The sequence below is a fragment of the Pseudochaenichthys georgianus genome, chromosome 3 (genome assembly GCF_902827115.2).
Source record: "Pseudochaenichthys georgianus chromosome 3, fPseGeo1.2, whole genome shotgun sequence".
NCBI classification, from domain to species: domain Eukaryota; kingdom Metazoa; phylum Chordata; class Actinopteri; order Perciformes; family Channichthyidae; genus Pseudochaenichthys; species Pseudochaenichthys georgianus.
In genome coordinates, this window is record NC_047505.1 from 1,509,573 (window position 1) to 1,653,751 (window position 144,179).

Genomic DNA, 144,179 nt, shown 5'->3' on the forward strand with positions numbered 1-144,179 from the left:
CCCACCATGAAAAATGATGTTAAAGTAAGCAAAATAAAGTCTGCCAACTCGCGGAGTAAATTGCACAGACAGCAGTTAGTAAGATTGATTTCAGTAGCCACGGTTTTGAAAACTTTTGTCATGTAGTGATCGTCTTCTCAATAGAACATCTTTGATAACGGCGTGGTGTTGTTGCAGGAAGTCCCGACGGAGAATACTTTTGCTGTAGTACAGGGGTGCACATAACTGGTACGCAGGTTATGTGGTAATCTGAAATGCGTACCATCACTTGTGTCACAAAGCGCATTTGCGTACCGACGTACTTGTGAAGCTTTTCCAGAAGGCGGTTAGATCACCGGACGACAGTCGGGCTGCTGTTAACGTCTGTCTGTATAACGGACTTGTGCCAAAACTACGCCAACCGGCTGCAGAGGGAGACTCCCCCCTTCACTGGAGAACTGCGCTAAAACAGCTGATCACAACGTTTACACTGAGGTCACGAAGTACTCCACTAGTCAAAATATAAAACCCTGAATTGTGTGTGTGCACAGACATGTTTCACTTCTTAAATGTGAGCAGAAAGCAATCTGCAATCAATTTAATTGGCAACCTAGTCTGGATCAAACCTGTGTCCCTACCATGGCTTACACTCATAGGCGGCGCGGCGTGTGAGGCTCAGGTTTGGGAAGGCTAAATCACTTTTTTACCTGACGCTGCCCGCCTCTGGGGTCTAATTGACAAGAGATCAACTCAGTGAAAGCACCGCCTGCTGACCAATCAGAGCTCAGTGTGCGGAGTTTAAATATATCATATTACAGGATAAAGGAAATACAGAACAACTGCCGTATGCAGGGGAGACGCCGACGTGTCGCACTTATCGTTCATATCACATCATCGATCATATAATATCATAATATCATATATATTTCCTTATCTGAGTCAGCTTCTCAAGCCGCATCTGGCCGTGCAACACTCCCAGTGTCACCTACTGTATGCAGAAGTATTATTTTAAGCAACACATTAAGTTGACGAAACACTGGAGTCAAATGTAATTGAAGTCAGATCCACGTGTCTTAGTGATATCATAAACCTATTGTACGCTTTCAAACACTCGGTAGTTTATTTATTTTTTAACCAGTTGTTCTATATTCACCTTGGGTGATGTGGCTTGTGGCTTGTATCCTGGATAATATGTTAAAGTTCATATTTGTCTAATATTAGTTTACTTTTCATTAATGAAGTATGACGCTGCGCTGTCAGTACACTTGTCCCTGTTTGTGATTGGTCAAATGTTGCTAACCCCGCCCCTTTCACGTGAACGCGCTCTCAGCTGGAGAAAGAAACCCTGGCTTGATTTACCGAGTTGATAACCAGCGTCGTAGGACCGCTTAGCGAGATCTCGTTTGTTTGGGTTAGTTAAGATAACTCAAACATATCCAGGGTCTGTTGAACTGGCTTCGTAGTACAGGGCACAGGTCGCTGCATAGCAGGTGCCTTAAATAACCCCTCGAGATGTATTTTTATGTTCATATCATAGTGATATCAATGCCACCCCACTGAAAATGTCCTGGCAGCGCTAATGTCAAAGACACAAATATTATACACAGTGGCGGATCCAGAGTATTTTTGTTGGGTAATCTATGGTAGGGCTAACCCATACAGTGGTGGGGCTCAAGTCATTATTTGCAATGTAATTACATACACGCTATATCGCCCCCCTTGACAGTGAAACGGCACGCGTGAGGTTTAGATTGTCTCAATCAAAATGGAACTGTATGAAATAAAACGGTACATTTGTCTGAGGGATCACTGTGAACGTGACGTATGATACATGTTGAAGGAGGATTCGGAAGGAGGAACCTATTGCGGTGAGCACGTTGTAACTTCCGGTTGTTGTTGTCATCTCCGGGTATCCCGTGTGCCTGTTCTGTTGCTGATAGCTTATTAACTTAAACTTAATCGATCGTTTTAAAACTCTTGATCACGGCAACTGCCTGACGTTGTAATCACGCGTTACTACAGCTTAAGCACTGTGACGACTCCTCCACACCACGTGGGGTGCTGTTCTGTGTGTTCTTTGTATGTGTGCTTAGGTTCGCAGGTTCAGGGGTTGATGAGCTACACCTGGAATTGAACAGGATATAGGAGGAGCCCAGCCGGTAACGAGGGAGAAACTCCTCTGGTCACTCTCTCCGTGCCAGCTTCGGGGACCTGAGGCTGGTCCTGTTCTTCATTTGTTTATAAAGAAATAAACATTATTATTTTCTTACCTTTCGTCTCGCCTCCCTGCTTTTTGTTTGCAGCCCAGGAGCGGGTTGTAACAGATGGGGGCTCGTTGTTTTGGACCTGAGAAGCGTGTGAAACTGGACGGGTTTCGCGCAGCTGCTGTTGTCGCTGGGTGCGGCTGGTTGTGTTGGCAGTAGTGTTGCGGGGGGTGAGTGTTTGGCAGCGAAGGGAGCGCAGATCGTTGGTTACCGTGGTGTCTGTCCCTGTTAGGTATAGTACGGTCTTCCTTGGAGGTCGTAGGGGGGGCTGTTAGTGCGGTGTGAAAGTGGTTAGAGCTATTAGCTCGGGAGCACGCCGAGGCTGCAGGTGGAGTTGCCGGTTTGCCGGTCGCCTCGCCGAGCTTACGGTAGAGAAGTGCATAAGTACCCGCCATAATTAGCACCTGAAGACTAGCGGGGAGTTTAGCTAGTTTCTGAAGGCAGTTAGAGGGACGGGCCACGGTAGCGTGTAGGTTGTGTGGTAGCGTGAACGTGCACTACGTGTTTGCATGATGGAGAGTGTGGAGGACTTTGTGAGAGAGCCTACAGAGGAGCTACTGGAGGGTTTCTCACGTGAGCAGCTGATTAGTGTTGCTGAGCATTTCCGCTTGGATGTTGGGGATAAGAGGATGAAGGAAAACATAAGAGGGATTGTTAGAGCAAATCTGTTCGAGTTGGGGGTTTTCAAAGGGGGAAAATATACGGTTGATCCTAGCAGAGACGGTGTCAGTACGTCTGGCTCCCGTGATACAGACCTGACTTTTGAGCAAAGAGAGAGACTGTTAATGTTGCAGGTAGAAATTAAAAGGCTTGAGTTAGAGGAGCGGAGGTTGGGTTTACCTGCTGGAGCTGCAAGTCAGGCCTCTAATTTCCCTGGTAGAGCTACTCCATTCGACGTTGCCGGTAATCTGCGGGTTGTGCCCAAATTTGATGAAAGAGATGCAGATACATTTTTCTCCTTGTTTGAGCGTGTGGCTGAGAGCAGAGAGTGGTCAGAGGCTAATAGCACCTTATTGCTGCAGTGTGTGCTAACAGGTAGGGCCCAGGAAGCTTACTCTGCTTTAACGATGGAGGACAGCAAAGTGTATCTGAGGGTTAAAACTGCTGTGTTGAAAGCTTACGAGTTGGTCCCTGAGGCCTATCGACAGAGGTTTCGGTCCTGGGAGATGTCTGACAGGCAGACACATGTTGAGTTTGCCAGGGATCTGGTTACCTCTTTTAGTAGGTGGTGTAACTCCTTGAAGGTGGATACCTATGTCGCATTGTGTGAGTTGATGGTGTTGGAGCAATTTAAAAATTCTGTGCCCAGACACATTGCGGTTTACATCAGCGAGCGTAAGGTGACAACTGCTGCAGAGGCTGCTGCTCTGGCAGATGATTATGTGCTAACGCACAGGGGCGGTCGCGACTTCAGGGTCCAGGACCAAGGGGATATGTATGGTCCTGGGAGATGGGAGGAGAAAAATAGGTCAACCTGGGGTAGACCTGGACGTATGATGCGAGGTCAGGCACAGGGTGATTCGGATATATGTCATTTCTGCAAGGGGAGAGGGCACTGGAAGGGGGACTGTCCCAAAGCTAAGGCTAGCAGGGGGAACTATGTAGGCCAGGTTAACTCTGCTGCTTGTGCTGTGTCTGTAAAACCTGTCCCTGTCGTATTTCCCTGTCAGCAGGTTAATGAGCCATGCGGGTTGAAGGAACCGGATTTCTCTGCGTTTATGTCAAACGGATACGTGTCACTGGTGGGGGGTGACGTTAGGGTGCCGGTAAGAATTTTGAGGGACACGGCAGCATATGATTCCTACATTTTGAGCTCTGTGTTATCATTTTCACACAACTCTGGGACTGGGGATTTTGTCCTGATGCGAGGTATGGGGATGAGTGTTGTGCCTGTTCCTCTGCATTTGGTTGTGCTTAACTCTGATTTGGTACAGGGGGAGGTTGTCATGGGGGTCCGTCCTGTACTGCCGATTGAAGGAGTGGATATCATCCTGGGGAACGGCCTGGCTGGCAGCCGGGTGTGGGCTGATGGTCCTCCACCTCCGGTAGTGTCATCTTCACCCCCGGAGACTGGTTACCCCGATGAGATGGCTAGGTGTTTTCCTGATGTGTTTGTAGCTTGTGCGGTGACACGGGCTGGGAGCCGTGTCCAAGAAGAATCTGAGGAGGATGCGATTGATGTAGATTTTGTGGTTGTTCCTGACTCATTGTTGTCTGTCTCCCGCAGTGAATTGGGAGTAGAACGGAAGGCTGACGTCTCCCTTGGTCGGTTCTTTGAGGCGGTTCGGATTTCTGAGGATGGAGAGAGCGCCGCCGGTGGTTATCTGCTGCAGGGGGAGCTGCTGGTCAGGAAATGGTTGCCACATGGGGAGGATTTCATCGGTGAGCCAGTGTTTCAGGTTGTGGTCCCGTTAAAATTTTGGGAGGAGGTACTTAGGACCGCACATAATCAATCGGGACACCTGGGCGTCCGTAAAACCTATAATTACATCTTGCGGTATTTTTTTTGGCCTCTGTTAAGGAAAGACGTGTCTCGGTATATTAAATCGTGTCACACATGCCAAATGACGGGTAAGCCTAATCAGAAAGTGAAATCCGCTCCATTGTCTCCCATTCCAGCGGTAATGCAGGCTTTTGAGTATTTGAGTATTGATTGCGTGGGGCCTTTACCTTGTTCTAAAGCAGGTAGCAATTATTTGCTTACTGTGATGTGTCAAAGCACAAGGTATCCAGCTGCGTACCCGCTGCGTTCCATCACCACACGGTCAGTTGTAAAAGCCCTGACACGTTTCATGTCAATCTTTGGAATCCCAAAAGTGATTCAGAGCGATCAGGGCTCAAACTTCTCATCACATCTTTTTGCACAGGTGGTGAAGCAGTTGAAGGTCCAGCATAGGCAGTCTTCTGCATATCACCCACAGAGCCAAGGAGTGTTAGAGAGGTTCCATCAGACTCTGAAGTCTCTGTTACGGGGTTATTGTGTGGAGATGAATCAGGATTGGGAGGAAGGGCTACCCTGGCTTATGTTAGCGGCAAGAGAAGTTGTACAGGAGAGTACAGGGTTTAGCCCTAATGAACTTGTTTTTGGCCACAGGGTGCGTGGGCCGCTTGCGCTGTTGAGCGATGCTGTCACGCCGTCAGAAACCCCTAGGAAACTTGTTGACTATGTGGGGTTCCGGCATCGGTTGTATTCAGCTGCGGAGATGGCCAGGGATAAATTGTCGTCCGCCCAGGGAAAGATGAAGCGTCTGTATGACCGGAGAACCAAGCAGCGCTCGTTTAGTCCTGGTGATCAGGTCCTGGCTTTATTGCCAATGGTCAACTCACCGTTTGAGGCAAAGTTTTCTGGCCCTTTCACAGTACTCGAGCAGGTATCTGACCAAAATGTACTCCTGTCCACGCCGAAGCGTAGAAAAGCCACTCAGCTCTGCCATGTAAACCTACTGAAGTCGTACTATGGTGTTGAGACTAGACCCCTCTCAGCAGCAGCGGCAGTGGGGAGTAGTCAGGTCTTCGGAGGTGAAGATGATGGGGTTACAGCGCCTGATGAGAGCTTGTTGCGGGGAAGGTTGAAAAATACTGAAACGTTGCAGAATATGGAGTCACTGTTGGGTCATTTGTTGGCAGAAGAAAGGGTTGAGTTGACTGCTCTGATTCGTAGTAATATGTGTCTGTTCAGTGATACACCTAGCCGAACACACATGGTAGTGCACGATATAGATGTGGAGGGTGCGCATCCCATTCGCCAGCGTTTCTATCGTGTGTCTGAGGTAAAACGGCAGATAATGGACAAAGAAATCAAGTACATGCTCGAAAATGGAATCGCCGAACCGTCTTGTTCTAGCTGGGCATCACCATGTCTGCTTGTGGAGAAGTCTGATAAGAGTCCTAGGTTTATCGGAAGGTTAACGCGGTTACTAAACCGGATGCGTATCCACTGCCTCGTATGGAGGATTGTATTGATCAGGTTGGTTCTGCGCAGTTTGTGAGCAAATTTGACCTCCTAAAGGGTTACTGGCAGGTTCCACTTTCTCAAAGGGCCAAGGACATCTCTGCTTTTATTACACCCTCAGGATTATATTCCTATAATGTGATGAGTTTTGGTCTGCGTAATGCTCCCTCCACATTTCAGCGACTTATGAACAGGGTGGTGTCGGGATTGGAAGGTTGTGCCGTGTACTTGGATGACGTTGTGATCTATAGCGATACGTGGGAAGAACATTTGGCCCGTATTAAGAGACTGTTTGACCGGTTGGGTGAAGCGTGCCTGACGGTGAACTTGGCAAAGTGTGACTTTGCAAAGGCCACCGTCACTTACCTCGGAAAAGTGGTAGGGCAGGGGACAGTGTCTGCCGTCGAGGCCAAAGTAAGTGCGATAACCAAGTACCCAGTTCCTACTACCAAAAAGGAACTTCAGCGGTTCCTTGGGTTAGTTGGGTATTATCGCAGTTTTTGTAAGAACTTTTCAACTGTGGTGGCTCCCCTGACCGATTTGCTGAAAGGGAAGGCCCGGTATGTTTGGTCAGATGTGTGCCAGCAGGCTTTTGGTAATGTCAAGTCTGTTCTGTCTTCACCTCCTGTGCTGGCCGCTCCTTGCATGATTCGACCTTTTCAACTGCATGTGGATGCAAGTGATGTCGGGACAGGAGCCGTACTGTTCCAAGCTGATGGTAGTGGGGTGGACCGCCCCGTGAGTTTCTATTCCAAGAAGTTTAACTCGTTTCAGTTTAACTACTCGGTAATCGAAAAGGAAACCCTCGCGCTCATCTGGGCGTTACAGCATTTTGATGTGTATGTAGGCTCCAGTGTTCCGCTGGTTGTGTACACAGACCATAACCCCATCACTTTCTTGAACTCCGTTTGTTGCCCAAATAGTAGGTTAATGAGGTGGATGCTGTATCTACAGGCCTATTGCCTGGACATTCGCCACATTAAAGGTTCGGATAACGTGGTAGCCGATGCATTGTCTAGAGCTCCAAGCTTCTGAAATGTCACTGTTATTGGGTAGCTTACGGTGTTCTTAGGAGAACTCCGTTCTTATGGGGGGGGAGTGTGACGACTCCTCCACACCACGTGGGGTGCTGTTCTGTGTGTTCTTTGTATGTGTGCTTAGGTTCGCAGGTTCAGGGGTTGATGAGCTACACCTGGAATTGAACAGGATATAAGAGGAGCCCAGCCGGTAACGAGGGAGAAACTCCTCTGGTCACTCTCTCCGTGCCAGCTTCGGGGACCTGAGGCTGGTCCTGTTCTTAATTTGTTTATAAAGAAATAAACAAATTATTATTTTCTTACCTTTCGTCTCGCCTCCCTGCTTTTTGTTTGCAGCCCAGGAGCGGGTTGTAACAGCACTCACAACTCTCCTTCTCTTAGCGACTGTAACTGTAACTCCACAGTTGCCTACACTCTTTTCGGGTTTGCTAACGGTAGCTACTTTAGCTTGATAGCTAGCCATGGCTCTTTCCCCACCCTCTGGTGCTATTTCCTGCTCTTCCTGTCTCATGTTTGGTTACTTCCCGGTCTACTTTACTGGTAAGGATACATGTGTTAAATGTAGTATAGTTGTTAGGTCGGAGGCGGGAATCATAGCCATAGAAGCCCAGCTCCGCATCTTAGAAAGTAACTCAGCTAAAGTAAAGCCCATGTTAGCATGTGCGGACCGGCAAAAGATAGCTCCTCTTAGCCGTCCCCCGGCAACTCCCGAGCAGCAGGGAGGCTGGGTGACTGTTCAGAAGGGGCATAACGCGAAACCCGCAGGTCCCCACCAACCCGTTCACGTATCTAACAGATATTCCCCACTCAGCGAGACACCCGCTGAGAAGCCAACTCTGGTTATTGGTAGCTCTATTATGAGACACGTGAATCTAGAGACCGAAGCCTCCACAGTCACATGCATTCCGGGGGCCAGAGCGGGCGACGTTGAGGCGCATCTTAAACTGTTGGCTAAAAATAAACAAATACGGTAGGATTGTTATTCACGTCGGTGGTAATGATGTTCGTTTACGCCAATCAGAATGCACCAAACTTAATGTGGAGTCGGTGTGTAGTTATGCTAAAACAATGTCGGACACCGTAATCTTCTCTGGTCCCCTCCCCAATCTGATCAATGATGACATGTATAGCCGCATGTCATCATTTCAGCGCTGGTTGTCTTGGTGGTGCCCAGCAAACAATGTGGGCTTCGTAAATAATTGGACAGCCTTCTGGGGAAAACCTGGTCTGATTAAGAGAGACGGCATTCATCCTACTTTGGAAGGTGCAGATCTCATTTCGGCAAACATTTCAGGGCTTTGTGGACTTAATCCATGACAAACTGGAGTTGAGACCAGGAGGCGGAGTCGCAGTCTTACACGCTTCTCTGCGCTCTCTCCTAGGCAGTCATCCATAGGAATCCCGAACCCAATAAAATACCCAATATTAGCGGTGTGTGTGTCTGCCCAAGGACAATTTAAGGTAAAACATAATAGAGGTGTCATACACAATAACCTAATAAAAGTAAATGTAACAACTACTACAGTGCAACAAAACAGGAAGATTAAATGTGGTCTCTTAAACATAAGATCTCTAGCATCTAAAGCAATATTGGTAAATGATTTAATATCAGATTATAATATTGATATATGCTGTCTCACTGAAACTTGGTTGAGACATGAAGAATATGTCAGCATAAATGAGGCCACTCCACCCAGCCATATCAACACTCATATTGCTCGAGGCACGGGCCGAGGAGGTGGAGTTGCAGCAATCTTTGACTCAAGTTTACTTATCAATACTAAACCAAAATTAAATTATACCTCCTTTGAAAGCCTCGTTTTTAGTCTTACGCATCCGACCTGGAAAACTTTGCAGCCAATCTTATTTGTTACAGTGTATCGTGCACCAGGTCCTTATTCAGAATTCTCTGAGTTTTTAATCAACTTTGGTTCTTAAAACAGATAAAGTAATTATCGTAGGTGACTTTAATATTCATGTTGACGATGATAAAAATAGCCTTACTGTCGCATTTAACTCTATATTAGATTCTGTTGGTTTCTGTCAGAGTGTAAATAAACCAACCCACTGCTATAATCACACTCTCGACCTTGTTCTGACTTATGGTATTGAAATTGAGCAACTATTAGTCGAACCGCATAATCCTGCTTTATCCGACCATTTCTTAGTAACTTTTGAAGTACTGTTACGAGACTACAAAGCATTAGTCAAAAGCTCCTGCAGCAGAAACCTATCTGTTAGTGCTATAGCCACATTTAAGGAAGAGATTCCACCAATACTTAACTCGATAGCATGTCTGCATGTAGGGGAGGAAACTTATACAAAATGTACACCACCCCAAATTGATCATGTTGTTGATAGTGCTATAGATGCGCTGCGAATAAAATTAGACTCTGTTGCTCCTTTGAAAAAGAAGAAAATAAAACATTGATTAGCTCCATGGCATAATGCCAAAACCCGCAAAATAAAGCAAAAGTCTAGAAAGGATATGGCGTTCCACTAAACTTGAAGAATCTCGTTTGATTTGGCATATTACTCTCAATGAATATAAGAAAGCACTGCGTAAAGCGAGAGCAGCCTACTACTCTTCATTAATAGATGAGAATAAGAATAATGCAATATTTCTTTTCAGCACTGTAGCCAGGCTGACAGAGAGCCACAGCTCGATTGAGCCTTCTATTCCCATAGCACTCAGTAATGATTTTATGTGCTTTTTTAACAATAAAATTGTTACTCTTAGAAACAAAATTAATGACCTCTTACCTTTGACCACTATAGTGTTATCAACAGCTCCTGGAAACGTAAGTTCTAATATTACACTAGATAGTAAACTAGAATGCTTTTCAGCCATTAACCTTGAACAATTACATTCAATGATTCTCTCTTCTAAACCATCAACGTGCATGTTAGACCCAATTCCAACTAAGCTGTTGAAGGAAGTTTTTCCATTAATTAGCACTAATTTATTCAATATTATGAATATGTCTTTATTATCAGGCTATGTTCCACAATCATTCAAAGTAGCAGTGATAAAACCGCTTCTTAAAAAGCACAACCTCGATCCAGAGGTTTTAGCCAACTATAGACCTATTTCTAATCTTCCGTTCCTCTCAAAAATTCTTGAGAAAGCGGTCGCAAAACAGTTGTGTGATTACTTAAAAAACAATGATTTATTTGAAGACTTTCAGTCTGGCTTTAGAACACATCATAGCACAGAGACAGCTCTGGTTAAAGTCTCAAATGATATTCTAATAGCCTCAGACAAGGGACTTGTCTCTATTCTTGTATCCAAAATTCACCAACACATTCTCGCAGTTTACAGCATTCACAGGCATTTTCAGCAGGAGATGCATTTTATTGTCCCACCAATGTTTCCTTCAAGGTGAACTATAACCTTTGCGAGAGGCTGGGCATAGAAAGAAGCCTGTGTTCCCCGTATCATCCACAGACGAATGGGCTCGTGGAAAAATTAAACGTAACAATACAGAGGTATGTTAAATATAAATAACATATTATTGTTCCTACATTAACAGTAATCACAAATTATACCTAAATAAAAGAGTAAATGGGTTGCTTTATCATATATTCGAAACCATTTTGTCTTCTACCTTCTTGTGTCTGTACTTTACCTGAATTTAGGTCCCTGAGCAAACTGGTGGCGGGTGAGCCCAAACGTTGGGACCAATTCCTGCAGTCCACCATGTTCAGTCTGAGAACAAAGTTTCAGGTGACTACAAAGTTCAGTCCATACTTTCTGATGTTTGGGAAGGAGGCGAGGTACCCATCAGAGGTGCTCAAGGAGTACAAAGTAAGATCCGGTTATTCTCTAATCCTGTAGCATTATTTTTAATAATAATAATTTAATCATTTCAAACATGTATGTTCTCTACATTCTAACTGTTTGTCTGTGACAGATAATAATTAATAACAATTCCTTACATTTATTATAGCGCATTATCAATGACTCAAAGCGCTTTACATTTGCACATCATACATGCAATGGTCAGATGAAGGGTCTTGCCCAAGGACCCACCGGCTTTACAGACGCAGCAGCGGCGGGTTTCACCCCTTGATCTGATGATCATTGCACAGCGCACTGCGCCACACCGTCCATCTTCACGCCTCGAGGTCATCGAGGCGCTTTTACAAGTATACATTAGTATTATACATGTACTGTGGACAATACCCACAGGAGCAAATCCGGGTGAAGTGTCTTGCCCAAGGACACAACGGCCTGACGCAGTGGCGGCGGGAGCGGGTTTCGAACTGGAGTTCCCCAGCACTCCCCCTTGATCTGATGATCGGATGCACAGACCACTGCGCCACCCGTCCCTCAGATAACAGAAGACAAAGGCCCATTCCCAAACCGTCCCCTACACCCTACCCCTCCGTTTGCACGTTCACACGAAGGGTCCGCCATATTGAGGACTGGTCCAAAGCAATCACGGCGGAGGCGTATTGGGTTATAAAAGCCTCCGAGAGCGAGTTTGCATGGATGCAGGCTTGATAATCTCACTCCACAGGTGTGCAACCGTTTTTCGGGCATGGAGGAAACAACGTCATACAAATGTGAGTTCCATGTGGTTATTTTTTTAAACGATAAATAATACGTTGCCTTAACTAAAACATGCCTTTGTGAACATGTATTTAGAAATCTACAAGTGTTAATTTAATTTGCCAAGATTACATTAGATTTTTATTTTGAAGATGTACAAATCTAAATCGGAATCAAACTAACCACTCATGTGTCAATTCATGTATCCATTCACTTACGAAATTGGTTTAAACTTAAGTGTGATTTGTAATTTCAGGGACTGTGGTAAAAACCAAGGCACTTATTGCTTTAAGAATGTAAAAGGATGACCTGTTCTGCAAAAAACGCAATGCTGCCAAAGAAGCATGGGAGTGAGTTATGCACTCAATTCATATTTTGTTCAATTAAAGTAATGAATGTGCACTGTAGGTCATTGCCTTAACACCAGGGGTTAAGTTGGGATTTGATATGTGGGGGGGCTCTGTGTGGAGGTGCGAGAGGGGGGCGGAGGTCGAGGATCTCATTATTTGACTTAAGGGATATACACTGTGGCCCTAAAGCAGGGGTGGGGAACCTTTTTCCTCTCCAGGGCCATTTCAATGTTTTCAACATCCTCCGAGGGCCGTACAAATTATTGACCTCTGCTTAAAAAAACTAAAATCACAGCCCACTCATTTCACCTTTCTTTCATGCCGTGCAAAAAATATCTTGCCATGACTCACGCATGCATGCACGCGCACGGTGTGGCATGACCACCAAACAGAAAGATATGGACACGATGTGTGCAAATGTATTTAGTTTCCTATCCATGTGAACATGATTTAAGTGGGGGGGACCTAATCTCCTCTAGGGGGGTCCGGGGGTATGCTCCCCTGGGAAGATTTGTTTTTAAATGTTGAAGTTAAAAGCATCAATGTGGTGCACTTTGAGAGCAACATGAAGATCTATGGATACATCTCTCAACACCCAGATGAAACAGATTTTCTTTTTCTTTATGGATATTTTACAAATCACTCCCCTTTCAAACTGTAACAACTTTTTTTTACTGTCATAGTATTTTATACCAGTTTACTTTATTCTCTTATTTTTTTATAACTATAATGATCATATAAAGATGTGCCTTTACCTCACTGCTTCTTATATTCATTAGCATAGCTAGCTAACCAGATGCTAATAACAACAAAGTTATTGACTGTATGATCAGTATGACAGATGAACAGATCGCCACTGGGCTTTCAACTAAAGACACAGCCACGCAAAAACTGCAGCATGAGTACGGCTCCTTATTGGTACTGCAATTTTTGGAAATGCCGGAGCGGAGCTGCATTCTGGTGCTCCCCGTCAGAACTACACCCCTGTCAGACGAGACATATACCACGTTAGGCTTGTGTTGTGTTCAAGGACCCTGACCGTGGCCAGGAGAAACAGGTACACTGTACTCACTTGTTTAATTATTTTGCGGTCTAGATTTCTTTTTTCCCCCCTTTTTTGCGTGTGTTTATAAATTACCTCGAGAGCCACACCAAATGGTCTCGCGGGCCGTATACGGCCCGGGGGCCGGAGGTTCCCCACCCCTGCCCTAAAGCAACTGCTCTATTATCTGTATCAAATGCACACATTGATGCCACCAAATGTCACAGTCAAAATAGAAAGTACTACAAATAAACTGGAATTCAATTACATCTTAAATTATTAATATATATATACACAAAAAAAGGGTTACAAATATCCAACCTTCAAATAGCTTTTTTAAATCAACACTGCTCTGCACACTTGCTAAAGAACATTTGTCTGGAAATCTCAATTCATTTGTAGGGCTGCGTGAGTATGGCCAAAAGTATGGGAGTAAATCTCACTGTAAACTATTTAATCATCACCAAATTCTGTGTTATTATGACCGATCATAACTCAGCTTTATGCAGAAATACAGGGCCGGTTTTTGGCATAGGAAACATAAACAGTCGCCTAGGGAGGCAGATCTGGGGGGGCGCTGCGGTGGCAGCTCTGGGAGGGAAAAAACATTTGACTGTTAGAGCTCATCCTAATTTTCGGCCTTCAATGTAAAAACATTCATAATCAAGTAAATGTAACACCCTTTTCACCCCGGTTACACTTTTCATTTGCCCTGTAAGTGATGAGGTGTTGGCTTATCAGGCGCCCGTAGCTCACTGCTAAAGTGGGCGTGGGAGATAAATGCAATTTATGTTAACACATGTTTCCAAGGCACTCCTTTATAATTATTGGGATGAACAGGTTTGAAATCATTTTAATGTATACTATAGGACAGTAAACCAAAAATATCGTTTAAAACCTGAGAGATACAAAAATATGCATAAATAAATGTTAACTAGGTAAAATAAGATATGAATGAACACCAAAAATAAAATAAGTTACATTGATTTGTTATTGGCTATGTTCACACACCGCTGCAGACTCTCTGAACGAAGGAGCCGCAGTGCTGCAGCTCCTGATCGGAGCAGAGACACATGTTCACTAAGCGGAAAGCGATATCCTGTCACAGAGATCTGCTATTTTAAAGTAAAGTCAACACATATCAACTCAATGTCACTTTCCAAGCCTGCCATTTTTGTTCAAGACAACACGTTTCCTTTTGAATTTTACTTCATTGTTTGTGGACTTTCGTTGTCTTGCCTTGATTTCCCTTGCGTTTTTGTACTGCGTGAGTTGCGCGAGTTGAGACGTTTCCAACAGTCTTTGAACGCTCCACAGCAGTGACACGTTACAGACGTAGTTGGAGGAGTGATTGTTGCCTTCAGTCATTCACCTTTCACAACACCGTCGTTCCAGGAAGTAGAATCCGTGGTAAAATGAGTGTTTGACACGATGTTATGAGTTCTGAGTTCTTGTTTTCAAAACAAACGTTTCCACGGACCAGCGCTCATCAAGCTGGGTTTTTTGACAAATAAAAGAGCCTTTATTCCACCTTTCTTAAGCTCTTTTCTGTTCTTTGGTTTTAGCGCCTGGCCGACGCGCACACGCATCACTCAGAGATATATTGTTTGTTTTTGGTACATTTATTTCCATGTTATCGTTTCCATTTCAGCACTGTTCGTTCTCTTCTTTAAAACACACAAATGAAGGTATCTTACCAGACGATGTTGAAACAGTTTTCGTCATTTAAATAAACAAATCGTATCTTCTCTGCAGTGCAATGCAGCGGTCAAAAAACCGTGTGGCTTCACAACCAAACTAGAACCCAGAGTATAATCAGCAGGACTCCTTTAACCAGCTGAGGCAATCGCAGCACCAATCAGCCGCTCCGCCCAGCCGTGGCTGCGGATCCCGATCAAATGACACTAATCAATTCTACTCCATTACATACATTAAATGATTAAATAATCTAAATAATAAATCAACGTTTTGGCTCCTACAGACCCTAAATAAAGTCTATAATAACAACGAGAGATGTTTTAACATATGGCTTAAACAAATGACCAATGAGCGAGGGTGATGACGTCAGAGCATCGTCCTATGTGCCGGGGCTGAGCCCCGGACAGCCCCGGCCCAATTTAACCCCTGCTTAACACCAATATATATTGTTTAAATATTCTAGGATAACAGGTCAATCATTAAGGAACTGGACCTTGGGCAACATGTGTCTCACAAACAGGCCTCCGAGAAATGGGAGAACCTAAAAAAGAAATACAAGGTAAATGGTGTATTGTTATTGTAAAACATGTTTGTTTTTGAAAAAGCTGAACAAAGATTTCTAACATGCATTTGTTTGCAATAGGAACATAAAAGGCCAAGGACTGGAACAGGGACTGATCAGGGGGAAGAAACCCCTGCAACATGGCCCTTCTTCGTGGCCATGGATGTCAGGCCATACTAATGTGCAAGGCCTTCAATTAGTCCTCCTGTCCTTGTTGCCTCAGCCTTGGCAAACCCCACAATCCTCTTTGATCCGGCGGCTGCTTCCTGCTCCTCTTCCTTCCCCCCCAAATGTGGCTGATGATCCAGACCCCTCACCACTGTCTGAGGCCGGAACCACCCAGCAGCCCCCCCCAAAAAAGAAAAGCTGCTATGGGAGTGCTGGAGTGCCTAGAACGCGAGGCAGAAAAAGAGGACGAACGCCACAGAGAAATAATGCAGCACTCAGATAAATGTCTAACCCTGTTCGAAAAAATGGTCGACAAAATGTGATTTATTTTTTCCCCCCCACCATTGGCCATTTCTATGTTGATTATTGATGTTACTTAAAAGACTTGTTTTTGTTCGCTTGTATTATTTATTTGGAAGACAATAAACCTAATTTAACATACTGTCCTTCATGTCTTCAATATTGTATGGAATATAGTAAATACAGGTAGACGGGTGATGAAGGTGACATTGCGTTTGCTTGATTGTTAGATGGCTACATTGTTCTGTGTGGGTTTCATAATGTAGAAGGAAAAGTTTTGCACAAAGTAATGTTGTGCACGGAACCAAAGTGTTTTTTCCAAAGTCTGAAGATTAACTCTGAATATCAGCATTTTAAATAAAGATATGTCTGTGCGCTTCATAGGTATAAGGCATTAAAATATACATGCCATTTACGGTCTTAATTGCTCATGTCAAACCATTTGCAGAGTTTCACTCAAACAAAAGTGATTGTATTAGAAGACCTGTGTTCATTTGCTGAACCTTTGCTCTGTGCTCGTGATTGAATGATCCAAGAGGTAAGGACATTTGTCTCCAATTTGGGATTATGCAGAAAGACAATTCAGGAAAACCAAGTTTGAAATCAACGGTGCACAGGTTTATTTTATTTCACCTCTTTTCTCTAAAGTGAGAAGTGGAGCTCACTAAAACAAACAAAATTAAATCGGGTATGTGTGCACATCATTTCAAAAACACAAGTTAACAGACAACCACGTTTTGCCAAAAAAAAACACAAAAAAACAAAGTTCATTAGATGTAATCGTGCTCTCTCAGGTGCGGTGCCATTTGGACAGGAGCAGAGAGTTGTGCAGCAATCCTGTTCCTTAGGTGGTGTCCAGGACTTTCCTGTCCACATGCTGCGGCAGGGGGAGGACTCTGGTCCCCATCTTCAGGGGGGAAGGCTTCAGCATCCTCAAGGACATCGTTCATGTCTATGCACAGATTGTGCAGAAATGCACAACATGCAATGATGTCAGGGGCAAAGCTTGGACTGACCTCCAGCTCTTTGAAAAGGGTGGCCCTCCAGCGAGCCTTCATCCTTCCAAATGCTCTTTCCACCACAGACCGAGCCCTGGCATGATGCCAGTTGAATCTGGCCTGCACCTGGCCGCGAGGGACCTTGTAGGGTGTGAATAATCCCACTGGTTTTTCCAGGCAGGGATAACCACCGTCCCCAAGGAGGAACCAACCAGCTGGGGGAAACAGTGCCTGGCAGAAGATGGGGCTGTTTCGCAGTACTCTGGCATCATGAACGGAGCCTGGATAGCCGATGAAGACATCCAGGAATCTCCCAGTTGAGTCACAGATGGCCTCTGGATGGAAGGAAACAGCTTGTAATTGATGTACTCCTTGTGGTACTCGTTTCCTGGAGGTTTGATGCGAATATTTTTTTTAATTCTATTTTATCATGTTTTATCACCACTGTAAAGCGTCTTTGAGCACCTGGAAAAGCGCTTCGAAATGAAATGTATTATTATTATTATTATTATAATATGGCATCCATCAAATCGCACCAGCAGCACGGTGAAATGCGGGATTCTTTGCAAGCTGACAGAAGCCATCTGCAATCTCTGGCAGCTCATCTGCGGTTGGCAGGGAAATGAGGATCTTCAGGTTGGCCTTTATCTTCCCGGTGACGTTTTTGATGATCCTGTGGACCGTCGATTTGCGAATCCCGAATGCTGAACCCACCACAGAGAGCGATAGTCCATGGGCCAAGCTGTAGAGGAGAACAAGCACCTCGATGTCTTGTCCCCATCCGTGGTCCTTTGGGGAGGAAAGCATCTGCACTAAATACACCACACTAGATCGCTTAACTCTAAAGTCCTTCTTTAGACAGGCTTCAGGGTTGGCATACACGGCGAGAATTGGGGCAGTAGCATTGAGCTGCATGTAAAGACCTTTGCCCCCCTGTAAAAGACAAACACAGGACACAGTATTGTTCAATAACTATACTCCCACACACACACACAGCTCTGTAAACAATTCTGAGAGCAAGTCAAATTAACCTTTCCTTTTTTATTCTATAAACTACTGACAACATTTCTCTGTGTTGGAATTCTACAGACACTATACAGATATACACGTATAGCTTATAAGGAAAGAATAAATGAATATATATCACAATATATCTAAATATCTATTTGTATTACACATACAAAGTTCATAGGCTACTATATAAGAAATAAAGTGAAGATAATTGTTGTATTAGCAATATTGAAATGTTTACCTACCTGGCACATCGCTAAAATGCGCCTCAACCTTCTGCGCCTTCTGTTGGATCTTGCCATTGCACCCGCTAACAGGCGACGGATAGCAACGCAGGTCAATGCAGCCGACAGATGTGGGTTGGACACCATGACGTCCGTTTCCGTTTCCTGCGGAGAGAGGGGAGGCCGTCCCAAAGCTTGCCGCTGTATTTATACCCTTAACCATGGAGGGAACTTCATTCAGCTGTGAGTGTGTTACAGACGGAGTTCACTCCGTCACGGAGGGGGAGGGTCGAGGGAGTGGTTTGGGATTGGGCCAAAGTCAAAAGGATGGTGTAAAGGGAAGATTTCTGGGAGGGACTTCAAAAACAGGAGGCCGTTTTCACGCTCGTCAAGAAAAACATGAAAAAAGCCAAGAAAGGGTCCGCAAGAGGAAACTGGAGAAAGGGCAACCAGACAATTTCCAAGTGGGAGACTTGGTTTTAAAAAGAAATAAAAGGTTGGAGCAAAGAAAAGGTGGAAAACTAGAGGTGGAAATGCAGGGACCTTACCGGATTGTGGACATTGAGGGGAAAGTTGCTGAAATTGTTTCAGAAAAAGGAAAGAATAAGATGAAAGTCAACATTGACCACCTCGCACAGTATGTCCAGCCAGTGGAGAGGATCCCTGCTAAATTGAAAAAATGGTTGGATCCTTCTCCTCTGGCTGGTCCACTGACCTCCAGCTCCACATCCACACCCTTGACATCCTCCCAAACCCTGGCTCCATCAAAAAATCAATAAACTGACAAAGTATGCATTTCCTTAATAACTAACATGCCTTATCTTTTTTTTACAGTAATCCGAGACATATGGGCAGGGAGGAGGAAGGAGACGCTGTGGGCCAAGTATGGCCCATACAAAGTGTACAGTGAGAACCTCATGGTCTTGGCCCCAGGACAGCAGATGGAGGGAGGTAAGCCTACTTTATAAGACAAAAGTACATATGCAAACTGATAATTCTTTATCAAATGGGATAAAAACATCTGTTGTATTTATAGATTGTCAATGCCTATTTATCATGGGTGGGTGCAAAAGCTGGGGCTTTCATTTTGGACTCCTACCTCATGACTTTCCTCTGGCAGGGAACACACAAAGGCGGTTTAAGAAAGGTGAGTAGAGTAGGACTAGAAATAAGTGAATATATGTGTGTACAAATATTTTTCATTTGGACCTGACAAAACACGATGTGGCAGCTGGAGCCGTCTGTTACAGGGCACACTGGACACTCATTGTAAGTAATCTAAAATGTTAATAGGTCAAGATATTTGTTTTTATTCAACACTTTTTTATTTAACACTTTGTTTAATTTGTTGCACTTCCATAGATCATGTATCTGAGGGAAAACAGGTCCCTTTTCTTGGGGCCACCACAGACCAGATAAGCCGCTGCAAAAACCTAACCCGGTAAATCAAACATCAGCTGTAATGTCTTTACTTCATGCATTCAGGATGTGGGATTATATTGAGGGAGCAAAAACAAAGCCACATAAATAATGTTCCTTATTACTGCTGTTTTACTTGAATAACATAAGATTGTCCTGTGTGAACATTCAGCTGTTGTTGACTTAAAAAAGGATTGTGTGTTCCCTGTGGAGATCGCTGTTCCGCAAGACAAAGCCAGCTGTTGGGAGATGGGCATGCGACAGCATGGATCATCCCAAACAGCAGGACACAACATCATGCGGTGTGTTCATTTGCAAGGTAACATTTATGAATGAGTATATATAACCATCGGTCATTAAACAATAATACGAAGACACATATCTCAGACTTTGTTAGCTTGCAGAGCAACTACTATTGGACCAGAAGGTCTAGTACCCTGTTGACCAGGCGGGTGTGGCCTCAATGAAGTTCGACATGGGAATGTCCTTGGTGAAAAATTCCGGTATACAGGACTAAACCAGAGAAACCGAAATATCCTGTATTTTTTGGCATTTCACTACATTTATGCCGGTATTTGCTTTTTACAGATGACCTATCCTAGCTGTGTCAGGCCTGAGGGGAACTTAGTTCAGGGTTGACCAATGGGTAAGACGTTGTCTTCATTTCCTGACCAACATTTGTCTGGAAGACTGGGATACACCCTGGATAGGTTACCTCAACATCACCGGGTGAACACTATAACAGATATTGAACATTTTCACTTTAATTCACCAAACTTGCATGTCTTTGCACTATGGGAGAACACTGGCGCAGTGGAAGGAACTTGTGAGCACGGACTCTACACAGAAAGGACCACAGATAAGATCCCAACCTATACATTGCTTGTTTAGTTAAATGTAATCAGCATGATTGTAAAGCGTACTCTGGATGAGTGATGTTAACCTAAAAAATGTTTGTCCATATTCTAACATGTATTATTTATTTTTATAGTTTATAGTTTCTTTTCAGATTGAGTGCACCAGCTGTACCACATGGTACCACACAACAGGTGTTGGGCAGCCCCCTATCTCACTGGACTATTACGGCAAAGCCTGCACTTTATAAACACACACAAATTCCTTGTTTATGTTCACATGTGGTCCAGGCTCTTGTCATCGCACACTTAAAGCTAACGTATTACGTTTTAAAAGGCAACTTTTATGTACATATATTTGTGTGTATACATACATACATACACACACACACACACACACACACAGACACACCTGTACACCCACTGTTGTATATCATTTGGAATGGAATCTAACATACTGACATCAGGACAGCAGAAAGCCTACACATCTTCCGGCGCAGACTGAAAACACATGTCTTTCGACTCCACTTCGAGCGATAGAATTACTAACAAATAATTACTACCAAAGCACTTATATACTAATAAAGGACTGGCTTATCTAAAGCCAGTTGAGTAACGCTCTTATTTAGCCATCAACTTTTAGATTTAGCTTGAGGTTGTTTCAGGCATGTGGAAACTAGCAATGAAGACAATAAAGATGAATACTTGATTCAAAAATACATATATTAGTAAATTAACTTAACAAATTGTTTACAAAATTAACATTGCTTATTATTTAAATTAAATAAATAATATTTCACATCAAAAGAAACAACAGTGTTTTAACAAATCGTATTAAATAATCTGATGACAGAACTGTAAACAGAATAGCTGAAACTTTAACAAAATAAATAACTCAGTTACCTCTAATCATTAACCCATGTTTGTATCATTGAGTTAACTCTGTGTGTTGCTGCTAGCATAGATAACACCTGATGTGGAAAAGTTACTCGTGGACGGGGCTACAGAGCTACAAGAAAGACAGTCGAACCCGGTGCATTCCTCCGTCTGAATGTGGTGCATTTTTTGCTAAATGTTTAGACAAATTGCTCGTGTTACCACCCTTACAAGCTAAACTCTTATTGCACTTTTGGTAACGAGCATTCTCCACTTCGAGACGGGTAACATTTAACCACACCTTGGAGAGCTTCTCTCCGCCATCCCCGCCGTGTGTTGCTGCATGTAGCAGCCGCGTGTGTGTAAACTGCCCCGCCCCCTCGCACACGGGGGAGAGAGAGATCTCGTCTCGATTGGAAAGATAAAAAATACACCGACCATAGACGCATTTGTTTTGTCTTTTTGCATATTAGAAACGAGTTGGCGACACTAAGACTGCGAGATAATGTTTGTGTAGCAATAATACATGACCTTTCTCAACTCGCTACTCGGAGGGAAGTCGCTGTCTATGCATTGTGAACACTCCGATAATGCCTCTCCACGTTACCTTTCTTTGGCAGAGTGACGCTTGCTTTACAAATAAGGCAAATAACCTTTGAATGTGACATCACAACAAAAATATTCTTCCTCCCATTCTGGATGGAAGTGGTATGTCTTTAGCTTCTTGCTCAGTCCCGCACTCATTTTGTTGTTTGTCTCTTGAACTTAATTTGAGTTTTCCTGGCACTTGACTGATTTTGTATCGCTTTGCATTCTGGCTTAACAGATTGGAAAGTGTAGGAGCAAACACAGTAGTGGTGGCTTAAAGCCCAGCTCTGCGCAATCCGTTAGATGAGCCTGGTCAGATTAATAAGAAAAGGAGTTCAAAATACCGGCATAAAAGTTATAACAATAATCTGATTTTAATGGTAAAAAAACACAATACGAAAATACAGAGTGCCCTGTAACAGAGCACTCCGGGCTCCCGCTCTACTGCCGTGCGATACAGGTATCGGGACCAGCCAGTCAGAAACAGGGGGCATTTAGCATGAATAAACAACAGTATATATGGACATATTTGGGGCGAAGAGTCACTGCTTATCTTCCACCGGACTTTTCACACAAACTATTCTTTCTCAAACAATCAAACATTGTACACAGATATATTGGTGCTTGAGATTATATTGGCCCCAGAAAGAACCTTGAAAAGGACATGTGTGTGTGTGTGTATGTTGATATCTAGGTCAGGGAGTGTATTGTGTATGTGTCAGGGTGTCTTGGTCATGGAGTGTAAGTAAGAAGGTTTATATATAGGAAAACAGTCCCAAATAATACATGTTCACTTCAATACAGTTCAAGATAATACCCGTTTACTTTAATACAGTTTAGAACAATATCTGTTTGCTTTAAAAGCGAGAGGTCGCTTTTTCTGTCAATCAAGTAAACTCCTGAATTAAGTGAGGGGAGGGATCAAAACCTGTTTTGTCTATTTTAACGGAGCTGGATTTTTTTTTTTATGAATGACTCGCGATCTACCAGCATTGCCCCCGCGGTGGCACCTCTGCATTACACTGCGTCCACACTACAGCGTCGACAGCTTCAAAAACAGTTTCCAACGCGTGTGCCCATTCACTTTGAATGGGGTGGCGTCACGTTGCCTCGCTTTTCACCGAAATGAATTGTGGGTAGCATAGCGGTCCGTCTCCGCGGTCTCCGGCGTCAGAAGTTGAACAATGTTCAAGAGACGCCGGAGTAGCCAGCGCCAGCCAATCAAATCCCGTTTCTGAAAATCTGACAGCTCAAGCCCTAGCCAATCAAACGGCGTCTAAGCTGGGAGAGATATCCCGCCGTTCATTTCTATATTTCCAAAAAAGATGGAGGAGAAACTAATTATCGCCGTAGCAAATCACCCGGTTTTGTATGACCAGACCCTCTTCACCTACCGGGATACAAACCGGAAGAACCAGGCGGGAGGGAGGTGGCAGAGACAGTGGGTGAAACTGGTAGGTTTTCGCCTGTTTGGGGAGTTTATATATATATTGCTCGCATAGATTCATGTGATTGGTTGTTGGTTGCGTTGCTCGAATAAAGTCCCCAAGCTTCAGACACGCCCAGCTCCAAGCTTTTTTTTGAAGCTGTAGTGTGGACGCTCCGTTAGAGCCATGAGCACAACGTGATTAAAACGCCACCACACTTACATGTATATCACATAATATTAACCAGCATACGTACATTTTCCACCAGACTTTAGGAAAGGCAAGGCAAGTTTATTTATATAGCACTTTTCAACACAAGGCAATTCAAAGTGCTTTACAAAAAATGAAAGATGACTATCATTATCTGGGTTGAACAGCAGAACAAGACCTTTTTCCTGTTATTGTTTTATACTGGCTGTAGTCAACACTAAACACTAGTTGGATCATAGTGAAAGATACACCGGTAGAAAATGGCAAATCTGCATGAGGGGACGTTGCTTGTTTGACAGTCAGAAAGCAGGGTTGCCAACTCTCACGCATCTGGCGTGTGACACACGCTTTCACTCTCAATCTCACGCTGCCCAAACTATTCACTCGCCAAAAACAAGAATACCGAAGACTAGAAACGGTTTTGAAAACTTTTGTCACGTAGTGATCGTCTTCTCAATAGAACATCTTTGATAATGTCTTCTGGCCAATCAGAATCAAGATAACGGCGTGGTGTCGTTGCAGGTAGTCCCGACGGAGAATACTTTTGCTGTAGTACATCTCTATACATCGATACAACATTACGTGTTGATAGAAATCAACACGTAATGAAATAAGACCCCACGGTTTGATGATTGATGTGTGGGCTGTCTTTCATTTTGACACACAGAACAATGGGGGCTATCCACCCTTATCCACAATGTAAAGTAATTCACACAGCCTCCTCTCTTCTTTCTGTGAGGAGCAGCAGGTTCAGCTTTCAGAACAAAGTAACACAAAATTATATGTATTATTATTATTATATATATGTATTATATGTTGTGTAGTAATAGATGTATTTATTTTTCTTCTCAAGAGAGTACCAGAATGTGTATTTTATGTTAGTATTTCAAAAAATCTCGTGGGGGAGAATCCCCCCAGACCCCCCTGCAGGGGTTGGGTTTCCAGCATGTCAACTCCTTCACCTGTGGGGAAGTTGCAGGATTGGCTCCAGGTCGCCCTTTTTATTTACTACAAGACAGATGTGCTTTTTTGTTTCATACAGTTCAATTTGGATTGAGACAGGGAAATAATCTAAACCTCACGCATGGCGTTTCACTGTCAAGGGGAGCGTGTATGTAATTACATTGCAAATACTTATATGAGCCCCACCACTGTATGGTTTATCCCTACCATAGATTACCCAACAATCCAGATCCAGTAGAAATTATAAAAAAGTAAAAGCCTGCTGCTTATTGTTCTACTAGGCCAAAATAGAGTCAAAGAGTATATATATATTTTTTTTTTAATTTATCCAGGAATGTCCCATTGAGATACAAGATCTCTTCTTCCAGGGAGTCCTGACCAACACGGCACACAACAAGTTTCAACATAAAACAAAGGCATTAAACAAAAAAAACATACAATTCAAATATAAATACAGAAGGCCATTTGTGCAGTGGCAAGAAACATAATCACATCAGCAATAGCATCAGGTAAAACAGTTACATGTTTCATGAAGGGCTAATCGTAGCATACCTTTAAAAGCATTTACAGTAGGAAGTGCCTCTAGACAAAGTTTTACTTGCAGCGTATTCCATAAAAAGGGAGCATAGTGGGAGAATGCAGCTTTACCAAGCTCTGACTGCATCAAAGGAACATTTAAAAGCATCCCATTTGCTGCTCGTCTAGTATTAAAAAAGCAAGTATAAAAGGACAGAAGTCTGGAGATATATAAGGGCAGCTTACCTAGCAATGACTTAAGGATAAAAATCAACATGTGTGATTGTCTTCTTTGGTACAGAGAGGACCATCCTAAGGACTGATACAAAGTGCAGTGGTGGGTGCGAGAGCCTGCACCCGTTACAAAACGTATAGCAGTATGGTACGCAGAGTCCAGCTTTTTAAGCAGGGAGGAAGAAGCATGCATATAGATCACATCGCCATAGTCTAATACAGACAGAAAGGAACTCTGCACAATTCTCTTCCTGGCTTCAGAAGGGAAACATTTCCTTAAACGAAAGAAAAAGCCCAGTTTAGGTCTAAGTTTTCTCAGTAGGTTCCCAATATGAACATCAAAGGCCATCTTTTCATCAATCCATATGCCCAGATATTTGTAGGATGCTACTTTGTCAAGGCATGTCCCTTCCAGTGTAAGAATCGGAGGGACAGCTGTATTAGCGCGAGAGCGAGAGAAGGTCATGTACTTGGTGTGTGCAAGGAGTGTTGCAGTGTATTAAAAGCATCCTGTAGAAGCTCTATAGCCTGAGTTAAAGAGGAAGCCACTGTATAAACAACTGTATCATCGGCGTATAAATGAAACCGTGCTGGGTTTATCCCATTTCCTAGTTCATTTATAAAGATGGAGAATAAGACAGGGGCCAAAATAGAGCCTTGTGGAACACCTTTGTTTATAGTAAGAGCAGCTGAGGTATAATCTTCTACTGAGACACACTGAGTTCTTTCAGATAGATAGTTTTTAAACCAGCTCAAAGCCATTTTGCCAAGACCTATGCAGCCAAGCCTCTGCAGTAGCAATGCATGATCCACAGAATCAAAAGCTTTAGACAGATCAACAAACAATGCTGCACAGTGTTTTTTCTTGTCTAGTGCTTCAATGATGTCATTTGAGACTAGCATAGCCGCTGAAGTAGTACTATGGCCTGATCTGAAGCCGGACTGAGACTCGCTAAGAATATTATGGTCAGTTAGAAACTTTTTCAGTTGTTCGTTTACAAGAGATTCAAAGACTTTGGCCATTACAGACAGTCTGGAAATAGGGCGATAATTATTTAGGTCAGAGGGGTCTCCGCCCTTTAACAAGGGGAGAACCATGGCCGACTTCCATGAGCTAGGTCATTCACCAGCATAAAGACTGAGATTCAGAATAGAGGTTATGGGTTCTGCAATCAGACCTGCAGCAACTTTGAAGAAGAACGGCTCTATCTTGTCTGGGCCTGAAGATTTCTTTACATCTAGGCTCATTAAAGCTTTGTGAACCTGAGAGGTCAAGATGGGGGCAAAGGTGAACAGTTGATCAGGGTCAAGTGGCGGAGGACCTGGCTCTCCTTCTGCAGCGATCATCCCTGAGTTGCTAGAATCAAAGATTGAGCCAGCAGAAATAAAATGATTATTAAAGCTGTCTGCAATATCCATTTTGCCCTTGATTTCACTCTGATTTACCCTTAAGAGATCAGGAAGGCTGTTTGGAGTGATAGAACCTGAGGAGGATTTAACAAGTTTCCAAAACTTTGCAGGGTTATTCAAATTGTCATGTATTGCATTAAGATAGTAGGCACATTTAGAGTTTTTAATCAGCTTAGTGCATTTGTTTCTTAATGTCCTATACAGATTCCAATCTAATGGAATATTCGATTTCTTTGCTTTAGCCCAGGCAGTGTCTCTCTGTCGAATGAGAGAGGATATAGAATCATTAAACCAGGGGTTGTCTTTACCGCTTATCCTAGATGTCCTAAAAGGAGCATGCTTGTCACATATAGCCAAGAAGGTGGATTTAAAATAATTCCATGCTAACTCAACATCGGTCATAAGTGAAACAATGTGTAAATCACTATTAAAAACATCATGTAGAAACGCCTGCTCATCGAAATGTTTGAATCGCCTCTTGTGAATGAAACGTGGCTTTCCTTTAGGGATCTTACAGGTTCTCACACAAGCAATTGCGCAGTGGTCGCTTATATCATTACAAAACGTGCCTACTGCGGAGAAAAGCTGAGGTGCGTTTGTAAGAATAACATCAATCAAAGTGGACTTCTCTAAATCTTTTTGGTTTAACCGAGTTGGCGAGTTAACTAGTTGCACCAAACAGAGAGAGTCACAAGTGTCCTTGAAAGAGTTTTGTAAATCCGTTTGCCAGTCCCAGTTTAGGTCTCCGAGTAAAACCATCTCGGATTTAGTCCAGTTATGGAGAAGATTGGAGAGTATATTCGTGGCTTCGCTTGAGGCAGCGGGCGGGCGGTAGCATCCGATCACTATAATGTCTGAACCACTTGGGAGCAATAGTTTAATTACAGAGAGTTCAAAGCATTTTGGTTTTGTTAGGGATTCGATGCAGGTGCAGTCTAAATGGTTTTTAACAAATCGCAACCCCGCCCCCTTTTCCCACACGGTCTGTTCTAAAGACATTGTAATCTTTTATATTTATCATATCATTTGTAATCAACTTTTTGAGCCACGTCTCAGAAAGGACAATGATATCAGAGTCAGTCGAATCGGCCCTATATTCTGATGGAGTCCATTTTATTAATCATGCTGCGAACATTAAGGTGAAAAAGACGTAATCCGTCTTTCGTTCTAAACTCCTCTGGTGTTTGCAGCTGAGACAGTTTTGGGCCTGGATTCGGTTTCACGTTACCCGACATCAGGAGTAGGAGAATTAGAAGCCAGGTCCTCCTCGCTGGGCTGGTCGGCTTGCCGTCACAAGTGCGCGCTGCATAGGGGGAAAGTCTCCCATTTCCCTGGGCCCATAGACAGCGTAGTCCTCGCGGCAGAACCCCGGGTAGATGAGACGTCCATGAGAGAAGGTCCTCCGCGAGCAGCGGGGTTGTCATCATGGCAACAACTCTTCCTAAATCCGGGGAAGCCATGGTGCCTGGGGTAGGCCACACATCAAGCGCAGGTGTGTCTTGTGGGTGTTCAGCGTCGGGAGCGACACCGGTCCCGGAGATCCCCAGCACCAGGTAGCCGACCAGGTAGAATAGCAGGGGAGGTAGCCACATCATATATAAAATAAACTCCTTAATGTTTCTTGATTTATCGTCCAGTTAAACTTGTCCTCTCTGACTCTAAAGTCTCAGAAAGTTGACGTGAACTTTATAAACTTTATAAACGTCTTCCTTTTGACCGAAGAACAACCGTCTGGTTTCTCTCTGAAAGCAGCGGCACTACTATCCAGAAGAAGGCGTTGTCCACTAACCGGCAGGAGAAGCGAAAATGCATATGTCTCATATATATATGAGAGTGAGAGTGTTTTAATTAATATATTTGGCAGTTTGGAGTAAGTCTGTAGATTTGTTTGTGTGTGTGTGTGTGTGTGTTTCATGTATAGGCCTCTCACGATAATTAATTTTGTTGCATACATTTTCCCGGAAATTATTGTCGGCACCGTTTTTTTAGAGTACTGACATAATGATAATATATAATAATAATTCAAGTACATCCTTTCAAACTGCTAGTCACATCCTCATGTAAATGGAAAGTTATCGAGTTCATTTTTATTTATCGTACGATAAGTCAATGAATTGCTTATTGCGACAGGCACACAATAAAACAGTGGAAACAAACATGTGTTTGATTTTCAATAGTGAATGAAACATGTGTGTCCTTTATAGTCTGTGTATTTGTATATATATCCTGTATATATGCTAAGGTCCCGCTGCTGACACGATAGCAGTCATTTTGTGCGCATATGTGTAATGTAAAATGTAAAAACCCATGATATCAAAATCTCACTCCAGCCAGGTACCCAAAGTTGGCAACCCTGCAGAAAGTGAATTATTCCTTTACAGCTGCAGCTCCTCAAAGATAGCGGAAATGCCGGCAGGGCACAAGTGGTTTCACCAACACGGCGGTGTTCATGCCGCCTTCTTTGCCAGGTCGCTCTGAAAAAGAGATTTTACTCTTAATGAGACTTTTTTACCTGATTAAATGAAGGATATATATAAGAAAAACAAATAAAGAACTAAAAGCCCAGAGGATACGATGTCCATGATTTCCAAAAACTATTTGAAATGTGGACTCATCAGAACCCAGCACAGAACCCAGCACACTTTCCCACTTTGCGTCAGTCCGTCTCAGATCAAGCCCAAAGAAGCCGACGGCTTCTTGATAAATGGCTTTCTCTTTGCATGGTAGATTTGTAACTTGCACTTGTAGATATAGCGAGGAACTGTGTTGACTGAATGGCTTTCTGAAGTGTTCCTGAGCCCGTGTGGTAATATACTTACTGTTACAACCCGAGCTCCGGGGCTGCAACAAAAAGGCGAGACTAGGGGTATGAATAATAAAAACGTTCATTTTTAATAAACAAAAATGTGGACGCGGCACCAGCAACAGATCTCTGAGGCTGGCCCGGAGAGAGTGCCCAGAGGAGTGCGAGAGTGACGTATCCGGCTTGGCTCCTCTTGTAGGCTTCCAGCAGGTGTAGCTCATTAGGCAGGTGTAGCTCATCAGGCAGGTGCAGCTCATCAGGCACTGGAACCTGCAATCACCCACAAACACACACGAACAGACGGCACCCCACGTGGTGTGGAGGGGTCGTCACACTCCCCCCCCATAAAAAAAGGAGTTCCACTAAGAACACCGCCAACTACCCAACAGGACCCACCAACAGTAACATTCCAATTTTGAACGGATCCATACCGACCGTTTGTAGTTCCTGTACTTTTCTCCTTCCCATCTCATCAACTCCAGCTCCCAAAGTGGCACTTTAAAGGTCCCATGTCATGGCCATTTCTACTGATCATAATTCCATTGTTGAGGTATACTAAAATAGATTTATACTGTGCAATGTTCCAAACTCACATTGGTTTCTCATACAGCATCTCTGTAAAGTATGTGTATTCACCGGTATTCACTCTCTGTCCTAAACGGCTTGTTGGAGCTCGCCCCCCCCCTCACTGTGAGCCCAGTGTGCTCTGATTGGTCAAGCGACGTCCAGCTGCTCGTGAGGAGCAGACAGGGCTTCCGTGTCGGAGATAGATACAGCGAGAACAAGCGAAACTCATCCTGAGCACACAAACACTCACAGCCGAAGTAAAAACAATAAGTGTGGCTTGATATTGAGTAAGAAAAAGGTTTATAACGGTGTGAGCATGGGTCTGCGGAGAGCATTTCTCCGCGATCCCAACGTAGTCCGAAAAACGTTTACCCATTTAAACAGTCGTGGTAGATACCTTGTTTGTCTTAAGGCAAGACACGGCAGGCAAAAACATTGTTTTTGAAGTACTGGTCAATTTTGAGATTTTGTGCTATTTTGATTCTATAAGATGTTTTCTTTCAGGCTTTTGGAAGGAAAACGTACAAAATACACATTTAAGTGTTTATTTGACTATAGTTTGTCTATTTGCGTCTGTAGATTTCTCCTAAATTCACCAAAAGTTAGCATTCTAACGTAACATAAAGTACCGCGACCGCTGTGTGCACCATGTCAACAGAGATATTTTTGGAAAGCTCCGTCTCCCCTGCACAATCTCATCGGATGCAAATATGGTCATTTCTTTTGTATCAGCAACCAATCGTGAAAGCACAAAGGGGTCTTAAACCAAGAAACTAAATCTCATTGGATGGATATTTTAGGGCTGTTGACAGTATTTTCTGATTTATGCAGTGATACAAAGAGATATCCAATATCCCTTCTGTAAAAGCCTTAGATACTAATATGACTACAAAATGAAACAATAATTTTGAATCTGGCTTTATCCAAAGTTCAGATTTCGATTCCTGAAATGTGTTAAAATATGTGCATATATAATGGGTAATTTGCATATTTAAACATGATATTTCAGAAAACTTGTAATACAAAAGACAATTGCCTTATTGTAAGTAATTAACTGGAGAAATGTAAAGCTGATACCTTTAAGTTAAAAAAATTACCCTATTCACCTGGGGTGTCTCGCCTTAAACATCATAAATACACAAACAACAATGAATACCTACAGGTTGTGTACTCGGATCTCCCGCTGGTCCAAACAAAGCAGGAGTAGTGTGTGTGTTGCATGTAGCAGCCGCATGTGTGCAAACTGCCCCGCCCCCTCGTACACAGACGGGGAGAGAGAGATCTCTCGTCAGGATTGGAAAGATCGAAAATACTAAAAATAATCATAGATGCATTTTTGCAGTCTTTTTGCATATTAGATAACGGAGTCGACGACACCAAAACTGCAAATAATGTTTGTGTAGCATAATAAATATGACATATCGTTCTTCAGTGCCCTACGCTGTATATAACCCGAATGAATTGCTGAAAGGTTTTGGGAAGCTTTGTTTCGTGAAAGGCTGGCAGAGGGTGTGGCCAGCGCCATATAGACTGAGAGTTACATCATCTCCGTGCACTCCAATGGACCACTTTTTTACAGCAATGGCGGATCGTGGAGCCCCTCAATCGTTCCCCGGAAGTTAGCGCCAAGGCTAGCAGAGCTGAAGAGTTGCAGCATAATAGACCATTCATGACAGACTTTTAAAGGTAAGAAGAAGTTTAAAGATTTATATTGCGGATATTATCAGTATCATCTGATTCAAATTAACATTCAAATTAGGATGTCAGTGGATTATCCCTAAATTAGTAGATTTAGGGAACGTTTACAGATAACAGATTAAGCTAGGATACCGAATCAAGTTAGCAACACACGTTAAACAGCCTTTTAATTGTAAATTCCGTTCTCTTAACCTCTTAAGCCCGGCCCCCCCGATACCGGGGGGAAAAACGCGTCACTGCAGGAGACAGCGTCTGGGAGCTTCTTAATATTGAAAAACCTATGAATTTCTTATACTCAAATAACGGGAAAAAACTCAGCAACCTGAAGATATGAGCCATTTTTACCGAAACAAAACACAAGAAGCGTTAGCATTAGCCCTTAGTGAAAACAGGCTGATGCTACTTCCGGTGCTAACTAGCAAAAACGATCTTTAAAACTTAATATGGTCTGCACAAACTACATATCAGCTGAAAGCTGATACTCCACAGATTATGTTGATATAAGTATCATCACTGTGGGACACAAACTCACTGAGCTATCAGCCAGAACAGAGCAAGAAAACAACAACAGTTTTCTAAACCAAAACAATAATTATGTCTTACCGTTGCTGTTTTGTGATCAAAAGTCGTGTTCAAGGGAATAAAAACGCTGCTCAAGGTTAATCCAATGTCTTTTTGTCACTTTAGAATTGTTGTTGATAATCCATCATTACATTCATGGCCGCAGAGTAGCTATAAAGTTTTGCAGTCCGGGGCTCAGGGTGTCTAATGTGCTGTTTACGCAAGCCTCTCTCTCCTTGACGTAAATTAAAAGCGGGATTTACTAACTCTCCCTCCATTCTATTGGCTCTAAAGTTTCAAAAAAGGTGTCAATCACCCAAATCGACCAATGGGTTCCAGAGATAGGATCCTGCGTAGTATGAATAATGCCAGCAGCGGCTGCTTTACGCACAGAATAGCAGCAGAGGCAAGTGCACAACCGCTCCAGCACAGCAGCAACGAACACAGCGAAGCGACAACACAGCGACGAACACAGAGACAACAGCAGGCAACAGAACAGTCAGACAACAATCAGACCTTGATTATGAACTTCAGGAAAGGTATGTACTCTCTGTTTGTATCTAATAGTTGTGTATTTGGTGTAATCTATAGTAATTCCACACTCGCAAAATACAACATGGACGCCGCTTTGTTGTTGTAGTAGCGTTATCGTTCCGTGAGAAACTAAAACAATGGGAACATCATGTTCTATTTCGTATATGGCTTCCCCCTCTAAGGCTATCGCTATTGGGTTATCCCTCTGCGCCCCCGCGCAGCACTGAAACACTTGTAGTCCACGCCCACCCGCTAGGTGGGCCCCACCCTCGGGCCTCCTTCCGGTATAAATAGGAAGGTGGCCCGGCAATCTGCTCCCTCTTTTCTTCAGCAACCAGCAGTTTACTGAAGCACGAGAAAGCAACAGCATGAGCAATAAAGAGTGTGTCCGTATGTGCCCTTCGTGCAATACAGGCTACATTATGAGCTATGATTTGCATCCGATATGCGCAGCCTGTCTGGGGCCAGAGCACGCGGACGCGGCTCTCAGCCAGCAGGTCGCATGTCCTCATTGTGTGCGTCTTCCTTCATCCAAAAAATAACTTGTTTTGCATCAATCTTGATACAGGGTACTTATTATATGTTCTACTTTGGATTCCTAAAGCTTTTAGTCTACCATACCATCATTCAAGAGTGGTTTTCACTATAGGTAATGGGTTTTTTTTAGGCGGAGTTAAGAATTTACCTTTTTTTACTATGTTCCATCTGAATTTACTCTACATCTATGTACATTTACATCTATATTGATTCTGACACTTCTACATCCAACTCACAGATGTAACCTTGCTTTGATGAAAGAAATTATTCATATAACCCTTTTAGAAGTTAAGTTATAGTCATTTGTTTTGGGCATAGCATTTTCGAGCCTGAAACCTGGAAAAGAGGCTCAGGGTTTAAGAGGTTAATGTCATTTCGTCCAACGTTGTTGAATTAGAGAAGAGGGGCTTCTAAACGGGATTGTATGCGGGGGTGGAGGGAGTTAAATATTAGATAAATATAACTTTGGTGCGTGTAAGAGTGAGTGTTTTTAGCAGAGCCATATTGTGTCCTTGTGATTATTACCTGTCTGTATAATGTTGCAGCTCAGCTGATTTTGGATTGATGGCAAAGGGAGAGGGACTTAAGTGAGAGTGAAAACACAAGGTACGTTTAATACTACTGTTTTATATAAGTAAGCATACTAAACATGTATTATATCACTGTATTATATAAGTAATCTTGTTAGTAACCTCATTGCTCCATTTCATCCCCTTTGTGGTGAGTCTGCCTAATGCCTTAATTTGATTTTTGAAAACGTTTTCTAATATTTCTTGTCCCTAATTTTCATTGTTTTCTTGAGAGCCACATTTTCCTTCCTGATTTTTCTTAGTGCAGCCTTTGCTTTTTTGGTGATTCCTTCTTGGCTCTTTAATTTTCTCTTTAATTTTTTTAATAGATCTGTTTGACTGGCTGCTGGTTCCCTCGTATGCTGACTGGCTGCTGGTTCCCTCGTATGCTGACTGGCTGCTGGTTCCCTCGTATGCTGACTGGCTGCTGGTTCCCTCGTATGCTGACTGGCTGCTGGCTGAGTGGGTGGTGTCCGCCCTCCCTGTCTCTCCTCACTAGCCATGTCCTCTCTTCCTTCACCCTCACTTTCCTTTCTCTCAGTCTCCTCATCCCTTCTTCCCTCAATCTTTGAGACTAATGTAAGTAGAAGACATGGCACTGTACATTTTCGAACATTTAAAATATTATACCACTTAAAAATAAGAAATATTACTTTTGTTACTAAGAGTTCATACTTATTATACCTGTGTCACCTTTCAGACTGTAGATACAGGTCCCGGGGTGAATCACGGTGCAGGGGCCCTTCTCTTTTTGACCACGGGGCGATGCACGAAGATGGTGGGTATAGCCTCTGCTCTCAGCCTAGTCTTGCCCTTTTTTGTCTTGACAAACTGGTCTGCATCAAAATGTGCCTGCGGAGTGACTTGAGGTTACTTCACACACAGAACAACTGTGTCTGAATCTTGTCTGCCCACATACATATTCCATAGTGGTTGAATACACAGTATTAGGAAACACTTTATACTTACTGGACATGTTATACTCATTACATACTGTATATAAAATATGACCAAGAATGTGAGACAACTTTATAGAAATTCATATCACATCTGTTACTGATGCCATTTGTCATACTTTGTTAAACTCACAAATAATAAAGTTCCATAACTTCAGTTGGGAACAAAGACCACACCTTATCTCCCCAAGGCAATTTCCCATCCAATAGGTGTGCTATATAGGTGTGTATAACCCTTTCTCCTGTCTGTTACTCCCTCTTTCAGCACAAGAACCAGAGGGGGATTCAATGGAGCCTGAATACCTGCACTGAGACCCTCACCCGGCACCCTGAGTCTCAACTCTCAGTGTTTTTCAAGCCTTTCCCTGTTTTTTTGTATTAAACAAAACATTAAGCTTTCCCAATGGTGTGATTTCGTTTTGTGAAAAAGTGCAAATGCAGTGTTTGTATATACAGGGTTCATACACTTTTTCACCAATGATTTTCAATGACTTTTCCATGACTTCTCAATTACCTTTACCTCATTTTCCATGACCAAACAAAAATTACCACTGAAAATGGTTTATTTTAACATGGAACAGGAAAATAAGGTCTGCATATGAAACATGTTGTGCCTATCAAATTAAATAGAAGGCTTACTAGCTTCTACACGCTAAAGCAACTGTAGTCAGGGAGGCAAACTCATCAGGTATGAACAAGGTGACAAGGATCCGAGCCTCCCGACCCCACGGAATATCGGCTTTAAAATTAGGAATAGCAGATGATTTTAGCAGTCAGAACAACTAAAGCAGCAGTGTTAATAATAACAAACGCCAAAGAGTCACATCTAGTAGAAATATATAAAAGCATTATTTTAATTGTGTAGCAGTCAGTTTATCATTCTGGCAGCACTGTTGAGCATTTTGAAAATGTATTTTCATGCCTCTGTGCAAGGCTTAGCCTTTATATCTGTATAGCCACTGGTGTAAAGTAACTAAGTTCATAAACTCAACAAGTACTATACGTGGGTACAATTTTGAGATACTTGTACTTTATTTAAGTATTTCAATGTTTTGCTACTTTGTAGTTCTGAGGTACATGGTGTACTTCTACTCCTCTACAGTTCAGAGGTACATGGTGTACTTCTCCTCCACTACAGTTCAGAGGTACATGGTGTACTTTTCCTCCTCTACATGTATTTAATACCTTTAGTTACTTTACAGATGTGGATGAATAATGTGAAATCTAATCAAGTGTTAAATCAGACTTTAGTTCCACCTGGAGTAAATCCACAAGCTACCCTGCAGTCTACGAAGTCATTCAAACTAGCTGCACCTTTACCAGCTTTGAGAACACTTTCATGATCAATCATTATAAAACATATCAGATATATTATTCTGAAATGGACTAATCTGCACAATGACTACTTTTACTGTCGCTACTTTAACTATATGTTGATGATAATACTTTTGTACTTTGACTTGAGTAACATTTTGAATGCAGGACTTTTACTGTAACAGAGTATTCCTACACTCTGATAATTCTAGTTTTACTCAAGTACAAGATCTGAGTACTTATACTTTTACTTACTGTAAGGGAAACTTCTGTGTAGCAATGCAGTGGGAGTCACCGACTCAGGAAAGAGAGACGGGAAGAGCAGGAGCTTTGATGTCAAACACTGATGGTTTATTTGGAGCTTCGGCCGGAGAATTCACATCAAAAGTCACAGCAGCCACGATCTGACTGCACGGTAGAGTTGCCACGTCAATTCTGAAGAACTCTACCCCAGACCCATGTATTTAGCTAGTTCCGAGAGCATCATCAACATGCTGCATAACAAGATAAAATCATAACACTTCTATCAGCTGACGTCAACAGGCAGGAACATAGAATCATGACACCTCTATCAGCTGACGCCAACAGGCAGGAATACGGAGACAGAACACTGAGAGCACAGCAGCCAAGGTTACGAGGTGCGTGTGCTCAGTCAGGACAGTTTGAACTGATAAACTGGGTCAAAATTATGGGCCTTGGAAAATATTCCCCAACACTTACAAGACCTGAGTACTTCTACTTTTACTCAAGTACAATATCTGAGTACTTCCACTTCTACTAAAGTACAATATCTGAGTACTTCTACTTTTACTCAAGTACAACATCTGAGTACTATACTTTTTTTAAGTACAAGATCTGAGTACTTCTACTTCTACTAAAGTACAAGATCTGAGTACTTCTACTAAAGTACAAGATCTGAGTACTTCTACTTATCTGAGTACAAGATCTGAGTACTTCTACTTTTACTCTAGCACAATATCTATACTTATCCCACCTCCGTTTATTGCCTATGAAAAAAACTATTAGAAAACGAAGGCTAAAGCTAACGTTAGCAGATATTGACAATGTATGCTAGCTAGCTAGCTCAACGATTCCTTAATGATATTGTGACAGAAAAACATTTCAGTTCACATCACGCTCAGCCGCTCGCTCTGCCGCTGTGAACACCTGAATGGCCCGTTCTAACAGCTGTTCACCAACGGCTCAGTCTGTGCCACAGTGACTCCGCACAGTTAACGAACGCACCGTAGATAATGTAGCTGACCCTCATACCGGAGCAGCAGAGTTCAGCCGACAGGCAGGAAGACTCGAGCACACAGCTCGCGCTTCATATATTAAATAATAACACCATGCGCATCATGATGGCACATCGCGACCGCAGATTATTTCGGCGATTAGATAAAATGTAAATTATATTTGACGCAACTTTAGTTACATTTCCATGACTTTTCCAAAACTTTAGGAAAAATATTGTTTTCCATAACTTTTCCAGGGCCTGGAATTTGCATTTTGAATTTCCATGACTTTTCCAGGTTTTCAATGACCGTACAAACCCTGTATATAATTACCTCACATATTTGTGTGCTGTTGGTCGTGAAATTGCTCCTGCTGACTTGAGCCAGCCATTTTTTCCTCCGCTCTGTGTCAGTGGGGAAGCCGTACATTCGTACTCCTGTCTCGGAGCGATTTGAGCATCCCCAGGCAGCTCAGCAAACCATGGTGGCGACTAGGAGGCAGCACAGCAAACCAGGACAACACGGAGGTAAAGGCACAGACAAACTGCATGATATGCTATTCAATGTTTATTGAATTCCATGTATTTGCAATGGATGTTCCTAAAACAACACATTTAACATCATCATCATGCTGCTGCTGCTAGTCACCTGTCCTTTCTGAAAGCCATAAAGATGACATTAGTCATTTAGATAACTTGTGTCCTCAGTTACCAGGGGATTACTGAAACTACCATGAATTTAAGAAAATGGTAGAAATGAATCTAATCTGAATTTTAAAGCATTATTTTAGATCCCCTCCCTCTAAATATATCAATAAACATTAGAAAGTGATGCTCCTGACTACCATACAAGTTTAAGAAGATAATATTGGTTTGAAAGAATTCAAAGCTATAAATAAACAGCAACAGGCTCTTTAACCAAGGCACTGTTAGTAACATGTAAACTAGTTGTTCACACTAATCCTAATATTATCACTTAATATTAGCAAATTCTATTTTATTTTTTAAAACATATTGATGTAAATACATACACATATCGATTTGTTGTATAAATATTGCAAATCAAAACCTTTATTCACTAATAATTACCAAAAATCGTAGTTCTATCTCCTGTTATCAATGCATTCACATTGCCCGCCATGAACTTCCGGGGAATGATCCTCGCCTACATGAACCACGTGACGATAACCGTTTTTGGACTTCCGTTGTCGTAACTCTTCTATCTATATGGCGCTGGGTGCGGCCATAGCGCTGGGCGTGGCTACTGGGTATCCCTCCCAGATAGCAAAAAAGGTTTGGCCCAGATTCGGCCCACACAAAACACCTTCATCTGGCCCACATACCGCGTGGAATGATGGCACTTAGGCGCTCCGCTCCTGTTTGCCAGATCTGGGCCACAAGCAAGCCATAGCAAAGCCACATGTCAACCATAAACGAACCACATAAACCAGAACTGGCCCTAATCTGGGCCACGGTTAGTTTTCATTCTGGCCCAGATCCGGCCCACATTCCATATCCTTATCTGGCCCAAATACTGCATGGAGTGATGGCAATGGGGCGTTCCACTCGTTGGCCAGAACTGGCCCTAATCTGGGCCACGGTTAGTTTTCATTCTGGCCCAGATCCGGCCCACATTCCGTATCCTCATCAGGCCCAAATGCTGCATGGAATTATGGCACTTTGACGGTCAGGTGATGTTTACCAGATCTGTGCCACAAGCAGGTCAAAGCATGGCCACATGTCAGCCAAGAATGACCCAAATAAACCAGACCAAGCCCTAAAAAGCCATTAAAACTTTGGTGACTCAATGACTGAATATCAATGACACTGTGTATTCTGCAACAGCAATATTCAACATACAGTAAATACAAATGTCAAAATGGCCTCCCAAAAGTTGCATCAATAAATTACAACAGATGAACCAAACGTTTTTTTTAATGATTGTATCATCATTTATTAATATTGGTGATGAACTAGCCACTGCATCATTACATTTTCAAAATAACTGGGATACAATCCAACCATGCCAAAATAACAGCATAATAAACAAAAACAAAATAGCTGTATAGTAAAGCAACTTTGAAAAAACACGCAATTCTAAAAAAAAAGCTTAGCTCCCCAAATAAACAAACTCTTCTGCAGACTCAGTGACATTTCAGATTTATTTTATTGATTTTCTTGTGAAAACAGAACTAGAACAGAATACTTGTAGAACCATAGGGTTAAACCTAACCCTGCTCAACCAAGATTGACGAACTTTTGCCGACCTTGGCAAGGGAACAACCTGGATATTTTATTAGGGATGTCGCGATCACCTTTTTTTGCTTCCGATTCCGATCATTTGATTTTGACAATCTGCCGATACCGATTTTTCCCGATCCGATCTTTATGCAATGCATTAAGAGAAAAAAAAGGTAACAGATAACGGCTGGTCATCCAACGCGATTAATTCAGCTATCTTGGCTGTTATTGTGTTGGCCTTTTCACTGTTCTGGGGCAGTTTCTCTTTCCTTTTAAAAGTCTCTGAAAGTGTCGGTTGTTTCTGTGCCGTTACCTGAGTGGCCGCTGTGTACTCGCCGTGTTGTTGTTTGTTTCTCAGGTAGCGTATTAGATTGGTCGTGTTGAACGTAGCTCTGTTCTTTCCACCACACGGAACCTCTGCCTTGCAAACATTGCATCTGGCTGTTACACTGCCTTCGCTTTCAATTTTATAATACTTCCAAACTCCTGACATTTTCTCTGTCCCGACTCCCGAGTCACCAGCTGAACGTAGCCTCTCGTTAGCTTACTGCTACTATTAGACACTGCGCCCACTCTGTTGCCAGATTTGAGAGAAATAAGCAACCAGGTCTGAAAACAAGCCCAAAGAAAGCAACACATACATGATGTTGTGTAATTTTAAACCAAAACTAAGTCCTCAGGATGACTTTAAGGCGTGAACATGGTCATTTTTGTTTTGTAAAATTAAATTAAAAAAAATATATTTTATAAAAAAAAAAAAAAGAAAGAAATCCCGATCCCCGATTTTTTGAAAATCACGTGATCGGCTCCGATCCCCGATCACGTGATCGGATCGGGACATCTCTACATTTTATCGATGGATTTATCGACCTCCTTGACTGGGCCCATGAGAGTCTTGAAGGCCTGATGACCTGGATAACCCGTCCTCTTCACACAGCAGGGTAAGGACCAATAGCTACTCCAAAAGTAAAAGGCTAGAGGGAAAGCTAACGACTGGGCCTGAAACTCTGATTGTGGGTGACTCTGCTGTAAGAGATGTAAAAGGTCTGTGTAGTAAGAACAACATCAAAGTACTCTGTTTTCCCAAGAATACGGTCTCTGACTTGGCTGAGAAGATCCTGCATATTGGGGCTGAACATCCGACTGTGAAGAATGTGGTACTGCACATTGGAACAAATGATGTTGTGAAACAACAGTCAGAAGTGCTGAAAAAAGACTTTAAATGTCTGTTGGAAACTGTCAGCTCTCTAAATGCAGAGGTGTTCATCAGTGGCCCTCTACCGCCAGTCAGAAGAGGAGTGGAGAGATTCAGCAGATTGTTTGCACTGAACACCTGGCTTTCAACTGCCTGTACTGACCATTCTGTGCATTTTATTGACAATTTTAACTTTTTCTGGGATCGCAGACATCTTTTCAAGGCAAATGGAGTTTGCCTGAACAAGCCAGGAGTGAAATTGTTTATCTCTAACATATTCAACTGCCTGCGTCATCAATCTGTTCCCTCTGCCAAGGACAAGCGGCAAGAGGAATCAAAACAGGAGATAGACACAACACATCGTGCAGAAAACCCTGAAGAAGTATCACTGCACCCGCCTGAGGAATGTTCTGATTATGGGAGACCTATGAAACACACGGAGGAGTCCCCACCGCCCGTCACCCCCCCCCCCTGTCAACGCCTTTGAGGATACTCCGTTCACCCTTTCGCCCTCGCCCACCATCCTGGAGATCGTTGAACACATGAAGGAGATACAGAGGGTTGGCACCGATTCCTTCCTGGATTTCAAAGACCAAACTAAGGCGATGCGCAGGGCTGGCAGCATGTCCTTTACCCCCGCCCCTCAACGACGCCCACCAAATTACTGCATTACTGACCTCCTGCTAAACTATGAACCATCCAGATCTCTCAGGTCTTCAGGGACTGGTCAGCTTTCTGTCCCCAGAGTCAGAACTAAACATGGTAAAGCAGCATTCAGTTATTATGCTCCAAATATCTGGAACAAACTCCCAGAAACCTGCAGGTCCGCTGCAACTCTGACTACTTTTAAATCCAGGCTGAAGACTTTTCTTTTTGTCGCTGCTTTTAATTGAACTTTTCATATCTTAAACTGCACTGTAACTTTTATCCATGTACTTTTTCTAAACGTAATTAAACTCCATGACATTTATGAGAGGGACTGCTCGAAAGCAGAGATATTTGGAATACCTGGCATCGACTTTGTTATGGAAGCAAAGCAGGGGAGGGGGTGTGTACAGCCTCCTGAGGGTCCGATTGTGGATGTCATGCGAGCAAAATATGGTGAAGAAAGTCTGTCTAAATTAAATCATATTTTAGACTGCACTGTAACTTTTATCCATGTATTTTTCCTTAATGTTTATTTTATTAGCACTGTAACTTTTATCCATGTACTTTTTCTTGTAATGTTTAATTGAACTATTCATATTTTAGACTGCACTGTAACTTTTATCCATGTATTTTTCCTTAATGTTTATTTTATTAGCTTTTCTTTTTTAATGCTTAATGTCTTTCATTTCTTTTTTGTAAAGCACTTTGAATTACCCTGCGTCGAAAAGTGCTATATAAATAAACTTGCCTTGCCTTGCCTTGCCTTGCCTATAAGGAATGCACAAACAAATAAACTCTGTTTACTCAGTAACAGATAACAATCAAACGTACAAAACCGCAAACAAAATACAATTCCTTATGTATATGCTATATTATTTCATTTCATTTCATACCTTTATTTATACAGATAAAATCCCATTGAGATCATTGATCTCTTTTCCAAGGGAGACCTGTTCAAGTAGTTCCACATGAAACATAAAAGCATCAGCAGAACAACAAAAGGACATCATACAGCATCATTTACAAAATTATCCACATAAACAGGTACCAACAGCTTCCGATTGAGTAGCATCCAACCCAGCTTTAAAAACATTTAGTGGCACCAGATTGTTCAGTTTCCATTTAATTTGCAGACTATTCGAAGACAGAGGAGCTGCGCATCTAAAAGCTGTCTTCCCTAAGACAGTCCTAGCAGTTGGCACATTTAATAAAACCACAGCATTCGATCTCAGGCAGTAGCCACTTACAATTCTCCGTGAGATCAGGGAGCAGATATAAGATGGAAGTTTCCCTAGCATGGCTTTGTATATAAAAATGTACCAGTGACTGAGCCTCCGTACAGTTAGTGAAAGCAAACCAGCCCTTGCATACAGGGTACAGTGATGGGTTAATGCTTTACAGTTTGTCACAAATCTCAGTGCACTGTGATACGCAGCATCTAACTTGACCAGGCAATGGGCAGGTGCATTCATATAGACCAGATCCCCATAGTCCAGCACAGGTAAAAAGGTCACAGTGACTAGCCTTTTCCTGGCCTCAAGCGAGAAACAGGACTTGTTCCTGAAAAAGAACCCTAGCCTAACCCTCAGTTTTTTTAGCAGGTTATTGACATGAAGTTTAAAAGAGAGACAATCATCAAGCCAGATACCAAGGTATTTGTAACAGGCAACAACTTCAAGTTTTGTTTCTTGCGTAGTTACAATATCTAAAACAGGTTCTGGTGTCTTTTTGCTTTTGAAAAGAGCATTACCTTGGTTTTATCCACATTTAAAAGAAGCTTTAGTTCAGAGAACTGAGTCTGAATAGTGTTAAAAACAGCCTGTAATTTAACAACAGCCTCCTTAATGGTGGGACCTGCACAATACATCACAGTATCATCCGCATACAAATGTAAAGTAGCTTCATCCACATTATCACCTACGCTGTTAATATATATGGAGAATAAAAGTGGTCCTAAAACAGAACCTTGTGGTACACCATTAGAAATGGTGTCTCAGAAGACAGTCCATCAAAATGAACACATTGGGACCTTTCAGAGAGGTAGTTCACAAACTACCCCACTGCATGGCTGGACATGCCAATACTGGTTAGCCTCTGCTTTAAGATGCGATGATCAACGGTGTCAAACGCTTTGGAAAGGTCAATAAACAGCGCTGCACAACTCTGCTTATTATCTAAAATACTAGTAATGTCATTCACCAATGGGGCGAAGCCTGCGAGCTAGTTCAGGCAGTCAACTCGAGCACTTATGCTGCATTCATACATAACGCCCCCTTGCCGCTCTACAACCAACCAAACAGAGTCTCCTTAATATGCCGCTCTATTTAACCTGCCAGATCTCTCTCCATGCATTGCTACGTCGCTGCTGCTTGCTGCGTTCACTTGCTATTGCTGCGTTCATTTGCTATTGCTGCGTTCATGTTCGTGCTGCTGTGTTTCATGTTGCTGCTGCTTGCCTGCCGGTGCTGTCCTTGCAAATGTCTATTGCAATCTCCGACTCCGGAACCGAATCATCATACGCAAGAAGCCGTAAGAAATGCCTCATTCCCGAAACACAGGCTAGCTCAGAGCATGGTTCAGACGCCGCTGGAACGAGCCACAGCTCCCGCACGACACACATTCAGGTGTCCCTTCCGTCCTCATCTGGAGTAACTTTTAATATCCTTTGGGCCAGAGGAAGTCCCGAGTTCTACGGCCAACTCTGGTAACAACCCTTCTCTTGTGTGTCAGCTAAGAGTCGCACTGTCTCTCGGTCGGTGGGTATTTAAACACCAAAAAAAAAAAAAGGCAGGAGCAAGCTGACTCCTGCATTGCCAAAGTACCTGCCATTCTGTTCTACCTTCTAGAAGTAAAATCAGCGCTTGAAGCCTTTAATTGCACGATATATTCCCGTGAACAAACTCGATTTCCTCTACCTGCAATGTAAACAAATGTTTCTACTTCCGCGTTCAACCACGTTGTGCCGCTGACGTCACACTCCCGGGGAGTCTGGGAATTGGAGTCCCAGATCCAGCCACGAGTTCTTGCTTCCTGACAGGTATATAATACTATTCTGCATAAGCAATGTTTTATTATGGAAATATTTGGCCTGCAGTAAGTCATATTTGAGGCAATTATACAGAAGTTGATTGTATATAAGTATTTATACTAGGCCTACTATAAATTAAAAACGGAAATAAATTAATAATTTCCATCACGTGAATATGAAGGGAAGCTCGATACATTTTTTGACCATCATTTTAGACTTCAATCTCCTACAGTGTCTTTTCTATGAATACCATGAATCATTCTCTGCCAAGCGGCCATGTACATTTAATCACCTACCAAAGAAGAGTTTTTCCTCACAGGAATTAAGCTCTACCTGCAATATCTGCCCCTCGCTGGGTGTGCCTCAGGAGGCTTCATGCTGCAAATCGTTTCCAAGCTCTTCCTAATCACAGATGTTCGTCAAATTACCTCATCACAGGCTTAAATCAAGGTTTCTTAGCAGGTTATGCTGGCTCCCAGGGACCCATGTCTGTTGAAACCTGCACTCAAGACTGAAGTTTGCACTAAAGGAGCCAGGAGTATTACACGTGCTGCTATTTAAACGTTTAAAAACACAACAGGCCCCTAGCCTAGTGCTAGGAGGAATTATTCTAGCAACGTTTCTTTATTGAGCCGTTAGTTCCTCACAATTATTCTGTTAAGAGTATTAACTACTAAAAGTGTTCCTGTTTCTTTGCTCTGTAGATGACATGGCAGGGAAAGCAGACATCCCATATGCCTTCTGTGGCATATATATTTTAAGGTTTTACAATCAAATGTGCATTTGGTTGCCATAGTAGCCCACGTTTCTTTGACACCAGAAGCATTATGCTGGATTCTCTACGACACATATACATCTTATTTAGAAACACCGGAAAAGTCTGCGAGAGTGTGATTAGAGCTTAAGAAGCAGTCCTGAAGAACCATCATCGCAGGAAAAAAAAAGACAAACATATTTTGTCGAGCAGATTGTCTGTGACAAGGCAACTGGTAATTGTTTGAGCAACACATCCGAACCTTTGCAGGGGATGCCCACTGCGGGTGGCAGAACAGACCTGAATCCAGTAGACTTCTCAGAATGACTAGAGATCTTCTCATAGTCCAAAACAGTTAACAGGCACAGCAGAATCCCGATATGGGCCATTTCCCCAGACCAGCACACAGTATCCGCGATGTTCCTGGAGCAAAATCAGCACAGCAGCAAAGGACAGGCGAAAACAGCAGCGTGGAAGCGCTCCGGTCCCTCCGTGGTATCCCCGGGGTGAAAGCAGGCTCTGCAACAGCAGAACCAGGACAGGTGGAAAGCAGGCCCCAGCGGTGGTAAAATCCTCCTCCGTACAGCAGCACACGCCCGGTGGAAGCAGGCCAAGCCCGAAGCGTGGATCCACTCAGTCTCTCCGCGACGACTCCGAGGTAAAAACCTCTCCAGTACAGCCGTATTCTACAGGTGGGAGCAGGCCTCCGTAGATCGCAGATCGCAGGCAGCAACAGGTGGAGCCGCTCCGTCTCCGGAGGTAAAACACCTCAGTACAGCCGTACTCGACAGGTGGGAGTAGGCCTCGGCAGATCGCAGACAACTAAAACTACTACTTGTATAAGCAGGGATGGCTAAACGTTTGTAAGCAGGAGAGCTAGATGCTAACAGATGCCAGATGCTAACAGGTAGTGCGAGCCTGTAGAAATTGCGACTGCCTCCAATGACGTGATGACCTTAAGGCACCATAGTCTTAGGTCACGTTCACACCTGCTTGGTTAGTACTATTGAATCGGTCCCTGTAGCGTTAACCCCTTGATGCGGTTCGTTGGATTGGTGTGGAAGCAGTCCGATACCTCTACTCCGCCTAAAAGAGGTGGTCTCGGGTCGCTCGCTAGTAAACTCTGGAGAGGTTCATTGCTGGTGTGACGTAGTCCGCATCAAAACATGGGAAACAACTATTTGCGCGTCATCGCTTGTTTTGCTATCTATGCTGTGTGCAACATCCAGTAACCTATAGGGTCATGCATTCCTTCTGGTGACTGCTTACCTCACTGGTCCCCTGTGTACAGAGAAGGCAGTGGTACAATTTCATCAGAGCCACCTGTCATCGGTGAAACCTCCTCACTGCATAACATCTCATTATGTGTTATAATGTTTTTAATGCACGTTGTCTGATTTATAATCCTATGCGCCGGCTGCAGAGTCTGTTGATGTGCTCTCCAGATTAACAGCAGCATGAAAATAACCTGCCAATGCTCCATGATGCAGGCTACTGTGGAATAGACTGGGATCTGCATTGTATCCGCTTAATGTCCCGCCAATTGTTGAAAAAGCATCTCCGTACAATGACTTTAGTTTACAGTTCATAGTCTGTTTGAGGTTGCCTGGGTGAACGCAAACCCAACCTTCTGCAAATGAAACGATGTAATACACTTGCGTCTGGTGTAAAGACGCGGACTATTCAGCATGAATGCAATCTTAGAGATGGCTATTGCTCAGATCTTTGGTCCTTAGCCCCTCTGCGACGAGTGGAAGGTTATGTTCATTCTTTTATAATGACCTTGCGGTGTCCTCAGATCCTCTCTAGTTACTTACAGATGCTGCGCCTTCTGTTGGTTCGGGGGATTTCACAATGAGTGGTTTGCCCCACCAGCTTGCCATGCCCTCGTTCAACCAAACGACTCTGGATCTACACGTCAAGCCCTCAAGGATTTCCCATATTCTGCCTCCAACCAAGAGCATGATTCAAAGCATACAATTCAGCTTGGTACGTTATCTTCTTCTGTCTCAAACTCCTCTGTGTACTTATGCAATAGATATAATAGTTGTTCATGCATTAATTGTATTTTCATTCGAATCCTGCAATCTTCAAGTGCTAAGTTTTAACTTCGCACCCGTGCAAAGGTTAATGTCTAAGTTCAGGCAAAGTGGTTTCACTATACATTGATAAACGTCAGATGCAGTTGTTACAGCTTTCTATTGGTTTCTCAGGTGGCGAATACACAGACCTCTCACCTTTTAATCCTCAGCATAATCTCTCCCTTACTGAATTAACTTTGGAGATCAAATATACACACTTTTTTGAAACATTCAATGTCTGACATTTCTGTTTTGGGAGTCAAGGAACCCCGAATAATCATTGCTAAAACTAACACTGTTTTCTTTGTCCTTTATCTTCCATGCTGAACTTCTCGCATCATTGCCCTCTGACACATGCGTCGGCACCCATGTGTATTCGATGGCTGCAAACCCAACGACGAGGGTTCTCCTCCAAGCTGCGTGATCTCTGCCTAAGCTGCGACCTGCCCCAGATCGCTATTCCCACTGTTTAAGAATCTGCACAGCCACAACCGCAGCTCTATATCCGCCTACCTCAACCCTGAGTATCCTGGGCCGCCGGTCATCTTCTGCCCACCAGCGCTATATTATGCCTCACATGAATGAGATCCTTGCAGCACAAACAACCATGAGCTCTTGCACAACTCGATGATGAGTAACGTTCAAAGATGTATATCTGTAGAATCCTGTTATTGCATACCAGGTGGTTGCTGGGTTAGATTATATTTATTTCATTATAGTATATTCCCCTCATAGCTGCATGCTTGGGGGGGAAAGCTCATTGTCGCTGCCTCAAAGACCTAGACACGGCAGTCTTGATAGGTAGTATATTCCCCTCAAAGCCGCGGTGCTGGGGGGGGGGGGTCGGCACTGGTCACTTCCAGGCCTACACATAGCAGTCTCGCTAGGTAGTATATTCCCCTCAAAGCCGCGGTGCTTAAGGGGGATGGCTTTTCGGGCTGTTCCCGGGCCTTCACATAGCAGTCACTAGGTAGTATATTCCCCTCAAAGCCGCGGTGCTTAAGGGGGATGGCTTTTCGGGCTGTTCCCGGGCCTTCACATAGCAGTTTTATTAGGTAGCATATTCCTCTCAAAGCCGCTGTGCTCAGGGAAGAATCGGCTCTGGGCTATTCCTCAGGCCTACACATAGCAGTCTCACTTGGTAGTATATTCCCCTTAAAGCCGCTGTGCTTAGGGGGAATGGCCACATGGCAGCTCGCCAGGCCCTCTACTTATCAGTCTCACATCACCAGCGTCAGGCTCGGGCTACGCAATTTTGGGGGATAGTATCTAATCTCCACGCAGTTTTGGGGGTTAGTTATTTAATCATCACTCATCGTGCCATGTATATCTATGGAGTGATGATGCCCGAGCCTAGTCGCCAAACTCAACTATATGCTGCTTCTAATAAACATGTTAAAGGAACACGTGAGTTGTCTGACTGAAATGGGGCGAAGCCTGCGAGCTAGTTCAGGCAGTCAACTCGAGCACTTATGCTGCATTCATACATAACGCCCCCTTGCCGCTCTACAACCAACCAAACAGAGTCTCCTTAATATGCCGCTCTATTTAACCTGCCAGATCTCTCTCCATGCATTGCTACGTCGCTGCTGCTTGCTGCGTTCACTTGCTATTGCTGCGTTCATTTGCTATTGCTGCGTTCGTGCTGCTGTGTTTCATGTTGCTGCTGCTTGCCTGCCCCACCACCACCCCAGCTTCCACCTGTAGGCTCGGGGGTTAGTTATTTAATCATCACTCATCGTGCCATGTATATCTATGGAGTGATGATGCCAGAGCCTAGTCGCCAAACTCAACTATATGCTGCTTCTAATAAACATGTTAAAGGAACACGTGAGTTGTCTGACTGAACTTTCATCGTGGCAGTGATGGTGCTGTGTTGCTTTCTGAAGCCTGACTGATGTTTAGACAGGATGTCATTTGTACATAAAAACTCCTTTACTTGTTCACTCACTAGGCGTTCAAGAACCTTAGCCAGAACTGACAATTTAGAGATTGGCCTATAGTTATTTAAAATAGTTGCCTCCCCTCCTTTCAGTAAAGGCAAGACATAAGCAGACTTCCATACTTTTGGAATTGTGTTCATGCTGAGGGAGAGGTTAAAAAGAGAAGTAAGAGGTGGAGCAATAAAATCTGCAGCTATCTTTAAAAAGAAAGGTTCTACGTTGTCCGGGCCAGCCGGTTTCCTAGGATCTAGCTTAGATAAGGCTTCATGAACAACATCAACAGTAAAAGGGGTAAAACTGAAAGGGTTTTCCAGACCACGTTGTTCAGAGTCACAGACTGTGGTGTTCACAGAAGCAGAGTTAGTGACAGAATCAAATAGAGAACAACAGGACACAAAATGCTCATTAAAGCAATTTAGCATAGTGGCCCTGTCCGATATAGAGCCAGATGCTGTGGTAAGGCACGGAGGAGCTCATTACGGATCTCATCGGTTGATATCGATTTTATTGCTTTCCAAAATTTCCTAGGATTATTTAGGTTTTCTGTGGTAACTGACAAATAGTACTTCGACTTTGCACTTTTGACATTTGAAGTGAAGCTATTCCTTAGCTGCCTAAAACGCAGCCATTCTATCTCTGAGCCTGATTTCCTAGCCTTTGCCCAGGCCTTGTTTCTCTCATGAAGGAGACTGGACAGCTCAGCAGAAAACCAAGGATTGTCTCGTCCCTTTACTCTGAATTTACGCAGGGGTGCATGTCTATCAATGATCTCCATAAAACCAAGATAAAAATAAGACCATGCGGTTTCTACATCAGCACACAGATCGATTTTACCCCAATCAAAATCAAACAGATCATGCACAAAACCCTGCTCCACAAAATGTTTTATGTCTCTCTTGATGATAATGCGAGGTTTAACCTTTTGGACCTTCGTGTCCCTAATGGTGGCTATAACACAGTGATCGCGCAGATCATTTGCAAATACTCCCACAGAAGAATATTTATGGGGAACATTAGTTAAAATGAGATCAATTAGGGAGGATTTATTAGGGAACTTAATATTTGGGCGAGTAGGACTGCCCACAATCTGAGTAACATTCAATGAGATACAAAGGTTTTTAAAATCCTCTGACACTGCAGTTAACCAGTCCCAGTTAAAATCTCCAAGTAGCACTATTTCCTTGTAGTCTAGTTGTGATAAAAGATTTGCTAGTGAAGACAAGGAGTCTTTGACAGCTGAGGGGGGTCTGTAGCCGCCCACCACCATGACCTGTTGACCCTTTGCCACTTCTATATTTAAGGCTAAAAATTCAAATTGCTTACTGATCGATTTGGAAACTAATGTGGATACACTGAACTTATTCTTAACATAAATTGCAACGCCACCACCTTTATTAGGCCGGTCGGTACGATACACATTAAAACCATTTAAGGCAATGTCAGAGGCCAAAATAGATTTGTTTAGCCATGTTTCTGATAAGACAATGACGTCAGCGTCAGTCGATTTTGCCCAGATACGGACAAAAACTAGTTTACCTAACAGACTGCGCACATTCAAGTGGATGAAACCCAACCCAGACCTAGCTTTAAAATCAGCAGGAGTAGCGATCTGACTATTACTACTGGGCGGACCAGGGTTAGGTTGTACATTTCCTGACAGTAATAACAACAAAAAAACCAGGCATCTTTTCCTCTTAAATGACACACATACATTGTCATCTAATTTAGAAACACCGGAAAAGTCTGCGAGAGTGTGATTAGAGCTTAAGAAGCAGTCCTGAAGAACCATCATTGCAGGAAAATAAAAAAGACAAACATATTTTGTCGAGCAGATTGACTGTGACAAGGCAACCGGTAATTGTTTGAGCAACACACCCGAACCTTTGCAGGGGATGCCCACTGCAGGTGGCAGAACAGACCTGAATCCAGTAGTCTTCTCAGGATGACTAGAGATCTTCTCATAGTCCAAAACAGTTAACAGGCACAGCAGAATCCCGATATGGGCCATTTCCCCAGACCAGCACAGCATCCAGATAGGCGTGCAAGCAGGCCCGAAAAATGGAGGCGCTCCGTTCTCCTCGCGATATCCCCGGTGCAGAACCTCCTCAGTACAGCAGGATAGGCGAAGCAGGACCAGCTCGAGGCGTAGAGGCGCTCTGGTCTCTCAGCGATATCCCCGTGGTAAAACGTCCTCGGCACCGTAGAGCACGCCAGGTGGAGCAGGTGGATACAGGCCTCCGCTACAGCAGGTGTAAAGCAGGCCGCAGCCCGAACACGAAGCCGCTCCGGTCTCTCCGTTACGCCCCCCGGGGTAAAATCTCGCCAGGACAGCAGCACACGACAAGTGGAAGCAGGTCCCTGCCACAGCACAACTGGGCAGGTGGAAAAAGGGGGCCCAAACAACAACGTGCAGCCGCTCCGTCTCTCCGCGACTTCCCGGGAAAAACCTCCCCACAACAGCACAGGTGCACAGGTAAACCTCCTATCCACGCCGACGGAAGAGAGGCAGCCCTGCCCCTCACTTTCCACGCTCCGTGAGGCGGATGAGAAAAAGTGCTCCGCTCGCGAAAATGCGCTCCGCTCGCTCTGATCGACGAGTGTAGAGTGACGACGAGTGTAGAGTGAGCTCTCCTGTCAGGAGATATATATATTACAAATTATTATACATATTTTGCAAATAGATATTGTAACTGACTTACAGGTTTCTTGGACAGCTCGTCTTCGTTCCTCTCTCTTCTACCTCCATCTCGGTTGTCCGCAAGGTGAAGCCATTTTTTTATGTAGGATTCTACCTCTTGGTCTGTTGCTGTTGCTGTGAGCCTGTTGTTTCTGACAGTCCCTAAAAATAGAGAACATTGTAAAGCCTTGGATGGATTGCACAATTTAGGACCCAATCTGGGGACCTAAGGATCAGCCAAGTGCATGGCGTGCTGTGTCTGATGAATTCAGTGGTGACGGAACTTTGAGAACATTCTGGCCATGGCAGAGGACGCCCTTTGCCTCTACCCAACAGCTTGACGTCTGCTAGTAACATCGGACTGCAGCTGATCCAGAATTTCTCAATGAGGGAGAAAGAGTAGATGTGCTTCCAGCCTCTTTTCAGAGTTTATTTTTTTACTTTTTATGTGGCAAACCATGTTAAACAAATTATTCTTTTATATGTCTTTTTCTACCAAGAGTAATTTGAATTGGTTGAATCTAGGATCAGTAAGTACTAACTGAGTGTCAAACATGCAAGAAAAGGGGACTGGACTTATTAGACTGATGACAGTGCAATGTAACACTTACCAGTAATGACATCTTTAAGTTGCAGTCTGTGGAATGCTGTTTTCCTATTGATGCCACGCCAGTTGAGCTGTTTGGCAAGGGAGTTGGTAAAACAGTGTTTCATCACTCGCCAAACGCAATCCTTAACGTCCAGTCCTCCAATGACACTCAATGCAGTCATCTGAAAAAGGTCATTTAAAAGCTAAGGATCCATGCATTATATAAACACTAGTCACAATAACCTAATTTAAAAAAAAAACATTATTTCCCTTTTCCCATAGCTGGTATTTAGCATCACTGCTGTCCAACATACAACTTAGGTGGCAAGTAAAATATTAACAATAGTTTCAAATTGGGTCCCCCATCCTTTTAAGTTGGTAAGGGCAATTATTACCATTTTGTTTTGAAGGTCTGCCTCTTCCCTCACACGTTTCTCCAGAGCCAGCAGGGAGGTTACATCTTTTAGCGGCAGTATATCTCTGCCAAGGGGATCCGGCCCACCAGCAGGTTCGCCAGGAATTTTCTGCATGGTCATCTGAATGACTTTGAGTTGATCCATCATCATCTCTTGATTCGTAATAAGTCTATGCAGAAGAGCTAAAAATAAGGACATTCAACATATATAAATGCATCTTTTATCACACTATTTCTCCTCTACTCATATACAGTATATATGTGTGTGTGTGTATATACACATACATATACATTTACAGACAAAACAATAACAAATTGTGAAATCACTTACGAGCAAGACCCCCTTCGCTTTCATCTTGTCGTTGAGTTCCAGGATTTTTCTCAGACCGTCGGGGTTCTGGTCTTCTCAAAGACCCTGACCGCTGGGGTTCTGGGCTTCTCAAAGAGCCAGACCGTTGGGGTTCTGGGCTTCTCGCAGACCGTCGGGGGCTTGTCATCTGCTTGTGAGGTTTTGTGCTCACAACTACTTTTTTTTAATGCAGACTGTATATCAAAGCGTGGCCCTTTTATGTTTGGGGCTGGTGGCAATGTCCTTTTTTGTTTGACAGTAATGTCATTATCACTGTCACTCTCAAATCGAATGTTCGGTCTTGTGTGTGAGTGTGTTTGGGGGGGGGGGGGGACAGGAAATGATTTTTGTTTGAAATTTTGTTTTCAGAGCACCATTTTTTTAAATAGTGTGTTTAACATATTTGTTTAAATACTTAAAGGGGAAAGGAAACACCAATTACAGCTATAATATTCCGGTAGTTTATTCATTTTACAATGGATATTGATCGTAATATTTATTGTATATGATATTACTCGCCAAAAGAAAATTAATTATCCACCGGCCGGGTGGGGAATTCCGGGACCAGGCCGCCGCCATTAGGGGAGTCCCAAATGGTGACGTCACTGGCTGGGTCTTCGCTCCAGGTATCCATACCGGAAGTCAACACAACGTAGCAGATATGGCAGCGATGGAGGAATTTTGCAATGAGATCAACGTTTTGAACGATGAATTTGACTATTCGTTGGGAGATGACATTGATGTGGAAGCATCTACAGTTACCAGGCATCCCATGGCCTATGCTTATGAACCGATTCGATCCGCCGAAAGTACCGCCGGTTCTGAACTCGCAGAGTGGGATACCACCAGTTCCAGTACCGACTCGGTCTCAGAGGAAGAAGATGTTGCTCAAAACCCGGGACGAATGGACAACACAGATTGGTGTACATGTAACAATTGTGTGGTGATGCCATCGGAAAATGAATGTAGATGTTGCAGGGGAATTGGTATCGACCACATGCTCAATTCAGACGGGAATAATCTCCAGTGTGTCATGGAACACCGATTGTTCCCTATGGTTTCCATCGAGAATGATATGTTGGCGATCGCAATGGTATCGCTACGAGACGTGCGTGCAGCAACCCTCGAACGACCAATAAATAGCGAGTAAGTGTAGGCCCTATTTAAAAATATATAATTGTTTTTTATATGTGTATCCTATTTATTTCAGCCTCTATAGACTAACAGCTTAACGGCAATTCACCATCTGGACTAGAGGTTTCCTTGGAAAAGGGAACAGAGTGCCGATACCTGCCTGTGTTGTGAATCACTACCCATCAGTAACCTACAAAGGATTTGAATATTCTGGAGGGATATGATGTGACCAATGATTCCATGCATGGAAGGCAAATCTTTGACAGTGAAATCGTGACATTTAGGCTAGCGAAGAAAATTCTACTTTGATAATGGAACCATTCATACAATGTTTGTGATATATCAGAACAGTATTTACAACTTATATTATCAAGCATATACATGTATCTCACTAGATTCTACAAATGTTTTTCAGTGCTCGATGTTCATAAAGTAATAAAGACCATTTTCCTGAACCAAACTATGTTTTTACCCTTCAAATAATAATATACAAATACTACCAGCATATATTACTTCAGCCATAGACGTCCTTTATTTATTTGCCACAGAGCCACACAGGTTGACTAAGCTTCATACACCACAGACACATTGAGTCCCACAGTCTGACTTCATATACAGATGTAGCACTCCAGATCAGACTCAAATGGGTGTGTCCCAGTCAAAAGCCCAGCGGATGCCAGTGGCTGGGGGTGTTGCCAAATTGCTAGAGGGCGTTGCCTAATTTCCCCATTTGTTCAATTACAGGATTTAACCATGAGATGGCGCTTCATTCACAAAATACACAATGGGCGTTGTAGAAACATCAATATTTTAGATCAAATAAAGTATATAGTTTGCTTTATGCAGTATATTTCTTGTAATATTGTACAGTAGATTGAAGTAAATCAACTTATACATTAAGATAAGATAAGATGGACCTTTATTAATCCCATGGGGAAATTCAGTAGTTCAAACAGCAACAGGGTGAGAGTGAAAAACAGGACAGCACAGATTCACACAGATTAATAAAATCAAAAATAAGATGAGCGATAAAAATAATAATAATGAGAAACTATGAAATAAGAAATGAATAAAACTAAAATGTAATTATCATATCATATATTATAATGTATTGTATTATTAAGTAATATCATACATTAACCCCATTATAGCAGATGCCACATTAAATGGATGAACACATGTATGCATCAATAATTACAACAGAGTATTTCTAAATACAAGTTGTAAAAATACTTATATGTATTTAATATTAACCCTTTGGAGTCGACCGTCACGCCGGCGTGATCAGATCACATGACCTGTTCAAGCCGGTGCCGCATAAAAACAACAGTCCGGACAACATTGTCGTGTGTTTCTGTCGAAAGTACTGGCTTGAAACTATATCCCAGTCTTTGTTTCATGCAAAAAGACCCAGTAAACACGGAGATACGATGATATAAAGTTAATACATTTCAAAAGTATGAAATATGGAAGCACATATTTGAATATCTTCGCTGTATTTTATCATTTTACGAAACGGAAAATACTGGAAACTGTAGATCCTGCCCAAGTGTATTTCTGTCAAAAGTACTGGCTTGAAACTATATGCCAGTCTTTGTTTCATGCAAAAATACCCAATAAACACGGACATACGATGATATAAAGTTAATACAGATATATTTCAGAAGTATGAATAATGGAAGCACATATTTTAATATCTTCGCTGTATTTTATCATTTTACGAAACGGAAAATACTGGAAACTGTAGATCCTGCTCAACAGGATGTATGTGTATTTCTGTCGAAAGTACTGGCTTGAAACTATATGCCAGTCTTTGTTTCATGCAAACATACCCAATAAACACGGACATACGATGATATAAAGTTAATACAGATATATTTCAGAAGTATGAATAATGGAAGCACATATTTGAATATCTTCGCCAAAATCATTTTACGAAACGGAAAATACTGGAAACTGTAGATTCTGCTCAACAGGATGTATTTACCAGGGAGGGGATGAGGTAATCAGTTAAACGGAGTGATACGAAACAAGACGAAAAGAGACGATGAGGGACGGCGGGAACCGAAGAGACGGCGTGAAATGGAGAGAGACGAAGACAGGCGGCGGGAGACGAAGAGAGACTGCGATTGAAGTAAAGTGACTGACAAACATTGAGAATTTAGATAGATTTAGAGTTTTGAAGACTCAACTATGATGAAGAGAACTCTGAACGAGTCAAGCTTTAAGCTTGTTTTTTGACATGGAGGAGGAGGAATCTGTGATGTTGCCCTCTGTGTCGTAGTTGACAGAAACCGCTTTGAAGCGTGGCACAGATAAAGACAGAAAAAACAGATTGTTGTACATAATGTGTATATATATATATATATTTGTATTATATTTATAATAACACTTTTGCCTTATCAGAATGAAATCCCATGCTACCTCAATCAAACATTCACATTATCATAGTCACATCCCATGTATATATTTCCAGCTTTTAAATGGTTTCGTTGTGTATGTTTGTGTTATGAAAAATAAAATCATTTTCAAAATCTGTTTTTACGTTTTTTTTGTGATTTTGGGTCCAAAATGTTCATATAGTAGAAGATCACCTACATCCAAACGAAATAAATATAATTAATTATGATGAATACGTTAAGTCTTGTTCATTGTTTTTCACTTTTATTAAATGTTTGATATTTCCGGTGGAAATGGTGGACTATCGGACATTCAAAATGCAGCATATTTTCACTCTTACACACATATATTCTCATTTTACATACATACATTTTCACTCTTACACACGGATATTCTCCTTTTGCTCTCATGCGAAATCTAAAACAAAGTATGTCATGTATATTTAGTTTTCGTTGATGAGACGAGACGGACTAAGGTGTTAATGGTGGACTATCGGACATTCAAAATGCAGCATATTTCCCCCAAGTGTCTGTCAAAATGCATTTTACGTTTCTAACTTGCAATATCATTATTTCCGCTCTCTTCAGAAAAGCGATCTCCCTGTGTGCGGGGGATCACAGGAGGGGGGGGGGGAGAGCTGTGGAATGTGACACACATTCCGATGGCCAATTAGTTTTAAACAAAGGGTCCCCAACATACATATAGGCAGTGGTGTAGTGGAGATTTTTTTACTGGGGGGACGCTATTTTAAATTAGGTCATCCCAAACAAGTGCGCACGCGCGCAGTGCACTCACAAAACCGGCAGACAGGTCCACAGAAACTACCGGTATGCTTAGTCCTACTTTACTTACTGTACTGCAAAAAGCAGACGGCGCTGTGCTCAACAGACACACACAAACTCAAAACCATGGACACACTGGCACATACGTTACATAAACAATGTATAGGCCTAAATAAATTGCATAAACTATAGTATTGCAACTAAGCAGACAGCGCTGCTTTTCTCTCTCTCTATCTCCACTTTCAAAATATATTTAAAACTCATAACAAACAAACAAAATTCCCAAAGTTGTCCTGAAATTAACTTATTAAATAAACAAAACGAAAAATATATATAGCCTACTAATGCAAACATTGAATCTGGACTGGAAATTATTCTGATTAGGCCTAGCCTACATTGCAAATAAGCAGACAGCGCTGCTTTTTTCACACACACACACACACCTTGCGTTTTGAAGACTGATACATCAGATATGGATGAACAAACTTTGCAGCCCAGTTTCCCAGCTTTGCAGTCCACGGGTATGTCTCTTGTTTCCTCCGTCCATACCTCTGGGAAAGGTGAGCTTGAGCTAGCCAGGGGAACGTTGCTAGCGCAGCTAACGTGCACGTTAGCTAGCATTATCCATGTCTTTAGGCGGCTCTTCTGATGATGTACTGTAGTACTAGTAGCAGCTTCACTTCTAGCTTCGGTGCTGCTAGACTCTTTCTTCTTGTGAATTATATTCTTTTTAGAAAAGAAGTCAAGTAAAAAATGTTTGCCTGCCATTATAGAGCTTTTTCGTTAGCGTTCTTGAGGGAAAGAGCTGCCGCAAAATCGGCGGGCGGTAAGCTGGCCGTGGGTGTGTCACTGACACACCCCCAGCTCGCCGCGGGGTCACGAGCCTGATGACTAATCATAATTCTTTAAGGAAATCGTTTTTATTTTTTATTATAATTACTGTGAAATGTATTATGTTTTTGTCATTATTACAACAAATACACACTTGCAACTGATAAGACTGGCAATGATTTTATATTTATTAGACTATTACAAAAAAGATCATGCTCCAAATAAGTGGGGGTACGGCGTACCCCCACGTCCAACGCCCACTACACCACTGCATATAGGACACATGGGGGGTTGGGCTGGGGTTAGTCTGCAGCACATCACAGAGGCATTTAAAAAGTGAAGACAATACATTCTGGAAATGTTCACATCAGGCACCTTCAAGTTAAACAATACTACTGTACAGTAAACAATTAACACAGTAAATTAGGTGGATTAAATCACATTTATTTCGTTAAAAATAAACGAAATGACTCTGTTTGCATTCATAAAGAATGCACAACCGTGTTTAATCGTTAATGTCAGATATGTACCAAGTAAATAGCCTACATTAGATCCTGCTCAAGATTAGATTCAACTTTATTGTTATTGCACAGATTACAGGTACTGAGACAACGAAATGCAGTTTAGCTTCTAACCAGGTGCAACAAGCAGTGAAGTGAAAAGTAATGTTCACAATCTACAGAATAAAATATATAATGAATTGAATGATGAATAAACAGTGAGGGGTATGAATACACTAGATATCAGCTGTGATCAGTATGAACAGTGTGTTAATCGTTAATGTCAGATATGTACTAAGTAAATAGCCTACATTAATTTCATGATGGATTAAACCACATGTATTTCGTTAAAAATAAACAAAATGATTAAATGTAGGGTGAATTGCCCTAATGTGGAACATTTTTGCATTTCAGACTTCGGGAATATATTATATTATATAAATATAATATATCAAAATCCAGTAACATTCTGAAATCCCCAGGATGTGTCCTAATCAAACCAAAAGAGAACATGCAGATATTAAACTCATAAAAGAAATGGTAGACATATTAGTACTCTTAGTGCCAAATTGTCTCAGACAATCTGTTTTCCTAATGTGGGACAGTTCTGTGCAACATGTGGGACACTGAAAAGTCTATATTAAAAAGCCTCGGTCACCTTCATTCATGTAATAAAAAAATCTCAGGCCAGTAACACTCAAAGCTACAGTAAATGTGCAATACCATGCTATGTTACTATTTATAATGTTATTGTTGTTACAACAGAAGATGTTTTTATTTAAATTGAAGTTAAATGCATCAATCTGGTGCACTGAGGGCAAAATTAGTAGATTTGTGGATACGGCTCTCAACACTCATGAAACAGAACTGTTCTTACAATGTGTGTTGGAAGGTATTAAATTACTATGCATATTTTATTGTGTAAACACACAGCTGATCACCTGAGAGCTGCCGTTTCATTCAGAGCGTTTAAAAAAACCGACGGTCTGATTTCAACAACTCAATGTGTGATTATTATAGCAGTAATATTAGACACTAATAATACAGTAAACTATGAACACTGTACATATTATTGTTTGCCCGTGGGATTAGGATGATCGGTAGAGAGCCGCTGCATTTTCCTCCGTCGGATGTGATATAAAAACAAAGCGATTATTGTTGTTGTTGTAAACTCACGTGGATTAAATGTAGTGCATTCATTTCAACTCGCGAACATATGATACATTAAAGGGGAAAGGAAACACCAATTACAGTTATAATATTCCGGTAGTTTATTCATTTTACAATGGATATTGATCGTAATATTTATTGTATATGATATTACTCGCCAAAAGAAAATTAATTATCCGCCGGCCGGGTGGGGAATTCCGGGACCAGGCCGCCGCCATTAGGGGAGTCCCAAATGGTGACATCACTGGCTGTGTTTTCGCTCCACCGAAAGTCAACACAACGTAGCAGATATGGCAGCGATGGAGGAATTTTGCAATGAGATCGACGTTTTGAACGATGAATTTGACTATTCGTCGGGAGATGACATTGATGTGGAAGCATCTACAGTTACCAGGCATCCCATGGCCTATGCTTATGAACCGATTCGGTCGAATAGAGTGGCATACGATCCGGAATAAAAAAATTAAAAAAACACAATGCTAACAGTGAGCCTCTGAATTAGCCCCGAGCGAAAATGCTAACCTATTACTGCACCGATAGCTCCCTTATTACTTATCCTAGCCGCACATCCAACACATCGTTTATGATCGCAAGGAGACACAGAATCTAACGGTGCCCACCTCAACACTGAAAGATACAAACTCGCGAGGTTATCCACAAAAACGTACATCAAAACAAGTGGCGCTAGGTACTAACATACGCCAGGCTAACGGCTTACCTTCCTCATTGTCTGGTCTTCAATGGCATTACAACGATAAAAACGATGATGTAGTTAATCCATAGGTTAATATACAATGGGGCTGTGTCCCCTTTGAAATGTTCTGATAATCTATAAGCAATACAACTGCAATTCCGTTATCTGCTGTCCGCTCTGTGCTCCGTGCGCTCTGGGTCCTGCAATACCATCCATCAATAGCAATACTAGCCTTTTTAGGGCTGTTTTCGACAGATGAGCGTGTGTATGCCAGTTTAATTAGTTGAGCTATAGAACACCCCCAATTATCTATTGTGCGTCATAATAATAGCTACCATTTAGTTTGGACGCAATTGCGTTAATTAATAAGGTCACACTGTGTCAGTAAATACATGTGTGAGCTAGTAATCTGGTAGTGCTGCAATATTTACCTCTCTCTCGGCAGCTGAAGCAACTCGTTTGGTGGCTCGAACTTCACGTTTGTTGACACTGTCATTGTCTTGCGCGGCCGACGTGCTGGGACGGTCGGTGTTCCCGACTGCATACGTTGAGAAATCGAATATTGTGGGAACAGATCCTGGCTTCAAATCCAATGTTTTGTATTGAACCAGGCATCCAGACTGGACTTTGAGCAGCTTCTCATCCTTTAGTGGCAGCCTATGGAAATGTACTTCTTCCTTCTTTGTATAAAATCCATTTGTGCAGCCTGGGGCAATACAATAAACTCCTGACGACGACCGTTTTCTTGTAATGTAAACTACTGGTGCATTGCACGCCATGTTGTTTGTTATTGAGCTTTGGCCCAGGAAGCCGTACCCAATCAGTGACGTCACTGGAAAAGTCCCTGAGCAATGGAAGCGCCCATGGTCATTAGGCACGTATTTCAAAAAGTAAATTCGCGTATTTCGATCGTTTACATTGGAAATAGACTAGATAAATACATTTCCTAATGGTAATATTGTCGCATGGAAAGCAGTTTGAAAAGTGTTTCCATTTCCCTTTAAATGATCGCGAGGATGATCGAACATCGTTTGTTTGACCCTGGATGCATTTCCTGATCTAAAAACATAGCGATGGTTTTGTACTTACGCCAACGTGAATTAAACATTATTTTGTTAAATAAAAACATGGTGATGTTTAGTAAATGATTATATGTCTCTTACTTAAGCACAGAATATGATCCTATCCTTGACATATATGGATCTTAACAAATATCCGCTATATCAGATCCCTGTAGATCAGCTGTTTATTTCACATGAGTTTCAGTGTGGCAGCTTTTCACGGCTCCCCCTGGTGGATCCATGATCCATTGCAGCTTCATATTTTACTGTTTGTTCAGGGCTACATCCGTTGAATATATTCTCTTTAGATAAATATACTGCTTTGTGGTGAATTTATAAGGCCAGAATATATAAATGAAGAAGGGCAATTAAGACAATACCTTATCTCGTTTTTTCAACAGTCTCTTGTCCATGACCACTTTCTGTAGAGTGCCAAATAGGCCGCAAGGTGAACCTCGAAAAGTCCTCTAGAAAAGAAATCCCGCTCCACAGAAGTGGAACTACACAATCTTTAGTTCATAAAAAAGAACGAGTCATGCTTATCCACCAAAAAAAAGTTCGTCGCTAAAATTCCTGCTAATTCTTCTAGGCACGTAATTATTTTCTGAACTAGTCCCTTCAAAGCGTAATAATATCTTGGTCCAAAGTAGTGCCACGGTTCGTCACGTGACCGTGCTCCACCAATTGGGTAGCTGCATATTGTCAACAGAAGTGAAAGATGGCCGCCTACATGGTTGCGCTAAACCAGACCAAATGGATTCTAAACAGTGCTGTATGCTTGTTTTATGTCATGTTTTGTCATATGTCTTAATACATCACTAAGTCCGAGGTATTTGCGTTATATACGCGGTATTTGTGAGAGGTTTTACTATCTGGGAACAGAGTTGACCATCGAATCAACATTGACTAGCAGCATTTATCAGCCAACTCCAGCTACAAACAATTTCCCCACGGGGAATAATAAAGTATATCAAACTCAAATTTATCAAACTATCATTCCTGGACTACCATGTTCGCATCGCTAGGTTCATTGGCTGAGCTCGTGGATTATTCCATTAGGGTTTTGACCTCTGTCACCTTCACTGTCTGCTGGGCAATGATGAGCCTTGAGTTGATATCAAGCATGGTGTACGTTCCAAACGTAGCACAATGACCAGGGCTGTCACATCGCCCATCGCCTGACACAGTGACAACCTGATCGCCAGTTGCTGCCATCACTGCCTCATTATGCAAGTTCCAGACACTGGTAACTTCCGGCAGCACATACACTCTCTGGATGTTATAGCAGTGTCTTGTCGAGAGTGATTCCAGGCCCAGACACTGGCATATCTCTGTGGGCCAAAATGGGCCATAAGCATTTCCAGTCAGGAACATCGCGGCTGGCACAAACAAGTTGCAGGACATTGTGCCATTTAAGAGGGGTTGAGAAGTCCACACAAACTCATGGCCATCTATGCAGTCAGTTTTCACTGTCAGTCCAAAGCCTTTGGCTGAACAGTACGGCCTGCTGATCACACATTTTCCGCATCCGACAAAGTTGCATACACAAAACAGCTTCATCAGTTGTGCATGGGATACCAGATGTTTTTTGTCTGACACTGGATCTTCTCCGCCATCCACTGAATGTTCTCCATCATCTTCGCCGTCATTCTGTATAATGTCATCTCCAGTAGGGCTGTAGTCCGACGAAGAAGGCTCAGTCCCTAGAATGCTCTCCCCAGAGCTGGAAGCATCTTCTTCAGGCATTGACACATCAGGTGTTGGACTCAGTGGTGCTTTGGCCATTGCATCTGCAGGTGCCAGTGTGGCGGATCCACCAGCAATGTCCCTGCTGACGCAATATGGATGATCATGACTGAGCAACTGACTGTTGTTGATGTCATCGGTCCCAGTCTGCACACTCACCGAAGTCACAGTTTTACACGGGCATGGTTCCAGTGGTTCCGTCTGTGTGGCCACAGTCACTGACTGCCCACGTTTAGTTGTGTGTGCCTCCAGTACCTGGGAATCATCACTTGCATCATCAGCACCTATGCAGGATGTATCTTCTGTCTGACAGAACAACAATCCTGCAGCAGTATGGACAGCTCGTTTGACCTGAAACAAAACAATATAAATATGTTACAGGTTAAGGTGAACTAGAAATATTCAAAATCATGACTATGATAAGTTGGCCGGAAAAACCCCATCGCCACTATTTACCAATGTGATTATTCCATAATGGTAAAATAAAGAAACTGTTCATAGAAACCTAACTGTTCAGTGTCTGTGGAGATGGAGGTTATAAATCTCCAAAATAATGTTCAGCAAAACTCACAACATTTCTGGAGCCTTGTAGACCCAGAAAACTATAAGAATATTCACCAAGCAGCACTGAACATGTCTGCTTTATTAGGCTCTACATGCCTTTGTGAAGAAGCTTTTTCCGGCATGAATGTCATGAAATCTAACTACAGAACAAGACCGACTGATCAACATTTAAATGACTCTATTAGAGTGAACCTAAGTGGGTCCACTCCAGCATACACCTCTATGGTGGACTCCATGCAGCGCCAGTCATCTCACTAACTGTGAAAAAGAGAATGCACTTATTTTACACATGTGCCATAAGATGCTTGCAAGGTGGTGATTAAGGCGATGTATTTACTATGAGGGCCATAATAATATGTGAGAAATTGTCGTTTTCTTGGACTCTTGTGAAGTTAAGATTTTAGATAAGCTTTAGGTATTGCAATTTCACACATGTACAAAAGTAGCTTAATTCAACTGATGAGTGCTATGTGAATAAATGTAAGCGATGCGATGCAAGTAGCTCTTGGCCACTTTCATTTTTTCAAAGTAGCTCTCAGGTGGAGAAAGGTTGGAGACCCCTGATTTATGCAAACTCTCAAACTGTTATTACTCAGAGCAAAATATATAATTTATAAAGGATTGTGTTATTATTAAGCACATGTTCAGAAAATACTCAAGCAGGGCTAAGGATGGGCAGTCATTTTGATGAAGTATACTCCTACCAGGCTACCGCATGTACCAGTGGTCAGTTGACATATATTTTGTATTATTTTCCAACACCTCATACATCTTGGCAATACCATCCATTGAACACCTAGTCCAGCAATACTAGCCTTTTTAGGGCTGTTTTCGACAGTAGCCTATGCCAGTTTAATTAGTTGAGCTATAGAACACCCCCAATTCTCCATTTTACGTCATAATAAGAGCTACCATTTAGTTTGGACGCGATTGCGTTAATTAATAAGGTCACACTGTGTCAGTAAATACATGTGTGAGCTAGTAATCTGGTAGTGCTGCAATATTTACCTCTCTCTCGGCAGCTGAAGCAACTCGTTTGGTGGCTCGAACTTCACGTTTGTTGACACTGTCATTGTCTTGCGCAGCCGACGTGCTGGGACTGTCGGTGTTCCCGACTGCATACATTGAGAAATCGAATATTGTGGATCCTGGCTTCAAATCCGATGTTTTGTATTGAACCAGGCATCCAGACTCATCAAACCTCATTTTGTGGACATAATCGTCATTTTTAAAGTGTTCGCTGCACACACGTGCGTACTGATTCAGCAGCGGATCGGACCGTTTCATGGAAATAACCCATGCTTTGAGCAGCTTCTCATCCGTTAGAGGCAGCTTATGGAAATGTACTTCTTCTTTCTTCGTGTAAAATCCATTTGTGCAGCCTGGGGCAATACAATAAAGTCCTGACGACGACCATTTTCTTTTGCAAACTACTGATGCATTGCACGCCATGTTGTTTGTTATTGAGCTTTGACCCAGGAAGCCGTACCTACTCAGTGACGTCACTGGGAAAGTCCCGGAGCAATGGAAGCGCCCAAGGTCATATTAGATTTGAGAACCTGAAAAAATTCACACATGTTGATTTTTCCATAACATTTACATTTACAACAATAGTAGTAGAATTGCACTTTAATACTTACAGCCTTTTACGCTTTTTTTTTGGGAGGACATCCTCCTCTTCTTCCTCTGCTGTTTGAAGATCAGTGTGGGTTTCCGCTTGAGGGAGTTTTAGACGAGCGGTTTTGTAGTTTGCTGTAAAAACAAGAGAAATATCATTATATTATGATTTTTCAAATCAGTGAATCCTCACAGTAAATATGTTATTTGCATACCAGCTGTATATAGAATTCGGACACTAAATGCATCCCAGATGTGTTCAGGCTGCTCCTCATTTCTTATGGCTTTAATTAAGTCGTCGTGCTTGTAGTGAGCTGGCCACTGATAGGTATCATCTGCAACCCACAGTGCTGGAACTACTTCAACCTCTTGGGTTTCCAGAAACTCAACAATGTGAAACATGGCCTAGAATAGAAAGAGGCACAAAGTTACTAGTTTTAAGAGTATACTATAAACACAATAACCTTTTATGTTTTTTCAAAACTGCAAACGTATTCACATAATAAGAAGTCTTTAAATTAGAAGAAAGCTTTTTTTATGATAATCCTTATGCTATAAAAGGTGAATGATGGCTTAATTGATCATTAATACATGTTCATAATAATATGGGATACGCACCTACAGAGATAAGTGAAGGCAGGCTGGACACTGTCACCGCTGTTATGCACACAAATGATCAATCATTTTCCTCAAGATAAAAAGCATGGTTAAATTCAGCAGTCCCAATGACTGTTACCACACCAGATATGTTAAGACTGCAATTTAGGATGGGTCTGCATGAAGAAGTGGCAGAACAACAAAACCAACCTCCAAAGGTAACCGGACACACTTCTGCACATTGGTATCTAACTTGAAGCACATCAGATTTGGTGACAGATCTGACACAAAACAAATTCCCAAATATGTGGAGTCAATGGGATAGTCAAAAAACTTTTCAATGTGTCTATATTCTTTGCAGACAATGTATTCCTCACCCTCAAAGACAATTATATTCTGAACCAAGAGTATGTTATTGTTCCTCTTGATACATCTGTCCCTCTCTGATGAACTGATGACAAACTCATCTATTGCCAGTTCTTTAAACTGGGAGAAATGTCCTGTAAAGCCATGTGGAACAGGTCCATCTGAGTGTAGCCTTTTGCATTTTTTGTGGGTTTTCAAAGTTTCCTCATCTTTTAAACTTGTTGAATCAAGTTCTGCGTATAACTTGCTGCAGTGGAGAGCTAGGTTTTCTAACCATTATTTTAATTGTTTTTAAGTAGTTTTCGAAAGGAAACCCTGATATTAAATCTAAGTGGCCATGCACCTTCACATCATCACTGAGATGAGTCAAACCATGTATGTTGTAAACTAAAAACCCCTGACCATAGAGTTCCCCAAAATGCTTAACAAATTATCTAATTCGCGTGTTTGCAAAGTCATTTAACAGCAAGCAATATGTTGGACTTGCCAAAATGTATATACTCACAGACAACAGCATAACATTTTGATAAACCTCAGTAGTCAGCACATCCCTCAAAACGACTGGACCGGTATAAAGTAAGAACTGCCTAAGTTCTGTTGCCTTCCATCGTAACCTCTCAGTAAGGGCCCTTGGCCTTCTAGCAAATTCTGAGGGTATGTAACTTCTGAGAGCAAGCAATTGTTCTGAAATTAAAGAGACTTGCCTGGATGAAATACGGGAATGCAACTTGACGCTTGTGCCCATCCATAAATCAAGCAGACGACGCACCACACCTAAGCACACTAAATGCATATAGTCGTGTGGAAATCCACTGACCATAGGAACAGATGTTTCACAAAATGGGGAATGTTGTATGTGGTGGTCTTCATCCTCTGCATTTGAAAAAGATACATCAGTTCTTGCTCTAGCATCAACTTCTGGGAATGTCATGCGATGATTAATGTAATTGCCTGACTGTACACATTTATCACAGCCACTGTATCCATTGTGTGACTTAATACCCTTAACAAAGGCCCTCGCAGGAGCATCACAGATTACTGAGGACACAGTCAAGAAGAAGGTCTTACCATTAACAACAAATCCACTGCTCATGGTTTTTAACTCACAGACCAGATCCTTCAGATATTCTGACAATGACTGAGGCTTTGACTTCCCACAGAAAAGAGCAATCAGCACAGGTTTTCTACAATACCCCTGGAGGATTCCCAAAATTGGCCAGAACTGAACAGCTGAACTTTTAAAAATTGAAAGACCGTCAATGTTTAATTGTAATTTGAAACTGTGATGACTCGGGACAACTGATGTAAGCTTCTGAAATATCTGGCTGAACATATTCTGTATACCTAAATAATGGAAAGATCCACCCGCCAAGGAAGCAACACTATGGTACGTCTGTGTTTTGAGGAATGTTCTTGCATCTTTTGGCAAAGAGGTGTGATGGGGTTTCAGTATAGACAAGAGGGCAGACAAAGCGATCAATGAAACACCAAAATGTGTTGCCCAGTCTCTCAAACAACCCGCTAAATCATCTTTAGGAAGATCCCCTCTTTCATCCACATGGCTACTGTATCCTCGTCACTAGTTAATTCACTTTCCCCATTACTCTCTGACTGACAATTTGGTGGAAAATCCGAGCCTGAAGCGACTGCTCCATGTTCAACACTATAGTTCTCTTCAGCATTATCCTCAACATCATTATCCTCGTCACCAAAAGATTCTAACAACTGGTTGACTCTTTTAACAGCCCTTTTCCTTAAATTGCTGCGAGTGATATTCCACTTTTCCCTCTCCATGAGACAGCAATTACAACAACAATTACTCTTTGAGAATTAGCCAACAGCCAGTTACTCTGAAAAAGAAAGAAGAAACAACATTTAACATTGATACTTCATATAGTTAGCGAAGTGTATCACATGGAAGCAGCTTACCTTAATGGTGACTTGCCACTCTGTATTTTCTGCCCACCTTCAAATATCTGTAACATAGTGTGAATATGACTGTTAAGGTCAAAAACATCATGATACAAACATGACAAAACCAAAATGTGGGACAGGTAATTTTACAATTCCTAGGGGATAATAAAAATCCAATTTATAATACAGAGCAATAAATCCTAGGTAACAGGGTTTTTGCTATCATTTAACAACTTCCTACAAATAAAAACATGTGATGCCTTACTCCCTCCCAAAATTGGTATGAATTGTATCTATTATTAGATCAAGTTCAGTTCTGATTCGTTTTTACAACAAACAAAAAACAACATGACTGATACATTTAAACAAACAGCTAACAGGAGATTAACTACAATATTCCAACGTTTACATTAATTTTGGAATATAACACAGGAATATTGAAAGTTTGAGGTGTGTGGGTTTTACATTCACAGAATTACACATATTTCTGGGGGATAAAAAACGATTCTAGTGTTAAGGGACTCTCGTTAGGCTACCTGTTGGATTTTCAGTTTGTAGCTAACTCTGGAGTTAGCTCCCACTAAGAATATTAGCTTAACTGGAGTTAGCTCCCACTAAGAATATTATCTTTAGCTCCCACTAAGAATATTAGCTTAACTGGAGTTAGCTCCAACTGAGAATATTAGCTTAGTAAGATACCGATTGCCAGCAGAGTCATATTTATAATTTAATTTCAAACTTACCGCGACTCCACTGACTTTTGCACAGTTTTCCACCGACAATCCTTCCAACTGACAGTGCGCCTTATTTTCGCGCTTGTTTCAAGTCAGACATGCTGCGTTCAAAAGGCCCCGGAAATGGGATACTCCAACTTGAAATTATGCTAATTCCAACGGATACATAACCACAAGACAGCAAGAAGATACAACTACAAATACAATAAGGCTAAAGACCCATAGTAGTATTGAAAATATTTGATTTGAACAAAAAAATTAAATAAATCTGTATTTCTAACAAAGAACTTGAAGGCTATTCATAGGGTTGTTCTAACTCAAACCTGGGACTTCCTAGTTCCCACGAATGCAGCATAGTTTAAATATGGGATGAACAAGTTAATGTCAGAAATAACCTGAAAAACATATTAATAACTGTTTTCTTTAAGAAAGATATTGTTATTCATTATTAATAAAAATGATAGTAGTTATTTAAATGACAATATTTAACCCAAATGTAATTTGTATTTATTTTATTTATTGGTGTTAGAATGTCACCATCAGGATAAAAAAATTGTCACAGTTTGCCTGCAAGTCCCTTCCTCCAGCCACACTCTCATCCCCTGCTCTCTGCTTTACGATCTGTCCCTGTCTCAAGCCCCTGCTCACCTCCCAGGCCATGAACTTTCTCCCTAGACCTGCCATCCTCGAGCCATCTGATGCCCTCAGACTTTTTCACCAGACTTCATTCCCCTGCTCACCTTTTCTCACTTCTCTCATCAGCCACTCACTACATGTACTGGTCAAGATCCTTTTTTCTTTGCCATTTTATTCCAGCTGCTATATAGCTGTCTTGAGTTTTTGCTTTTGAACTTCTGTCACCCGATCCTGGACCAGAACCTACTTACCTCCCTGCATATTGTCTATCTACCCGTTACCCGTTCACCTGCCTGCCTGTTTGCCTACTTGCATCTGCCGTAAGCTAATTTACAATAAAACATTGCACTGCTTCAGTCTGCCTGTCTGACTGCATTTGTATCCCCTGCTGCCCGCACTTCCAACCCACACTTGTGGAGCAATCTAGAAGTTAGATCACACATGGCCTGTTAGCACCCAGTTTGGCTCGTTGATACCATCTTATATGGCACACTTTATTGTCCCAAGAAGACATTTGTCTTGCAATCAAGTTTTGCACATACAGCAACTCCAAATTATCTCAACCAAATATACATTCAAAGATCAAGACCATAAAACAGTGAACTTCACAAGTCTGAACCTAATCACTCAGACACTTCACTTACACAATATAAAACATAGTAAGTCAACTGACTATAGCATATGCAAGAGCTACTGTATATTAATAAAAACAATATTGCCATTTAGAAGCACATTAAAGCCCCCCCAAAACAATAATGGTCACACTGACCTGGGGTCAAAGATTGCGAGATTCACATTACATTATCTCTGTGTGTTTGCTTACATACATACATATGTTATAGCACATACCATGTCAGCCACAGTGGTTTGGGTTTGAATCCGGCCCAGGCGCTTTACTGCATATGTCTCTCTCTCAGTTATTTGATATGTGTTTGAGCAGGGGACAAACATTCAAAGGGAACATCTAGGTGATACTGTGACACTGAAAGTAAAAAAGAGTTTGAGTATCCGACCTACGATGAGTGAAATACACGTCACATCTGTCTCCAGAGCGGCTCAGTGAGCTAACCCTGGATTAATGTTTCTCTTTACTTACTAAGAAAAGTCTCAGTAAAATAAGTTTGATACTTTTGTAAGTGATCAATTTCTATTGTATTAATATTTCACAAATATGCAGAAAGTTCTGGAAAGTGTATAATTTATTGCAAACTTTCTCTTCTTAAGAGTTGTTGATTTGATTTGTTTTAACGGGTAAATACACACATGTCAAGAGTTCTCTTTATAGTTGTTCTATAATTTTATAAATGCAACAAACTTTAGTTTTTGTACATATAGTATAAAGTATAGTGTAGTATAAATATGTTTTGCGGCTCCAGACAACATTTATTTGATGGAAGTGAAGGCAGATTGGCTCTTAAGATAGTAAAGGTTGCTGACCCCTACACAATTCACAGTCCAATCCACAATTTATACTATATGTCACATGTAGGCCTTTTAAGGCTCACATCTAGATTAGCCTGTGCCAAAAGTGTTGCATCCTCGCCAAAAGTGTGCCGTATATTTACCAAAAGTGGCCCAGATATGTTTTAAGATAACCGGGCCACATTTGCTGCATCAGTTGTGGGCCACTTCAGGCTCATATCAAGATTTGCCGGTACCAATTGTGCTGCATCCTTACCACAAGTGGCCCACGTCTGTTTTTGAATATTTGGGCCATATTTTTCATGTCAAATGTGGGCCACTTTAGGCTCACACTCTGATTAGCCAGTGCTGACTGTGCCTTACATTTGCCAAAAGTGGTCCAAATGTGTTGTTAAGTATTTGGGCCATTTTTGCCATGTCATATGTAGGCCACTTTAGGTTCACATCCGGATTACTGTGCCGCATCTTTGCCTAAACTGGCCCAGATATGTTTTAAGATAACTGGGCCACATTTGCTTCATCATATATAGGCCACTTTTGGTTTACACCCAGATTAGCCTTTGTCCATTTTGCCAAAGGTGGCCCACAGTTGTTTTGTGATATTTGGGCCATATTCACCATTTACCATATGGGCCACTTTAGGGTGACATCCAGATTACACATTGCAGGAGCACCGCATCTTTGCCAAAAAAGGCCCACATTTGCTTTGGGATATGTGGGCCATATTTGCTATTTTACAAGTGGGCCACTTTAGGCACACATCCATTTGGTCCGGGCCAGAAGAAGGCCAGCAGTGCCGCATCATTGCCTGAAGTGGGCCACATCCGCTTGCTATCTGGGCTACATAGCGATACCCAGAACCCTAGAGAGATAAGAGTTACGACACTCCCATAGACCTCCGTTGTAAAAAATGGCGGCGCCTACTTCCGGGGTATGGACATTGAAATAGTTCCAAATATTATCATTTGGGCGTTGGACCTCATTCACTTACATTACGGCGCGTCGATTAGTTCCAGAGGTAAGTTGCTGAAATATCGAACTCTTTTGAATTGTCAACTGTCTATATTGTATCAGAGGCCCTTTATGATGCTTATACTGGTCTTCATTTGTATATGCACAGCGTAATTATCTATATTTTATCTTGGTTGTTACAACCAATTTTGCTAGCATTGCCTGCTAGTTAGCTAGCGCGACTTCGTCAGCTTTGAAGGTAAGATTTCAGTAATGAATCGCTAGCAGCTTATATATCAATGATGCTGGGTAACTAACAAGCAGGATTTAGATTGATTATGTGTTTTTTTTGTTATTTTGGTTTTTATCTGCTGAACCTGACCGTGTCAGCCATCCTTAGTAGGATTTTTCTGTATGATATGACTTAACTGCTAGCACTAGTAGAAATGAGGTGGCGTTTGTGATAAATATTTCATTTAATATTTCATTGAATTTTGGGATATACTAACATTTCATTATGTGACATGTTGACTGTACTTAGTTTTTTTTGTACTGTTTGTACCGTGTTAACTCATCTGTACTGTACAACTAGCCTAGCGCTACTTTTTAATGCTTGATGGCATGCTAGGATAGATTCCTTTGTATTGTAATACACACTAGTTTAATGATTGTTCTTAAAAGGTATTATTCAGTCTTAAAAAAACTGAACAGGCTACTCTACAGCAGTGAATGAAGGATGAGCCTAAAACATGGTCATGCATCCAAAAAAAATATTTTGTTAAAAATTAACACTTTAAAAAAAATAATAAGCACTTTTTTTTATTCAGCCTCATATGTCTGCTGCTGCTGCTGCTGCTGGCGGAGGCTGCTGCTGCTGCTGCTGAAGGAGAGTGCTGCTGCTGGAGGAGGGTGCTGCTGCTGGAGGAGGGTGCTGCTGCTGAAGGAGGCTGGTGCTGGCAACGGCTGCAGGTGATGACTGCTGAAAGAAGAGGAGGCTGGAGGCTGCTGACGATGGACCGGGAATGGAGATGCCAAGTACATCGATGGCAACGAGTAAGGTGTTTGGCAGTGGCCTAGATGTTATGACCTTCAGTGCAGAGGTCTGTTGGGTCTTCTTTGCCTTCTTACTCTGACTCTTGCTGCCAAGATACCCTTTATGTGTATCCTTCCTCTCAGCCCTGATGCACTTTGATGCATTCCTTAACCTCAGCCTGATGTATGTTGAGAGGATTTTTTTCACTTTTATATTTATATGACTTTCCTACCTATCTAATATATGTATTGCATTATATACCGTCAAGACTATGACACTGGGAAATATTCCTGACAACTCTATCATTTTGAATATAGCCAAATCACAGATTTTGAGTGTAACTGGTATATGCTTACCTGGTATTTATAGAGCTATGTTTTTAGTTGTCAGAAAGTTTTTCGAGGTGTCATCCCTGGACTGCTTCGTCCGCTGGCTGCTGATGTGCCTTCCTCTGAAATCCCACTCACCCACGTCGGAGTCACCACTTGTTGGAGTCTGAGTGGTTTTAAAACCCACCTCGGCCCTGCGTGTCGAACACAAACAGGAGATATAGAGGAACAACGGGGAGGAGTCGGGTGAGATTCTCCTCCCACAGAGCCCATCCATTGGGTGATATAAAAACTATGGCGTGTCGTAGCGAATCAGCGCGAGCCAGCCAAATGATCCGGAAACAAGTGTCTCTTAGGTTGTAGCAAAACACATCTGGTGTCCGTTGTCACACATTCTTGCATAGACTTTCACACACACCCATCCTGCAACATTCCAGAGACTTTGGTTGTGTCTAAAGAATATTCCCTTGCTCCTAAAGATAATACAAAGGTTTCATTTATCATATTTCCAGCTTCTGGTTACACAGACTGCTATTATTAATACAAAGTAATTAAACACACACATCTACTATTCAAGATATGTAGACTTGACATGCTGGAGATTTTAAGAAGAATGTCTCCTCCCCTACCTCTCTAGTCTTCTGTCATGAAAAAGCTGCTTCTATTTCATACAGAGTAATTAAACATGTTTAAGCCAACCACTCCATAATGTTGTAGCAATTTAGTACCCACACATGAAAGAATAAAACAGAGAAATCAATATAAAACACAAACACAGGTATTGTTTGAGCAGTATTCACATATAGCTGCTCCAATAGACACACACTCCTTATCCTGCATATCTTTAACACACACACATCTTTATCATGAACAGAATTTAATTGTTCTTGTAGCTTAAGGCAAGGCAAGTTTATTTATATAGCACTTTTCAACACAAGGCAATTCAAAGTGCTTTACAAAAAAGGAAAGACATTAAGAAAATGGCATTTCAAATCAGTCATTAAAAATAAAAGCTAATAAAATAAACATTAAAAGAAAAAATACATGGATAAAAGTTACAGTGCAGTCTAAGATATGAATAGTTCAATTAAAAGCATCGACAAAAAGAAAAGTCTTCAGCCTGGATTTAAAAGTAGTCAGAGTTGCAGCGGACCTGCAGGTTTCTGGGAGTTTGTTCCAGATATTTGGAGCATAATAACTGAACGCTGCTTTACCATGTTTAGTTCTGACTCTGGGGACAGAAAGCTGACCAGTCCCTGAAGACCTGAGAGATCTGGATGGTTCATAATTTAGCAGGAGGTCAGAAATGTATTTTGGGCCTAAACCATTCAGTGCTTTATAAACCAGCAGCAGTATTTTGAAATGTATTCTTTGACACACAGGAAGCCAGTGACTTCAGAACAGGAGTGAAGTGATCCACTTTCTTAGTGTTAGTGAGGACTCGAGCAGCAGCGTTCTGAATCAGCTGCAGCTTTCCAATAGATTTTTTAGTGAGACCTGTGAAGACACCATTGCAGTAGTCCAGTCTACTGAAGATAAAAGCATGGACAAGTTTCTCCAGATCCTGCTGTGACATTAGTCTTTTAATCCTAGATATATTCTTTAGGTGATAGTAGGCTGATTTAGTAACTGTTTTAATGTGACTGTTGAAACTCAGGTCAGAGTCCATGACTACACCTAGATTTCTGGCTTTATCTGTTGTTTTGAACATTGCAGGCGGAAGCTCAGCGCTAACTTTTATACGTTCTGCCTTGGCTCCAAAAACCATTACCTCAGTAATTTGTTTAATTGGAGAAAGTTCTGACACATCCAGTCATTGATTTGTTCAATGCACTTACTCAGTGTTTGAATTGGAGCATAGTCTCCTGGTGAAATTGTTACGTAAATGTGTGTGTCATCTGCATAGCTATGGTAACTTATTTTGTTGTTTTTCATTATCTGAGCCAGTGGTAGCATGTAGACTCCGTTCACTCCAATGGACCACTTTTTTACAACAATGGCGGATCGTGGAGCCTCTCAATCGTTCCCCGGAAGTTAGCGCCAAGGCTGGCAGAGCTGTGGAGTTGCAGCATAATAGACCGTTCGTGACGGACTTTTAAAGGTAAGAAGAAGTTTAAAGATTTATATTGCGGATATTATCAGTACATCTGATTCAAATTAGCATGTGTATTAAAGGATGTCAGTGGATTATCCCTAAATTAGTAGATTTAGGGAACGTTTACAGATAACAGATTAAGCTAGCATACCGAAGCAAGTTAGCAACACACGTTGAACAGCCTTTTAATTGTAAATTCCGTTCTCTTAATGTCATTTCGTCCAACATGTTGAATTAGAGAAGAGGGGCTTCTAAACGGGATTGTATGCGGGGGTGGAGGGAGTTAAATATTAGATAAATATAACTTTGGTGCGTGTAAGAGTGAGTGTTTTTAGCAGAGCCATATTGTGTCCTTGTAATTCTGTTGATTATTACCTGTCTGTATAATGTTGCAGCTCAGCTGATTCTGGATTGATGGCAAAGGGAGAGGGACTTAAGTGAGAGTGAAAACACAAGGTACGTTTAATACTACTGTTTTATATAAGTAAACACCTTATCTCCCCAAGGCATTTCCCATCCAATAGGTGTGCTGTGTGTGTATAACCCTTTCTCCTGTCTGTTACTCCCTCTTTCAGCACAAGAACCAGAGGGGGATTCAATGGAGCCTGAATACCTGCACTGAGACCCTCACCCTGCACCCTGAGTCTCAACTCTGTGTTTTTTCAAGTTTAAGAAGATAATATTGGTTTGAAAGAATTCAAAGCTATAAATAAACAGCAACAGGCTCTTTAACCAAGGCACTGTTAGCCTAACATGTAAACTAGTTGCTCACACTAATCCTAATATTATCACTTAATATTAGCAAATTCGATTTTATTTTTTAAAACATATTGATGTAAATACATACACATATCGATTTGTTGTATAAATATTGCAAATAAAAACCTTTATTCACTAATAATTACCAAAAATCGTAGTTCTATCTCCTGTTATCAATGCATTCACATTGCCCGCCATGAACTTCCGGGGAATGATCCTCGTCTACATGAACCACGTGACGATAACCGTTTTTGGACTTCCGTTGTCGTAACTCTTCTATTATATGGCTCTGGGTTTAGGTTTAGAAAATAGAGTACTAACTTGAGAATCTGCAATAATTGGAACAGAGAACTTGCATGTCTGTAAAAAGGTTGTCAAAAAGATAACTTCACAACAATTCACATTCATATTTGACTATTTTAAATAACTAATTATGCTTGCTACTGCTATATTGTATGCAGATGCAGGATGCCAGACTGATTTAACGATGGAGGACATCGAGAGGATGGAGGATGTTCTGAGACAGAACACAACAGAGCTGGGAGATCTTCGGGCAAAGGCACTGGACACAAAGTTCAACCAGGAGTCCTTTGAGAACAACGAAGAGAAGACAAAGTTTTACACCGGGCTCCCCAACTTCTTAGTTTTACTTCAGGTTTTTCAACTGTGCGAGCCCTACATCACCTGTGGCCCTATGTCTGTGCTCTCCAAATTTGAACAGTTCATTTTAGTTCATTTGCTGAGACTAAATCTCCCTCTGAAAGATTTGGCTTTCAGGTTCAACATATCTCTCTCCACTGCTACTAGAATTTGGCATAAGTTAATTGACATACTTCATGAGAGTACAGAATTTATAATTGAGTGGCCAGAGCGACATGTACTTCAAGCTACAATGCCAATGGGATTCAGACAGGCATTTGGATGTAGAGTTGCTGTGATTGTTGACTGTTTTGAAGTTTTTATTGAGAGGCCCTCTAATTTACTAGCTAGAGCACAAACATGGTCCAACTACAAGCATCACCATACTGTTACATTTCTGATTGGTGTTGCTCCCCAAGGCTATGTCACTTACATATCTTGTGCCTGGGGAGGAAGAGTTAGTGATAAAGAGATCACAATACAGAGTGGGCTCCTAAAAAACCTGTTACCTGGAGATATTGTCCTAGCAGACCGTGGGTTCGATATTGGCGATAGTGTGGGATTTGACTGTGCTTCACTAAAGATGCCTGCATTAACCAGGGGGAGAAGTCAGCCGTCAGCATACGAGGTGGAAGAGACAAGAAAACTAGCTAATGTGCGTATTCATGTCGAAAGAGTCATAGGATTAGTCAGAAGAAAATATCAGATTCTGCAAAGCAGGGCTGTGCCCATAGAGCACATGCTAACAAAACCAGGTGAGGCACTAGCATTAATTGACAAGATTGGGGTTATTTGCTGTGCCTTGTCTAATCTGTCAGTGTCTGTCGTCCCATTGGAGTAAAGTCATGGAGCTGTAGTCTTGTAAATAAGAAACCATGTATTATTCAGTATCATTTAATCTTTTCAGTAAACATATTTTTGTGTTCAAACATCTTGTGTTCAAGTCTTTTCAGTAAACATCTTTGTGTGTGTTGTAAATTGTGTAGCCCTACTCAATATACAACTTTCATCTACATTCAGGATTAATTCATTCAACAATATTCTAGAGATGACAATTGGTCTGGTGACGCTCCCATGTATGGCCATTGAGGGTTATTGTAAATGTAAATAAGAAACCATGTATTATTCAGTCTTCTTAGTATCATTTAATCTTTTCAGTAAACATCTTTTTTACAATAGCAATATATCACACAGCCCTACTTCCTCTAGTGAGTGTGGTCAGTGAATATGAAGGTGCTGTAATGCAGGTTAAAAAGCTGCCACTGTGCAAATAATAATGCAACAAGGAGAGAACCACAACTTCCGGGACCAGGACAGACCACAGGTGCTGGTAATCACGCCTTCTCTCCCTCCTGATCATCTTGCAACTGAAACTGAAAAATGGAACAGCAGACAGGGAGAGGAGGCTTTTAGTTATGCACCATCATGTTCTTGTGGAAAAAAATGAGCACACCAACTCTTTAAGACTTTTACCTTTCCCCTTGTAAATTGCTGTCCCAACACTTCAGGGAGAACACATAGTCTGAAGAAACTCTCAACTCTGGGAATGATGTTGTCCCACAGGTCCACATCACGCACAATTCTCTCTGCAAAGGTCATTTTTAGTCCAGACAACAAAGTTGCAGTAGTCAACGTCAACGACGTGGAGCTGAGCCTGTACTTGATGGTAGTAGGCATGTCTCCTGTCCAGCTTCACAGTTCCCCCATCGTTGACGAGACAGAAGCCCTGTTCTCCAGCACACAGGCGTAGATTGGCCTCCTCGTTTGCTGTGTGGGCACTAAAAGTTCAATGAAAAGTAATATATTGTACTGTAAATAAGTGTCTGCAGCTCAACATGTATTGGGAGAGGTTCCCCAGACTTAGGATCACGTCACAATCCTATACTTACCCGCTTTACTGTAGCACAATACTGAACAAATAACTTACCTTTATCTCACAGATACCAGTTCCATGGCAGGTGCACGTGACACATCCGTCTGGCGACGCTCCCATGTATGGCCATTGAGGGTTCAGCCAAAGCCCGCTGTCTTTACAGCTGAAACCCTGGTGGTGCAGACTTTGTACTCCTTCATACTGCTTTCGGGCAGTTGCCTCGTATTTGCATCCATACCTGTAATGTATACAACAAGGAACAGAAATAGAACATTGTACATTATAAAACGGACAAGTAATCAAGCAATCTGATTGGTTCTTAGCCGTGATATAATCAGCGTATACCACGGGTAGAATTGTAAGTTACTTTTCATAACAAGTCGGTATCCCTCCGCGTCTGAGAAAAACTGTATACCGTTGCGTTGAAAAGAAAACTGCCTGCAGTTTGCTTTTCAAACTGGAACAAGGAAGCAGCGGAGAAGTAACGGGACAGAAACCCTCCTTTTTACGCAGCGGTCCAGACGCTTCGCGTCGGGCCAAACCACGCCCCTTAGCTCAATCAATCAATCAATCAATGTTTATTTATATAGCCCAATATCACAAATGTTACATTTGTCTCAGTGGTCTTCACAGTGTGCACTCAAAAAACTGTCTTTTTGGTTTAGTAAAATATATTTAATTAACTCGTACTTTTTACATGGTAATATCAAGATTCACAAAGAACTAGAATTTCTTAAGTAACATTTTAAATGTATACACCTTTTATTCATGTAATACATTTACAGTGTGGGAGGAGTAAGTTTTATTATATATTTACTCATACTATTTAAATGATTTATAATCACTGCTCATAAAGTAAATGTTAATCTAAAACCATAGTAGCTGTTTGAATCCGCGCATGCGTCTTGACAAGACAAGATATCCGCGTTTTTGGACGACGGTTCAGTTGGGTTTGCAGTTGCACATTTGAAGGCTGTCGGAGGAGCTGTATGGCTGGAAAAAGAAGTGTTGGTAAGTTACTGCCTCTCTGTTTAAGACTTATGATAATATGTGTCTTTGTGCATAATAGCCTGATTCTTGTTTGCTTGAACCATGTTAACGTTTCTGTGCATTAGTTCACAAAGTTGAGAGATTATGTTTTAGATATGTTACATGCTGTTAGCTAGCTAACCTTAACTGTAATTTACCAGATAATTAAAAAAAAAACACTCACATGCATCTAAAGAAGGGAGAGGAAAAGTAATGTTAGCTGAGTTAGCGTTAGCCGCAGTTTTCCAAAATTAGCTTTGTCATCCTGTCAGGTTATGGTTACAATGGATTACAGAAACCAAAGAGGTTACAGTGCTTGCATTATGTCAAATACGCCAATCTATTGTGTTGTATAGATATATTAGCTACTGAAATTAGCATGCTAACTGACTAGCCCTGGCATCAGCCGAGGCGCCAGGATTTCAATTGTGGGTGGGCCAATGTAATTTCGGCTTGGCCTGTTCTAATAGATGTTTCTCGTTAACAAAAATGTAATACAAATAAATGCCTGCATATCATTGTAGGTAACTGTGTAATGCATATTTCCTATAGTAAAGACACTTTTTCAAAACCCTTCTATTTTAAACATTTTCACTTTTGCACGCCGCAATGAGTGCACATAAATGTTATACTGCATGTTGTTTAGTTTTGGTTCACAATACATTGATACATTTAGAAACAAAGAGCATACAACGGCAGAATACGGAATAATGAGCGAACACCTGATGTGTGTCTGTGTGGTTAGACCGCAGCGTGCGGATCTAGCGAAGTGAGCGGCCGTGCGTAAAAGGCACTGGTTCTCTGACGCGGCACTTTTCGGAGGCTGCAGATTTATCATTAGGCTACTTCCTTCTGATACTGCAGAGCTTTCATGAGCTGAAGGAACGTTTCATACTAAAGCAGCTGGGCAGCAGATAGCCTACTGTTGCTTCACACTCATAAGCTTTGCTGATTTGGGCTGGAGAATGCCTGCCGCGTTACGGAGCGTCCACACTACAGCTTCAAAAAAAGCTTGGGGCTGGGCGTGTCTGAAGCTTGGGGATTTTATTCAAGCAACGCGACCAACAACCAATCACATGAATCTCCCACCCCCGACATACATGCAACAGCGCTACCGCAGTTCTCGTTTCTGCCATCAATAAATGAACGAAGCACACGGACCAAGCAATCCCAAATGAAGCTAATTCACAGTAAACACACACACGGCTTAAAATATCTTATAATTATATTGTTGTTGTTTTTTTTACAGTAAGTTAAAGTATTTTTTCTGCAGTTTGAGACCTGTGAGTTATTGCATCACTAATCCAGTGATATAATACATATTATTGTCAAATGAGCCATTCTGCATAATGAGTACTTTTTACTTTAAGTTTATTTTGATACTAATTAGGGATGCACGATATTGGTTTTTTGAAACCGATACCGATAACTTCCTGCTTCTCAAGACCGATAATAAAAAAAAAATTATGCCACTAATTATTTTAACGCGATTAACGCATGTGTATTTTTTTACCTTGGCCGCCCCGTAGTTTCAGAGCGCATCGAGTTTAAAATACCATCTACAAGCTGATGCTGACAGCCCCACTCCTGCCGCCCGCTTGTGGCAGACCACACTTCCACGCTCACCGGCAGGCCATCGGGAGGACCGGGAGGGTGTGTGTATGTGTGGTCCGAGCGAGCGAGAGAGAGACCTTATGTGCATTGTTGTTGTTAGCATCTGGTGCTAGCTAGCTGCGCTAACGGATATAAGGAGCTGTTTAAATGAAAACAGAGGAGCGACATTTCGCCACAACTGCGCCGAGCACTTGACTTTATGCAGGAAGCCAGACAGCGGGACATTGTACGAAAAGTCAGCACACTCAGCAACATGATTGCAGCGTCCAGGCAGCTCCGGTTCGAGCATATGCCTTGAGTTGCACATAGCTCCAACGCGCGCGCGCAGACACACACACACACTTTGTATTGTATTATTGTCTTCGTACGCTTTTAACACACCATCGTAGCGATGGCGATGTTTCAGGTGTCTGATCAGGTTCGAAGTATTAGGGAGCGCTGGATTTGTGAAGAACTCCCCTCTTCCTAAACCACTAATACCACAGTACTGGCAAAACGGGAGGAGCCGAGTGAAAAACAAGCGCCCCTCATCCCAATCCACCCACACCGCAGTATTTTTTTCTTTTATTTACCCAAAAAATATATTGTATATTATCGGGGCTATTAATACTGGTATCGGGTTTATCGGGATTACGTCATAATTCCTAATATCGGACCGATAATTATCGTGCATCCCTAATACTAATAATTTTACTTAAGTAAGGTTGTGAATGCATGCCTTTTACTTGTAACAGAGTAAATACTTTGTTATAAATATACACTGTGGTATTGCTACTTTTACTTCAGTAAAATATCCACATACTGTTACCACCAATTGTTTAATTTTTTTTCTTCAAATATTCAATCAAGTCTAATTAAGTGGAAATGTTATATTCACGAAGTTCATCTGTCTTATTTACATATCTGTCTATCAACAGGAAGAATAGCAGTACAGCAGTGAGCCAGTGGAGTCTAATTGGAGTGATTGCTCAGGCAAGTAGAGTGATATATTATTACTGTTATCAGTGTTTCCCACAGATCTGAAATATACTTGGGTGGGTGGTGGCAGCGGGCGGGGGGGGGGGGGTGCCCGAAAAAGGTGAGGTGACGTGCAACATCATTAACCTTTCTGTTGGTCGCTTGTTAGCAGACCCTTCACGCGATGGCAGAGGGAACAGGTACAGGCAGGGCCCATAATGATAGCCCTATAGTTTAAATCTACTACCCACACATGAACATATGGAAATGGGTTACTATTTAAAAAAATAAATGTATTTATAAATGTATTTAGGAACCATGTGATTTTTAGTGGGGGTCGACCTCAAATCCTCTATGGGGGTCCAGGGGCATGCCCCCCGGTAAGATTTTATTTTTTATTTTGGAGTTAAATGCATCAATCTGGTGCATTTTGAGGGGAAAATATAGAGACTAGATCTATGGAAACACCTATATTAAACAGAACTGTATACATTTCAATAATCATAAAATCATGGCCATAACCAATAACATACCTTTTCCAATATGAAAAAAACACTGAAACTTGTTTATTAATTTATTTTTGGTTCATTTATAGTTGTGAGTGTGTCTGTGCTCCTGAATCTGTCTCCCTCCTGCTCCTCTTTGAGGCAGCAGCAAAGACTAGTTTTCTCTCAACAAGTTTTAAAAGTGTATCTTACATTTTTTTTCCTTAATATGTGTTTACATAACTGGTGACCACACCGTTTGAGACCCACTGAGAACTTAGACTAAGGCTGCGGCCAAACGAGGACGAAAACGGCTAAACGCATAGGATTAACGCAAACGCAATCGCAAACAAGCTTCCGTCCACACGCAATAGTTATCCGGATAGTGTCTGTCCACACAAGACCGCTCCGTTTAGCTCCAACCACTGGAGAAGCTGCAGTACATATGCAGGAGCCTGTACGTGGCGCTGTAACTTCCTCCACAAAAGCAGCGAAGAAGAAGGTTGTCATGGTTGCCCTTCTGTTTATTCTCCGCGGTGGGGGCCGAGGGAACCGGGCAGAGTTTTTCGCCAGTCAACGTGTATTAAAGTTGAAATCTTCCGGACAAAATTATAAAAGTGCCGGTCAAAGGGCTTCTTTGTTATTTATTGAGCTTTAAAACAAATGAATAACGACTCTATATAATATACTAATAAAATACACGGAGCCTCTCTTTTTCCTCCCTCTCTTCGGACAGCGTCAGTGTCTGTCTCATGCAGCAGCTCATCCAGTAATGAGTGACCCGGCCGACAGTAAAAATAAACTAGTTTAGGGAGTTTGAGAGGTAATTAAAATAGCTAAGGGTGATGATCTGACTTGAAGTGTGTGTTTTGCTGCAGCGGGAGGAGCTGCAGGTGAGCAGAGCTGCGTGTCTCCGTCCTGTCAGATTAGACTTCACTCGCGTTTAGGTCCATATCGAGAGAAAGATAAATAATCTGAATTCAGGGTGCAGTTTACTTTGACACGGGGGTGAGCAGCAGAGGTGGGGCGAGGCGAGGCGGGGCTATTGCCTCATCATTATTGCTGTAGATGTTGCACAAACAACTGTAGCATGGTCAATAGCGTCCGGAGCACGATAGCAACTCTGCGATCCGCCATTGTTGTTGTTGTTGGTGGCGAAACACTTCAGCAATGGCGCGGGGTAAGCGGAGGTGAGCAGAAGAGGTGGGGAGAGGCGGGGCTATTGCGCAATCACTATCAGTGATCTGAAAATGTTCGGATAGGGCGCACACACGGAGCCGTTTGACCCCCAGAGAGTTGCGTATGCCTTTCTATCCACCTTGGGACCCGTTATCGTTTCCTCAGTCGTTTAGTGCCGTATGGTCGTCCTCGTATGACACTAAACAGTAACGCAAACGACCGAATTCGTGAACATTAATTAACATTAATTAACTTGAAACACTATACTCTCAAAGTTAACATTCTATAAATAGCTTGTTCATTCCACCATTAATATCTACACGATTTATAACACCCTATACATAATTGACCCTGCCTTAATTTTGTATCAGACTTATTGGCCCAGTTCCTCATGTTGTGCTTGCGATTACTTTGTCACTTCAGATAAAGGCGGAATTCGGGCGAATAACTACAATTTCGCTGGAGCAGAGCTTCATGTACAAACTCGACCACTACACACCAAAACGTATTGCCCTGATGAAGGCCAAGGGAGGAGTCCTCTGGACCAATCTGAGGCCGTTCCTGGAAACACTGAGTCAGGTATGCTTGTTCAAAATTGTGCATGACCACATTTTTTTTAAGGAAGACAGACCTCACTCACACACACATCACCCAATGCCCAATGCTTACACATACACAGCACACATCCTCACACGCGGTTGTTCAAATGCCCCTGCATGGTCCATCTTTCCATGGCTCTTGCTCAGTTTGCTCAAATCACTCCTCCTCGCACATGTATGCTCTTGTTTTCTTCCTTGAAAGTTTATTGTGTATGAATATTAGTTCAGTATTGACACAATATTAATCTCTTCACAGAACCAAAGCATTGACATGAGGCGTGACTGTCATCCGCAGCCTCATACTATACCTTGGCGAAAAACAACAGGACCTTTTTGAAGGTAAAGCATGATTTTTTTTTTTATGACACTGTTGTAACATTTTAATGTTAAAACAGGAGGTCTTTAGAGGGAGATAGCAGCTCAACAGTTTATGTCATATAGAAGTGGTTTACATCATCTGAAAGCTGGGTCAAATTGTTCTAGTCACAAATCTATTATAAACATAGTTTATTAATTTCAATTAATTAAATTGTAATGTTTTCAGTGTATTACGGCTCAGAACATTGGTCCAAGTATTTGAGAGATGCTATCCTGCTCTATTATGTCCCATAACTTGTTGCAGCAATTTTTGTGCTGATAGAATTTAATACACAGATTTGCTGCTAAATTTAAGCATATTAACCACTCGAGAATTGCCAAATATGGTCAAAAATTCCTTCAAAGTATCACATTAGGACATCAAGACATAGAATAATTATGCTGTGATTGGAATAAAAAAATCTGAATTATTTTTAAATTTCTGCAAGAATTACATTTTTCCGCAATTGGATGGTGAGCACTTCTGTTCTGTAAACTGCTCAGAAACCCCCTTTTTGTAAATAAACCTAGGAACGCCATACATCCTCTGAAAGCCCTCCATCAGTTTATGGCTGTGACTATCCTAGAAGCCACAACAGCTCATTTTATACTGTGAAGTCAATCTTCAAAAAAAGTTTCACTCCAATGGAATGGCTCCTACATCATCACACATGAATATAATTGCCCCTGCGAGATGGAGTTCATGACTTTACGAGCTGTTCATGAGCACTCATGAAACATTCATGAACAGCTCATTATATGTTCACTTGTCATGTTCATGAACCAAAATTCTTAAAATGCTCATGAACCATTTTAAAGAGCAGTTCATGAAATTGTTATGAACATTGTTCATTCATATAAAGTTCCTGTTTTGCTCATGACAGACTTTTATGAGCAATTTATGAACTTTTCATGATCCAGCCAATCACAACATTATAATTAAAACCCCAAAAAGTTTGCATGAGCATTTCATGAACTTTTCATGACTATTAGCATTTCATGAATTTTGGATGATTGTGTTCAGAATATTTTGGAATATTCATGAGCATTTTATGAACTTTTGATGATCAGTGTGATGTTTTTAAAGACCTCTTGAATATTCATCTACTATTTGAACATTTCTTTCTTTTTTTAAACTTTTAATCTTAAAACAAAACAATAGTGAATTTGAAACTGAACATTATCTGTATTTATTTTGGTGACATTCATATCATTTTATGGTTTATCTGTACTGTTTGAGAAGCAGTACGAGTAAGTAGCGCCAAGGTGGAACCTTTGGCAGGTGAGCGGTGACATCTGGGTTATCTTAGGGGGGACACTTCCGCCCCCTCCTCAGAAGCAATCCAGACGATCAACCGGGTCCTGTGTATAATTATTGCTGCTGCACTTTTCTGTTTTCTACAGGTCAGTACATGATGAAAATGATCGATGTTAACTTGTGTGAATTAGATATGATGTTGGAGATGTTTAGGAGAGTGTGTCAGAAGGTTTTGAGCATGTTTGACATAGTAACGGTATTTTAAAAATACTAAACTGTCGGCAACAATAGATGCCATTTTCGCGGGCTTCAGCCGCACCTGGGTAAATGTGACCTGAGCGAAGGCTCGCAGGCAGGTTAGCTGCTGCGCACGGGTAATATGTTTTGTTTACCTGAGTGCAGTCTTGCAGGCACATTGCCTTGTTTTTTGTTTATTAACATTGACAGTGTATTTTTGTGATCTCCATAATATGTTATATTTGGTAAAGATAGATATATTGATAGAAAGTATTATTTGATAGCGTTATGTGTTTATAGTAGGGCTGTCAAGTTAACGCGTTAATAACGCGTTAACGCAAAAAAAAATTAACGCCACTAATTATTTTAACGCGATTAACGCATGTGTATTTTTTTTCCTCGGCCGCCACGTAGTTTCAGACCGCATCAAGTTTAAAATACCATCTGCTGACAGCCCCGCTCCTGCCGCCCGCTTGTGGCAGACCACACTTCCAAGCTCACCGGCAGGCACCGACTGGCCATCGGGAGGACCGGGAGGGTGTGTATAATGTGGCCCGAGCGAGCGAGAGAGAGACCTTACGTGCTTGTTGTTGTTAGCATCTGGTGCTAGCTAGCTGCGCTAACGGATATAAGGAGCTGTTTAAATGAAAACAGACGAGCGACATTTCGCCACAACTGCGCCGAGCACTTGACTTGATCCAGGAAGCAAACAGCGGGACATTGTACGAAAAGTCAGCACACTCATGATTGCAGCGTCCAGGCAGCTCCCGTTCGAGCATATGCCTTGAGTTGCACATAGCGCACACACACACACACACACACACACACACACACACACACACACACACACACACACACACACACACACACACACACACACACACCCTCCATTTGTATTGAATGAGAGGTTCCAGGTTGTTGTGTTTAATATTCATGAGAATATTTGTCATTGTTCAAATGATAATAAACATTAGCATAAAGCATATTTGTCCACTCATATGTTGATAAGAGTATTCAAAACTTGAAAAATATTCCTCTAAGGTCCATTTAGAACAGATAAAAAATGTGCGATTAATTTGCGATTAATCGCGATTAACTATGGACAATCATGCGATTAATCGCGATTAAATATTTTAATCGACTGACAGCCCTAGTTTATAGATAACAACCTGTCCTTCACTGCAAACATAGCTGCTACAACCCGCTGCTGCAGATACACGCTTTACAACATCAGGAGGATGCTGACCCAGAAAGCGACGCAGGTTCTGGTCCAGGCTCTCATCATCTCACGCCTAAACTACTGCAACTCCCTCCTGGCTGGTCTACCTGCATGTGCCATCCGACCTCTGCAGCTCATCCAGAATGCAGCGGCTCGTCTGGTCTTCAACCTTCCTAAATTCTCCCACACCACGCCGCTCCTCCGCTCCCTTCACTGGCTTCCGGTAACTGCTAGAATCCACTTCAAGACAATGGTACTTGCGTACCATGCTGCAAATGGATCTGGCCCTTCCTACATCCAGGACATGGTTAATCGTACACCCCAGCACGTGCACTCCGCTCTGCATCAACCAAACGGCTCGCTGCACCCTCGCTGCGAAGGGGACTCAAGTTCCCATCAGCAAAAACACGTGGGTTTGCTATCCTGGCTCCAAAATGGTGGAATGAGCTCCCCATTGAAATCAGGACAGCAGAAAGCTTACGCACCTTCCGGCGCAGACTGAAAACTCATCTCTTTCGACTCCACTTCGAGCAATAGAACTATTAACAAAGCACTTATGGACTGGCTTACCTAAAGCCAGTTGAGTAGCACTTGAAATGTTTTTGCTCTATGAAACCTGATGTACTTATATGATTCTGTTTTCTTCAAGTTTGTATTTTGTTGGTCGAACGCACTTATTGTAAGTCGCTTTGGATAAAAGCGTCAGCTAAATGCAATGTAATGTAATAATTTATATTGACTATGTTGAATTTCTCCTTGAGATACAGTAAGTGACTGTGACAGACAGATAACTTAAATGGAGAAATGTGATGTTTGTAAAGTTCAGCTATTTGAATGTAACTGTGTACTTTGAATAAGAAGCAATCCAGACGATCAACCGGATCCTGTGTATAATTATTGCTGCTGCACTTTTCTGTTTTCTACAGAAATCATTTATTGTTGCTGTGGTACCCAATCTTTTGGGACCCGGAACAACATTTTTTGTGCAGCTGAGTGTCAAGAACTGCTTCAAATAGTGATAGGATTAATTGTAGTGCTCCACCTGTATACATGTATGTTTGTTTGTTTGTTAATTTGAGTAAAGTTCCATTGTGATTGACATAATTGTTGTTTTCTATGGTTGCCAATTGACCCACAGTCAATGGTTCATGAACAGTTCATGTACATGAACAGTTCATAGCCAGCCATTGAATTATATTCAGTGACTGGGTATGAACTGTTCATGAAGTTGTTATGAACAGTTCTTGATATGTTCATGAACAATTCTTGATATGTTCTTGGTTGAAAACTGAATATCCCTACACACTCACTGAAAACTCCATTTCATGAATTGTTCATGAACCTGCCTAAAACCATATTCCATGAATTGTTCATGAACCATTCCAGCACAGGAGTTTCATGAGTAGTTCATGAACTGCCCTAGTGCCATTTAATGTTCATGACATTTTCATGAACAGTTCATCAACTTTGTTATGAGCTGTTTATGAGCTGTTCATGAATATGGTTCACTGATATTTCATTAACTGTTCATGACAAGTTCATGAACAGTTCACTATCATCTCACTGGGGTGGGCTCATTAGATCCACATATCCAATTCATGCAATTCCAAGACCCCAGCATGCAAAAATATTAAAATACAACGTTTTAAGAAAGGCAAAAAAAAACACATTTATACTGCATGCACAGAACTGCATGTTTTTCGTCCCAAACTGCCTTTGATCAGCATGAAGTGTCCATGTGTGTAAAGAGGAGACTCGTGGGTATCCAGAGAACACATTTTCATTCAGATATCTTGAGCCCAAAATGTTGCCTTTCTTTGCAGCGTTATTTAGCCTCTTTGCTGACCAGTATGACATGGTTTGACAAGGCACCAATGGATTCCTCAGATCCTAATTTCACATGATATCATCTTTACTCTAGCTTCAGAACTGAGCCCTCTAGAGCCTCTGAAAGACAGTACAATTGGCCGGCCCAGATGAGGGCCCGAGAGTCTCAGAGTTAATGATGGTCTTTAGCACATGTGTTCATTCTGCCCTGACAATGAAGTCACTTTGAATGATTCAAGCATCTATGTTTCTCACTTCATTTTTCTTGTAAATTGTATGCAGGAGGACAGCCGCAGTGATGCAACTGAACACGTCTTGAAGATCATGGTTGTTGATGCAGCCCTCCTGCTTGAAGGCAGAGAGATTATGCCAGGATGCGGCACTACTGCCAAAGCATGCACGCTCCTTATGGGGCTGATTTATGCGTTAAACTTGGCATACCCCCCAACACTGCGCTACACTTTTGAGGTGTTCCAGAAACTTTTTCTCGGACTGGATGGGATTAAGCTGACCCCAAAAGTGCAAGCTTTGAATGTGAACCTGCTGTCTTAAAGACATGGAAAAGCCGTCTATTCATATCAAGTATGTTCTTGCATGAGGCCCTTTGTATGTCGCTGCAAGTTGAAATTTATTTGACAATTGACTTTATTTCTGTCTGATTTGAAACTTTGAGCTCGCAGACTTGGAGGAAGTTACACATGTAAAGTAATTGTCAAGCTTCTTCACATGCAGACTTCTCAACAGCGTTTTCTCACCTGCCTCTGAGCTTTCATGGTTCTGGCTCTTGAGCTTTGTGAAAGCTGCTGCTTAGAGATTGTTTGCATGCAGTTATTATAATGTTAATGTTGTCGGTTAATAGTGATTTAATTGTTGACAAAATAAAGTGTAATTGTATTGTATTTTAGTCGTGTGATTTGTGCTCAATGTATATTAAATGCATAGATTACATTTATTAGGTAACATTTTTCAAAAGTAAATGAGTAACAATTACATAATTAAAGTGAGTAATATAATTTCAAACAAATGAGTAATTCAACATTTTAAACTGAAAAAATATTATAAAATCTACTTATTTACTTCATAACAGTAACTATTACAGATATATAATATTTACTTAATAATTTGATAACAGTGATGTTCCTGTCCATGAAGAAAATAATTAGACTTTACTTAATTAGTTCAAATAAATATAACGTGTAACTTCAACATTATTAAGTAACATTTACTTAATATTTTCACCAATGTTACTTCTAGTGATAAGTACATTTGACTTGATACTGGAAAGTAAGTTCTACTTGATATTACAGCAGTAAAATATACTTAGAAAAAGTAAGTGCAAATACTTGCTAAGATTTAATCAAGTAAATCCTACAAGTTGTTTCTTTCAGTGTGTACAGAATATCAGTATGACAATACGACACCATCTGTCTTTAGACCCTCACATCGTACAAGGAAAAACTTCCGAAGAAAACCCACAGTTTAAAGGGGAAAATGGGAGAAACCTCAGGGAGAGCAACAGAGGAGGGATCCCTCTTCCAGGACGGACAGACGTGCAATAGATGCCGTGTGTAAATTGAAAAGATAATACATTTACAACATAGGTAGTCCAAATGTTTGGAAATGCATGTGTGTATAATAGGAAGATGAATCCACGAGGATATCCATCCAGGACCGATGATCCAGGACCACAGCCACGACTCGTGATCCAGGACACAGGACCGCAGGATCATCCATGACTCCGGATCCCAGCGTATATAGACACCAAAAAGAAAGACATTTGGGGAAGCTGGGTTAATCGGAACATGAGAGTACACAGGTACAGACAGAGAGAAGGAAGAAGTAAGATGTCCCCCGACAAACTAAGCCTATATCAGCAAAACTAGGGGCTGAATCTAATCAGCCCTAACTATAAGATTTATCAAAAAGGAAGGTCTTAAGCGCACTCTTAAAAACGGATAGGGTGTCTGCCGCCCGAACACAAACTGGAAGCTGATTCCACAAATGTGGAGCTTGATGAGAAAAGGCTCTGGCTCCCATTGTACTTTTAGAGATTCTAGGAACAACCAACAACCCTGCATTCTTGGAACGCAATGCCCTAGTAGGACAGTAGGGTATAATGAGTTCTTTAAGGTAAGATGGCGCCTGCCCATTAAGGGCTTTGTAGGCGAGAAGAAGAATTTTAAATTCTATCCTGTGTTCTATAGGGAGCCAGTGTAAGGCAGCCAGAACAGGAGTAATGTGGTCCCTTTTCCTAACTCTGGTTAGTACACGAGCCGCAGCATTTTGAATCAGCTGAAGCGACTTGACTGACTTCTTGGTACTCCCTGATAATAAAGAGTTACAATAATCCAGCCTAGAAGTAACAGATGCATGGACTAGTTTCTCTGCATCGTTTTGAGGCAAGATATGCCTGATTTTTGCAATGTTACGTAGATGGAAGTAGGCGGTCCTTGAAATTGATTTTATGTGGGCGTTAAAGGATAAATCCTGATCAAATATAACACCAAGATTCCTTACAGTCTCACTGGAGGCCAAATTAATGCCATCCATAGTTAATATATATTTAGGTAATTTGTTTCGTAGATTCGTAGTTTCAAGTACAATAACTTCAGTTTTGGTCGTGTTTAACATCAAAAAGTTTAAGGTCATCCACGTTTTTAAGTCCTTAAGGCAGTCTTACATTTTATTTAGATGATTAATTTCATCAGGCTTGATTGATAAATATAGTTGAGTATCATCCGCATATCATCCTCTCTGAAGAACCAGCACCTTACCGTGGTAGAGAGGTTTGTGTGCCCTGATGAACCTGGGGGCTGTGTTGTCTGGAACCTTGTGTTCCTGGTAGGGTCTCCCATGGCAAATTGGTCTCAGGCAAGGGGCCAGACTAAGATTGGTTCAAAAGACCTCATGAAAGGAAAAACAAGAAGTGAGGATACCCGGCCCGGAGGAAGCCCGGGGTCCCCTTCTGGAGCCAGGCCCAGAAGGAGGACTCGTTGGCGAGCGTCTGGTGGCCGGGCTTGCCACGGAGCCCGGCCGGGCCCAGCCCGAAAAGGCAACGTGGGCAACACCTCCGCTTCTCTGTCCCGCGGGCCCACCACCTACGGGAAACATCGATGGGGTCGGGTGCGCTGCCAGACGGGTGGCAGTGAAAGCGGAGGGTCTCGACGGACCAGACCCGGGCGGCAGAAGCTGGCTTTGGGGACGTGGAACGTCACCTCTCTGGGGGGGAAGGAGCCGGAGCTTGTGCGGGAGGTGGAGCGGTACCAGTTGGATCTGGTTGGGCTCACCTCTACGCACAGCGTCGGCTCTGGAACCTTACTTCTGGATAGGGGTTGGACTCTATTCTTCTCCGGAGTTGCTCAAGGTGTGAGGCGCCGGGCGGGTGTGGGGATACTCACAAGTCCCCGGTTAGGTGCTTCGTTGTTGGAGTTTACCCCAGTGGACGAGAGGGTCGCCTCCCTACGCCTGCGGGTTATGGGGGGGAAAACTCTGACTGTTGTGTGTGCTTATGCACCCAACAGCAGTTCAGAGTATTCGGCCTTCTTGGAGACCCTGGAAAGAGTCCTGTATGGGGCTCCTGAAGGGGACTCCTTAGTCTTGCTGGGAGACTTCAACGCACATGTGGGCAATGATGGAGACACTTGGAGGGGCGTGATTGGGAGGAACGGCCCCCCTGATCTGAACCGGAGTGGTGGTTTGTTACTGGACTTCTGTGCTAGTCATGGATTGGCCATAACAAACACCATGTTCGAACATAAGGATGCTCATAAGTGTACGTGGTACCAGAGCACCCTAGGCAGAAGGTCCATGATCGATTTCGTTATCGTATCATCGGACCTGAGGCCGTATGTTTTGGACACTCGGGTAAAGAGAGGGGCGGAGTTGTCAACTGATCACCATCTGGTGGTGAGTTGGGTCGAGTGGCGGGGGAAGCCTCTGGATAGACCTGGTAAGCCCAAACGTGTAGTTCGGGTGAACTGGGAACGTCTGGAGGAGGCCCAAGTTCAGGAGGCCTTCAACTCACACCTCCGGCGGAGCTTTTCGGGCATTCCTGTGGAGGTTGGGGACATTGAACCAGAGTGGTCGGTGTTCAAAGCCTCTATTGCCGAAGCCGCGGTGGGGAGCTGTGGTCTCAAGGTCTTAGGTGCCTCAAGGGGCGGTAACCCTCGAACCTCCTGGTGGACACCGGTGGTCAGGGAAGCCGTCCGACTGAAGAAGGAGGCCTTCAGGGATTTGTTATCCCGGGGGACTCCCGAGGCAGTTGCAAGGTACCGACAGGCCCGAAGGGCAGCAGCCTCATCCGTGGCCGAGGCAAAGCAGCGGGTGTGGGAGAAGTTCGGAGAAGACATGGAGAAGGACTTTCGGGCGGCACCAAAGTTGTTCTGGAAAACTGTCCGACACCTCAGGAGGGGGAAGCAGGGAACCATCCAAGCTGTGTACAGTAAGGATGGGACGTTGTTGACCTCAACTGATGGAGTGTTGGGACGTTGGAAGGAACACTTTGAGGAACTCCTGAACCCGACAACTCCGCCCTCTATGTTAGAGGCAGAGCTGGAGTATGACGGGGGATCAACGCCAATCTCCCGGGGGGAGGTCACTGAGGTCGTCAAACAACTCCACAGTGGCAAAGCCCCGGGGGTGGATGAGATCCGCCCGGAAATGCTGAAGGCTCTGGGTGTTGAGGGACTGTCATGGTTGACACGTCTCATCAACGTTGCGTGGAAGTCGGAAACAGTACCGAAGGAGTGGCAGACCGGGGTGGTGGTCCCCCTTTTCAAAAAGGGGGATCAGAGGGTGTGTGCCAATTACAGAGGCATCACACTACTCAGCCTCCCCGGGAAAGTTTACTCCAAGGTACTCGAAAGGAGGGTCAGGCCGATTGTCGAACCTCAGATTGAGGAGGAACAATGCGGATTCCGTCCTGGTCGTGGAACGACGGATCAGCTTTTTACTCTCGCAAGGATCCTGGAGGGGGCCTGGGAGTACGCTTATCCGGTCTACATGTGTTTTGTAGACTTGGAGAAGGCGTATGACCGAGTTCCCAGGGAGTTACTGTGGGAGGTGCTGCGGGAGTATGGGGTGAGGGGGTCTCTACTCAGGGCCATCCAATCTCTGTACTCCCAAAGCGAGAGCTGTGTCCGGGTCCTCGGCAGTAAGTCGGACCCATTTCCGGTGAGGGTTGGCCTCCGCCAGGGCTGCGCTTTGTCACCAATCCTGTTTGTAATATACATGGATCGGATTTCGAGGCGTAGTCGTGGGGGGGGGGGTCTGCAGTTCGGTGGACTAAGGATTGCACCACTGCTTTTTGCAGATGATGTGGTTCTGATGGCTTCATCGGTCTGCGACCTTCAGCACTCACTGGATCGGTTCGCAACCGAGTGTGAAGCGGCTGGGATGAGGATCAGCACCTCCAAATCTGAGGCCATGGTTCTCAGCAGGAAACCGATGGACTGTCCACTCCAAGTAGGGAATGAGTCCTTACCCCAAGTGAAGGAGTTCAAGTATCTCGGGGTCTTGTTCTCGAGTGAGGGAACAATAGAGCGTGAGATGGGCCGGAGAATCGGAGCAGCGGGAGCGGTATTGCAGTCGCTTTACCGCACCGTTGTGACGAAAAGGGAGCTGAGCCAGAAGGCAAAGCTCTCTGTCTACCGGGCCATTTTCGTTCCTACCCTCACCTATGGTCATGAAGGATGGGTCATGACCGAAAGAACGAGATCGCGGATACAAGCGGCCGAGATGGGTTTCCTCCACCGGGTGGCTGGTGTCTCCCTTAGAGATAAGGTGAGAAGTTCGGTCATCAGGGAGGGACTCGGAGTTGAGCCGCTCCTCCTTCGCGTCGAAAGAAGCCAGTTGAGGTGGTTCGGGCACCTAGTTAGGATGCCACCTGGGCGCCTCCCTAGGGAGGTGTTCCAGGCACGTCCAGCTGGGAAGAGACCAAGGGGTAGACCTAGGACCAGGTGGAGGGATTATATCTCTTCGCTGGCCTGGGAGCGCCTTGGGATCCCCCAGTCAGAGCTGGGAAAAGAAAGTTTGGGGCTCTCTGCTGGAACTGCTACCCCCGCGACCCGACCATGGATAAGCGGGAGAAGATGGATGGATGGATGGGCTCCCGCCACGCACCTGCGACGTGCAATACCGAACCCGCCCCGCTACCCGCACATATTGCCAATTAGTTCCGCAACCCGACCCGACCTGTCGGCACAAGATCCGCAACCCGACCCGAACCCGCATATCCTATGAGCAGTGAAAACGTGCAATTGCATATTTGTCTCAAAAAGCGTGGGATGTTGGTTATTTTCTCCATCTAGGATGACACCAAAAGCCTCCCAGACGTTAGATTTCGCTCTTGAGGAAGTGTTATTGAAAATGCTGTATTCTCCGCTAGAGAGCTTCACCTCAGCCATTTCGAATGTGGCGCGCTCAGCAGCAGATTGATGCGCTGCAGAGGTTATGATTATGCACGGTCCCGCGGGGGAGAGGTCTGAGGATTTTAAACATTAAACTAATTTATTATTATTTTAATATATATTTATTATGCAACACCCGCGACTTGACCCGCATCATCTTTGTTTTACCCAGAACCGAACCCGGAAAAAAGCGTTTGAAAAAATACCACCCGCGAATCACATTTGCGGGTCACCCGTCGGGTACCCGCGGGTACCGATGCAGGACTCTGGCATGCCGTCATTGGGCGTGCATTGCAGCAGTACTTCAATGACTCGCCAGCAACAGGCGGCCACTTCCACCAGTCTGCTGACGTCATGTGCGCGTTCATGTGTGTTGGAGGAGGTGCTCTGTAAGGAAGTCTGAAGGAAGGGGCGGATTCTTTTCGGCTGTGTACTTTCAAATGTTAGTGCACTCGAGCCGGTTTCTGAAACTTACCTACCCCACCTTTAAGTTGCCAGATACTGATTTTATATCATTGATTATTCTTTCTGCTTGCATTTTCTTTACTCTCCAGGCCAGTAGTTTACCCGCTTTTTCCCCTTGATCGTAGTACGTTTGTTTAGTCCACATTAGGCTTTTAGCGACTCTGTCACTTGTTAACTTATCGTAACTAGCTCTCATGACGGATATATCATGTAATCTTTCAGGATCATTGTGACAGTACATTTCAGTCTCTGCTTTCTTAATTTTGTTTTCTAATGTTTGTAATTCTTGATTATGCTGCTTAGTTTTAGAATTTGTAAAACTGATAATTTCTCCTCTTATATAAGCTTTAAATGCTTCCCATCTGTATTTAGTTCAAAATAATTGTCAATGCAACTTTCCACAAATGTAACAAAGTCTGGGTCTTGAAGTAGATAAACTTGTAACCTCCATCTTGCGTGACGTTCAAACCTGCCTAAATTGAAACACTGTTGCGTGGTCACTTATTACAATACTACTGTAACCACAACTTTTGACCTTGGAAAGAAGTTCCACAGAAATCAAAAAATAATCAATGCGTGAATGAGTTTTATATGAGCTTGAATAGCAAGAAAATTCCCTCTTATCCGGGTTCAAGTTCCTCCAAACTTCACTTAACCTTATATCCTTCATATATCTAAGCAGTGTTTTCCTTGTTTGCACATTGGAAACCCCATCTTGACCCCAGTGAGATGATAGTGAACTGTTCATGAACTTGTCATGAAAAGTTAATGAAATATCAGTGAACCATATTCATAAACAGCTCATAACAAAGTTGATGAACTGTTCATGAAATGGTCATGAACATTAAATGGCACTAGGGCAGTTCATGAACTACTCACGAAACTCCTGTGCTGGAATGGTTCATGAACAATTCATGAAATGGAGTTTTCAGTGAGTGTGTAGGGATATTCAGTTTTCAACCAAGAACATATCAAGAATTGTTCATAACAACTACATGAACAGTTCATACCCAGTCACTGAATATAATTCAATGGCTGGCTATGAACTGTTCATGAACTGTTCATGAACCATTGACTGTGGGTCAATTGGCAACCATAGAAAACAACAATTATGTCAATCACAATGGAACTTTACTCAAATTAACAAACAAACATACATGTATACAGGTGGAGCGCTACAATTAATCCTATCACTATTTGAAGCACAGTTCTTGATACTCAGCTGCACAAAAAAATGTGTTCCGGGTCCCAAAAGATTGGGTACCACAGCAACAATAAATGATTTCTGTAGAAAACAGAAAAGTGCAGCAGTAATAATTATACACAGGATCCGGTTGATCGTCTGGAATGCTTCTTATTCAAAGTACACAGTTACATTCAAATAGCTGTACTTTACAAACATCACATTTCTCCATTTAAGTTATCCGTCTGTCACAGTCACTTACTGTATCTCAAGGAGAAATTCAACATAGTCAATATAAACACATAACGCTATCAAATAATGCTTTCTATCAATATATCTATCTTTACCAAATATAACATAGTATGGAGATCACAAAAATACACAGTCAATGTTAATAAACAAAAAACAAGGCAATGTGCCTGCAAGACTGCACTCAGGTAAACAAAACATATTACCCGTGCGCAGCAGCTAACCTGCCTGCGAGCCTTCGCTCAGGTCACATTTACCCAGGTGCGGCTGAAGCCCGCGAAAATGGTATCTATTGTTGCCGACAGTTTAGTATTTTTAAAATACCGTTACTATGTCAAACATGCTCAAAACCTTCTGACACACTCTCCTAAACATCTCCAACATCATATCTAATTCACACAAGTTAACATCGATCATTTTCATCATGTACTGACCTGTAGAAAACAGAAAAGTGCAGCAGCAATAATTATACACAGGACCCGGTTGATCGTCTGGATTGCTTCTGAGGAGGGGGCGGAAGTGTCCCCCCTAAGATAACCCAGATGTCACCGCTCACCTGCCAAAGGTTCCACCTTGGCGCTACTTACTCGTACTGCTTCTCAAACAGTACAGATAAACCATAAAATGATATGAATGTCACCAAAATAAATACAGATAATGTTCAGTTTCAAATTCACTATTGTTTTGTTTTAAGATTAAAAGTTTTTCAAAATAAAGACATGTTCAAATAGTAGATGAATATTCAAGAGGTCTTTAAAATCATCACACAGATCATCAAAAGTTCATAAAATGCTCATGAATATTCCAAAATATTCTGAACTTGCCACAATCATCCAAAATTCATGAAATGCTCATAGTCATGAAAAGTTCATGAAATACTCATAAAAGTCTGTCATGAGCAAAACAGGAACTTTATATGAATGAACAATGTTCATAAACATTTCATGAACTGCTCTTTAAAATGGTTCATGAGCATTTTAAGAATTTTGGTTCATGAACATGACAAGTGAACATATAATGAGTTGTTCATGAATGTTTCATGAGTGCTCATGAACAGCTCATAAAGTCATGAACTCTATCTCGCAGGGGCAGTCATATCAACCTGTGTAGATCTATCAAGGAGTGGATCAAGAGCACAATTAAAGTCTCCTCCTATAATATAAAGTCCCTCCAAAGCAGACAGAGTTAGAAACAATCTTTCAAAAAATGAAGGGTTATCCTCATTCGGGCCAAAATATTATATTATATTATAAAATATATACTTTCCATGTGGGTCTTGGATAGTTGTTATAAGATGAAACTGTATCGATTTGTGTACAAGGATAGCCACACCTCGTGCATAAGTACTATGGGAAGTAGTGCTGCGTACCTGGACTCACATTCAGGTTCAGGTCCGGACTCAAGTCCAGAGGTTCAGGTTCAGGTCCGGACTTATAAGTCCGGACCTGAACCCATGGCTTGTGTCAAGTTGTGTGAGTAACTAAAGTGAACTTATTGTGAGCTAATTATCAATTGAAAATTAACTCATAATCAACTCAAATTCAAACTCATCAGGTTTATTGTGCTCCCTTCCAACTTGTGTCTACATTTCTCTACAAAGTACAAATGTAAAAAAAACACTTTTTGCCACTTAGTCTACAAATGACTTATGACAGCAACTACAGTGAACTACTACAAAGTTCAAACATTTATTTAATTTACCAAACTAATGTAACCAAACAGTCCCTGAGCTGACTGAGCCTAAATCCCTAAAACGTTGCTGAAAGGTAGAGTGTAGAGTAGATTATACACATTACACTGTTACACACCTACTATACAGTATAGGCTACACTGTAGTGACTGTACAGTCAGAGTGTACTGTACTGTCTGTACACCATGTCTTTTCTACAACTCTACATTATACAGTACATTGTGGTGACTACCTATTTAACCACTGGGACATAATTCAAACCTGGAACTACAGTTGCGGTTATTGTTCCCACACGGACATGTTATGGGTTACCTATAAATAGGTGTGCCCTCTTGGCTCTGTCTCTTGTCGACCCGGGCTGCGACCCGACAACATGTCCTTTGCAGCTTGTGATTAAAGTTCCCTTTTGTACCTTCGATGCACCGCCTCTGACTCCATATCTCTCGGCACTACAACATACTACATACATAGTGATGTACATACATACTGTTAGAAATTAAAATCAATGTTGATAAGGTGTAATTTTGAATTAAATACATTATTTAATTTAAATCAGTTTTATTCTGAAAAAACCAGAAGTTCACACTATTAACTTAATACTTTTATTCTGAAAATTATTCACTTCCGGTTAGCATTAGCATGTGGCGAAATGCTAAGTTTTCAAACCGTGAAATAACCACAGACACCAGCATATACGTAAGTGCTAGTTTTTTGCGAGTCCAAGTACCGGTTCCCGACGTTCCGGTTTTAACCGGACTTGAACCGAAACTTTTTACAAGTCCAGTACCGGTTCGGCGTACCGGTACGCAGCACTAATGGGAAGAATAAAATACTTTGCCTGGCCACCTTTTGCTCAAATAGTGAACATCTGCAGCGAGTAAATGTGTCTCCGGTAGAAAGACTATTTTAGATTTAAGATATTTTACCCTGTTTAAAACTTGCTTCAATTTAGCCAATTTTCTCATTCCCCGGACTTTCCAGCTTGTAACTTTAATATCCAAACTACTGCTCTGACTTGTTCTCTCCATAGACATTCATCTCAGCATTATAAAGCAACGAAACTGTAAATATTTTTACAAAATGATTAATATGGTGCAAGTGACCCCCATCCTCCCCCCAAACAAAACACATACACACGCACACACGAACACACCCCAGAACATGCACACCCTCAACCCTAGCATTTCCCCAACTGAAATGCATACCCCACCCCTTGTGTAGAAACATTGAGGGACGTTGATCCACAATATGCGAGGAGCAACCAGTCAGTGTAACTCGACCCAAGCTCACAAAACAAAACAACATTAAGATGGAGGAAATACATTTGTTTTGACAGAAGTCCTGCTATGCTTCTTTTCAAGCACGACTTTAAACAGATGATAAAATCCCATCAAACATACATGTCAGGGGTGATAACATTGTCAGCTGATTAACTGCCTGTGACGGAGCGGATCACAGAGTGACTGACTCCGCCACTGACAGCCGTAGCGGCGACACACACACACACTCATACACACCAAACATTTCCTGCTCTCTTCCGTTCGTCAATAAATCAGGTTAAATCATCACTAAAACGTCCACCTTTCCCCCCTTCCTTTCTGTAGCGTGACCACAAGTGCACACTTGTGAGTCTACAATTATTTCAACATACATTTAACTATATTACACCATACTTACGTGGGGAGCGGCGGGCGGAGTTTCACCGCCGTCTCCCCAGCAAAGGGAAGGTGGAAAAGACGGAGGCGCATCACTTCCGTGATTTAAATAGGATGTAATTTATTATTTATTTTGTGTTTATTAATTATGGGGAATGACGGTTAAGCCGTAGTTAACCTGTGTATGTTTGGGTCAGATAGTTTCCTCATGTTTGAGGAAATTACATTTATGTTGACAATGTGGTTTGGGGATAATTGTGTATCCGGTTGACGGTAAGCCTGTGGGGAGGGGCTATGGGTACAAAAGGGCCGGTGTTGGCCCTGGAAGAGTCATTCGGGAGATTGTTGCAGTGAAGGCAACAGTGAGAATGTGTTTACTCCAGGAGTAATATACAACCAAATTTGGTAACTTTGATTTGGTTTATTTAAGTTATACTGTTTCACTTTTATCAAACAGTATATATTTTTTTGTTGCTGTTATAAATAAAGTTTTGGAAAGCTTAAACAACCGACTAAGCCTATGTTTCCAACGGACAAATAGAACCCCGTCACAGTGCCCAACAACCACACATTAAACCTTGTCAAGTAATATATCCCTTCAGGACATAACACAATACCATCTAAACATATTAAAACAATATCTGCTGGTCTAATGAAACATACAAAAGCCATATAAACACAATGCCATCCTTATTATATAGGTCTACTCTCGAACAGAATTATATTTCTTTCTCTTAAGGAGAGAGAGAGGAATAAAAGAAACCTCCATATACACACGCGTATAAAGACAATGTAAATGTTTGCAACTGTAACTCAACTCACAATGCCTGATATCTCCGATGCAATCCCAAGCTCATTGTGGCCGTGTGATTCCCACACAACACACACCAGAGGCTATTGTTTGATGCTTTTGTAGAACTTTTCGGCTTCTTGTAGCATTGTGAAGAGATTAATCTTGCCGTTGTGTAGCACTCTGAGCTTGCAGGGGTTGTGTTGGAATCCACGGAAGGCGTTGATGTCAACAAACAACTTTGTAATGGTGTTAAATCCCCGTCGGATCTGGACCGTTTCTGCAGATAAATCCTGCACAAATGATATCTTGCCCCCGTCATGTGTGATGTCTCGACGTCTTGATTCACGGTAGACAAACTCCTTCTCCTGAAACTTTAAGAGGCGGACGATGACCGCTCTGTGTTGGTTGGGTTTCCCCGACGCTAGCGTGCGATGAACCCGCTCCAGAGTGAGAGCCCTGTCAGGTCTCAGCTCCAGCTATCGTGTCAGCATGTCGTTAACGAAGTTGAGGAGTGTTTGTTGGCCCTCGGCTCCTTCTCGTATACCAAACAGCTGCAGATTCTTTCTTCTGCCCCGGTTCTCCAGATCGTCTGTCTTTGACTCAAGGTAAGCGATACGTTTGTTAACGGAGTCAAGTGCGGCCTCCGTTTTTTCAAGCGTCTTCTCTGCGTGGTGTATGCGGCCTTCGGCCTCGTTAATACGGGTTGAATTGGAAGAAACATCCGTTTTAATTCTGTTACTTTACTCTCCAATGCCGCCATTGAGGTTGCCACGACAGTCAGACGTGTGTCAATGTTGTCCAACTTTGTTCCGAAGTCCGCCCGCAGTGATTTCAACTCGCTCAAAACGTCCGCTATGTTAGCCATGTTGCTATCTTCTGAGACCCTCCGTGGACTTGGCGGGGCTGTTTTAATCGACCGACTTCGTCCTCGAGTGAAAATATCGCAAGCCTTGGTCGCAGGAGGGTTTGACATATCAAAGCTGATATTGTGTTAAAATATTTTGCCGTGTAGGTAAGTATTTTGTATTAAATGATGTGTGGTTGTCGGGAGCCTCCCAGCTAAGCAGCCATCCTGGTCTCGTCCACGTGACCCCACGCTGCTGTTACTTTAGTGTTAATGATGTAATTAAAGATTGTGTATTTTCTTATTTTTAGTTGTAATATTTCAAAAGTGAGTTCGTAATTACCTCTGATTGTGAACGCTTTTGCCTGCGATGAAGATACTCCTCCCTGTTCCCCGGACAGAGAACATGAGACGAGCCACATCAACATCCTCCACTCCATGATCAGCCCGGACCCTGAAGGGAAATTTTCAGTGAAAAGTAGACAGAAGATACCGATACCGATTATTAGTAATCAAGGGGACCAATAACCGATATTTGGAACCGATATACATTTGCAGTAAAATCAGAAAATCTTGGTGTCAAAATGTAGAATAACACAAACTCCAACACAACTTATTTGAAATGCATTTAAGCATATATTATGTTTAATGAACTTTTAAACATCTTACAACTGGTTTCCTCTCTGTGCCCTTTTCTTTAGTGCAGCCATCCGCAATGAGTTGGAGAGACAAGAACAGGGTTCCCACGCTTGCCTTGACATTTTTTTCCATGCTACCTCCTGATTTTCCAGGTACCGTATTAAGTGATGATCTATAGGCCCCTGAAGCTTGTGAAGTGTGACCTGACCATCTTCATGACCCAGCGAATCTCTGCTTCAAATACAGCTTGGCTTGAAAAAAATGTTTTCCCCTGAGCTCCAGAGCCTTTTTCCGTAGGCTGTTCACTGCTGGTACTGGGCACCTGACTGTCACTTTCGATATCCTGGCTTCTTGGGCCGCTTCTTCCCTCTCCTGTTTTTGTAGTCAAGAAATCTGTCATTCTTCTTTCATTATTTGGCTGTCCAGCTAACTTGGTGTGGGTTTGTCCTTTTTGAATGGCTCTTGAGGGAAGCGACCCCCATATTGCTGATGTCAAATGACTTGCGGCAAACTTGCAATAAGCCTTGTGGACATCTCCTCCTGGTACCTCTCCAATCCAGTCCTTGTATTGAGAGTCATCTTTCCAATGTGACTTGAATCTGCCGCGTGTCATTGTCACTCACTCCGTAATGCATCACACATTTGAGATTATGAGTCTTACTAATGAACCTAAAAGGGAAAATATAAGGCTGGTTCCCCTGTGGTTCCTCAGTACAGCAACCCCACTAGTAAGCTTAGCTTAACAGTATAGATGTATAGAATCAGTCTAGGCATGATCAATGATTTTTCAAAAATGTCTCACCCCAAATGTTCCTATTTACTAGTATAATTTTTTTTAAGAAAAAAACGAAAAATCACAAAATAGCTAAAAGTAGATATAAGAATGAATGTTACAAAATGTATCAAGACTAGACTATTCATGTCAACTAGTATAGAAGTAATGTCACAGCCTAATGTGAAAATGTATTGGTAGTTAGCTAGCAATGCAAGCTAGTTGCTAGCTAGCTAGTTAGCAAGATTGCACTGCTTACTAACTAACGTTGATAAACCCAAGTTTACCACAGTTAAACACAGCTACTTACATTTGAGGATAAACTTGTATAAGAAGTTTCACTGTAGATGTCAAGGCTCCCGTGTTGGCTGGGAAATGCATGTATTTGACCCTTCTATTGAGATCGTGAGTAACGTTATTATTCCTGAAGTCCACCAATCCGAAACTATACTTTTAAAGTCCATATCACCAAGTTGCCTGCATCATATTCCAACATCCAATATACCATATAGGATGCCAAGAGCATGCTCTACAACATGGGATCATCCATTTCTATCTACAGTAAAAGCTGTTCACATGTAAAGTGTTTTTATAAACTCATCTTAATTCTGTGCTCAATAGTTTCATTGTATTACTATTTTACACCTCATCCAATAACAATTTCCAGGACAACTGTTTCTATTTCCATGTAAGTGTTCACTTTTGCTCAGTTTCCATGACTTCTCCATACCTGGAACATTTTAAAATTAATTCCATGTTTTCCAGGTACCGTGGGAACCCTGAAGAAGTGGGGCTGCAGGCTGACATGCTTAACTAACAATAATGCTTAATTTATTATATCAAAACAATGCCTGTCTATCTAGCATAAAATCCCAATAAACTGCTAGCAACTGCAAAACACTAGTGCTAGCTAATGTTTTGCAAACTATTAAAAGGGAGGCTATTACAGACAGTAGACCTAACAATAGTCTGGTAGCCTCACTTCTAATATTTTGCTAAACATTTGCTAGATACATGTTGGCTAGCTAATGAGCTTCACATATCAACCTGAAAAACTGCGAGGCTCCACTCGCAGCCACCCCCCTCCTCCCCTCCGCACCACAGTTACTCCGCTGTGAGAAGCTGCACACACCCCCAACTCTGACTGACTTCCCGCGTCCCTGTGTAACTGGGAAACTGATACAATTGGATCATAAGATCGTGGTGTTTTTGCAACTTCAACATAACACATATGGCTCTGCCGCTCAGCGCTGCTGCTTGCTTCAGTCTGTGTCTGCGTTATTTCGCTCCTGCCTGTAATCTGAGAAGGTCCGCCTCTCTGGCTGGCTCCCGCCCGGAAAATCTTCAGTAATAGCCTATCAGATAGCGCTGTGGGCGGGACATTGCTCGTGTACAGAGTGGTGACTGCAGCCAGAGAAACGGCCGCATCAGAGCCAAAGTTTTATCGGCAATTTGAAGAAAAAAAAGGCCGATACCGATAATCGGTCAAATGCGGAACATCGGCCCCGATAATCGGTCGACCCTCTAGTGTGAAGCCTGTTTCCGACTCCCTTTGTAGAATGTTACATTGGTGTGTCAGAAGTGACTTTTTCGAACGAAGGACGTCTAACCTGACGGGAGCTCGTAACTGCGTCACGGAGCTAGCCGGTGAGCTAGCGGAGATGGATGAGTTCGGCAAGATGGGAGTGAAGCAGGAAAATAGTGACGGGGAGGAGGATGGAGCATGCGGGTGGTCGAAGGACACGAGTAGGGAGTTCAAGATTGCATGGGAGGCAAGAGAACGCCTGAGAGAGTCGGCGGTGAGGATGGCTAGAGACGCGGGGATAATAATAATACATCGCATTTCAAAGCGCTTTTCCAGGTGCTCAAAGACGCTTTACAGTGGTGATAAAACATGATAAAATAGAATTGAAAAGTTATTAGAACAAGATAAAATAACATTTAAAAGTTATTAAAACAGCAATACAGCATAATTCACAGATTAAAAGCCAGTCTGAAGAGCTGTGTTTTGGTCAGTGTTTTGAAAGTGGGGGGGTCAGTGCAGTCTCTGATGTGTTGTGGGAGGGAGTTCCAGAGGGTGGGGGCAGCGATGGAGAAGGCTCTATCCCCCCAGGTTCGGAGCTTGGTTTTCTTGGGGATAGAGAGGAGGTTCACTTCTGATGAGCGAAGGCTGCGGGAAGGGGTGTAGTGGTGGATCAGGTCGGAGAGGGGGGGGGGGCCTGGTTATTGAGAGCTTTGTGTGTTAGCAGAAGGATTTTGAAGTGTATTCGTTGACGAACAGGGAGTCAGTGCAGGTTTTGAAGGACGGGGGTGATGTGGTTTCTGGAGCGGGTGTGGGTGAGGAGGCGGGCAGCGCAGTTCTGGATGTATTGTAGTTTATTTAGGATTTTGGATGATGAACCATACAGGATGCTGTTGCAGTAGTCCAGTCTTGAAGTGACAAATGCGTGGATGAGGGTTTCAGCAGCCGGGAAGGTGAGTGAGGGACGGAGGCGGGCAATGTTTTTCAGATGGAAGAAGGCGGTCCTGGTGATGTGGTTTGTGTGTTTGTCAAATTTGAGCTGGCTGTCAAAGATTACTCCAAGGTTGCGAATGTGAGGAGAGGGGGTTAGAGTGGTGCTGTCAAGGGTGAGGTTGAAGTTCTGAGTGGAGTTGGTGCGGGATGGGGGTCCGATTATGATATCAGATTTGTCGCTGTTCAGTTGAAGGTAGTTTGTTTGCATCCAGGATTTAATTTCTGAGAGACAGTTGGTGAGAGTGGAGTGAGTTGTGGCAGTGATGGTTTTTGTGGAGATGTAGAGTTGGATGTCATCAGCGTAGCAGTGATACTGGATGTTGTGGCGACGGATGATTTTTCCAAGGGGGAGTATATAGAGGATGAAGAGGAGGGGACCAAGCACCGAACCCTGGGGGACGCCTTGGTTCAGAGGGGCAGTGGAGGAAGTGCAGTTATTGATGTGGATGAACTGGTGTCTGTTGGTGAGGTATGATTTCAACCAGGAGAGTGCAGTGTCAGTGATGTTGAGGGATGATTCCAGGCGGGACAGCAGGATGGTGTGGACGATGGTGTCGAACGCTGCTGTGAGGTCGAGGAGGAGGAGGATGAGGATGTTGAGATTGCCGGAGTCTGAGGAGAGGAGGAGGTCGTTAGTGATTCTGAGGAGGGCTGTCTCTGTGCTATGCTTTGTCCGGAATCCTGATTGAAAGGGTTCAAACTGAGCTGAGGTGGGATTTTAGTTGGAAGGCTACAACACGTTCGAGTAGCTTTGATAGGAACGGGAGATTGGAAATGGGCCGGAAGTTGGACATGATGTCAGGTGTGAGTCTGGGTTTTTTCAGTATGGGTGTAACAGCAGCCAGTTTGAGTGAGGGGGGGACTGATCCAGAGCAGAGGGAGGAGTTAATGATTGTGGTTATGAGTTGGGAGATGGGAGGGAGGCATTCCCTGACAAATGTAGTTGGTATGGGTCCAGAGTGCAGGTGGAGTTCATTCCGGCCATGAGGGTGGAAAGTTGCATTGGGGTCACAGGGGAAAACCGGGATAGGGGCTTTGAGGTGAAGGGGGGGGAGATGGGGAGGGCTGTTGAGGAGGTCAGGTTTCTGTAGATGCTGTCGATTTTGGATTGAAAGAATGAGAGGAAAGAATTGCACTGTGCGGTTGTGAAGGATGGGGTGGCGTTGTCGCAGGGTTTAAGGAGTGTGCTGATGGTGGATGTCGTCGTCCTCAGCGCCATTGACAAGCTAGATGTAAACAACAATGGCGGCAACCAGTAGCAGCCGCCGCGTCCGTGAAAACACCCAAATACTTGGGTAAGGCAGACTGGGAGGCTTTCCATGCCCAATTTGAACTGCTAGCACATGGTCGATAGAGACTAAAGCGCTACAGTTAGCTTTGTGCCTCACAGATGAGGCTCTTTCATGCCTGCTACTAATTAGCCCTGAGGACCGACACAGCTATGAAGCGTTAGCGGGGGCTTTGAAGAGGCGGTTTTGACAGTGTTTCCCGCCAGAGCTGCTCCGGAATGAATTAAGTAACCGCTGTAGGAAGTCTGGAGAGGCGCTGCGTGCGTTGGCTAACGACGTGGAGAGTTTGAGGCGGCGGGCGTATGCACACATGCCACCCGGAGTGCAGAGTGAGCTGGCACGTGATCAATTCATCAGGGCTCTCCTCCCTGCGGACTTGAGGGTCGAGGTACAGCTGCAGCATCCACAGTCCTTGCAGGCGGCCTTGGAGATGGCTGTGGAGAGAGAGAATGTGTGGAGTGTAGCTGCTAGGAGCAACGGAGGGCCAGTACCACCGGCTGTGAGGAGCTGCAGAGAGGAGGAGAAGCCTGCATGGGTTGCTGAAATGACTGAACTGATAAGGGCTGTGTCTCTGCAGCCAACACGCAGGCCAAGTACCAGGGTCTGCTGGGGGAGTGGTCAGCCAGGACATTTGGCCAGAGACTGCCCCAAGGCACACCGGACCCACGGAAACGACGTGGGGCCCGTATAAAGGGGAAGATGCGGAGCCAAGACCAAAAACCCCCCAACCAAACCACAGCTTTATTGCCACTCAATTAGGTATTAACACAGAAATGTTAAAATTCAACACCTTGCAACTTTTAAGAACATCACAATTGTCCATTGTAAACATTTCCAGACTGACTTTCACAGAGGAATCTCACTTGGCATTGTAGCTTTTTAAGTGGCGAGTCCATGAGATGTTTATGGCGATAAAAAAAAAGGGATCTCCATCGCTCGTTCTCATCTATTGCAACAAAAGATTATGCAATCTCATTGAAAAATGTACATGTCAAAGAACAGTTTTCTCCACCAAAATGGTCCATTAAAGTTCAAACAGAATGAATGTGCCAAAAATAACTGTCCCAGAGTTCAAGATTTCCTACTTGAACCGCCTTAAGTAGTATGTAGTCATCAAACGTATATTGTCCAACAAGAAAAATTCTTGTCACAGCTTGATTGTCCAGCCCTGAAATGATGGGCTCACTGAAGCATCTTGATTTTAAGGCTTTGGACCTTTGGTGACAGCTTGTTGCCATCCAAGTTCATCAATACTTTCTGTAAAAACTCGAAAGTGACCTTGAGTTCCTGTGGATAGCTGAAGTTGAGAGTGTAAATCAACCCAAAAAGCATGGCCCATCCTGACGAAATACTTCGCAGATTTGATAGCAGTTCCACACCTTCGATGATCACACCGACATCCTCTGGCCCGTCCTCTTCCTGAGCGCCCTCATTGCGGATCACATAAAGTCCCATGGTAGTCCGTGGGATTGCACTCTCGGCTTCCTCACTCCTGACATTCTAAAAAAAGGTGGAAAACAAGATGACAATTTTGAAAAAGTAGACATAGTAAGTTTAAAAGGTTCAGTGCGTAATATCGGAGATAGCAAAGTTCCCTTACTTCACCCTCCCTTTGGGAAAATGTTCAGAAAATATGGTGGCCTTCAAGGACAGTAATTTAGTAACTGAAGATGGCATAATCCACCACTGCCTCAAGCCTTTCAGTATCAAGTGTGCTGAAGATGGACTTGGTTATTTATCTATAGTACTATACGTTATAGCTCAATAACTAAGGCTTTTCTAGCAGGCACCTACTATGTATACGGGATGGGAATTTGAAAGCAAATGTATATTCGAATATTCGACCCCCCAAAAAACGGTTAACCGGTTAACCGAAATGTACATATCCTATACAAAAAAAATTGGGTAACATTTTTTTTTACATTTTTTTTTTTTACCCATTTTTTTTCCAATAATTTTTTACAAATACATACATGTTCAAATAAGTGTAGAAACCAAGTCGAAGTTGTCTAATGTATTGAACTGGTGATCACAGTTTGACAGCTATAGGCCTACAGCTTTCATGTGTGGAGGCGATTCACAATCAGGCCAGCTGTAGAGAAGACCCTCTCAGCTGGAACGGAGGTTGCGGGTATAGCAAGGTATAGCATGTATATAAGTTTAATTTGGCATAGGTTGACCTCTACACCGCACTCACTTACCTGGTCGAAATATTTCCACAAATTACTCCTTTTTGACGCCATGTCTGTTGTGTAGGACTCTTCTTAGAGTGTAAATAATTACTGGACTATGACTGGTAAAATGTTGAATACCGGCAAAACTAAATCTCTCCAGTCAAAATGTCTATGTACTTTGCCACCACACACGGTTGCCAAGCAGCGCTTATTGTTGTTTAGGCTGGCCACTCATGTGTTGCGAGTGTTGACAGGGGGCGGGGGAGCACGCTCATGAACTGTTAGCGTCGGAACCTCGCAACGGCTGCGGAGCTCATTTGCGCCACATTTGGGCCTAAGATGAGGTTTGAGTCTGCGTGATCTGCGTGTAGGGAGGGGCAGCAGCCATATCATTGGCTAGAACTAGCTAGATCTGATGGATTTGGACATAAACGCGAGTGAAGTATAACCGGACACGAGAGAGAGATCAGCACCTGCAGCTCTGCCCGCTGTGAGGGACCGGTGAGCGGAGCAAAACACACCTTTAGACGTCACCTAACACATTTAGCTATGGCATAGTCGTATATAAATACATTGAATTATTCAATTTGATAATATGTAATCAACTTAGACATCACTCCCAAAAAAAAATTAATAAAAAAAAATAAAAATTAATAAAAATATTCATAACTCATATTCGAATACATGAATAATTATTCGAATACCTGAATCATTTCGAATATTCGATTAATCGTTCCCATCCCTAATACAAACGTGTATGGCCATTAAGTTTGTCCGTTCTGTGCTAGTGTAGAATCATTGCGGCACGTACCCGCTCCTATGTAGACAACAAAAAATGATATTCTAGGGTAATACAAATAACAACTTATATTTAAGCCATTATACACTTAAAGGTGGGGTAGGTAAGTTTGAGAAACCGGCTCGAGATTGCTAGAATTTGAAAATACACAACCGGAGAAAATCTGCCACTTCGTTACAGAGCCCCTCCTCCAACACACACGAACACGAATTTTTTTGTCAACAGCACTTCAGATATTCATTGCTATCGGATGTTAAGAGCATTCCATGGAATATAACAAAAAGTGTACCTCAAGCTGGTTTCTGAAACTTACCTACCCCACCTTTAACACATTGTTATGTACCTTTAATATAAAAAAATTACAGTCAAATTACTTACCAGGTACTCCTTGATGAAACTGTTGCTGTCCTCCTTCAGGTAGGCACACAGACTTTTCAGGACAGAGTCTCTTTGAGCTCAATGTCCTCACTCTATAAAAACAAGGCATATTCAATATTTCAAGACTTTGCACAAAAAATGTATGCACAAGTATATTAGTTATTGTTAATGTAAAAAACATGCGAGAAGAAGGTTGACACATGTAAGTCTGATCAAAATACATGTGCTTTAAACTCAAATGTAGTTTTTAATATCAGAAGTTGTTACATTTATTCTTATCATATAAACCGCTTGGTATGTGTGAAAAATTAATTTAGCTTTACAAAGGATCCTATAACCACCCACATACGATAGCAATTGAGTTTAGATACGACAAACATGTATTATGTAGATTGAACATACTGAATACTTTTAAACATCCCAACATAGTTTTAAGAAACTGACATTGATGGGGAATTTATTATTAATGTGAAATCAATATTTTGCGTGCATTAGAAATATTTTCAATCTGAAAATACTTGGGACACCTTTCTCTTTCTACATTGAGCTTCCCTTTAATAGGTACATCCCATATTACTTGATTGTGTTCATCTATTTTTAAAACTATCATCTCAAGAAACCTTCATGTTGTGGTTTAAAATGAGCTGCACTTCAGATTGCTCTTCATTGGTGGTTAGTGGCAGTGCTAACCTGTTTACATGAACTGTACAAAACAAACCTATATATTTTCAAGGATTTTTTTAAACTTCTTAAAACCAGTGTTGGATGGCAAAAAGATGCTCATATGGCTAAATGATGTAATGCACTTACCCTAGCTGTCGGCGCCATGAGAAGCCGGATCTTCCTTCCAGCATCTCCTCCTCTATTGTGGAAGACCTTCAGTAGGTTAGGCGAGTATCTGTCAAGCTCTGCCAGGAACTTGGCTTGGAGTGGCAAAGTTGTGATTCGCATGAATTCTGCATTTATCTGAGACAAACAATGAAATAAACGTCATGTTCTTCAATTATACTTTCACTAAACAGTGTGAGTAAGCTCTACATCAGCAGAGCAATATTAATATCAAAATATCATTATTAACAATACTCACTTCACTCACTGTAAACAAGGCAGGCCACTTGTTTACAAGTTCAGCCACCACAGGAGCATCCTGGACAATCTCTTGGCGTCTGTAGGCGAAGGTCTTCTGCATCTTCTTTTTGACTACAGCGTCGTTGTTTCTCTTTTTCACCTCGGTCAGGAGCACTACCCTTTCTTTCTTAAGACTGTCTCTTGTTTCACCACTAGGGAGTGGTGGGAGGAAGTTCACTTCTGCCTTTCTTGGCTTTTTGATATTTGCAGCCGCTTGTTCTTGTCCTTTGCGCTTGTTCTTGAGAGAGTTTACACTGACCTCAGGGTGTCCAATCTTGTTTAGTTTTGTGCGGAAATTGGCAACCTTTGTTTTTAGATACTGCTTCCATCCCTCATGGCCAGCACGAGTTCCTCTCTCCTTCAAACATGGATAGGTATGCACAAGCACTGTAGCAGCCTCTTCGATTTGGGAATCACTGGGATATGCTGTGTATTTGAATATTTCTTCAGCCATGACTTCAAGGATATCCATTCGCAGTTTAGGAGAAGGGGTAAGAAGAGTGCCATTTGCTCTGAAATAAGCAGTTGCTCTTTGGAGCTGAAATTCAGAAAAATATGAAAAGCGGGGAACTAAGAAGATTGGTGGCCAGGAGGAGGTTCTTGTCTCTGGAGCTGGATCTAGAATGACAGCGTCTCCACTGCCAAATGAGTGCTGAGAAGACAAGCCGTCTTCATCAGGGGATGTAGTATGAAGGGCATTTACACAGGTCAGCTCTAGGATCACAGAGCTGTTGCATGTCATGGGTGAAGTTATTGGTGTGCTGGTGCTGCAAGGTAGTGATGTCTCTGGAATGCTGGAGCTAGTTTCTTCACATGAAACAAATACCACTTTTACAGTAGCCTTGTCTTCAATGTCACTGATTGACTCAAGATTAAAATACTCATTTCCAAAGTCGAGATCCTTGTATTGGAGCCTGAACTGTTGTTCAAGTCCAAAATAAGTTGTTATCTCAAGGACAAGTTGATCCACAGATGATGACATTCCTGACTTGAGGGTACGTTTTCTTGCGTCATCTACACCAAGAACAACTCTCAGGTGGACAGGACATGACATCTTTCTCCTCAATGTATTCTAGGAAACAAACACAGGGAAACAAAGTTAGGACAAGTACTAAACCATCACTAAATATTAACTTGTAACATTTACGTAATTAATTGTTATTTTATGCTTGTGTTGTGCTTACACAGGGATAGCTGTAATGGCATGGAATAGTGGTTGTTACTTCTTTATATGCGCATGTGCTCATGTTTTACGCTTACATGTCGTGTTTTTGTATGCTTTCTAATGTTTTCTCAAATGCAATCATCCTGCTAGAGACTGCAGGTGAAATTTGGCACATGGCTAAATCTGGCATCTTTACATGATGGACGTTGTTAATGTTAATGTGAATTGTCCCTTTTAAATAAAGAAATATCTACAGAGTATTCAGCTTTCATTCACAGCTGTTTAAGTCACATTCAGACCAACCTTAAACAATGATATGCCTTTTCAGGGTAACCATTCGCCTTACACCGACAGTGTAGTCACAGAGTGGATAAGCATCGAGCAGGTGTTCAACATCAACGAGGGAAACCTCTGTATTTGGAGATATGGTCAACTCATACGCTCTGAAGTGCTCGTGATACCATGCACACAATACCCTTACAACAAAGCTCACACTGTTTTCAACAATGCATATTTGAATTATTTCAGCAAAATCAGGCAGACCACCAGTTGAGCCATAAGGAATGAGCATGCCAACTCTGTAGGAGATTCCTTTAAGGGTTGCATGCTTTGCAAAATGTACCTCGTTAATAGTGGGGTATTTTTGCCTACGGTGCAAACACTACTGCCTGGTTCACTACATCCACAGGAAGCATGGAAACATTTGAAACTTCCAATGTGGATTTAAGGTGGGATGCAGTGATATGATATGCAATCATTTGCTGATGTTTGAATGCCAATGTGAGTGGTACATTTTTGAAGCAATTTGTGTGACGAGCAACTTGCTTGAAGAAACTGTGCTTTGCCTCAAACCTCATGGTCCATTGCCCAACTAAAGGTCCAAAACGTTCAATCATTTGAGGATAATGCTCAATATAGTGATGTTTTGGTAACAGTTTTGTAGGGAAAAGCTCCAAAAATCTATCTCTGTGGTTCTACGATTTACAGTCCAGGTAGGCAATAGTTTCTTGATTATGAAGAGGGGCGACAGAGAGTTCAACAATTTCTTTTAAATCAAGCAAAACATGCCAAGCAGGCTCTGCCTCTGGTATCAAGTCTCCAATTATAAATGGCAACAACCTCAAGAGATTCCAATTTTCGTGGGCGTTTCCTCCAATGGTCTTGGAAGCGGCAAAAGTGCGCGGTATGCTATGAGGTTTGTTAGTTTTGTCCCCCCACTTGTATGGAAAGCTCAGGATAAGCTCATTTAAAGTGTTAAGAGATAGATATTTCTTGGAAATAAACAAACCAATGCAAAGGGCAATCTCAACTGGAACAACACCCTCAAATAAGTCGTGTGCAATGTCAGGAGGGTAGCCCCGAGTAACGTGAAAATAAGATAATCTTTTTGTAAAAACACACTCTCTCTTTACCCCACAACAGATGGTGGCATTCTCTCTTGCAAATGTAATGTGCTTGTGATGCAAGTCTTTTGTACGATTTTCAAAAAAACCTGACTGAACCGTTTTAGTCTGAATGTCTGCTCTTGTACCTGTACAAAATCTGCAGAAGTAGACACCAGAAAAGCATTCAATGAACCCTGCTATCCCGTGGGCTCCTAGGTTGTCTGCAATGACCGACTGGACAGTGCCTTTCACAGACGCTCCAAGACCTGAAATAAAAACACCATGTGTCTCTAGAATGACCAAGTCTTGTAAAAGGGGATCTAAAATGTGTTCATATCCGTACTCTTTCACATCAATAGTCTTGCATAATACAGCTAAGTAGATGGAAGAAAGAGCTGAGTGAGATCCAGGTGGTAAATTATTCAAAATCCAATACACACTACAAAGTTTATGAGTTTTTCTGGACGTACCTATGGGGTTACACACCTCAAAGTCATCAACATATAGTGATAATGATAATTTCAAATCCTCCCCAGCAAAAAGGCCATTTTCTTTTGAGTAAATGCCATCTCTTATCGACTTATACTGCCCTAAACACTGTGCACTTTTCTGTGTCTCGTGTGTGTGAATTACACATTTTAGTATGTCACTGTTACTTAACAGATGCTGCAAAGAACGCAATATAGGAATATACTGATATGTTCTTTTACTCTTGGGATCAAGGATGTACTCAACTGGATTTACCACACTGAAATATTCTTTGTAATACTTTTTTCTTTTGAAAGATGTAGCGAGGGGGCCGTCTTTTGCAAAGGCTTTGGTCAAGGGATTAGATTTACACACTTCTTGAGCAAGCTCTTTGACAATGGACTCATCAATTTCAACACAGTGGTTTTTAAAAATGTCCGATAGGCCGTTAAAGGTTATCGGAACAGATGAGAAGTTTAACAAAAAGTGTAATTCCTGCAGTAATTCGTCAATTGCAGTTGCCGGTACAAACTAAATGTGTTCTAATTTCAGTAAAACAGAGGCAATTTTCTGCTCAATAACCTTGGGTAGATCTTCAGTATCAAAACAACCATGTGCATCTATACAAGTATCAGATTCTACATCTGCATCTGCAGCACCATCAATAACAGAATTGTCAGATTCAATTAATCCAACAACTACAGTAACAACCTCAGCTTTGAAATCACTTAAAATATGGGGATTATGTTTCCTGTATTTATGAGTATGAAATGTATTGTAGATGTTAGTTTTAAAAACACAATCTTTAAACATGCATGTTACAGTTTCATTTCTCCGTAGATGTTCATTTACATGACTGAAATAAGCTTCTTCATTTGAAAGCTCAGGACAAGCACACAACTGACATGAAAATGTAGACAACTCAGATGGCTTTGGAGATGTTTGGGTTTTATGACTACGGTATATATGACTCAAAAGACTGTTCCACAATCTACATTTGCAGGGGCAATTAGTGTATGGGCAAGGATGCCGGAACCTGTTCCCATGATGTTTTAATTTGCCATGTTTAAGCAGCTCGTATCTACTTGCTACAGACTTTTCACACACCTTACATTGCCACACGCCCATTCACATATTACACCTAAAAAAAAAGAAGAAAAAAATACAAGTTTCAAAGACTTCTCAATGCCATCAAGTATAAGAAATGAAATTATTGCATCACGTTCAAATTACTTACCTATATAGAGGTTGCCCATCCACAATGTTGATTTAGCTCCTCGATCTATAACAAAAATAGCACACGGTTAGTTTCCAAAGTTGAGGAATAAGCTATTCCTTGGCATTGTAGAACAATGCAGCAAACTAGCCAGATATTGAAATATTATGTAAATAAATAAGGCCTCTGCTGGATTTCTGTGATGTACTGTAGAGCAGCAGCTTGATTTAAAAATGATGCTACTTGGTAGAAAATGTCGGTTTGTAATCACTAATTAATTAGTATTATGTCATATTTGATTATTCACACCAACCCTAGTATGGAGGACAACATGACAAACATCAATAAATCAATCAAATAATCACTAAATGAAATGCATGCTCAAATAACTATAAGAGAGAATAGGGAAACAATTAATAGTATAAATAATTGCAGGAGTAAATAAATACTTGAGAGAATGAAGACAAATTGGAAGAAAAATAATAAATACTAGGGATGCTCCGATAGAGTGGGCGGGGCCTAAATGGAAGATTTAAACATCACTTTAAATCTTCCATTTAAAGTGATGTTTAAACTCAGTTAATGGGGCTCATTCACTGGAGCTTCCACAAACAACAACCAACTTAATTATTACATTAAAATGATGTACATTATTCAAGTTTACATTCACTTGGGATAATAACACGGGAGAAATTAGCGGAAGCGCTCTCTTTTCCTCTCTCTCCTGACAGCCTGTCAGTATCTCATGCAGCTCACTGATCCAGTAATGAGTGACCCGACAGTGTGGAATAAATATATTTATAATAACTAGTTTAGCTTGTTCCAGAGGTAGATAAAATAGCTAAGTGTGTTAGGTCTAACTCTTGCGTGTTTCGCTCCGCTCACCGCCGGTCCGTCTCAGCGGTGGAGCTGCAGGATTTCTGCTTCACACACGTTGCATTCCGCTATTTTACTGTCTTTTTCGGACACCTTGAAATACTGTTAGACTGGTGAAGCCATTTTGGCGAGCTTGTTTTGCCGCGCACAGAGAAAAGTGTCATGTATTTTACGTCATGCGATCGGCATGTTTAGCGTGAGTGAGTATCGACCGATCGATCGGTAGAGTGAGTATCGGCCGATCTCGATCGGTGACCGATCGATCAGAGCATCCCTAATAAATACTAAATTAATAGTAAAATAAAGCATAAATACATGAGTAATACATGAATATATACATAAATCAAGTACATAAATGCATGAATAGAAGTTGGTAAATTAAGAGGGCTCCAATATGTCTTACATTTATTTATTTTCATCCATGTATTTATGCATTTCTTTTTCTTTCGTATCCTAACTCTACTCTCTTTCTGTCTGGCTCGAGCTACAGCTATAGCTAAGCTTTATGTCATGGACTAACGAAGAGTGGAGTTGATATAAGAAAGTATTAGATAGTGTTAGCTAAAAATGCGACACGAAAAGAACTCCAATGTAGCTTGAATTACTTACTCTCACGAATTCCCGGGAGTTCTGTGCTGCGATCACCGCATTGAGACAGACCGGAAGTACGGTGGCTAAGGCTAAGCTACTACTGTAATTATTGACGCAACCTAAGCGACAGAAACATACATAGCCCTCCTAATAGGGCATTCGGGCTTATGTTTGGAGGGCAACAAAGCACCAAATGTGCTGCTGGCTCTGGTTCATGTTTAGTACAAGCAGCACCCAACTAGCTAGGCCTCATTTCGCTAGCTAGGCCTCGTTTCGCTAGCTAGGCCTCGTTTCGCTAGCTAGCCAGCCAGTCAGCATTGTGGCGCGAAACTAACTGCACGACGAATATACACATGCAGACAATTATATTCGTATAGCATAACACGTTAAAATAACTGTTCATCTTCAATAACGTATGGTTAAGTAGCGGAATATTAAACAATTAGACTTACCTAAAGTCCGTCGATCGACGGTGTAGGTTGAAACCAAACGCCAAGTCAAGCGGGTAGCACATAGAAAACACCAAGTCTACGTCCAGTGTGAACAGTCAACGTCAGTAACGTCATGCTTTGCGCATGCGCGTTACCTCCCTTCAGTGTCTGCCTCCCCTTTATGGGATTTAATAGAATAAACTGTACTAATTGTCTTACATTCAGTTTATATTCAACATATTCACGTTGTGTTTAAGTGCTTGAACAAATCCACTTTATATTTGACAGATTTCAGTTATATTATATCTGAAAATATTGCTTCATATTTATGTGGACCAAGAATCAGTTTTTTGAGTGTACACTGAAACTATTTATACTTTGGACTAACTTAAAAAAAAATGTAAGCTATAATAAGTTGAGCTAATTTGTTACAGCTAATTTTTTTTGTTTATTCTAACTTGATTTTTCAACCTAAAAAAATTAAGTTGAGTTAAGTGAAAAATATTGCTTCTGTCTAAGATATATTTTTTACATTCACACAAAGTAATAAGATGATTCATTCTGAAGACCACACAACATGTGTTACTTTGTTATAACTTAATTTTTCCTTTTGGACTAACCTCATATTTATATTAGATCTAAGTAGAGTTTTTAAGTTTGTGAAAACAAATACTTCATTTTGTTGCAGGCAATATTTTTTATTTATTACAAAGCAAACACTTTAATGTACATCAATACAATACTGTGTTTTGTTTACTGTAAACAAATTACATTTGACTTATAACACTTTGTTTAGCTCAGTTCACATAAAGACAGGAATATTCTCTTCAAAAAGACCTTAACATTTATCGGGATGTCTTTAAAATATGCATCACCTATTCTGTTTTATAAAATATAAATATATTAATAAAATTAATTGAGTAAATTATGCAACCAATTTGCACTTATGTAAAAAATAAATAAAAGTAAATCAAGATCACTGGCTTTTTTTTTTACAAAACTCTCCTGTAGCCTTAACCAAATACATCACAAATATATGAACATGTTAAACTAGCTTGCATATCGCTCCTTTAAAATGTAAATATGTAATGCGTTTAAACCTGGCTGCCTTTTAATTAAAAACTAGAACGTATGCATGACATCTTGTTTTTCTTTACATTTTTAAACACTTCAACAATATTTTCTGCAGCTCTTAATTACAACTTCAGATAAACATGTATTAGCCATTAAGAAGGATTTAAGTAGCATTACCAGAATCTGTGAAGTCACATTCTTTTTTAACTTCAAATGAAACATACAGAGGCCAAAGCAATTAAGCAATGAAAAATGCAGTTCAATCCCTAGCATTGCAATCTTTGAACAAGGTTGGCCTTTTGTGTCAGTTCAATCATTTCAACCAGATACGAGTTCTTGTAGAGACTGAGCTGGAGGGTGTGGACAAGATGTCAGTATCGTCTGATTGAGCAGACGCTGCTTCTTCACAGACGGTAAAGATGTATTCTTGGACACCATCATCAGGTATTGGGATGACCTTGATAGTTGTCAAATCTTCAAGGTCAGTAGTGGATGTCAGGTTGACTAGTGCATCTCCAATGTCTCCGTCTTGATATTGCATTCTAAAACGTCGACCTATAGAGTGCCACAGTGACGCGTCCTAAAACCCGGAAGTAAACTTCTTCCGGTTCCTTCGACAAAAAAAACAATGCAATTTCTCCATAGGATTTTGGAAAATAGCTCGAAATAAGGTCTGTGGTTGACACACATTTAAGAGACGGATCATGTTTTGTTCAGCCGGATTATCTCCACATGTCAACCCTACTTTTATAATTTTCGAATCATAAATCCATCAATTAGATTTATGATCCGGCTGAACTAAACGTGATCCGTCTCTTAAATGTGTGTCAACCACAGACCTTATTTCCAGCTATTTTCCAAAACCCTATGGAGAAATTGCATTGCTTTTTTGTCGAGGGAACCGGAAGGAGTTTACTTCCGGGTTTTAGGACGCGTCACTGTGGCTCTCTATTTCACACACTTTCCTGTCTTCATCAGTAAGTCCATTGTCTCTGGAATTCCATCAGGCAGAACTAGCTTCCTGGTGTCATCGGGATTCAGAAGAATTTGTAACTTGGCTGGCGTTTTCACGGTCATGTCAGGCAACCCAAAAGGAACTAGAAAAAACAAGAACATAAACAATGGTATTAGTAATAGTGCAATGATACACTGAGGACTGAATGTCAGTGTATGTCTCACAATAGTGACATGCCTGGAATGACAGAGCAAATTATTGCCACCAGTAGCTCTCAATAAACATACAGATGTGAGGATTGACTTTACATGCAACAATATTAATGAAGTGCAGTCTTGTATTTCTAATTTACTTGTACAATACATACTTTTTCTCATTTAACTTTAATATTTTAAATTACCTTACTGACTGATGTGACCTCCCAACTTTAATTCTATGAGTCAGGCAAGACTACATAAGAAAGGGGGTGGAGTAGCTATTTTGTTTAATGACTTATTTCAATGCAAGCAGACTATGTATGGAAACTTTGCTTCTTTTGAATATGTGGCTCTTCAGTTGAAATGCTCCTTTCGAGCTCTTTTCCTAAACATCTATAGACCACCCAAATACTGTGCAAGCTTTTTTGATGATTTTACCGAGTTGATGTCTATAGTGTGTATTGACTTTGACCGTTTAATCATTGTTGGCGATTTTAATATCCATGTTGACAACCCTGAGGACAGAGGGGCTAAAGAACTGTTGTGTTATCGACAATTTTGGACTGACTCAGCATGTCAAGGGTCTGACGCACAATAAGGGGCACACCCTGGACTTAATTGTATCAAAGGGTCTGAACATCGCTAAGCTTGTGGTGACTGATGTTGCGCTCTCCGACCATTCCTGTGTTTTCTTTGAGAGCTCTGTCACCGTCCATACAACTGTTAAGAAAGAGGTAACCACTAGACGTCACTTAACTGAAAATGCAGAGGAAATGTTTGCCCAGATTTTTACTCCCTCAATTGCCCATGCTAATTTCTCAGTAAATGAGCTAGTTGATAATTTTAATTCTAAAATAAAAAATGTCATGGATGCCATCGCTCCCATTAAAATAAAGGAAGTATCTGGCAAGAAAATATCTCCGGACTTCCGGTTGGGCATGACGGAGTAGAGACGTGCGTAGTTCTGCTCCCGCAAAGTTATGGGCTTCAGAAAGTTACAAAAGTTACAACACAAAAGTGTGTCACTTACATTTAAGTGAACAATAATATTATTCCACTCACAACGCCACCGTAGTATGCCGTCCAAACCGGCGAAAAGCAACAAAAAAGAACAAAGCACCAGGACCGATAGCCCGAGCTAGCTAGCAACAATCTCAGCATGGAGGGCATAGCTGGCCTCCTTGAAGATCACCGTAGAGCTCTCTCTGCCGACTTTAAGTCTGCCATCTCAACTCTCGAAGCAAAACTAGACCGAATCCAAGCGACTGTGTCAGACAATTGCTTCGCTCGAGTCCAATGCTAATTTGCAGGACGAACGCATGTTAGCCCTGGAGGCTACTTGTGCTACGCTAACGGACAGCAATGTTAAACTGCTGGCCAAAGTCACTGATCTCGAGTCCCGCAGCCGGCTCAACAATATAAGAATCGTCGGTTTGCCAGAATCCATTGAGGGCCCTCATCCCTCGACATTCTTCCCGAAGCTGCTGATGGAGGTCTTTGGTGAGGGCGTCCTTGATTCACCGCCGGAGTGCGACAGGGCCCACCGCTCACTCACCGACAAGCCCAAGCCGGGGCAAAGACCACGGCCGGTCATCATCCGCGTCCACAGGTACCAGCAGAAGGAGAAAATTATCCACGAGGCCCGGGCCAGGAGAGGCAAGCTACAGTACCAAGGTACGCCCATCGCCATCTATGAGGACTACACACCTGAAGTGATGGAACAGCGCTACAAATACCGAGAGGTGATGGCGGAGCTTTACAACCTAGGGCTCAAGCCAGCCCTGCTGTTCCCTGCGAGGCTTTCCATCATATCGAAGGAGGGAGGTAAGAAGAGATTCTCCTCGGTGGCAGAGGCTAAAGGCTACATAGCATCCATTCGTCCTGACGCTGACTAGCACTAACGGTGCCGATAACTCTTGCGTCTGATGGGACGTTTAGTAAGAGACTATTACTTCTTTTTTTTCGGATTCTGCTTTCATGGACACTTTTTGTACATGCACCTTAGCCACTCTGGTATTTGCACTGATAGTTTGAGCCTAGTGCTGATATTGCAATGAACATGAATGCACCTGCTACTGTTTACACTACATGGGACCCAAGTACTTGGACTGTTCTGAATGCTGTTTGAACTGATTCCTTCTATGGGTTTTAACCCTTAAAGTGCAATTTTATTCTGTTTTACTTTATCTCTGGGCCTTATTTTTTTGTATGTATGTTACTTGAGATCTATGTCAGTGCCTTATTGCCCTCTGCTATGCTTATATTGGCTGGCTGTTTACCTATATATGGATGTTGTACTATTCTATGCATATAGATATACACTTGAGTTTTTTTTTGTTCACTTTAATACTATTCCGTGTTACAATGGGCTTCCCGCTTTTAGTATAGGGAACGGGACCCCGGAAGATAAGTTCAGCTGTTGAGCTTTGAGCTATAGCGCTCAGACAAGGTTTGTATTTGGGATGCTCCAGGTATGGTCACATTTGGGTTTATGGGTTGTGTTTTGTTTATGGTTTGTCTATTTTTGCCTTCGCTTGTTTTTTTTGTAGTTTTTTTTTTTTTCTCCCCTTCCCCGGTCTTCTTCTTCCCCCCCACCACTCCTCTCCCCTCAGTCCTCGGGAAGCACAACGGTTTCAGACCACCTTCATTAGACTCCCCATATGACTAACAGTATGACGACTGCTGGCAGAAGTGTGCGTCTGATCTCCTGGAACACCCGAGGAATGAACAAAGCTATTAAAATTGGTAAGGTCTTGACTCGACTGCAACATCTTAAAGGGGACATTATATTTTTACAAGAAACATACCTTAAAACGTCTGACACCCTTTGCATCAAGCGGGCGTGGATGGGCCATTACTTCCACTCAAGATTTTCTAGTAGAGCCAGAGGTGCTGCCATTATTATTCACAAGAGTGTGATGTTCGTACCAACAAATACTATTCTCGACAATAATGGCCGCTACGTCATAGTTTCAGGTGTCTTGCAGGGCATGCCTGTAATTTTGGTTTCCGTTTACGCACCCAACTGGGATGATGACCAATTCTTTATGAACCTTTTTGCTAAAATCCCGAACGCAGACAATCACCGCATAATCATGGGAGGAGATTTTAACTTGATTCAAGATGTGCACCTCGACAAGTCATCCCTTAAGCTTGGCACTCTCTCAAAATCCGCTAATGTAGTCTCAAATTATGCAGCACAATTAGGAATCTCAGACCCTTGGAGATTTAAAAACCCTCAAAGTAAGGCTTTCTCTTTTTTCTCACACGTCCACCACACATTCTCGCGAATAGATTTTTTTCTGCTCGATGACAGCTTGCTACACCTTGCCAGCGCGTGTCATTACCATCCTATAGCCACCTCAGATCACGCCCCTGTATCAATTGACATCCACTTCCCTCTTAGTGTTACTCCCGCTAAGTTGTGGAGGTTTAGTTCCCACCTGCTGTCAGATGACAAGTTTAGGGACTTTGTTAATTCACAGATTCGTTTATATATCGAAATTAATGACACTGCTGATGTAAGTTGTGGAACAGTGTGGGAGGCTCTCAAAGCCTATGTTCGTGGGCAGGTTATTTCGTATGTTTCCAAACTAAGAAAGGATGAAAGGGTTCGGCTGTCGGCAATTTTGGAAGAACTTCCAAGAATTTAGTCTCTGACCCGATTGAAATAAACAAGTCTTTCTTTGAATTTTATAATAATTTGTACACTTCTGAATGCCCCATAATTGGCACAATAAACCCAAATCCTCTTGACTCCTTAACTTTCCCCCAAATTGACGTAGTTAACACAGGCAGAATGGGGGACCCCCATTTCCACTTTAGAGATACAGGAAGCCATCAAATCTATGCAAAATGGGAAATCCCCTGGTCCGGACGGCTTCACAGTCGAATTCTACAAGGCGTATTCGTTTCTTTTGGCCCCAATTCTAGCAAGGATGTATAATGATTCCCTTAAAGAAGGCAGATTACCTCAAACCCTATCCATGGCATCCATCTCTCTACTATTGAAGAAGGATAAAGATCCTACTCTTTGTGGCAGCTTAGCTACAGACCAATTTCCCTCCTAAATGTTGATTGTAAAATACTGGCTAAGATTTTGTCCGTCCGCCTCCAACTCGTGATACCTTCTATAGTTCCGCTTGACCAAACAGGCTTTATGATAGGGAGACACTCTTTCTTCAATACCAGGAGGCTACTTAATGTTATTTTCTCGCCCCCGTCCAATGTCATAGTTTCACTCGATGCGGAAAAAGCTTTTGATAGGGTTGAGTGGAGCTACTTGTTCTTCATTTTAGAAAAATGTGGCTTTGACTCCAAATGTATTTCTTGGATTAAACTTTTATACGCCTCCCCTTCTGCATCGGTAAACACAAATGGCATTCAATCGTCTGCCTTCCCTCTCCAACGTGGGACACGCCAGGGCTGCCCGCTTTCTCCCCTATTGTTTAATTTAGCCATCGAGCCTCTAGCTATATGGCTCAGAGGCCACAATGGGTTTGAGGGCATCACTCGCCATGGTATAGTTCACAAACTTTCCCTTTACGCGGATGACCTTCTCCTATACGTCTCCAATCCTGTGTCCTCTCTCCCTCCTATATTGTCAATCCTTGAGCAGTTTGGTCGTTTATCAGGCTACAAATTAAATCTCCAAAAGAGCGAACTATTTTTTGTAAACCAACTGGCGAAGACACTCCCCCCAACCGCTTTTCCCTTTAATATTGCATCAGACGGCTTCAGATACTTGGGGGTATCCATCACCAGCTCCTTTAAAGATCTGTTTCCCAAACATTTTCAACCACTCTTAGCTAAATGCAAATCGGATCTATCTAGGTGGTCTTCCCTTCCCTTATTCCTTGTTGGCCATGTCAATCTTATTAAAATGGTAATTCTGCCGAAGTTCTTATATCTCTTCCAGCATATCCCAATTTGCATCAATACATCTTTTTTCACCAGTCTTGATAGTCAACTAAATGCATTCATTTGGGATGACAAACCCGCCCGTCTTAAAAGATCAATTCTTCAGCTCCCCAAGTCGGAGGGCGGCTTGGCACTCCCGAACTTACGTCACTACTACTGGGCCTCTAATATTAACCGACTCCTTTACTGGACTGGCCCCAAGACTCCTAACTCCAGCCCACCATGGGTTCACATGGAGATCTCCTCCTCCTCTAGCTCCTTACACTCTGTGATTTGCTGCCAACTTCCCGTAATGACGCACAAAATCTCAGTCAACCCAATTGTTACCAGTACTATTAAGATTTGGCTTCAATTCAGAAGGCAACATGGCTTACACAGAGCCTCAATCCAAGCTCCGATTTTAAATAATCACTCATTCTCTCCATCCTGCTCGGACCCCACCTTCCGAATGTGGGCTGCCAACGGGCTTGTCACAATCAGTAATCTTTACAAGGATGGGGTTTTCTCTGACTTTGCATCCTTGTCAGCCAAATATCACCTGCCAAACAGTCATCTTTTCCGCTTCTTCCAAATTAGGCATTTTGCTCAAAAGCAATTTCCCCATTTTCCCAACCGCCCCCCTGAGTCAGGAATTGACCAGTTTCTCACCCTTGATTGTGACCAAAAAAGGCTGGTATCTACTATTTATGGAAAACTTGCCTCCTTTGACCTAGCCTCTACTACATCTATAAAAGAGTCCTGGGAGGGTGAGTTGGGTTTAGACATATCTGACAGTAAGTGGAGGGACATTCTTCGTTTGGTGCAAACCTCATCTATCTGTGCTAGGCATGGTCTAATGCAGTGTAAGGTGCTCCACAGGGCTCACTTTACCAATGCTAAACTCGCCAAAATATTTCCTCTTAGAAGCGATGCCTGTAACAGATGCAAGCAATCTCCTGCCAATCACACACATGTTTTGGTCATGCCCCAGCCTGAATGCCTTCTGGTCTAGTATTTTCAAAACCCTTGAGCAGGCCCTTAACACACCCATACCCCGTAACCCTCTAACTGCCTTGTTCGGCGTCCCACCAACACAGAACATGCCCACCACGACTCAGCGGGTCATCGCCTTCACAACCCTGCTGGCCAGGCGTTCCATTCTTCTTAAGTGGAAGCACGTCTCCCCACCCACACATGACAGGTGGATACAGGAACTATTACAGTGTATTAATCTCGAAAAGATACGATTTTCACTACAAGGATCCCTGACACTCTTTCATAAGACCTGGACTCCCGTACTACTGCTAATCAATGACCTTACAATCAACCCTGATGCTGATGAGGTGTGAGTGAACCCGGTGGGGGGGGGGAGAGACCTTCACTTCCCCTTTTCCTTATCTCCCTAATACATTGACCATTACATTTTTTGCCTTCTCTGTTTCCTCATGTAACTTGCAGTACCGTTATTTCCCTGTTATTTATTTTTAATGACTATTAACATGAAGAAGCATCTGTATTTGTATGTAATTTTCAGGTATTGGTCTTTGTATTTCATGTAATTTCTACCCCTCTTTTCTTTCTTTATTTTTATGTTTTGTAACTTTTTGATTTATGTCTTGTTTATAATGTGATCATAGCCCATAGGGGTGAGGGTGGGGGGTGGGAGGGAGGGGTGAGGTAACTATTTAATTTTCCTACAGACCGTCTTCTATACATGCGTACCTACTGTATTGCCATTGTGATGTCTGTCAAAAAGCCAATAAAAAGATTTATAAAAAAAAATATCTCCATGGAGAAAAGCCATGACTGAGAGAACAGCAAAAACTGAGTGCAGAAAAGCTGAACGCAGGTGGAGAAAAACAAATCTCCAGGTTCACTTGGAAATAGTGCTGTGTACCTGGACTCACATTCAGGTTTAGGTCCGGACTCAAGTCCAGAGGTTCAGGTTCAGGTCCGGACTTATAAGTCCGGACCTGAACCCATGGCTTGTGTCAAGTTGTGTGAGTAACTAAAGTGAACTTATTGTGAGCTAATTATCAATTGAAAATAAACTCATAATCAACTCAAATTCAAACTCATCAGGTTTATTGTGCTCCCTTCCAACTTGTGTCTACATTTCTCTACAAAGTACAAATGTAAAAAAAACACTTTTTGCCACTTAGTCTACAAATGACTTATTACAGCAACTACAGTGAACTACTACAAAGTTCAAACGTTTATTTAATTTACCAAACTAATGTAACCAAACAGTCCCTGAGCTGACTGAGCCTAAATCCCTAAAACGTTGCTGAAAGGTAGAGTGTAGAGTAGACTATACGCATTACACTGTTACACACCTACTATACAGTATAGGCTACACTGTAGTGACTGTACAGTCAGAGTGTACTGTACTGTCTGTCCACCATGTCTTTTCTACAACTCTACATGTGTACATTATACAGTAAATACTACATACATAGTGATGTACATACATACTGTTAGAAATTAAAATCAATGTTGATATGGCGTAATTTTGAATTAAATACACTATTTAATTTAAATCAGTTTTATTCTGAAAAAACCGGAAGTTCACACTATTAACTTAATACTTTTATTCTGAAAATTCTTCACTTCCGGTTAGCATTAGCATGTGGCGAAATGCTACGTTTTGAAACCGTGAATCGAAGGTGAAATGACATGTGATGTTGTACACTGAGCACACTGGGATTAGCACTCATTTATTGACGCTGAATAACGTTTATCAGGGAATGTTTAAATAACCACAGACACCAGCATATACGTAAGTGCTAGTTTTTTTGCGAGTCCAAGTACCGGTTCCTGACGTTCCGGTTTTAACCGGACTTGAACCGAAACTTTTTACAAGTCCAGTACCGGTTCGGCGTACCGGTACGCAGCACTACTTGGAAATATATAAAGAGGTACAGCAAATGTACTGTCCCTGTGTCCACCTAAAGTCAATTCAGACACCATGTCACAATTCCGTCTGATAAATGCTAAAGACCTGGAAGACATTATTCAACATCTGAAATCCTCCTCCTGTAGCCTCGACATCATCCTGACAGGATTTTTTTCAAAACTGTTTTTCATTGCTTGGCCTCAGATATACTACACATAAACAAGTCTCTTCAATCAGGTGTATTTCCACAGGCCCTGAAAACTGCAATAATTAAACCGCTCCTAAAAAAGCATAACCTAGACGAAACCAGAATGAATAATTACAGGCCAATATCAAACCTTCCCTTTTTAAGCAAATTGATTGAAAAAGCAGTTTTTCAACAGTTAAGTAATTTCATGTTTTTAACTGACGGTTTTGATGTGTTTCAGTCGGGCTTTCGACCTAACCACAGCACTGAGACTTCTCTTGTTAAGGTCTTAAATGACATCCATTTGAACACAGACAGTGGCAGAATATCAGTGTTAGTATTATTAGATCTCAGCGCTGCCTTTGATACTGTTGACCACAACATATTGCTAGACCATCTTGAAAACTGGGTAGGAGTTTCAGCAACAGCTCTAAACTGGTTTAGCTCCTACTTGAAGGACAGAACAAACTTTGTCTCAATAGGCAATTACAAGTCAACCCTGATAAATATGTCATGCGGGCAGGGTTGGGAGGGTTACTTTGTAAATGTAATCAGTTACTGATTACTGATTACATGGCTCTGAAAGTAATCCGAATACAGTTACAGTTACGTGTCTTGAAACGTAATCAGATTACTTTTAGATTACTTTTGGATTACTTTCTTTTTCCATCACAGATGGGTATGTTTTGTTGAACAGGAGACACAAAAAGCAAAAGGAAACTGAACGTGTTTTTACTGTTTTAATGGCTTATCAAGAGCACAACTGAAACATAACATCTGAAACCATGTAACAACATAAACTTTTTGGGGATGCAGCTTAAGATGTGAGGAGGGAGGGACACGGCTTAGAACGGGCGTGTCGCCTTCTGTCCTACCAGTGTTGGCAGGACATGAATTAAAATGTCGAACTCAGACTTCATTTTAAGGACATTTCGGCCAGGGGTGTAGAGCTATATTTGTTTAAGCACCGGATTGGCAAAACAGGAGAGTGTGTGCACCAGTCTGCCTTGATCTATGAATTCATGTCCGTGACCCTCACAGTATCTGCTGCCACAGCTGTTTTATAGAAGGAAGCACCAGGAGGCAGCGTGAGCGTTAACTCAGCCTCTGAGAAGACGAGCACGCAGTGCCTTTCACACACCGCCTTTCACGCACCGCCTTCGCTGTGTTTACTTTCAGAATCATAAGGCTAAAGAGCGACCGCAGGCTGATGTGTTTTAACCACACACACCTCTACACACACACGACTTAAACGCAGACTTTTGTTCCTCCATGTTTCGTTATTATACAGGAGTGATACAAACGGTCATTAGCTAATGGTTGTGACTGATGTTAATGGCATATAGCATTTTCGCTTCTCCTGCCGGTTAGTGGACAACGCCTTCTTCTGGATAGTAGTGCCGCTGCTTTCAGAGAGAAACCAGACGGTTGTTCTTCGGTCAAAAGGAAGAAGTTTATAAAGTTTATAAAGTTCACGTCAACTTTCTGAGACTTTAGAGTCAGAGAGGACAAGTTTAACTGGACGATAAATCAAGAAACATTAAGGAGTTTATTTTATATATGATGTGGCTACCTCCCCTGCTATTCTACCTGGTCGGCTACCTGGTGCTGGGGATCTCCGGGACCGGTGTCGCTCCCGACGCTGAACACCCACAAGACACACCTGCGCTTGATGTGTGGCCTACCCCAGGCACCATGGCTTCCCCGGATTTAGGAAGAGTTGTTGCCATGATGACAACCCCGCTGCTCGCGGAGGACCTTCTCTCATGGACGTCTCATCTACCCGGGGTTCTGCCGCGAGGACTACGCTGTCTATGGGCCCAGGGAAATGGGAGACTTTCCCCCTATGCAGCGCGCACTTGCGACGGCAAGCCGACCAGCCCAGCGAGGAGGACCTGGCTTCTAATTCTCCTACTCCTGATGTCGGGTAACGTGAAACCGAATCCAGGCCCAGAACTGTCTCAGCTGCAAACACCAGAGGAGTTTAGAACGAAAGACGGATTACGTCTTTTTCACCTTAATGTTCGCAGCATGATTAATAAAATGGACTCCATCAGAATATGGGCCGATTCGACTGACTCTGATATCATTGTCCTTTCTGAGACGTGGCTCAAAAAGTCGATTACAAATGATATGATAAATATAAAAGATTACAATGTCTTTAGAACAGACCGTGTGGGAAAAGGGGGCGGGGTTGCGATTTATGTTAAAAACCATTTAGACTGCACCTGCATCGAATCCTTAACAAAACCAAAATGCTTTGAACTCTCTGTAATTAAACTATTGCTCCCAAGTGGTTCAGACATTATAGTGATCGGATGCTACCGCCCGCCCGCTGCCTCAAGCGAAGCCACGAATATACTCTCCAATCTTCTCCATAACTGGACTAAATCCGAGATGGTTTTACTCGGAGACCTAAACTGGGACTGGCAAACGGATTTACAAAACTCTTTCAAGGACACTTGTGACTCTCTCTGTTTGGTGCAACTAGTTAACTCGCCAACTCGGTTAAACCAAAAAGATTTAGAGAAGTCCACTTTGATTGATGTTATTCTTACAAACGCACCTCAGCGTTTCTCCGCAGTAGGCACGTTTTGTAATGATATAAGCGACCACTGCGCAATTGCTTGTGTGAGAACCTGTAAGATCCCTAAAGGAAAGCCACGTTTCATTCACAAGAGGCGATTCAAACATTTCGATGAGCAGGCGTTTCTACATGATGTTTTTAATAGTGATTTACACATTGTTTCACTTATGACCGATGTTGAGTTAGCATGGAATTATTTTAAATCCACCTTCTTGGCTATATGTGACAAGCATGCTCCTTTTAGGACATCTAGGATAAGCGGTAAAGACAACCCCTGGTTTAATGATTCTATATCCTCTCTCATTCGACAGAGAGACACTGCCTGGGCTAAAGCAAAGAAATCGAATATTCCATTAGATTGGAATCTGTATAGGACATTAAGAAACAAATGCACTAAGCTGATTAAAAACTCTAAATGTGCCTACTATCTTAATGCAATACATGACAATTTGAATAACCCTGCAAAGTTTTGGAAACTTGTTAAATCCTCCTCAGGTTCTATCACTCCAAACAGCCTTCCTGATCTCTTAAGGGTAAATCAGAGTGAAATCAAGGGCAAAATGGATATTGCAGACAGCTTTAATAATCATTTTATTTCTGCTGGCTCAATCTTTGATTCTAGCAACTCAGGGATGATCGCTGCAGAAGGAGAGCCAGGTCCTCCGCCACTTGACCCTGATCAACTGTTCACCTTTGCCCCCATCTTGACCTCTCAGGTTCACAAAGCTTTAATGAGCCTAGATGTAAAGAAATCTTCAGGCCCAGACAAGATAGAGCCGTTCTTCTTCAAAGTTGCTGCAGGTCTGATTGCAGAACCCATAACCTCTATTCTGAATCTCAGTCTTTATGCTGGTGAATGACCTAGCTCATGGAAGTCGGCCATGGTTCTCCCCTTGTTAATGGGCGGAGACCCCTCTGACCTAAATAATTATCGCCCTATTTCCAGACTGTCTGTAATGGCCAAAGTCTTTGAATCTCTTGTAAACGAACAACTGAAAAAGTTTCTAACTGACCATAATATTCTTAGCGAGTCTCAGTCCGGCTTCAGATCAGGCCATAGTACTACTTCAGCGGCTATGCTAGTCTCAAATGACATCATTGAAGCACTAGACAAGAAAAAACACTGTGCAGCATTGTTTGTTGATCTGTCTAAAGCTTTTGATTCTGTGGATCATGCATTGCTGCTGCAGAGGCTTGGCTGCATAGGTCTTGGCAAAACGGCTTTGAGCTGGTTTAAAAACTATCTATCTGAAAGAACTCAGTGTGTCTCAGTAGAAGATTATACCTCAGCTGCTCTTACTATAAACAAAGGTGTTCCACAAGGCTCTATTTTGGCCCCTGTCTTATTCTCCATCTTTATAAATGAACTAGGAAACGGGATAAACCCAGCACGGTTTCATTTATACGCCGATGATACAGTTGTTTATACAGTGGCTTCCTCTTTACCTCAGGCTATAGAGCTTCTACAGGATGCTTTTAATACACTGCAACACTACTTGCACACACCAAGTACATGACCTTCTCTCGCTCTCGAGCTAATACAGCTGTCCCTCCGATTCTTACACTGGAAGGGACATGCCTTGACAAAGTAGCATCCTACAAATATCTGGGCATATGGATTGATGAAAAGATGGCCTTTGATGTTCATATTGGGAACCTACTGAGAAAACTTAGACCTAAACTGGGCTTTTTCTTTCGTTTAAGGAAATGTTTCCCTTCTGAAGCCAGGAAGAGAATTGTGCAGAGTTCCTTTCTGTCTGTATTAGACTATGGCGATGTGATCTATATGCATGCTTCTTCCTCCCTGCTTAAAAAGCTGGACTCTGCGTACCATACTGCTATACGTTTTGTAACGGGTGCAGGCTCTCGCACCCACCACTGCACTTTGTATCAGTCCTTAGGATGGTCCTCTCTGTACCAAAGAAGACAATCACACATGTTGATTTTTATCCTTAAGTCATTGCTAGGTAAGCTGCCCTTATATATCTCCAGACTTCTGTCATTTTATACTTGCTTTTTTAATACTAGACGAGCAGCAAATGGGATGCTTTTAAATGTTCCTTTGATGCAGTCAGAGCTTGGTAAAGCTGCATTCTCCCACTATGCTCCCTTTTTATGGAATACGCTGCAAGTAAAACTTTGTCTAGAGGCACTTCCTACTGTAAACGCTTTTAAAGGTATGCTACGATTAGCCCTTCATGAAACATGTAACTGTTTTACCTGATGCTATTGCTGATGTGATTATGTTTCTTGCCACTGCACAAATGGCCTTCTGTATTTATATTTGAATTGTATGTTTTTTTTGTTTAATGCCTTTGTTTTATGTTGAAACTTGTTGTGTGCCGTGTTGGTCAGGACTCCCTGGAAGAAGAGATCTTGTATCTCAATGGGACATTCCTGGATAAATAAAGGATAAATTAAAAATTAAAATTAAAATTATTGTTTCACTGAGCGGACCCGCCCCTTTTTTTTTAACGCTCCCTTTTTTGGTCCATCTGCGGCGGTAAGGTTTTGTGCGCTGTGATGATTCGGCTGTACCTTTAGTAATGAATATTACATGTTGTGAGGAAATCTTTCCACCAATAATTCCAATAAGTAATCCAAAATGTATTCACTTCAGCTTTACGAAAGTAACTGTAATCAGATTACTCGTTTTTCAAATTTAATGCGAGCTGAATACAGTTACTTGATTTTTGTATTCTGATTACGTAACGCCGTTACATGTATTCCGTTACAACCCAACCCTGCATGCGGGGTTCCTCAAGACTCCATTTTAGGACCTTTGCTATTTAATATTTATATGCTACCTCTGGCTGAAATTATTAAAAAAGAGCAATCTAAGCTATCACATCAATGCAGACGACACCCAGATTTATTTAAAAATTACACTGGGAGACTACTCTCCGATTAGAACACTGAGCAAGTGCATTGAGCACATCACTGACTGGATGACTCAGAACTTTCTCCAATTGAACAAACGAAAAACTGAGATCATTGTTTTTGGAGCAAAGAAGGACTGATTAAAAGTAATCACAGAGCTTCAGTCGGCAGACTACAAAGTAACTCACAAAGCAAGAAATCTGGGTGTAGTGATGGACTCAGACCTGAATTTTAACAGTCACATTACAACGGTTATGATGTCTGCATACTACCACCTGAAGAATATATCAAGGATTAAAAAACTAATGTCGCAACAGGATTTAGAAAAACTTGTCCATGCTTTTATTTTCAGTAGACTCGACTACTGCAATAGTGTCTTCACAGGGCTCACTAAAAAATCAGAAAGCTGCAGCTGATTCAGAACGCTGCTGCTCGAGTCCTCACTGACACTAGAAAAGTGGATCACATCAGTCCGGGTTCTGAGATCATTACACTGGCTTCCAGTCTGCCAAATAATTGATTTTAAAATACTACTGCTAGTTTTTAAATCACTAAATGGCTTAGGACCGAGGTATATAGACGACCTACTCCATCACTATGAAGCATCCAGGAGTCTCAGGTCTTCTGGGTCGGGTCTGCTCTCTGTTCCGAGAATAACCACTAAACATGGAAAAGCAGCTTTTAGTTATTATGCCCCAACAATTTGGAATAAACTGCCCAAATCGTGCACGTCCGCCGAAACACTTCCTATTTTTAAATCCCGACTAAAAACGCACCTATTTTCAGCTGCTTTTAATTGAGCTGCCCATACTCACACTACAGTATGCCTTTTCAGTCATGTATTCTGTACCTGCTGTGTTTATTTATTTATTTTATTTCATTACCTTTGCTTATTATGCCTGTTTTTAAATGCCTTTTTAATAATGTATTTATGCTGTATTTGTTCTTAAATGTCTTTTGCTTTTAATCTGTAAAACACTTTGAATCGCCACGTGCTGAAAAGTGCTATATAAATAAAATGGCCTTGCCTTGGGTTAGGGTCACCAGAGTTACCTGGGAAGAGCTTCTTGTGGCAAGAGGAGACCCTTGCATGTGCACTGGCGAGCTACACACCGACGGTAGTGGTGGTTCCGACACAGTACACTCCAAACGAGATATGCCTGTAAACACAATATAAACACAAACAAACAAACAAAAGTAGCCCTTCAACAAATCATACATCGTTCGTGAGAAGAAAGAAGAAACATTGGAGGCGTTAGCTGTCTTTGCAATGGGGACACCTTTGTTTATTATTGTTAGCATTAGTATGCTAGCACATGGGTGCCCACCATATTTGCCAACCCTCCCGATTTTCGCGGGAGACTCCCGATTTCACTGCCCTCTCCCGGTTTCCTCCCGGGGTTATTTTTCTCCCGCATTTCTCCGGATTTTTGACAAAATCAGATTTACTCACGACTGTTTCCACTCGGACTTTAATACAGCTACACCATTGTTTGGTTTCCATGGTAGCGCGTCTCTTTAGTAGCGCGCGCAACTGAAAGTCTGTGAGGGTGAGGCAGATAGTCACAGAAAACTGAACAAGAATCGACAACTCGACCCTCTGCTCACTCCTTTCCTGTAAAATACAGGTCCAGCCCACTTGGAAATGCTCCCGATTTCTGAGGTCTCAAGGTTGGCAAGTATGGTGCCCACCGCTGTAGTAGGTAAACTTTAGCTATTATTGCCAGGTCTGTCAATAGCTACATGGTTTAGTTTGTTGTATAACAAAAAGTCACAAATAACACAAATCAGTAATGCATAACTCACCAGCATTAAATGAGCTCCACATATTCTGCAACTCATCCTCCAACCCAATTGACGAGAGAGAAAGCTAATTCACCGTGGATCCCAAACCACTCGTCGGTCTGTCTCCAAGGACCGAGTCTAGCAAGTCAAAATGTGGACTTGTTTTCGGACGACCGCTGCCACTTCGTCCGAGGTCTTTCTTTTGGTCCCGATAATCCTTCTTTATTTTTTTCAATTTGTTGCTAATCTGTTCAAGGCTACGGTCATAACCAGCGGTTGCCATCTCTCGCTGCAATTGTTGCAGAATAGCTTTGGACTGCGTGCTCCCCTCCAGCTTCCTCTGTACCTCTTCTGAAAACCAGATTGCCACTAGGTAGCTGGTCTCTTCAGTGGACCACTGCTGCTTATTAAGTTTGAGGTTTTCCATCGTTGTGTACAAACTGGATAAAACGCAGGCATTTTGTTGTTGTTCAGGAGGTTGATCCCGCCCATGCCCCTGCCCCCGCCCCCGCCTCAACGTAAGAGAGACGTAAGCGGCGCCGCCTCTTAGCTCCGGAATCTTGCTTCTATACCAAAAATGTTTTGGAGCTGGAAACTAACCGGATTCCGGAGCTAAGAGGCGCCACCGGTACCTTTCAGGCTCTAGCTCCGAGCCGGCCCTGAAAACGCGTTGGTGTGAAAGGGGCATCAGAGGATCTCCTTGTTTGTTTCCCACGTGTTAATTTAAAGAATTTCGATATCACCCCATTAGTTGTTACTGCTGCCCTTGGGTCTGAATAGATTACATTTATCCATTTGATAAAACCTTCTCCACATCCAAATATTTTAAGGGCATACCGCAAAAAGCCCCACTCGACCCTATCGAATGCCTTTTGGGCATCCAGGGAGAAGGCAGCTATTGGCGTGCTTTCATCCCGATTACGCTGCATAAGGTGTAACAATAAGGGCCGGCCCTTGGCATAGGCAGTATAGGTGAATTCTAAGGGCGCAGGCACCGAAAATTGGGGAGGGAAAAAAAAAGAGGGGGGGGGGGGGGGCTTTAGAGAGGTTGGTCCACAACTTGGGACGTAGTATTTCTACAAAAACGCCTCTGAAATTGTAAGATCCCTACGTTTTTTTTCACCATTCATTCCAATGGCTGGTGTCTATGTCACGTGATCTTCAAATTTCTCCCTGCAGAAAAAAAAAACATGGCCGAACTTCGTTTTATTCTCGGAGGAAAATGCCTATTTTAAGGTTAGTTTGGCCATTAAAATGCGTTTTGATGTCATTTGATGCGAGAAATATGAGTTGTCTTTAGTTTAGTTATTACGAAGATTACTTCAGGAAATTGTTTCTATACAACGTTTTCATTGTTACCAAGGTGGTTGCTAGGGACGCTACTATCGATATTATTTCTGTTATGTTGTGTAACTGTTTAATGGTGTTATCTTTATTGCTACCCCCTTCCCCGTCAATTTATAGTGTTGGTACACAGCGCAAACGTATTAGTTTAACAAAATCTGCATCTAAAATTGTGGCATAGATACGTTATTTTCCCCTGTGCAATTCTCCATTTACTAGGGGTGTAACGGTATCCGTATTCGTCCCGTACCGTCATGGTTCGGATGTCACGGTTCGGACGTCACGGTTCGGCACATGCAGTCACATGACGAATACGCCTTTTTTTTAACGAGTGGGAAAAAAGTCTGTCATTCAGGGCAGTATCCACTACACTATTTATAATCCAGGGGGCGGTATTGCGCCTAAAAGCTGTTTGCCAGCTGCCCGTAAACAACAAATGAAGAACAAGAAGAAAACACAAGAAGAAAAAACAAAACGAACAAATACAAGAAGAAGAAAAGTTAGTATGGCGATTTCAGATAACACACAGAAGCTAGAACCCACCTGCTTCTTTTAAATCAGCTGTGTGGGAACATGTCGGGTTCCCTGTGGACTACAATAACGATGGAGTGCTAGTGGTGGATCGGACGAGGACAGTGTGTCGGCGTTGTTAGACAGCGGTGCGGTATGCTAATGGTAACACACGCCAAACATGCTAAATCATATCAGAAGGCATCAGCTAGATTTGCCAATCACCGGAGCCCGGAAAAAGACAGCAGTTCAACAGTTTATCCCCGCTGTTTTTAATAAAGCAATAGACATGAAAGCCGTGAGACCAAAATAAATAACGGAAGCTTTTGGCATATGTTGTTCAACAACTATGCGCTCTTAAAACACTTTCTTACTATTTATGATGTCATATTTTCAAGACATTCTTTTTAGTTTTACAGCTTGATGAAACCTTTTAGTTTGACATCAGCCATTATAGATAATATGGCCATCTGAGTGTGTGTGGTGCTGTTTGTGGTTTATTTTTAACTGTTTAATACAGTTAATTATTCAAAATGTCAGAGTTCCTTATTTTTAAACTGAAACTTGCACTACTGTTCAAAAATAAATAAAAACAAACCTGGAATTATGCATTTGGGACTTTTTTTTGCTTTTTCTTGTTGTGCCGAACTCGTACCGAACCGTGACCCCCAAACTGAGGTACGAACCGAACCGTGACTTCTGTGAACCGTTACACCCCTACCATTTACTCAACAATAACACATAATTATCTTTGTGTTTATTTATTTGTTTGATTAATAAACACAAGTTGGAGTCCGTCAGGACCGAGGGTCGGGGCAGCTCATTTGCTTTAGAGAATATTACACCGGGAAGTAAGTATTCTCTCCGCTTCGCTTGACAAACCCCGTGATAGTCCTCAAGCTCTGTGATTGGATGTTTGAGTGTGCTACGAGGGTTACGCCGAGCGTCGAAAAACACTTTGAAATGAGATGGAACCACGGCAGACTGTCCAAAACTGGATTTGAACGGGTCCACCCCGTCCCCCCACCCGTCCCCAGAACTACACATGCTGGCTATTCTGTTTCGCAACATGTTCTCTATCTATGGCACGTCTCTACTGGGAGTTGTAGTTTTAAAAGACGTTTTCGTATTTTCCATAATAAGAAGTTGCCAGTATTAAACTGTGTACATCCCTGGAGGTTTAGGGGACAGGAAACACTCAAATTTCAAACATATAATTAATAAATGGGTGAAAATTGCTTGTGCCCATAATGGGCAGCATTAATATATATACCCACATGCCAGCTAAGGTCAGAAGAGCTTTATTTAACAGCTGGTCTTATGTCTGTGACCCCTCCTGTTGTTAATTGATAACATTACATTACATTACATTAATTGATAAGCCTGAAACATGCACTTGTCAAGGTTCAGAGGCACATTTTGCAAATATGGCAGTAGCCATCGATCAGCTTAAGATAAGATATACTTTATTGATCCCAAGTTGGAAACATTTGCGTTACATCAGCATGTGTAACAGTTGTAAATCATTTAGTATAATCACACAAATTCTGTGTTTTATATTCAACAATTCTGTGTTCTTTATTTATTGATTGTTCAATACCTGACAAGGTCGGAGATGAAAAACTTGGGTCGCAGGTTCCTCAACAGTGCATTACAAGACATCTATCAATATGTGTGTATACGTCCACCATTAAACTGTCATGTTCTGCACATTTCTTATACTATCTACATACATCTTATATAAGAGTATAATACATATGTATAATATCAGTTAAAATAAGTGCTTCAACATAGTTAACATTGCTGGAGGTACACACATATTGATAGATGTCTTGTAATGCACTGTTGAGGAACCTGCGACCCAAGTTTTTCATTCATTGCATAACTACACCATAGTTGTGTAGGCCTATATGATATGTCAATAAACCTTAGAAAATCTTGAAAGGGATGTGCAAAATAGTCATTATATACAGTCTTTAATTAACTATTAGTAGAGAATAACGAGTAATGAATATACTTTATAGCAGGGTTCTCCAACCTTTCTCCACCTGAGAGCTACTTTGAACAAATGAAAGTGGCCAAGAGCTACTTGCATCGCATCGCTTACATTTATTCCCATAGCACTCATCAGTTGAATTAAGCTACTTTTGTGTGAAATTGCAATACCTAAAGCTTATCTAAAATCTTAACTTCACATCAAGGTCCAAGAAAATGACAATTTCTCACATATTAATATGGACAACATAGTAAGTACATCACTGAAGATTCACATAAATGTCCAAGAGAAAAATACAATGTTTTCACTTCTTATTATGGCCCACATAGTAAATACATCGCCTTAATCACCAGCTTGCAAGCATCTTATGGCACGTGTGTAAAATAAGTGCATTCACTCTTTTTTACAGTTAGTGAGATGACTGGCGCTGCATGGAGTCCACCATAGAGGTGTATGCTGGAGTGGACCCACTTAGGTTCACTCTAATAGAGTCATTTACATGTTCATCAGTCGGTCTTGTTCTGTATTTAGATTTCATGACATTCATGCCAGAAAAAGCTGCTTCACAAAGGCATGTAGAGCCTAATAAAGCAGACATGTTCAGTGCTGCTTGGTGAATATTCTTATAGTTTTCTGGGTCTACAAGGCTCCAGAAATGTTGTGAGTTTTGCTGAGACTTTAGCTGAACATGATTTTGGAGATTTATAACCTCCATCTCCACAGGATTGACACTGAACAGTGCAGCCATATTTTCTTCTTCTTCGTGTTGACATTAAATTATAAACCATAATTAATCAATTGTATAGGTCTAGCCTCCCTATATCTGTGTGTGACATTTTTCCATCCTCAAAAACAAAAAACTAATACTTCTGCAGTCTAGCTGCAGCTTCAAGCAACGGTCTTCTGTTAAAGAAAGGACACTGAATGTCCTGAATGAGGCATCACACACAGGACTTAAGTCTGAACACAGCAGACAACAGGAGTATTTACAACAGCATTATAAAAACAAAAATAGTGCATGTGGGTGCACACTTACATTCTCTGTCTTACTGTTACATGAATCCCATGAATGTATGAGATTAAGTTAGCTTCATCATCTCAATCAGTGATTAAGTGAATATTAAAGTTTCTATCAGGTCACTGTCAGCCTGTCACTCTTATTAGTAGTTATTTTTCAGGAGGGGGCGGGGCTTGGAGGAATGGAGCTTTCCTCCTGCCTTCACAAACTTACGTATTTATCAACTGAAAATAGCGAGAGGACTTTCATACTCTGCAATCCAAGACTTGATTGAATCCACCAAAAACCTGACATTACGATAACGAGTGTTTTTCAAAAACACAAATCCCTCCCTGTGTGTCTGAGCCGCAGCGACGCGGCCTGATTCAGAGCGGGTCATTCTGCCGTTGGTTCTGACTGGTGCTGCTGGATAAAGCAGACTGCTCCGTGTGTGGTGTCGCTGTGCCGCTGTCACATCTGCTCCTTGATCTCTGCGTCACGGACCAATTTTATATTTGTGTGACGGAAACAATTCTAAAATAAAAACACTTTATTGTCCGGCCCCGGCCGAAAAATCAAGAAGTAACGTTACTACGCTATAATCGATAATCGAGCGGCGAGCTACTGAAAAGCTGCCCGCGAGCTACCGGTAGCTCGCGATCGACGTGTTAGGGATCCTATTAATATATAATAATGAAATTCAATAACATGCTTTAACCACTAGGTGTCCCTTTATATCAGCTGTGCACCTTTATGGTGTAAATACAGCCTATCTACCAATTGGATCAAATATAAAAGTCAGCCGAATTAGTGTTGATACTGCAAGGAGACGTATTGTGTGAAAAGAAATGTAAGATGTTGTTTAATTGCTGATATATTATGATCCATGTCACGTTCAGTGTTGGCGGCAGTTCCTCATGTTTGTCTAGAAGTCTTCTCATCAGGGCTCTATAAATAGAGAACTACGGCAGATATGTAATATTTAATGCAACCAAACCATGTATTACAATGCCGTTATGTGATGACTTTGAAAGAGAAAAGCAAGCACAGTCGGAATAAAGTATTATTTTATTTTTAAAAAGTGTTTTCGGTCTGTTTCCGGTATTTGTTTATGACGATGTGATGTGAGATGTGAGACTGGGTTGGAGAATTGCACAGGGGAAAATAACGTATCTATGCCACCATTTTAGATGCGGATTTTGTTAAACTAACACGTTTGCGCTGTGGACCAACACTATAAATTGACGGGGAAAGGGGTAGCAATAAAGATAACACCATTAAACAGTTACACAACATAACAGAAATAATATCGATAGCAGCGTCCCTAGCAACCACCTTGGTAACAATGAAAACGTTGTATTGACACAATTTCCTGAAGTAATCTTCGTAATAACGAGCAAACTAAAGATCATGTACATCTACTGCACACATAATCTGAAATAACAACTCATATTTCTCGCATCAAATGACATCAAAATGCATTTTAATGGCCAAACTAACCTTAAAATAGGCATTTTCCACCGAGAATAAAACGAAGTTCGGCCATGTTTTTTTTTCCTGCAGGGAGAAATTTGAAGATTACTTGACATAGACGCCAGCCATTGGAATGAATGGTGAAAAAAAACGTAGGGATCTTACCATTTCAGAGGCGTTTTTGTAGAAATACTACGTCCCAAGTTGTGGACCAACGTAGTTATTATTACACGTTTTTTTGTGAGACTGTGTTGGAGGCTCCAACCCAGTCTCACAAAAAAACGTGTAATAACTGAGGAGCGTGGCAGGAAAGATTGATCACCTGTCCTCCCAGCTTTCTGAAGGCATCACTGGACAAAGTTAGTACAATAAATGATTATTGTTGTTGGTAGTGTTTTGGTCTGGCAATAACATTTAGCTTATTTGATGATTTATTTATTTGATGTCATACATTCTCAGGCAGTACCGAGGCGTTGACGGAGAGAGGACGTGAGGGGCTACTTTGTGTTCTAAAGAAACAACTCCACAAAGTGAAAGCGCAGCAGGCCATGGCACGTATTGCATACCAATGCATTTTGGGACAGCAAACGGTGTCTTTGGATGACTCCTCCGAAGAGCAACCCTCTGACCGTAGCTCCTCTACTGACGAAGAACTTTGACAGCAGTGAATGACTTCAAGCTATAAGGCTGCTTTAACACCTTGGAACAAAGGAAGATAAATGCATTTGTTAAAGTTCTGGTCCTGTTCACACTGACCTTTCACAAACTAACCAAGATAAATTACACCTCTACAGACTGACTAAATAAACTAATGATTGTCATCCTGCATCATCAGAAGCTCCAATGGGTAAATCTAATTCCAGTGATTGACAATTATCAGTTCACGTCCATATGTATTGTCATGGTTACCAAATTATATATGCATTGCCTTAGACCAATCAGGGTATGTGTTTCTGTACTGATTTCACATCAGAGGTTAAGCTTTTGCCATCATTGTAAAATGACATATCTGCTATCATAAAAATCCCTAAGAACCTGTCTCACAATGCCTTGGTGAAACTTGAATACAGTTGTCATTGCTGCAAGAATGTGCATACCTGTCATTGGTTGCTTTTGTACAGATTTTTATTTTAATAAAAACGGAATAAGAATTGACTTTCTCTTTATACACAAATGTAATGAAATGACTGAGAACTGTTCCTTAAGTGCAATAACACAGATGCAGGCACCCACAGGGAGAGACAATGACAGAGACACACAGCATACATACCAGTACATTCATGTCAGTGTAAATATATTGTGTAGTCCATCAGTTAATTGCACAGTATTTGGGAAGAGTTAGTTAGAAT